This window comes from Phalacrocorax aristotelis, chromosome 3 (genome assembly GCF_949628215.1).
Source record: "Phalacrocorax aristotelis chromosome 3, bGulAri2.1, whole genome shotgun sequence".
NCBI lineage: Eukaryota > Metazoa > Chordata > Aves > Suliformes > Phalacrocoracidae > Phalacrocorax > Phalacrocorax aristotelis.
Window position 1 is genome coordinate 22,223,999 of NC_134278.1, and position 144,179 is coordinate 22,368,177.

At 39.5% G+C, this 144,179-nt stretch overlaps 3 protein-coding genes across 6 annotated transcripts; 2 read left to right on the forward strand and 1 right to left on the reverse strand.

Moving 5' to 3' along the window:
- The first annotated feature begins 22,921 nt into the window (after positions 1–22,921).
- Positions 22,922–36,948, forward strand: ALKAL2 (ALK and LTK ligand 2). Its single transcript, XM_075086904.1, has 6 exons — positions 22,922–23,255; positions 24,260–24,591; positions 27,056–27,109; positions 27,217–27,297; positions 29,634–29,700; positions 36,278–36,948. Exons 2-5 carry the CDS (start codon positions 24,333–24,335, stop codon positions 29,696–29,698), a joined length of 459 nt encoding a protein of 152 aa, XP_074943005.1. The 5' UTR covers positions 22,922–23,255; positions 24,260–24,332; the 3' UTR covers positions 29,699–29,700; positions 36,278–36,948.
- Positions 36,949–37,678: 730 nt separating this feature from the next.
- ACP1 (acid phosphatase 1) lies at positions 37,679–61,309 on the reverse strand. Of its 2 annotated transcripts, none has more exons than XM_075086899.1 (6): positions 58,994–61,309; positions 49,271–49,344; positions 48,880–48,993; positions 44,437–44,498; positions 40,087–40,192; positions 37,679–39,194 (listed from the first exon to the last, which is right to left on the reverse strand). In XM_075086899.1, the coding sequence occupies exons 1-6, from the start codon at positions 60,048–60,050 to the stop codon at positions 39,117–39,119; spliced, it is 1,491 nt and encodes a 496-aa protein (XP_074943000.1). In that variant the 5' UTR covers positions 60,051–61,309; the 3' UTR covers positions 37,679–39,116. The 2 variants fall into 2 exon arrangements, with proteins under 2 accessions (XP_074943000.1, XP_074942999.1); XM_075086898.1 differs by lacking the exon at positions 48,880–48,993 and adding an exon at positions 49,049–49,162.
- On the forward strand, positions 59,311–107,700 carry SH3YL1 (SH3 and SYLF domain containing 1). Of its 3 annotated transcripts, none has more exons than XM_075086900.1 (10): positions 59,311–59,415; positions 70,840–70,950; positions 71,916–72,029; positions 72,522–72,586; positions 75,734–75,846; positions 78,098–78,226; positions 79,503–79,665; positions 80,334–80,403; positions 81,123–81,179; positions 107,097–107,700. In XM_075086900.1, coding segments are annotated over exons 1-10 (1,023 nt in total). In that variant the 5' UTR covers positions 59,311–59,414; the 3' UTR covers positions 107,297–107,700. The 3 variants fall into 3 exon arrangements, with proteins under 3 accessions (XP_074943001.1, XP_074943003.1, XP_074943004.1); XM_075086902.1 differs by having other exon boundaries at positions 79,503–79,647; XM_075086903.1 differs by lacking the exon at positions 59,311–59,415 and adding an exon at positions 68,841–68,932.
- Positions 107,701–144,179: the final 36,479 nt, after the last annotated feature.

Sequence of the window (144,179 nt, forward strand, 5' to 3'; positions counted from 1 at the left end):
AAAATTGTACTCATGTTTGCAAAGGCTTCTGTTTATACAGGGCACCTTGTGCCAACTCAGCACTAACCCCAGCCATATGGTGAAACAGAAGTAAAAGATTTGTGCTCAGAGTTCTCCACGCTTCATCTAAATGTTTTAAGCATGCACAAAATGGGCAAAGTGTAGGAAAAGGGAGGCTGCATGTTAATTTAGCATTTAGGCTGTTAAATTCTGTCTTTCCTAAATGAAGAAATCCAATAACTTAAAAAAACCTTACAGGAAAAGGTAGTTTTGGCACCATGATACTAACTGCAAAACTAGAGGCAACTGTGAATTTAAATATAAAAAAGTTGATAGGGTCAATATGGGGAGCGAAACTGGCTATATAGAGGTGGGGCAGTTGGTAGAGCTAATTTAGTTATTTTACAAGTAAAGACAAACTCTGATAGTTGTTACTGTTCTTAGTAAAGGGCTATGCATAATTTGACTGTAATAAAGCTAATTACTTCATCTCATTTGAATACAACTGAAAAAGCACGAGTATTTATTGAAATAAAGTGAGGTAAATATTAAAAAGATGCATTTCTATGCTTTTATTTTTAAAGAACTCTCTAGTCTAAGGTGGTTTTGAAGGTTGGAATAAATTTTTAACTGGAAAAGGGTATTTTTATTAAGCTTAAGAGGGCTATATGCTTTACTAAATGCTCTCAAGACCAGAGACTGTTTGTAAGTGACAGTTAAAGAGACCCCAACTATAATTGACCTTCACCATGTTCAGAGGCAAAAAGACATAAAGAAGTACCCGCTGTGTCTTAGGGAGTCTAAGGTAAATGTAAAAACCGCATTCAGATCTCCCTGAGATTAATCCTCCTACTTACAAAAATCTGGTTCTACTTAAAGATTCAGGGAGATCTAATACAAATGGATAATTTACTTTCAGGTACCTAAAAAGAACTACAGAGAAATAACCTGATTTTAGTTTCAAAGTCATATAATCAAAAATTCAGAAATATCTACATTAAGGTTTCCTGTATTACCTCAGTTTAACTTCTTTATGTTTATTAAGCTATCATTTGTGTTTTTTCCTAAATTTATTCAGTTGTGAGCAAAGCATGCAATGATGCATCCAATTATTATTAAGTACAGAATCAGTGGATATTTGTAGCAACTTTGGTTTACTTATTCACTGGCACTGAAATTGTGGGTAGGATATGAGTCTTGGGGTGACTTTCTTTTCATCACCTGTTAGTATGCTTCATTCATTTTTAGGACTGAGTTTATATATTAAATAGATCATCCTTACAACTGTGTTCTGTTGTTTGGGATTATTTTTAGGGAAGGGAGGCAGAGAAACCCTATAACTGAAGTAACTGTAAACCAAAAAAAGGAGCGGAAAAAAAATATAAAGCATTAAATAAAGCATTATAATTCTTCATAAGGTCTACAAGTAACCTTGCCATTAGTTCAACCCAGCAGTATGTCAGCATTTTAAATGTAACATATATTGGTAACATAAATTAACATCTCAGAATCTAAAGCTCTATTATTCAAAAATCAATGGGTTTTTTGAACAGTCACATAATAAACTCAAAATTGGTTTAATTACACAATGTGGAGAAATGAAGGAAGTATTTTAAAACTTGGTATTTTATCATAGCACATAATGTATATTTGTATATGCTTTACCATAGTGAAGTGAAAGGTGTGTGTTATGTTAACATTTTGTCCAGTAACAATTTTGACAGAGTTCCTATAGAGGAAAAAAAAAGCCACACCTTGATTTTGTCCATAAATTCTAAGATTTGTGTAACTTTTTTTTATGAGCAAGTAAAAGAATATAAGTATTTTTAGTAAGCATAAATTCTGGATTACAAAGTCTCCTGGGCATGTTATGTCATTTAAGAACTCACTCATGAATAGGAAATACAAGGAAGCATCTGTTAAAAGATAAAAGCTTAACTCTGGTACAGAAAACATAACACAATTTTAATTAAGTTTGGCAACTGAGCACTGAATTTTTATTCTGAAGGTGGGCAGCAGCCTTGTTTATATGGTGAATTGGGCATGCAAAGTCTATTGTTTTATGCATGTGAGAAGTTTTGACAAAATTTCCTTCAGACCATGGAATATTTCAAAACTTAATCATGTTATTAGGAAAAAGACATTAATGTATTTTGTAATGAAGACATATATACATATATAATAACAATGTGTGTACAAGATAACCCCTGCTTCATACAGCTTTTTCTTAAACAGACAGTGAGTGGGAGGGAACCTTATGATGCACTTCAGAAGTAAACTTCCTGCAGGTCACATATCAAGCAAGCCCTGTGGCTGAGAACGGAGACGAGGCTTAGCCCAGTGCTGCACTCCCTGCAGTGGTACTGGCAAATTCCTGACACCGCTGCTAGCTGTCTCTCCACTAGTAGAGGTTTTTGCTAGCAGCAATAATGATAACCTAAAACATGTTTAAAACAAATTTCTCATTAGTCAGGAAAAAGCTTTACTATCACAACTTTTGAAGTCCTAGAGAGAAGAATCTGAAAAGTTATTTGCATTTACAAGGCCTGTAGAGCTGGTACAGCAGTAGAAGCCAACAATAATTCTAGCTTGTCCCTTATCTTCTTGAGATACTTCCTTCAATTTAGGATTACAATTATAGCTGGACTGAAGATCTAGTTTTATTTTTGGATTCTGAACACACCTAGGTACATGAGAAAATGACATTAAATGAGTTGGGGGCGGGAATTCAGCCTATTGGTAAGGCTAAGGCTGGATTAGAAATAGACTTAGTGTCTGAGACAAGAAGACTGAAGGTCTAGGTTGATTTCTGGATCCTTCATTGCCTAGAGAACTAATACAGGTGCATAAGTGGCAGGGACAATGGTTTCTGCTTGGTTTGACAGTAGATGTGAATCGTGATTTAAGAAAAGGTGTAAGATCAGGACCTAGAGGGATGAGAGAGCATAGTGTTATTGATAGCACTTGAAAAGAAGCAAGGGCTGTGAAAGACCTGGAGCTGGAAGAGCAAATTGGTTCTGGTTAGTTTTCTAGATGTTATGGGGTTATGAGTATAGTTATCAACAGGGATAAAGTTCAGTCCTGAGAATATAAACAGAATTCTCCAGCATCTGAAGGGTTTACCAGCAATGCTACCTACAACAAGTGTGGATTAGAGCATACCTGAAGAAAGCTTTGATTTAACTTTGAGAATATGAAGAAGTGATGAACAAGATTTCTTTCCAGGCTCCTGTAGCCCTGCACTCCAGAATGCACAGTACCAGAGGCTTGAAATGGGTCACACACACGGTATAGTATAGTCCACAACTGTAGAGTACACATAAAATTTCTATCTGGGGTGGCAGTTTAACTTTTCAAAGCAGGAACTGAAGTTTTCAGTTTGTTTTGTGTGATATGCAGGCCTAAGATGGTGTAATTAGCAGGATCAAATAGGTCAGAATGAGAGGGACTTGGCCAGCAAGTCTGTTGTTGAAGTTTGGTTTATATTTAATTTCCATTTGAAGATTAGGATTAAGAAGTACTGAAGATGTGGGCTACATGTAACCTGTAAGACTCACAGAGTTGAGGGACAGAAAGTGTTAAACAGCTAATTATACTTCTGGAAACTGCAAAAAAGGCAGAACACAAGATCTGGAAACTGTAGAAACAAATCTCTTATAGCTCATCTCCTGCCTTTTAATAAACCTAACTGTAATAAATATCCTCCTTTTACCAACAATCGATGCCCCCATCAATATCAGACATTAGGCTTTCCAAGACCATCCCTCATCTTGGCCTAGACGATCCTGAACTATACTGTAACTAGCTTAGCTCTAGAGGCCTCACTTTATAGCACCTAATCTTTAAACAAGAATAAATATATTTTAAATAAGATATATAACCTAAATCTGCAATCTATGGAAAACTCACTCACCTCTATTGCTAAACTCTTATCCCAGCTCTGTGAAACTTGTAGTTCCAGTTCCAGTATAAACATGGATTTTGGATATCTTCTGTACCAGTCCCTAACTGAGACATCAGCCCTTTCTCTAGTCTTAAAGACAGTTTTCCTTTAAACATCAGTCTTTGTTTGAGTCTACACAGACTGCAACAATTAATATTTTTCAGTCACTGATGAACTGTTGTACTCCCTTACAATCTTACAGCACCCATCCTAGATTTATGTGAAGCATATTTGAACCAGAAATAAAGCCATTTACCCACAGGCCAGCTGCAGAATCATCCTAACTCTACAGGCATTAGAAAACACAAAATTCTCAAAACCTTGTACAGAACCCACGTTTAACCCTTCCCTAGCCTCAATTCTAGCCTTTCCCTCAGCTATGCTTTAAGGGCCCATAAACTCCTTAAGAGAACTCCTTGGCCCTGTATGCTCTGCTGAGTCTAGCAATAAACTCAATTTCTGCATCTGATTCTCTCACCTTACAATAATTTCTATTCCTAAACCTAATTGAAACAGTAAATCCTCCAACGCAACCATCATACCTAAAGACACAAAAGATGTAATTTTTTCTAACATCATTCACCCTCATTCTGCCTCTGCAAAATGCATCTTAAAACACTTCAGTCCCTGCTGTTCTTAATACTATTCCATACCATAAAATTAGCCCCAGACTTTACCTTTTCTATAGAACCCCCTCCCTTGCAGGACTAAACTTAACTTCTTCAGACCAAAATCAGCTATAATTCTGGTCCTACAGACCTAGCAGGAAAGAAAAAGCCTTTATCCCAACTCTGTAGTCCCTGTTATCATAATCCTGCTTATTTTTAAATTTGTTAACAATAGTCTAATCTGTAGGAAGATGTCTTTAGTGAGTATCGCCTAGGAGATAGCTCTGTGGCTATTCCAGCCTGCTTGTGTGCAGTTAAGACATAGGAAATGGTTGGGGTTATGGCAAAATGAAAGCTTACTGCATTATATTGTCAAGACATGCTACTTGGCAAACTGTGAGTTGGTCTGGACCTAGCAAGGTCTAGTATCTTACAGTTAATTCCTAGTTTATTGTAGGCTGATAATAAGCCTGAAAATAAGACTTGAGTTTGGTGTTGGTAGTACTATTGGGAGAGGAGACTATAGAAATTTGGGGATATAGTCATATTATGCATGGTGCTTTTACCTCCCCTCCTTTCACCACTCATGCGCCACTTCCCCCCCCACCCCCCCCGCCCAATTTTAAGATTAAGTTTAAGAATAGTAGTGATTGGTTTCTTAAGGTTATTGATGGATCTTGCTAAGCATGCAGAAATCGGATGAAGGCTGGGTCTGGATTGCCTGTATCCTTTTTCTCCTTAACCTGAACCAAATATCAAAGCATATACCTACCCTTAGCCAGAAACCAAAATAAAGTGTTTGCCCTGGTGATTTCATCAATCATCTTAGCTCTGCATGGCTTGCAAGATGCCTGCAAGATCAAATTCTTCAGTGCCTATTCTGCCAGCATTACCTGCATCACTGTTCCTAATCTTCGCTCTCGATTTGCATCTATTAATCATAACTGCCACAGAATGAACTATAACTCCCCCACTCCTGTTGAAACCAGCTTTAATTCCAACACCATATGCCTTTATTTCAATACTGTATTATCAGCTATTTGGTCTTACTTTGTTACACTTTATAATACTATGAAACTGGTGGGCACTATTATCTTACCTAGGGATTTAGGGAGGGGTGAAATCTCCTGGCCACAGTTAAGTGTCTAGGCTTTTGAAAAAGGTGTGAGGTTCTTATATAAGACACAGTGAAAACTTAACTTTTCCTGAGTTCTCAAAGGCCAGCAAAAGCAAAACCTGAACTGACAGAGTTCAAATCTGAACTGACAGGGTTCAATGTAGTTATTTCCAATCTGTAATTCCTATCTGTTGAATTCTCAGGATCATTGATTTACTGAAAATTACAAGTTTACAGTTTTAGTAAAGGTTCCACTTAGGAGTATAACAGACATAAATTCAAAATGAGACAGGTGCTGGATGTGATCAGGTATATGTTTTACAGCTGTTTCTCTAGCTACTACAGGTACCTTTGGTATGGTAAAGATGGGTTTGGGGTGAATGTAAGGGTTCCATAAGGACCAGGGATAAGGGCCTGAACTGAAACTCAGCTCCTGAGCCAGCTGAGGCCTCCAACACAGCTTCTCACAGCTCCCTCATAACTCATTTCACAGCAGTCTCATCCCAGGTTACACGGATGCATTGTATCAGAGCTGGCCTTGACCACAGGTAGCCCAACACCTCAGAGAAGGAAAAGACTGCAGGGGCTGTTGGTGCACCCAGGGCCCTGACAGCAAGCGTGGATGGGGAACACCTATCCAACGTTTTAGTAATAAACACCTACCATGAGTGCTGAATGAATGTATGTTAACAGGGAAGAGGCACCTAAGAAAGCAGATCAGACTCTCAGCTTATTTCTCAGTTACACTTGTAGTATTATTCCCTGTTAATATTGTTGCAGACCATGAAAGAGATGAACCCTAAAGATAAAGACATCAAAATATTCCAACATCCTCAAAAGATAATTGTGGCATCAGATATACTGCAGTCAATGTAGTCAGATCTCTTTCATGCTTTCGAACTAACATGGCTGAGCTCTCCTATTCACTATCTAACCCTTCAATGTTGTTAACACCCTTCTTTTGCTATTCTTTTAAATCTATGCTGCAGGCTTTCTATATTCAGAAGTTGTGCAACCACTTCTCTAGGAGTGTCCAAATAAATGCATGTCCTTAATATCAAAACAAATATCTCTGAAAACGTTCCAGGCAGCTGCTTATTTCCCCTATTATTCTGAGGACAGAATCTCCACATCTGTTACTGTGCCTCAGTACTGAAAATCAGGAGCCAGCTGAAAGCATCAAGGACTTATAAACACAATAGATCCAGGCCCTGTAGATTATAGTCATCCTTTGCAGCATGCCATAGAATCCCATGAAGATAAACAACTTGCTCTCTCTTAATGAAGTAAAATACAGTATTAGTTCATGGATATTCTTGTAGCTCCTGAGAATGGTTTTCATATCATGTTCATATCAAGTAACTAGTGAGATCTAGCCTTCAGTTTTAGTGAAAGCTAGGCCACATTTTGACTTGTGATCTTTCACTCCTGCAAGAATTCCTGCAGCAGGTCTGGGATTTCCTAAGACACCTTCCAAAAATAGGATGGTTTGACAACCCAAGGGTGTCTGGGTCTCAGTAAGCCACCTGAAAGCTCTAGCAATGCTTCTAGGTCACCTTCAGGCTGATTATATTGGGAGTCAATCACTCCCTGTGAGTTTCAACATCATTGTACGTGCCTTACGTGTTGGTTTTCTCTTTCCCATGGTCTATTGATCAGAGCAACAGCTTCTAGTCCTTTTCCTTAGCTCTGGAGCCTCTTGTTTTCAATGTTGCTCCCATAGCTGCAGCTCTTATTCTGCCATAAGTTCTTGCAATTGCTTACAGGTTCTTCTTGAAGCTTCTCTTGGTATTGCTGCTGCCACCTTTGTAACTGTGGCTATAGGTACATTTGCTGCAACTGTTGCTGGTGGTGTGCTGCTAGATCCTTATTTCTTTCCAAGGAACAATGAATCTGTGTTTCCTGCTGGTATCGCCTTGCTGCACACATTTTCCATCTCAGGTGGACTGGTTTTGCCTATGGTCATCGCAGGAGGTCTGCTGGTATCACTCCACTGGACAACTCTTGATAGATGTTTCCACACAAAGTGAATGTAGCTAATCTACCCAGGGAACAACAACAACAAAGCCCCTCTTCCTCAAACGAATGAGAAGTTTTTTCAATTATTACAGAAGAAACAGGACACACACAATGGCAGCCCCACTCTTCTAAAATCCACAAATACTTGAAAAATTGGTATGCAAGCTCCCCTACTCCTTCTAGCCCAGATGTTAATTCACCGAGGTAGGAATTAACCTCCTGAGCTTCTTCCAAGCATGTGTGTATTGCTTTATTATGGAACACAAACAGTCGATTTGCGAAATTCAAAAAAAGACACACAGACTCTATTTGAGGGAGCTAACAAAATTGGTTCTTGTGAGTCATCACTGCATTGCTGGCAAAGTGAAAGTATTCATACAGGAAGAATAGATTAATAAGCTTTAAACTTGAACCCTGCAAAGCTCACATGGCTAGGATAAAGCCACTGACCAGCAGAAGGATAAAGCCATGGACCAGCAGGCCTATAATGGCTTTTATTTTATTTTATAGCAAGTATTGATAGGTTGTTTATAAGGGTAACAGAGCTGAAGAATAAAGCATCGTCACCTACAGGATTATAATGAGGGTCAGAGATCATAACTGTCATGGGTCTTTGGCCTACAGTAGAGTTAATTCTGCTTCCAGTCAGGGTTTCTCAACAGAAACGGCTGAAAATCTTTTTTTTTTTTCTTTTTTTTTTTGTAAATACAGATTTTGCAAGGGTTTTCAGGAATAGCTGGAGGTCTGGAGCCACCAAACCGATGTTTATTTCTGAAGCAAGTATGATCATCATATCATATAAGAAATACAGTTAGTTATCAGCAATTCAAAATAGGTTATAGTGCATGTGATGGGATCCTGGACTACTCTTACGCAAATAGTCTGGTCTGGAGATGGGCTAGGGTTCAGGACTGCAACGAACTGGGACAAGTGCCATATAAATCAAATCTTTGGTTGAGTAGGGTGAAGGCTGGAGTTAACAGGCATAATTTATGACTAACAATTTATGAATTGACTTTTAAATATAAAGTAACTAGTTGCTATCATGAGCAACAGTTAGCATAAATAACCTGTGACTGCATTTCTCTCCCTCCTCCCATAAATGGGCAGAGTAGCTGCCATTATGTGGTTTAATACTACTGATGCACAACAACAACAGAATAAGATACGGAAAGTTTGAGGAAGTGTCCTTGGAAAAATAAACAAAAGACTATTACAGTCAGTGCAAAACCAGCAACCACTGAGAGTGGAGACAGTACCAGCCTCAGTCAACAAAATGGAAAAATGTTTTAAAAGGTGACAAGAACAAGAGAATATTTGAAAGCTTTGAACAGGTGAACACTTTTCATTTAAAGGAACTGAGTATGCACAGCCCTCTGAAGTATCTCTCCTTCAGGTATGTCATGGTTTCAGCTGGGATACAATTAATTTTCTTCACAGTAGCTAGTATGGGTCAATGTTTTGGATTTGTGCTGAAAAGAGTGTTAACGTAGAGATGTTTTAGTTGTTCCTAAGTAGTGCTTACACTAGTCAAGGATTTTTTCAGCTCTCCATGCTCTGCCAGGTGCAGAAGAAGCTGGGAGGGGGCACAGCCAGGACAGCTGACCCCAACTGACCAAAGGGATATTCCATACCATATGATGTCACACTCAGTATATAAAGCCGAGGAGACGTAGAAGGAAGAGGGGAGATGTCCAGTGTGATGGCATTTGTCTCCCCAAATAACCATTCCACGTGATGAAGCCCTGCTTTCCTGGAGATGGCTGAACACCTGCCTGCCCATGGGAAGGAGTGAACTAATTCCTTGGTTTGCTTTGCTTGCACATGTGGCTTTTCCTTTACCTCTTAAACTGTCTTTATCTCAACTCATGAATTTTCTCCCTTTCACTCTTCTGATTCTCTCCTCCATCCCACCAGGGGGGAGTGAGTGAGCAGCTGTGTGGGGCTTGCTTGCTGACTGGGGCTAAACTATGACAGAGGTTTTCCCAAAATCATAGATCACAAACAAATCATGTTAATGGAGGCTACAAAGTACTGCCTAGACTTTTGGAAGAAACAATTCCATTAAGACTTATGTGTTGGAAGACAAACTACCTAACTTCCATTGCTGTGTTCATCTGTACTCTGTTCAGGCCTATCACTTCAGCAGATCTATTGCTTTGTAGGCTTGCAATAAAAGATTTAGGCAAAAGGTGGGATTAGGATGACAGGACAGGAAAACATGAGTGAGAAGCTAAAGCCCAAGAGCCAGGAAGCAGGCTGGTGCTGGTAGGATCAAAATGTCTGTGGCAGCAGGGTCCCATGCTGTTGTGTTATGGCTTGGTTGCACAGGGATTTCAGGTTATTTATTATTATTATTTCAGGACCTCTCAAAACCTGCAGGGTTAAATGAGGACTGTATCCAACATTGGCAACTGCTTTATTGAAAACTATAGGGAAAAGCTGGTTCACTGACTTCTATTAAATCTAACATTGGGCATGGTATTATGATTAAGGTCATGCTATAAATGATGACAGAAAGCAGTTTATTAGACTCTATGAGATTTGCAGAGGAAGGATGTTGGACACCAGCAAGGGTGAATTGACTAAATTCTGTGCTTGATATAAACCAAACTTGTTAAAACCTATGGTTAGTTTGAAAGGCGATTATAGTTATAAAAAAATAGGGGCTCAAGCTGCTAATTAATTGCTATGTTTTACAGCATCCTCAGAGCTAGGAGAAAAGTTAGAGCCAGTCACACAATTTGTAGTTGATTTTGAGGTAACTGAAGGCAAATAGGCTTTGGATAGGCTTAAAATGTAGCACCAAACTACTGTCACAACTGCTAATTCTGATTCTGGCAGATCTGGACTGCAATGTGTTTTGTATTTTTTAATGCCCTATGGTAAATTATTTGCTCTCACCCATAACATTCCTTAAGAGTGGCCATACCTGTTGAAACCAAGATTCCACATAAAATAGCATCCAGACCCTGACAAGAGGAGGCATAGGAAAGAGCATAGAAGTGCATGCATTTAATACATTTATCAGAAAAGATTACTCTTGGAATCCCCAGGAGTTCATCCACAGACAACAGAGGTGTCAGTTTTTTAAATTTAGCAGTCTTTTAGTTTTTTATTCAATAAGTTTTTCCAGTCACCTCTGAATACATTTAAATTCTACCATTTGGAGCATCCTGTGGCAGGACACTTTACGCATGTTGTAAGAACCACTTCCTATCATCTGTTTTGAAGCAAAGGCCCCCAAACCTTGTACTGGAAGACACAATCATTCCCTATTTATTACTCTTGACTTCGTAGACCTCTACCACATACCCCTTCACTTATATAACTTTGTCATGGTTTAGCCGGCAGCTCAGCCTCACACAGCCGCTCGCTCACTCCCCCACCAGTGGGATGGGTGAGAGAATCAGAAGGGTAACGCTCATGGGTTGAGATAAGAACAGTTTAATAATTAAAATAAATAAATAAAAAAAACCCAACAAAAATGCAATGGAAAACAAAACAACAAGAGGCACAAAACCCAGGGGGGAGTGGGTTGAACCACCAAAACAAACCACACACAACACAGCCACTCACCACCCACCAACCTGATGCCACACCAACCTGAGCTGCAACTGCCCCCCTTAATATACTGGTCATGGTGTCACATGGTATGGAATGAACATGCCATTGGCCAGTCGGGGTCAGCTGCCCCAGCTGTGACCCTGCCCCTCCCAGCCTCCTGCCGACGTGGCAGAGCTGGAAAGGTCCCCGACCTCCACAGTGAAGAGAATTAACCCCTTCTCAGCCAAAACCAGCACAAACCTCTACATTGAAAGTCCTAACCCACTTAGCTGTTCCCTGTACAGAAGCTATTTCACGTACCTGATAACCTCTGTTAAACTTTTCAGAACCTCCTCCAGTACTAGTATGTATTTCTGCAGTGGAGAGGGAGGAGGGAACACAGCTGCAGACAGATCACCCTGCTCTGTGGAGAGGGAAGGAGTGGTTTCCAGTGTGTTCTCTGTTCTTTTTTAAATAGTTCTTAATGTTGACTTGATTTTGAGCACCAGGATGACACTTTTACTGGAACTATCTGTTCTAATTCCAAGACATCATTCCAGAAGAATTGCAGTCAGCTCAGAGATCAATCTATGTTCTTTGTAAAATCTAGATTATTTTCCCCATATATTTTGCTTAACATTGGATGTAACTATACTGAGTTTCATCTGCAATTACAGTGACCATTCAGTCTTACAAGGCTCTTTTCTGATTTTTCATGGTCAGGCTTTCATGAATAACTTAATATCAGTAAACAGTAATACATTTTCCAAGGAATGTCTCATTTACAAATATGCTGGAAATTACCAAACTTAGCACAGGTCCCTCAAGGGCTCTACTGGTAACCTGCTTGCACTGTGAAAATTTACTGCTTACTCCAGTGTCCATTTTCTGTATTCTAGGCAATTATTTACCTATGTAAGGACTTTTGTTCTTATTCAGTAGAGCTTTATTTATGTAGGAGCCTTTTGAGAGCACTTGTTCACAGTACCAGACAGATTTCCCTAATGCATGTTGATTCTTCCAAAAAAGCACAATAGATTTGTAAGGCATGACTTTCCTTTACAAAACTGGTGTTAATAATATTGATACACAATGATAGGTAGCTAAAACCACCTGAAATATAGGAAAGCTAACAACAATGGAAAAAAAAATAGTCCATTTGCGGCAGGGCTAAGAGTGAGGAATTCTAATGCACTGAAAAAGAAATGAATCATAGCAATGAAATGGGCCTTTTAACAAGACATGAATTGTTAAATTATTAATAGTGCAGAAAAGGAACATTTATTCAATTAATACTCCTGTTCTGTCTTTAGAAGGAAGCCAGATAAGATACATGGATCACATAGGAATAAAGGAAAGATTCTTAATTCGCTAGCAACTCAGACAGATATTAGACAACATCAAAAACAGATAAGCATCTTACAAGCGCGTAAGACGTTTCCAGTAACACTTAATTGTTTGCTGACAAAATATCTGGCCTCCTGATTTTAATTTTATTTATTTATTACAGTGACAATGAAACTGTAGAAGGCTGAAAACTTATTTTTTCCTTCTGTCACCATTCAGGATGAGGAAATGGAGTCATATAGGTGATAATTGATTAGTCTGATTCCAGTCAGAGGTAAATTAATAGAAAAAGATATAAAAATCAATAAATAAAGAATTAAAAGATGTGATTCTAGTTAATCTTGGTCAACACAGATTTTACAAAAAAAATAGGCTTTGTCAATCAAGATGGGATGGAATTTTTTTAGACAATAGGTTTTTGTTGACAAAAGTAACTGCACAGATATCACATTGTTAAGGAGTTAAATAGCACTACCAATATAATAATCCAATGCCATCCTGTAGCAAAATGACAGAATGAATTAGCACTCAAGTTTACTAACAGATATACAACTGTAAATCCAGCAGTGGTGAGACTGTTGCTGGCATGCTATGAACTCTTCTGATGTTTCCTTTTACAAAAGGATGCAGTGGAAAAAAAGGGAAGGACCACAAAAAGAAAGAACATAAAAATAATGTAAGGGATGTAGAAAGTGTCAAAAGAAACATTCCAATATAAACTGGAACATGAGTCAGTTGTTCTTGCCTTGAATAACATGAAAATCTGTAAAAATGAGCAAGTAAACAAAATAACTTATCTCTGTTATCTTCCATCAACCTATGATTGATCCACTGATGTTGGAATAGTTGATTGGAGCTGGCTTCATTAAGACTTCTTCTAGAGACATAAAGTATATGTGTATTTTACCAACTGAGAGAACTAGGACCAAGGTTAATGTGGTTCTACTGAGTTAAATATCACCTGAGTTTGATCTTCTGTACATATTCCTTTGGGTAAGATAAGAAAGAACCATGAAATTTCCCTTTCATTGCAATGAAAATGTACCTGTTTTCCACATTATCTGGAGCAACTGATCAGGGCACCCATTTACCCTGCACACATATATGATCAATACTGGAATAACATTTCTTTTCCGAAGTACGCTACAAAAAACTGCCAGATCCATTTGCCATTCTCCTGGGATACACTGCTGACAGGTAACTGTTCTGCTGTCAGGGCCATCTCACCTTAAATATAGATTAAGATTAATAAAATGAAAATACTTATTTTTGCCATGAACATAAAAAACTGAATTTTTTCTGATGTTTGTTCATGCCTCACTGTTCAGAAGGGAACTGTTTGCCTATACAAGGACTTGCTTGTTGAACAGAGAGTTTTACCTTGTCTGTAGAGAAGAAAAAAAACCAGCAATATTTAGCATTTTGCTACTAAGAAATACCCTAAATGGATCATGATCCTTTAATTTCTATTCCTTCACCCACTTTCTTAGACTGAGAACTGCCTGCTACATGAAAAGAGCTAGTAAGATGTTTACAAACATGGCACTATTTCATTAGGGGAGCACTCCTTTGTTAAAAACAGAGTTCTGCGGAAATATTTTACTTTCTATCAACCCCTGACAAAAGACAAACACAGCTCCCCAGAAGGTTGCACCAAACATTGCTTCAGAGTCAGGCATCTGGCGACTTAACAGACTGAACAGCCAATCTCAAGATCAAGTTTCTTGGCACAGTCAGAAGTTGCAGGACATCATGGAGCCAAGAACACAGTAGCCTTGGGAAATCTAGTTAGATCCAAGCTTTAAAGACCCCAGAAGGCCCTTCAAGACTTGATTTGTCAGAGGTCCTGTTCCACATGTTCCCTGTGCTAGTCCTAATTCTGGGAAACTCCCCAGAGTGCTCCCACTTCTGAATTAGCTGGATGTACAATTTAGTTTTGGAAAAATCACAGGATATTCTGATATCCTGAAATTCTTTTAATATTTTTTCCACAGCCAATGTTTTTGAAGGTTTTTTAAATTTGTCTGTGAGATTGTCTCAAATCAGAACAAAGATGTTTTGAAATGTTGGACTTTTTCAAAGAATGGAAGTTCCAGATTTCATCTAGCTCCTAATCACTATTATTATGGTCAAAACCCTTTTCCTTTGAATACTATCCTCTTGCTCCTCTAACAAGTGAGGAATGGACAAAGAAAGGGAGACAAATAGCTCTGTCTGAAACAAGGGGGTTTCTTTACTCTGAATCCTGTGTTTTCAAATAGAATAACTGCAGAGGTCACAGCTGCATTGGGCAACACTGACGAGGGAACATTCTCACTCTATGACAGCCTCTAACAGAAACATCTGACTGCGATTTCTGACTTAACTGAAACTACCAAAGTGGTATTTCCACTAACAATAAACTAACACTGCAGAATAAGTAAGATGATGGGTGTAAATCGCCATATCTACATATCTACATATCTACACGACGGCAGTGATAGAAGTCCATATGCATCCCTTTAAGTAGAGACAAATTCTTTTGTATATTAGACCAAACTTTTACAAAATTTGCATACAAGAGAAATAACCTCTTGATTGAATATTTTAATCGGAAATTAACATTTTAAGACAGAAACCTTTCCCTTGTGGTATTTGTCACTAAATTGTTATAAAAATGCATGAAAACCTTCCCAGGTGATTATGCCAACTGGAAAAGGTGAAAACAATTGAACTCCTTCTGTTATCCAGGCAGAGCTCAATGTAAAATCTAAATGAATAACATAGTGAATCGTCAATTTGATTTTTGTCTTTTATGATAACAAATAGGTACTAATTCAGCAACTTAAGGCCTTCTCATAGCTATACATGTTGGTTTGGGTTTTTTTCTTCTTTAGCTGTGTTTCCTAAACAGAAAGAAGTTAGAATGAAAATTATAGAAAATACTTTTACAATATGATTTTTTTTAATATGACACTTGAACACCAACAATAAAACAAGTGAAATCCAAGTCAGTTTTCAGTTTCAGAACCATTTGGCATTAATGTTCTGTGAGACAAACTTGGACAAACCTGACATTTTAGCTTAGAATAAGACAAAAAATGTGGGGAAAAGCCCCCCAAACCTCAAATGAATAAAACGTTTTGACCTGTCTCAAAACGGTATTATTCTGTTATGTGTGAAAATATGTTCTTTAAAAAATAGACTAGTAATTTTTGGGGGAAAATCAGGTCAGGAAAGAGGCTAAAGAGAACAGTCGCAGCAGCAAAATATTCAGTATGTTATAGCTTATTAAACATAATGTATTGTGAGGCAAAGTCATTTTCTGTCTTAGGACAAAAACCAGCTTGTAAAGGTTGTATAAAATTATTTTTTAACCTTTTCTTTTCCTTTTGGCTAAAACTAAAGATATTGACAATTTTAGTCCATTGCCATACAAGATCTAAAAGATCTTGCATTTATACAGGTAATGCACATGAGGAGAAAAAAAAAGGAAAAAAGAAAAAAGAAATCTTTTTTATTCTGTTCTGTAATTAACTTGATTTCACTGTGATTCTTCCCAATTTACACTGATTCTTTGCTGCCTCCAGTGGATGCTGTGTAGAGCTGCCTGACCATAAGACATGGAACTATTTTTTTAAGCTGATTTCAAGCTTTGAAGCTGCTTTTAGAAGCTGCTGCAGTTCCCAGATTCTGATGATTATTTTATTCCAATTTAGGCCACGATGCAATAAAACTCCTGTCAGTCCCACCAACTGGTAAGAGACCCCTAAGGGATGGCTGGTTTGCAGCTGCCGCTATCCCTTGCAACATGGGTGGGACCCACGGGTTGTGCCTGTGCCAGAAGTCAAAACCAAAAGCTGCCAGGGAGGGTTCCTGGCACTGGAACTCAGCCATGGATACTGTGAAATTGTTAGAGCAGTCCCTGGCACATGGTTAGCCTGTGACAACTCTCCTGATTGATTTCCGTGTACTGTTGGGAAGCTAGGCATCCCGGGAAGCGTTCCTAATGAGTGGTTTGCGTAAGGCTGTCCTCTCACCGGCAGTAAGGATGGACAGAATGGATGTGGCCTATCCTGTGCCAGCTGGCTTAAGTGCCACAGACTTTATCAATGATCTTGCGCACATTACATTTACTGCAGATGTAGCCTGTGTATGCCAGGTCCTGGACTTCCCGCAGTTTGGCTGACTCAGGATGTTTTCTCTCTTCTAAAGGACAGCAGACTTCCATACAAGAAGAGACAACATTCACAGCCCTGGGCTAGTGGATGATTTCCTTATATTACTTCAAGTGCAGAATCAAGAAAGGCTAGGAGTTGAAATCTGAAATCTATAGACTGCTCTTTACAGTCTTCGGCTGCTCTTGAATAACTTTCTGCCTTTACTCTGGCAGGCTATTTATTTTATTACAAAGTTGGTCTTGAGGAGGCTGCCTGGGTACAACTGGGACTGCTGTACTGGTTTCTGGAAGGAGAGAACCACTGGCCAGCAGTGAGCACACATATAGTAGGCTCACTGCTGCACAGTAGTGACAGAACTGCTTACGGCCTGAAAGATAGTTTCTTAGAACCGGATTAACCTCCCACCTTCCCTTAGCCACTTATGTAGGCACAAGATCTCCACAGAGTGTGCTTGCCGGCCAGCAGTCTCTAGACCATGACCTCGCCGACAGGCCTGCTGTACATCTGATCTGTAAAAAGCCATCCAGCTGTCCACCAGAGAGTCACAGGGGCCTGCTCACTACACAGGCAGCATGCCTGCCTACTGATGACCCACAGAAGGGAAAAAGTACCTCTGCTTTTTAAAATTCTCGATGCTTGTGCTTAGTATTCAGATGCTGATAGTGAGTCATATGGGATATCCTTATGTTGCCTAAGATGGCTTTTGTTTTTCAGCATAAATTTTTTAAGAAGTGTTGCAAACACACTGTGATAGAACATTCTCAAATTTAGGCTATACTATCAAAATGCTATTGTTTATCAGCAATGGCTCTAAAAACCACACTTGATCTAACTTGTCTTCTCAAGCTAAGAACCATGTTTGGGCATGAAGGAGGAAGCTACTCTGCCTCTGAAACTACTGAGTTCTTGTGTGCACTGATGTTTTCCTCTTTCCTTTGGCACAGAGAGATGAGAACAGGCCAGAAAACATAATGCACTCTTTCAGCTAACGAGACATCAGCTAGGGCTTTTACTTGTAGTCTTAGTTTGATGTGGAAAGGCAATTTCTGCAGCTGCAGCTGTTAACTCTAAGTGAACAGATAGGAGTCAACAGTGAGCACACATATCGTAGGCTGACTGCTGCACAGTAGCAATAGAACTGCCTACAGCCTAAAATATGGTTTCTTAGAGCAGGATTAACACACTACCCTCCCTTAGCTGCTTAAAAGTTAGGGGTCTGTTCTATGTTAGTGTCCTCCTGTAGGCAACAGTCTACCATAAAGAGAGGTTGACTTGCTTCTCTGGGACATTCATCTTTACTGTGCAAAATAAAGTCTCTCTGAAAACCTAAATATGGAATAGTTCAGAGAAGTGGTCTCTGGAGATTTCAGGGGGTACACTGAAGACCATGAAAGGCAGCTAAAAAAAGTCAGACTATTCTTGTAAGACTCAGATTTCCTCCTGCTGGGTCAGTAGGATTTCCACAGTAGCTTTGCGTTGGTGCAGCACCGTTGCATTGGTGCAGCACCGCAAAGCTGACTGAAGATAATTTCGACACTGGATCAACAGCTGATGCGTTGGCCAACTCAGAGTTGTCTTTAGCCTTGAATTTAAATGCAGAGAAATGTTCTAGCCAGAAATCTGGTTTGGGTTTTTTGTTGTGTGGTTTGTTTTTTTTTAGCTTTCTACCAAACGTCAAGCTAGCCCTGGCTGCAATACTGATAAAACATTTGGGAACTGTATCAAAGTTCTTCAGTTTTGGTTGCAGCAGTGATTGATAGGATTTTAATCCTGTTGGCATTTGCATCAGGTAGGAAGTGGGGAAAGTCCTTAAAATGCTCTGTTGGCTTTAATACCCCTAACATCTGTTGAAGTTTTTGTTCTAGTTATATATGTTCTCTGGCTGATTTCAGTGCTACAGGAATTCTTAATGCCTTGTCTTTACACTCCCCGGCAGCTGTCATTGGGCATTGCCTCTGAGAGTTGGAGGCTCACAGAGATAACCAAGCCAGGTGCATAAATATTATTTTACACTTATGTACAATACATTATATTGAAAACATATTCTGCATTTTCGTAACTTGGAGCAGAGATTTTGGAAAGTGTCATCTGTTGGATGCAATGTATATATTTTTCTATACAGATTTAAGAACTATCACACATGTAGATTCCTTGTGTGTGGTCAATATTTCGGAAGTCCAGTTGCCACATCAACCGATACCCACTCAATTAACCCAACACAATTACCAGCCCCATCTCATTCATCATATTTATCTATAACGGGATTGATGTGTAACCTGAAGATTAAATACCATTTTTCTTTTGTGAGGACTGAAATGTCTGGTTTGTTAACCAACAGTGCACCTTGACTTTTTAAGATTTTTGTAAGTTGATGTGAAGTTTAAGGAAAAAAATTATTTCAAAATATTGTTTTGAGGTTCTGAGGTGAATAAAGAGCAACGCAAGAAGCATTTTTATATTCTAGTCATATGAATGTCCTCCACTGGATTTTTTTCTCCTGAGCGTACACTCAGTTCATGTATTGGTTATGAGCCTGATTTAGACAATCAGCTCTGCTCTGCAATCACTTCAGAAAATGTTGCACTTGCTTTTATTAAATATAGATAGGAACGCTCATGTCTGTTATAATCAGCTGAAACAAGAGCATGCTTGAAACTGTAGGGCTCTTAGCATGAAAATTTCACCAGTCTTAGAAGACAGAACCGAAGAGAACATATTTTCTTATTCTCATGTACACCATGTAAGTAAAAGAAGTCAAGACATCTTTCCTTTAATGACTTCACAAGGCATAATAGAACAGAATTGGTGAAAACAGTGACTAACGTGTGTTACTTAACAAAGCTAGAAATTCTGCCTGGCATTTGTTCCAAATCCCAAACGTAGTGCCTCTGTTTCATAATCTCCGAGCAAGCACGGCGCAGTACACCGGTTAAAACTATCCACCAAATACTGCACCTGATCTTCTCATTTGAGTATGCTTGCTTCACAAGGTCCTTATTTTGAAGATTATGATGTTTAAAGATAGGGTGTTTGTAGTAGCATCGTAGATTGATCTATTCATAGATTTTGATTTTAGAAATGTTCACTAACTTGACATCCTGTAAAAATAAGACAAAAAATCACATCAGGTATTTTAAAATTAAATCCACCCCTCCAGGACAAGTCAAAATACTCATTGTATAGCATTGCCTCTAATGATCTGCTCTCCCAGGTTCATGTTACTTTTTGAGACTGGGTTTCCTATCTCCCTCTCCACCTTCTTTCAAGGAAAGCCAAGCAGGTTTTTGTCCTGGCTGGGAAGGTGTGTTCATCTTTCATCTCTGCCTGAAGAGATTAAAATTTACATCTTGTAAATCCTGGAAGCGTGCTTTCTTCACCATCCTGGCTGCTTCGTGTTGGTAAGAGTAAGGCTCTTCCTGGTATCCAGGGAAGAAGTCCAAGAACCTGCGAGCGGTCATGGCAAATAGTGCACACGCTCATTTTGGAAGCCTCAGGAGTCAGATTGAGGGTGGGTGGAAGTCTCCGAGATCACAGTTTTGGCAATATATATACAGAGTAGGAGCTCGGTAGCATCTAGATGGTTAGCGTAGATGGAGCCCTAAAAAAACCTACTTAAAAAACTTAACCTGTTGGAACATTAAATTATCATCCTAAATCTGTTGGTGTGAATGTCAACTAACTCCACTGAAGTCATGGGAGCTATGACATATCTTCAGTGTAATTCAGTGTAAAACAATCGGAATAGACCCTCGCATCAGTTTCTGCATGCATAAAAAGGCAACAGACTCTTCATTTATCTACCTCATATCTCAGTTAATATCTCCACTGTACTTTGACTCTATGTCTATATTAGTAAATTTAAAGGGAATATTCCTGAGCATTGGAATAAAATTGTCTATGGCGTTAATTTGTCCTTGGCGTGTCTTTGGCCGATGCCAGCTACCCCATTCCCAGACTTATGGTGGAATTACCTCATAAGAGGTATTAACACAGTTTGTGGTAATGTCCGATGCCTCTTCAAAAGGAAGAATACTACATAAACCACATTATCCAACAATTTGCAGATCATTCCATGCCAGCTGTTATCCATGCCAGACATGTCTGGGTACATCTAACTTACTAGGAAAGACACAGTTCCTGAGTTGAACTGGTGTGTACTTGAAACACAGGCTGCTCCTTCCTTATGGGATGACGACCAAAAATGACACGGAAACAGTAGTTGTAAGCTAGGGGAGAATCCACGCAGGTGTTTAGTTGACTTCCTGAACACCTCTTAGCTCTGCAGCTGTATCTACCTTTTTTTCCAAAAAGATTACTTTGGGTGAAGGACTGCTTGAAAAGTAATTGTAGAAACAGAACACCAGGCTGTGTACTACCTGGCTCGTCTTCCATCTTCCCTATCTCCATTAGGTGACCCTAATGTGTCAATATTTGGTATGACTAACTTGTAAATATTGCCATGCCAAGTTTTGTCATGCAAAGGGCCATTCTTCCTCACTGTTGAACTGCTCATTCAATTTATTTTTTTCCCCCGAGTCTTAAGGTGACTGGAAACAAACCATGAAGCCAAAGGGGAGGTAGGATTCTGGACTTCTGACAAAGCGTTCTTTCTCAGTCTTGCCTCTGGGTGTCTTTCTTCACCATGTTGTGTATTTTTCCCACCCTTTTTTAAAAGTAACTTCATTGTGACAGCCTGGGCTAAGATTTTTGTAGCAATAGACTTGCACGCCATTTATAAATTGTTTTTAAAGGAAAGGTAAAGAATTAAGCTGTAGTTGGGGAATACAATCGCATAAAATAGGCGGCGCGCAGGCAGCGCTGTGAGAGGGGAATCATCGTTTTCCGTTCGGTCTGCCAGACAGACCCTTCTCCTCGGGTCTGCCTGCCCGCACAGCTCCCTCCGGCCGGAAGGGAGCCGCCGGCTCCGAGGAGGAGGCAGAGGGGACGACCGTTAACGGCCACCCGCCGGCCACTCGCGCGCCGCCTGGCGGCGGGCGGCGGTAGCGCCGGCCTCGAGCGAGGCGGCAGCCGCTGGGGGTCGCTGTTGCCGCCACCGGAGGCTCGCGCTACCTGCCCGCCGCTACTGGCCGTGCGGGCAGCGCGGGGCCGCCGCCCCCCCACCACCCGTGAGGCGGGCCCCGAGCGCCGCGCCCGCGGCCACCCCGGCCTCGTCGGGGGTTCGGGCAGCCGTGCCGCCGCCGCGCTAGCCCGTTCCGGCTGCCAAGGGAGAGGTTTCTCCACACAATCAAAGTAAACAGAAAAGTTCAGCCGGATCGTGTTTCACCCCGGCCGCTCCACGCGTCCCCGGGGGCGCCGCGGGGAGTGCGGCGGAGAGCTTGGGCCGCCCCGTTTCGGGGAGATGACCGTCCCAGGAGGGGTCTCGCTTTTACAGGGAAGCGCAACGCTGCCAGCGTGCTGCCGCCCCCTTCGCCGGCTCCCCTGCCCGCCACCTCCCCGTCCCCCGGGCTGACACCCTCGTCTAAGGGAGCCAGCGACCGAGGGAGCCGGCAGGGCTCTCCTGCCGGTGGCCCTGCCTTCGCCCTCCTCCTGCTCTTCCTCCTCCTGCTCTTCCTTCTCCTCACCCCACCCGGTCCCGCCGGGAGCGCTTCCAGGCAGCGCCGCGCCGAGAGCCCAGGAAGCCGCCTTGCCACCCGGGACTGCTCTTGCCAAGAATGGGCGAGAAAGGCGACGCGCCCGCCTCTTCCACCCAGACCCCCGCTCCAGCCACTGCTCCCCGGGCTTCCCGGTCGGCGGGAGCAGAAAATAGCCTTCCTCTTCCCCGGTAGCTCCCCCCCGCCCCAACACCTCCCCTTCCCCGTCGCCGCCGGGCCCGGAGTTCCCGGTAAACAGGCGGCTTCCCCGCCCGCCCCCGCCGGGCGGCCCCCCGCGGGGAACGGCGAGGAGCGCGGGGCCGGGGACCCGCCTGACGGGGAGCCGCGCCAAGGCCATGAATATTTCAGAGGCTCCTCTGCGCTTTTCTAATTAAAGGCTAGGGCGAGGCGGCCCCCCCCCCCCTTTCCCCGTCCGTCCCCATCTTCCCGCCGCCGCCCCCTCCCGCTCCACACACACACACACACACACACACACACGCTTGGGACCGTCTCCTTACGTCGGAGAGAGGCGAAGGAGTGACTGAGCCCTGCCCGGGAGAGCCGAGCGAGGGGGAGGGACGGGGGGGACCGGGGCGGGGGGGGAAGGGAGGGCGGGAAGGGGGGGCTTGTGCAAGCAGCGACGCTCCCGAGGTTGCCAAGTGGACTTTTATTGTTTTCCACCCACTTCCAAGTCGATACTATCTGCCGTCTCATGTCCATCCTATAGCCTATATAAGCGGCTGCGCCGGGGCTGGCGGCGATGGAGTAGTTTGGATACGGCGGGAGCACAGGGACGGGAGGGGGGCGGGCGGGCCAGCCGCAAGAAACTTGGACTCCCCGCCGCTCGCGGGCTGCTGCCGCCGGGGGAGAGCCGGGGAGCGGCTCCCGGGGGAAGACGCCTCGGCTTCTGGGACGGAGAGACAGGTAACGCGGCCGGGAAGGGCCAGCCACCCTCTTTCCTCCCCGTCTCCCTCCCCACGCCCCCACCCCTCCCGCCCCGCCGGGCCGGAGCGCTGCGTGCGGCGGGGACACGCCGGTGACAGCCCCAGGTTGGCGCGGGAGAGGCGCCGCAGGCAGCGCAGCGCTGCGCGGCCGTGTGCGTGGGCCGGCCGCCCGCGGCACCCCGCGCAGGGGGCAGATAGCCGTCCAGGGGCGAGCGGCTCCGGGGAGGGTCGGCGTCCCCCGCCGCGGCTGGCTGCCGCTCCCCGTGCCTGTGGCCGTGTCCCGCGCCCCTTCCCCGGGCTGGTAGGGCAGAAGGCCAGAGAACGGGAGGGCCGGCGTGGCCGTGCCCTGCCCCCGGACGGCTGCCCCCGGAGCCGCGCACCGCCCATCCCGCCGCTCCCGCTCGCAGCCCCTGCGCGGAGCCCCGCGGCGAGGCCGGGTGAGCTCCCTCGCTCCGCGGGCTCGCTGGGTGCGCAGCCGCCGCGACTCCCAAGCAAAAAAAAAAAAAAAAAAAACTTGGGCGAAAGTTGGCGCCCCCCGCACCGCACCGCAACCGCACCGCTCCACGGGCGGTCCGCGCCGCCGGCCCGTGGCCACCGCGGACCTGCTCCGCCAGGGCGGACCGGGGGCGCCCCGCCGCGGCACTCCTCGCCCCGCCCCGCTCCGCAGCTGAGCCGCCCGCCCTCGCCGCGGGGCCGCCGCGGGCGCTGCCCGGGGCGCTGGGGCCGCTGTCCCCGCGGGGCGGCTCGCCGGGGCGGGGTGGGCGCGGCGGCGAGCGGGGCGCTGCCGGCCCCGGGGGGCTGCGGGGCGCCCCCGGCCCTGCCGGGCCCCCGCAGCCCGGCGCGGGGCTGCCGGGGCGGGCTGGGCTCCGCTCCCGCGGTGTGGGACCTGCGGAGCGGTCTCCGGGCTTTCCGCCGGCGGTGTGTGTCCGATTTCACCCCCATGAGTCTCCCCACCTCCGACCCACCCTAGTTTTTCTCTTCCAGTGAAACAAGAGGCCTCCCACGGCGGCGGACCCTTCCCTTTCATCTGTTCGTACACCCTTCGGGTCAGACTGCAATGAGCAGACTGAGGTCCCCTGGGCTGCTGGGGCTGGTGCTCTTAATGCTCTCAGCAGGATATTGCAAAGAGAAAACTGACTCTGCAGACCTGAAGGACAGGCAAAGTCTCATAAATCTGATCATGGAGATCATTCAGGAACTGAAGAGGTACCACCTGGAGAAGGATAGTGGGGTGCAGTACTTCTCCAAGCATGACTATAACTTAGATCGAAGGGAAGTGGCCGACTACGGAGGATACCAGGACGAGCAGAGAGTTGGTAAGTCACAGTCCCTGACTTAGGAGATGTTTTTTTTTTCTGTAGGGTGCCTTGGTGAATGAGACATCACATCAGGTTACTAATTTTGTATCCAGAATTCACCACTCGAAATGCGTGTAGATTCCCTTTGGTATCAGAAATTGACACAGACGGCAAATCTGGAATAGAAAAGCTCCACATCTCAGAGTCTCTTGCTCTCTGGATAATGTACTCAACTGGAAGTCCAACTTCCTGTGTGTTGGCTTGAACAAAACCTGTTAATAAGAGGAAAGACCGAGATCAAAGAAATGAGGGATGAAAATGCTCTTTCTCCTGGAATTTACCACTTTCCAAAATGTGCTTGGTTTAAGTGTTTCTTGGAAACAACCGTAGCAAGAGTTCCCCTGCAGGACTCTAGTATGTCCTTACAGATCTCACACTTAGAGGCCTTTCCTGCAGCTCAGCTTCATTAAGCTTTTCACTGTGCTTGTTAGTCCCTTCTGTACTCCAGAGGTAGCACCTTTGAAATACCTGGGAACTGACACAGAGTACTCCTCTGTCCCTGTGCAAGCTCTGACTACTTTGGGACATGCCTGCAGTCATCCTCTTCATTTGAATGGCTTTTTATTAAGCTCCAGTGAAAGCTCAGGTTTGTCTGTAAGCCATTCAGGGTTGTACAGTGCGGTCCGGAAGCAGTTGTACCACGCCACATAGTGATGGATGGCGTCGTGATGTACTTCTGTGCATCCAGTTGAAAGTCGATGTGGCTTCTCCTGCCATGTCTAATTTACTGTTCCCTGTCACTCCCTACAGTGTTACTGCTGCTCATCTTACCCCTCCTCCTGAAAGCGACTTTCCGAATATTTTCCAGCAGATGTCTACTCACCTTTTTCCAAACTGGCTTTCATTTTGCTAGTGTGCTATTTATTTTGCCATTATTGATCTCATAAAGCTTCATTGCACCTTTTCTTAATTCTCATTCATATTCAAATATCCTCATGATTTGCATTTGTTGGTGGTTGTAATGAAAATGTTACTTCTTCATCTGGATGATTAATGAATATAGAAAGGAAGACAATTTTGTTCCACTTAAGATCACCATAGTGAGAACGTTTTGTTTTATAAATGTTGAAAAGTTGAAGAGGCCAGACTAAGCAGGGAGCCCTGATGAGCACAGCTCTGCATCTTAACGTAGAACACAGGCATAGTTTTTGGCCGCCTTGCATCAGCATATTGGTACAGAACATGTGATTTGTGCCAAACAGTTACCTGTGTATATAATAAACCTACTTCAGAGCAGATTAGTTGGTAGTGGTGTCATTGAGTCCTAAGCAGGATTTTTCATTCTGTTACTATAATGGAGTTATTCCCAGCAACTCTGAAAAGGAACTACCGCTTAGAGTCTTTCATTTCAGTTTTGGCATCACTTTCCCAGTGAGCCTATCCCACGGGAAATTTCTGAGTGAAGCATGTGTGTTTTTAATGCTCTTCGTGACATAATTAGGTCAAATATGATAAGGTCAATTTTACTTACACTGACTAAAGTTAGAACTAAATGAAGAATGACTTTCGAGAAGTGTCTAACCTCACAAGTGAATCAGATCTGGATGGAAATGCTCTCTGCTTTATATCTGATAAGAGGTGCCAGGGGAATGAAGAAGGCTGCTCAGGCATTTATGGTCAAATAAATAAAGCACCATGTAGTGTATCATACACAATCAGCACTAAGCTATCAGCATAGAGTTTGAAACGGAAAGCAATCAAAGATAGCTGTAAATCAGGAAGGCACAAGCAAGGGTTAGGGCTAAAATGGATTTCAGTAAACCAGTTTCATTTTGCCATCTGCTGAACACAAAACACAAGGCGGTAAACCACAAACATAGGGAGCCAGAAGAGAGCAATTTGCTTGGGATCATTTCCTGTGAATTTTATTTACTGCTGGGGGCGGGGGAAAAAGATTCCTGTAAGTAGATCGGTCCAGTCTCATGATTACAGCAGAACAATGCTTGTACAAACATACCTGTGACAAAAGAGTGGATATATTTGCATAAGAGAATTAGAAGACACTGAACCAAACTTGAATATATCTTTGGGTCTTTACCACTAGTGGGACATGCCATTTCTGAGAAACCATGAACTAAAATTTCTGGAAGAATTTAAATCTAGGTAAACATGATAATGTAATTCATAGAGAGCTAAAATCTGACGCTTAGTTAACTGTGATCGTCGTTAATGACTGCACACCTAACAGGCATTACCTGTTTCATCATCACAGTGTGTTTCACAGTGCATTTTACAGTGGCTTCTTATGTAAAAGAAATGCTTCCAATTTGGCCTACTGTATGCAAAGGACTTTTGGCCTCTGCGCATCTGTCAAGACGTAGTGGTGATGTTTGCTGGACAAACATCACCTTTCCCCATACTATGCTTGGCAAGCATAGCTCCAGTGCAGCAGAGTGACTACTATTTTTTTTCTGTCCAACAGAAATAGTTCCCAGAGATCTGAGGATGAAAGACAAATTCTTAAAGCATTTAACAGGTATGTTTTAGTTTTGCAGTGGTATCCATCATTTCACATACATACCATAAGCTGCACTCTTCCTATGAGCTGTGCTGATTCATAACTTACTTTTCTTCATATTGCAGGTCCGCTTTACTTCAGCCCAAAATGTAGTAAACACTTTCATCGGCTTTATCACAATACAAGGGACTGCACCATCCCAGCATGTAAGTGCCAAAGCCGGAGACTTTCATAAAACAACAGAAAAGTCTAAAATTGAATAGCTCTGTGAGGTCCCGGTAGTGATACAATACAAGTTAGAATACATTCCTTGCAGTGAAGAATTTGGAGTGCTCTAAAATGTACTAAGTACGCTTTACAACATTGCTAGAATAGCATCAGCATTACAGTGAGGAAAATGGAAACGCAACTTTTTCACTGCACATACACTGCGAAAAATGGCTATAAACGCTGCTTCCTCAGGTACTGATACATATGCCTCTTTGCTTCCAAACCAAAGGTGTTTGCTTTTCATAGGAACACAGGACTCTATAGTGTCAAATTCAAGATAGGACCAGAAATCCAGGTGGGGCTATTTCCTTTTCATTGAATATTTACGTAGAAAGATTTGACAGACATTTTATATTTTGACTGTTCAGCTACCCATCTACCAGTGATATTGACAGTGAATCTTTGCACAGCTTGTCTTCAGTGAATTACAAAAGTATAACTTTTGGCTTAGTTGAAAAAAAAAAAAGTGCTGATGGACACAAATAAGCAAATTCAGTTTATGATATCAGTGTTGGCAGCACAGAGAATTTAAAAAACAAAAACAAAACAAACATTGGTATTTATCAGTCAGTAGATGTGACTCCAGATTCAAACCGAGGTGGACCTGTTGAGTAAGCAGATGCTATTTTAGTACAGCCTTTTCAGAATGGAAGCACACTTTATTTTACTTGTCTGAGGTCAACCAGTTGGGTCAGTAGCAGAGCTGGGAATAGAAACAAGAGTTACAGATTCCAAGTTTCACATATTAATAAATATTTCAGCCCAATATATTTTAAAGGCATATTTGGTAAGAATTGCAGACTTTTTCCCTATTTGTAAGGCTTCAGATAAAGAATACCTTGGAAAGATAAGGATTTATAGATAATGGATAACTGTATCACATTCCGTTTGCACGGGTGGAGATGGAAGTTGTTCATATCTAGTCTGTTTTGAACAAGCAAACGGTCATACTGCCTTCTTCATAAGGCATACAATACAAACATCAGCACTATGAGTACTCCAAGCTGTGAAACTACAAACTAGTTGGTCTTAAAGCCTGAATTAGCCTTCTCCTCCTGACAGGTGACATACCTGCCAATATAATGTCTGGATAATTTTCACAAATGGCAATTATAGCACAAATATGCTGTTTGTTAGGGAGTGTTAACATTGCATCTATAGGAAACATTAGTTGTAGTTACTCATTAATGAAATAATGCCTAATGAAAATCAGCATCAGTCAGGGGGCTGGACTGACCAGCATCTCCTTAAAGTAACTTTCTTCTACACAAATGAGGTAAACAGCCTGCTCTAATTCTTCATGCGCAGTATGATGTTACTTCATTATAATATCCTGATTTCAGGTAATACTGGTAATTCTACGTAGAGGCCAAACAATAAAGAAATTAAAAGCTTCTATGATGTTGCAGCACAGCGGCAGTCAGTAAAAAATCTTTTCGTTGGCATACCTTTTAGTACTTTGTACAGCATAGTAACTTTGGCACCTAAAAAGTAATTTACTCTGCTGTCTGTCCATAACCAACTTTCACAAAATTTGCTTTTAGTTTGCTGTGTTAAAGAAAAAAAAGTCTCTGGATTAATTTTTTAGTTTTGCATTGGTTCTGCCCCTTATTATGAATGCATCAAAAAGCAGAAGGAACCTAAAATAAGAACTACTAACAATAGGACTACTGTGGAAAAACCAATTTTACTAGTTTTAAGACGAAACTCGATACAGTTATGTATGAATTTGTATGATGCGGTCACCTACTCAGGCTGGACTTAACATTCCTATGACTAGGAGATGTTATTTTTCTAATTCCACAGTTCTTCCAGGAAGAAAATATGCTGGGGAGTTGCATTACTTAATATTAAAGTTGATAGTCTTGCTCACTGAGGGCTGGATTTCAAAGATGGATGAGCACTACTTATTCCTGTCATATGGAAATACTACAGCCACGTGTTTAGATCCCACATTTAAGCACAGACACAGGTGTATACATTTTCATACATGCATACACTTGGAGAGCCTCCAAGCACATGCATGCTTTTTTTTATAGATAGGAGGTATGCAGAAGTCAGCTGCATAGTTACATGTGCCATTAGACATGGCTTTCAGTTTCGCAACTTTTACATACTTCATTTCTAAGTCTAAGGAGCTGATTTCTATACTGTTGCACACTAAGGTGTTCATGGAACTTTATTACGGCAATAATTTGCACACCGTTATCAATTTTGATATTTAAAGGCAAAATCGGTTTAGTAATCTATTTATGCTCTTTTTTCATGACAGACTATAAGAGATGTGCCAGGCTTCTTACTCGGTTGGCAGTAAGCCCCATGTGCATGGAAGGATGAAGGTAAGCTTCTTCATAGCAGTGATGACATTCTACAGTGAATTTTGTGTTTCATACATGAAAATTCATGGGAGTGTAAGAACAGTTGTCCTTTGGCTGAGGTATTTCCCTTTCAGAGTACTTGAAGAAACTGGCTTAATCTGGCAAATATTGGCAATAAATAAAGGGTACCCCCTACTGGAAGTCATGATATAAAAGTCCATGTGCATCAGCTGTGAATTATTCATAGCCGCATGCAGTTAGCAGATAGTGGATTTGTTACAGAACAAAACACAACAGCTGTAGCTTATTTTTCAAGAGTTGACTCAGTACACAATTGCCTGTATTGGCAGCGGCAGCCCTTTTATGTGTGCAGCTGTAGATCTATGGTGTACATTTTAGTATGAGTTAATATATACATAGCTATACACATGAAAGCTTTATAAATGCAGATAGGTTGCAGGTGCTTTTATAGTAATTCAAGTAAAATGTATTATTAGTAGCACTGATAAGCTAAATTTAAGCTACTCGGATTTCTTGGGGTTTTCATTGTGTTCACCTCTTATGTCTATGAGTTTATTCCCTCCCTTTTTGTCTAGATGTACCTCTAAGTCCTACAAATACTTTGGGAATTTCACCATGCACTGAAACAAAAACCAACCAAGTACTTCCAAATGATCTGTATTTCTAGAAAACTGACACATAAAAATACAAAAGGACTAATTTACATACTGTTCTTAACCTTTACCTGAGACAAAAATGTGACATCTGGCAAAGGGATAAATAATAACCCGTATGGATTTGTCAGTAACAGGTGCTGTCAAACCAAAATATTTTAACTCTGTAACAAAATAAATGTCTTGTAGAGAGAGACCGTGAGAAAAAGCAGTAAATGTTAACCATCCTGGTTTACTTTTTTAAAGCATTGACACTGTTTTGCATGGCATTCTCACAAGCAAGCTAGGGAAGGGTGATCAAGATAAACGTAAAAATGGCTGGAAAAAATTAGTTATTAGTGCTTCACTGTCAAACTGGAAAAATATATTGAACAGAGTCACACAGCTTCATTATGAGTATGGTGTTGTTCAATATTTTCATTTACAAATTGGGTGATAAAAGACAGTATATGGATGACAGTAGTGTAGGAGAAGCAACTGTGATAAAGTACAATCTTAAAATCGAAACTAATCTTGAAAACGAGCTAAATAGTTAAAAATGGGATAAAATTTAAAGGAAAGGGCAGAATTCTGAAGTCACGCCAGAGTAATCAACTGCAGAAATACATGGAAAGTCGTGAATAGCTAGACAGATAGTTCTGCAGAAAACATAGGGGTTGTAGTGGATCACAAATTAAGCATGTCAACCATGTCACACTTGAAAAAAGACAAACAACATACTGGAATTTATAAATAGAATAATTAGTTATAAAACGCTTCAAATAATCACTGTTGCTGTAATGCTGTATTTAATTAAGAATACCACAAAGACATATGGGTGCTTCTTGCAAGAGTCCAAAGAAGAGCAACATGGATGACCAAAAAGCTAGAACACTCAATTTACAAGAACAGCTAAAAGAAATTGAGATTATTTAATCTGAAGAAAAGACTACTGCAGGAAAACATGACGGAGCTATTAAATTTCAAAAAAAGTGGCTACAAGCCATTCTCTCTATCTAGTGTGGATAAATAAGACATAATTTGTTTAACTTTGCAACAAGATAGGATTTCAACTAGATATTGGAAAAGATTTTTCCAGTTGCAAGTCTAACATCCTGACTTTACACTAAATCCTCAACATTTCTTTAAGTATTTTCTGCCTGACTTCCTAAAATGAACCTGAACTAGCCCAGCTTCAAGGCAGAATATTTCTAATGTCCAATAACTGTTACATGCCTTAATTTGAAACATGCAGCCATGGAGAGGAATCTCTTATTCATACATTGTGTGTTCAGGGATGGAATCATGGAAACAATTGCATGTAGTATTAGAACAAAAAAAAGTTAGCAAATTAGTAAGTCCTTTGATCTTACTAGGAGAAATGCCAGGGATTCAACTTTTCAGTTGTAAAATCCAGAAAGCAAGGAACAAATTAGCTGTTATATGATATTCACCTGCAAAAGATAGGTGAATAATGCTATTACCAATACTAATAGGCAGATACATCAGAGTAGGGAATTCTTCCTCCCTTTCCTTAGAAAGTTTTGCCTGTATCTTTACATCCTATCACGTAAACACAAACTCATAATACGAAGGAACAGTAACTAAAATAGTTAACATCTCTCACTGGGAGTCTATTAAAAAAAGACCATCTCATTTTGCCAAACAATTCCCTTGCTCAACTAGCAGGCATGTTTCAACGTGAGTAACAAGTCTCCACTTCTGTTATTCTCCACACAGACATAAATCATTAATATCAGTACTCTTAAGCAGCCTCTGTGAGTAGAAGGGAAGTCCGTGTTCTGCCACATATGCCTTGAGATCCACAGATGTCTCTATAAAATTAAGCATCCTGCCTCCTCAAAGCTTTTCCACTGCTCCAGTTCGATTTATGTGGGTAGAACATCCACTCTCACAGAGAAGTATGATGCAGGCTTTATTTGTTTTCATCATTTCATGGACTGAACTGTAAAAAAATGGGTTCTTGTATTTTTCTGCTTATCAAACCATCCTTTTTTGCCACAAAATGCATAGCTGTCACTAGCCCAAGGTAATTTCTAGAAGTTGCAAAGTCCTGAACATAGTACCACTTACACAGAGCAAGACAAGAATTCAAAGCCATTTGTTACTTAAGATGGCACTCTGGTGTACTTATTTATAGTCTGACAATAGATAAACACTCTGGTTTGTGCCATAAGGCTACTAATTAGTATCAGTTCTAAAGCTCAGACTAACTCCCGAATATTAGATAACAAAGTTTTCTTACATGATACTACTCCACAAAAGTCTAAATTCACAATTTCTATTATGTAATGACAAATACAATTAAAAAATCTTTTTAAACTCCTATAAACTAGTAAAATAGCAGATTAATTATCCACACCTACTATTTTTTTTCCCACCAACAGATCAGATTTCCTGTTTTGCTCAGTAGCTGATTTTCATTTCATCGGAGGCTTCTGAGTAGGCTGGGCTGTAGATGAATTACTGCTTTTTGATACTTCGGAAAACTAGTAAACTAGTAGTTTTGGTGCATTTTTCAGATCCATGGACATCTGTCCATGTTTAGAGGTCAATTTGGGGGGAAGAAAAAGAAAAAAAAAAGATTTTGTTTTCATGTGTACTTAAAATGCGTTTTGGACTATTATAGCTTTAGAGCACACAAGACATTGAAACTCGGTGCTAAGATCAAACAAGAAAATAAGGTGTGAAAACAGGAATTAGGCATCTATTACTATCACAGTAGGTACCTTAGGCGGGGGCGGGTGTGTGATACAACTTACAGAGCCTTCACTTTTTCTTCTTTATCCTACATATATGTAACTGCGATCTACTGTCTTTTTTTAGAGTGTATGTTCGCACTTTGCCTGTCCCACCGATATAAGCAGTGCAGGGCCCAGTAACAGCCCTTTTACTTGTTGAGAATGCATGAGTGAAGCCAGAGCACCCTGTTATATGTTAAAAAAACCCTGAAAATACAAAACAAACTTGGAAACTTTAAATACATAAAGAGAAAACTGAAATACGACAGTAAATATCCCATTCATGTACACTAGATTATATATCCATTTTTTCCTAACTATTCTTAAACCATCATAATATTTGGGCTTTAACTTTTATTTAAAGTATTTTCTAACAATGGAAACAACAGCCCTTAATTACTTTCTTTCTCACACAGTTTCTTACTGAGTAACATCAAGCGCACTCCAGAAATGTCACTTTCATGTTATAAAAGAAATGAAGGTGGAATTAAGATGTGGGGTTTGTATGTTATTCAGTGAAGGAAGACCCTTTTTTTCTAGAAAGTATAGGTTGATCCATCATATACAACTTCCCACGACGTGTTCAATCACCTCTGCTTGGTGACAGGAAGTAGTTCCCAAGGTAACTAATTTAAGATTTTTATCAGAACTATTGCTTTGAATGAGGTAGCCAGCCAGCCTACATGGTTGCTAGTGGGGCATAGTCCAACTTTATCAAGAGGCAGTTCTGAGTTTTCCTTACTGGGGGATCTCTGTGGCTAGCACCAGAGTAACATTAAGTGCTTTATCATCTTCAGTGCATGAATCTCTGATCTGATGCTCACATTAAGCAGACTTACACCTGGGTGTTCACGCTTGCGGAAGGAATTTTTGATGTGAGCACACAGACGTTCTGCTACAAAAGCCTACTGGCACAGTATTTTAAAGTTTGTATTGATATTTAAACCACTAAATTCCTCTCTTACATAGATTAGCTTTTCCTTACAGAGTTTATCTCTACCATCACGCACAGGTTAATGCTTAGAACTGAATTCGGAAGGCTATGATATGCCTTTACAGTATCTTTCATTTGTGCTTTTAAAAATCAGAACAATTGTATGGTTTGGCTGGTTTCAGCGAATACAGCTGGCTGGGTTTGTGTTTTGGGTGTTTTTTTTCTTCTTTGCATTAGCAAAGGAAAACCATCAAATTAAAGAGGAGAAGGGAGTCGCGTGGCTACCTATGTTGTCAAGAGAGACTGCAGTCACATAGCACGCAAGATCTCCACTAAGGATACTACCTGTCATCCTTCAGCTAAATTCCAGTCTAATTTTCCTAGACTGATGCATGTAACACAGACTATGGGAAATTTAAAAAAAAAATAGTACAACAACAGATCAATCAATGCTAAAAATCTGAGGCCTTTTCAAGGGTTTCCATAACTGCCAGGGATTTAGAAAACTGCAATTTAGCTGAGCACTGCAAATCTAAGACCCACAGCTTTTGATCATGAACCCACACAAAAGCAGGTATAGATGACAAATGAGCATCCTATCCACTTCCACTTTTTCACCCTCAGTGAGCTGCATATTCCTATGAGTAATGAAAAAACTATTTATTAAATTCTCAGTGTTTAACTTGCCAGTTGTACCACACACTGATCAGACCAAAAGCGTGTTGTTGTTAAACATCACTTTTAAACATCACAGCTTAAATAGGTTATAGCAGGGGCATACATACAGAAAATTAGCAAGAAAAAGAAAATTTACGTCAGTTTCCCCTCTAAGGAAGGACATTTAAAAAAAAAAAGTATGTCCTATCTGCAAAACCAGAAAAAAAACTAAATTACATTAAGCTTTTCTGTAACATTATTACATTTCCTAATAGCTTTTAAAAGATAGCAAAACTAAATGTTTAAATACCACTAACAAGTATTTCTGTATGCACCAATAGCTCGATTTCCAATGGATTATGTCAAGTCTGACTGACTTTGCATTCAAATGATTCTATTACAAATTATACTTAAACAGTAGAAAATGTAGAAACTCAGAACATCAGAGTTCACCCTGATCGTGGGAGAGACAGATACGTATGTTCAGACAGACAGTATGAAATTTTGTACTGAAAAATGACATCAGCAGAACTCTAGTATCAGAGAACCCACTGTTTTTTACCTCCGATGTAGACTTTTGGTGCCCGTGAGACACAGAAGCTTCAGCCGAATCTGCTCGCATGTCAGAGCAGTGTCTTTCACATGTGCAGTTCCCGTTGACTAAGAAGACATGGTGCATTTTCACTTCAAAATAAGGGCATGAAGAGGTTGTCTTAGAGACTCATGTAACTGGGTAGAAAGATTTGCAGCATTCAATGGTCACCTGTCTAGAAAATGCAAAAAAAAGAACCCAGAAGCTACCGGAGAGAGGATGGATTTCTAGATACGTACATAAGCAATGTGGAAACCTGCACTTTCCTGTCAGTGATCTTGATACCAGTGTCACAGAAGCGGTTTTGATTTCATTCCAAGAAACTATTCTGGGAAGAGTTAATAGAACAGGCAGCAAATGGAACCACTGCAGCTCCTACTCAGTTTGTGTTGCCTCAGTGTTTGCAGGTCCCAGGGACTATATTTATATGACCAAATCTCAGAAAGTTACTTCTACTTGTCTCTTGTTTATATGAGTCCAAGTTTCTTCACTAATGGGCCCAATGAAATATCAAATCCTTCCTAGATCCTTCAAACCTTACCTTGACAGATTTATATTACTGGACATCGTATCAACTGCTTCCTGACGCCAAGACATTAAGTCCGATGTTTGCAATCTGTTAATACTGTCCTTGAGGTTTATGCACGTTTTGACTTCACAGCTGCACTCATGGGAACAGGCTAAACATACCTATGAGGACATTTTGAATAGGTAGAATTGTATTTTCCAAATCTGTCTACTAAAATGAACCACCACAAAATGTGACAATTTCCAAAACTTTCAGCCTTGGTTAACAAACAAAACAGTAATTTAGCAGTCCGGCTGATACGAACTGAGCTGAGCTAAGTCCGAAATGCACTACTGGGTTTTTCCAAAGTTATTACTGAATTCTCCAGTTGTATTTACTACTGTATATGTGTAATAAATACATTCTTAAAGACGTGTATGTGAGGATAAAACATGATGAAACACAAATTTCTTCTTTCTTTTCATCCACCAGACATTATTACCACGAAAAGAAACACCAAGAACCAAGAGAAGTGCCTTGGAAACCAACAGGGAAACAGAACTTATTACCTTTATAACATATTCCATTGTGAACAAGAGATTTATTTTTGCAGATTGACAGACTACTTCCCATAATTCTTTTAACATGCATTTTGTATGTCGTCAAGTTTGCAGATTGACATTCTTTACAGTAGCATAACTGCCAGTAGTACCTGATGCTCCATACTTAAAAACACACTTTATTAATGATGTGTAATGCTGCCAAAAGTTATATAAACACAAATATTTCACCAAGAAAATTGATGTTCTGTTGCTTAATTCTACAATTTTAAGGAATGTTTGTATATCTAGAACTACTAAAGATCTGCTCCACAGTAGTTGTGGTCACTTGATATCCTTCATGCTTATGCAATTTTTTAAAAGTTTGGTTAAAACAGACTTGCATTGGGGTCACATTGTACCCTAGGAGTACAAATCGCATGACAAACAGGAACGTAATTCCAAGTAGACATATTTTTTTGGGACAGTGGAGCATGGATTTTCTACACAAACACAAGCTGCCATTAATTTACTTTATATAATAAATGTATAAAACATTCCAGCGAACGTGCAATATGTAAATACTGTAAATAACAAGCGTAAGTAATAAAGTGTTTGGTATTAAGTTGTTCTCGGTTTGCTTTCTGTTCACTGAATCCGGAATTTGATAAACAAGCTACCTTCCAGAGACTACTATCATTTATCCACACTTGGAACCTCTTTACAGTAAGAGTTTGGTAGAGCAAGAAAGAAAGGTGATTTGGACACTTCCTATGGATTTGTGAGGACGGACAGATCTGTGTGTTCCAGTCCTGCAAAATGCCCAGACCACAAGGCTGCTCCAAGTCTCTACAACATTTTAGATTTGAATCTTTTTTTATGACAAATGGTGGTTTGTTTGGGCTTCTCCCCGATCCCCCCCCCCCAAACAAACAAACAAACAAAATATCTGCAGCTTATCCATGATACTACAAGGCAATATAATCAGTAAATGTCTAATAAATCATTTTAGTATCATAAAACTTTAGAGTCAGTGAAATTGTCTCAGGAAGCCTTGATATACCTTTCCCTTTCTTCCTTAAATCAGATATTAAATCCAGTTGTCATAATAAAATGACTCAAACAGGAAGAAAGTTTTTTATGTGTGATCTGTAGATGAACCTCAGGTACTTTTATCCAAATACTGGCATTTAGCTTCCATTTTATCCTCAACTGAAACCACAAAACATAAAAACAAACACACACCCCTCCCCCGAGAAATAGCTAGGAGCTGGGATTCTTGAAACTCACACGTAAGAGCCTTCAGCATCTAGCTCTTTAGAAGAAGAAAGAAAAAAGTGGCAGAAGTAAAAAATCCCATCCTAGAACATGGCTTTATTTAGTAAGGGAGAAGTACGTTATTTTGTATTTCCTTTAGTGATCACATTCCCCAGGAATAACAGGCTCCTCTATCAAAATGAGTCCCTCTCCCAGAAGGGAGTGAATGATAAATACAGAGGCTGCTCTACTAGTTTGGAAGGCAGAGGCAAAACCAAGGCTAAATAAATGACGAAGTTTTACAGATCCAGTTTTACAGAAAATGTGGTAATGCTAGTTCATACCAATGTTGGTATTATTCAAAATAGGATAATTATCATGGTATCGTTGCATTACCGATCTCAGTACATTTATGCTTCTAAGGCAGAAATGAAATGTGATGTTCAAACGGACATGCATTTTTACAAAGCATTCAATTTTATCCCAGAGCAGAACTTTCTACTTACTGGCCTTCCTTTAACTTGGCATTCTACTACAGATGGCCCACCTTCACGTTGAACTACACTCTCAGAGAACACTTTTGACAGGCTATCCCTTCTAAGCAGATCTGAAAATATTGTCTGCCACCCACATAGGAACTGGGATTATGACAAATTTCACATTGATGATAGTAGTAAAATACTCAAATCCATGCACTACGAGATACAAAACGTACATCTCGCATCTAGGCTTTTAAGCTGACCTGTCTTGTCCTCAAAGTAAACGCTATGTTACGTGTACTTGTATCAGTGTGCTAGGAATTGACCACACGAGCAAAGGAAGACTAGCCTTCTATGGCTAGTCCTAGAACATCAATCACTAATTTCAAACTGAATTAATCTTAATTAGTATAAAAATCTACTAGAACAAAAATAATTTTTTCTTTGAATAACTGAGCATTTAAACTGATATAAAACCCCATTTTCATAGGATCTTGGCGACACACACAGAGGTTTTGCTTGCTTAAGCTTTGCAATAGCGCTAAGAGCAATGTCTGTCTGGGGGCAGGCAGTTCTTTCCAGCTAGCAGGCTCAATATAAAGCAGCGTCAGTGCAAAGGCTGTCTAGTGATGCTAGGATGACATGCCCAAGTTACCATACATGAACTATTATCTTGCAGACTCCCACTGCAAGTTGCCCTAAGTTAGCTCACTAAGGGCACAAAGAGAAGAGCTCAGTTTAGTTAGTACAGCACATAAAGAAGCAAGACGTTACTCTTGCAGTGCTTGCGAGAAAGCACTGCCAGAGTTTACAGATATATTTATTCTGAATCATATACTTTATTATTACATTGACGTGTGACAAAATGGTTGATCATCTAATCCAATTAAAACTTTTCTATATTTTTTAATTAGATGACAGAAAAGCAAAAATATAAAATTAAATTGAACACGTTTTGAACATACTGAGGCATAATTTTACACTTCAAATACATCAAGTAAAACATACATATTTCAGAAGCTAATTATTTTCTTTCAGAAATAAAATCATGAAGCATTAATGAGACTTCTCCAAAAATGCTTTACAGCATCTAACACACTGCTCGTAAACAGTTTCAAAGTCCTTTTCATTCCCCTAGAAAAAAACAGAGGAAAAAGAATGTAAGAATACCAATACCGGCTCAAACAAAAAATTTTTGCAAAGTAGTTTCCCTGCCATCAGTAACGGCAAATAACTGACATTAAGGCAGAATAAGAACGCTACAAATACTTGATGATAGTTCTGGCATATTTCTCCCTAATTTGAACTACCTGCAGCTCAGGAATTTCCACAGCCAAACACTGTGACTTCGTACTCAAGAGTCCTGGATGAACTTTCCTTCACATATTTTTTCCATTCACTTTTTGAGCCCTTATAAGCCTTTCTTTCCTTCTTTACATTCACAGTAACCTGTCATGTTGAGCTTCAGAGTTTAATGAAGCACTGTGTGGAAAAAGAAAAAATGCCCACCTCTTTTTGTTTTGAACCCACTTCCCACTAATGCCATTTGATATCGATGTTCTTTACTTCTTGGGTAAAGAATAGCAATTCCTTATTCACCTTTTCCCATGATATCAACATTTTAGAGGATCCTACTGTGTCTTCATCCAATTCTCTTTCCTAAAGTGAAGAATCTTAATTTAACTGGTTGCTCTTGGCTGATATTATTCAACTTCTTCGACCATCTCTATCCATATCCTGACTACATCCTCCTTGCAACGACGCTCACCAACCAGGGCTTCACCCAATATAAAAATACAGGTGCACTGCATTATTTGAATTTAAATAAATGTTATGAGCATAAAGACATTTTCCTTTCCTATCCCAATAACTTACACTGTTCTGTCAAGTCATTAAAAAAATATTTACACTTGACTTTGTATAACATCAGATTATATATCACATGTCAATTGTGGGATCTGGAAAGATTATATACTATACATACACAATTTTTAATCAAGCCACCCAAATAATTTCTTACACATACATAGTATGGATCTTCAATGATAAGTTGTTTCTGTGGATCATAAGTTCCAAGTAGTTCAATTTTGGCCTTGCAGTCTTTAACTTGGTTGCTTTTCCTTTTCAGATCTCTGTAAAGGAGAAAATAAAATTTTCCCATTAATTTTTCTTCAGAACTTTTTTGGCATCAGCATGAGATCCTCATGACCGTTTCTAGAGATCACAGAAAAATTATATGTGTCTGGACTCAGTCAATTCTGTGGACCTTCTATGCTGATGCTTGTTTTCATTTCTTTCTTCTCCTGTGGGTTTTTTTTTTTAAATTCAGTATGGAGGACATATACATAAACTTAATTTGCAGCATAAACAAGCAGTGAGGCACTCGACCTCAGGCTTAACAGAGCTTTGTAACAGTAAGTTAAGGGGAAAGGGGTATCAGGCTTGCACGTGACAAGCTGTCACGCCAAGGTTAGGGGGACAGGGTGCTACTGAGGGCCCTCAGCCTCTTGCTCTGAGATATGTTGCTACACTACAGCACACTTGAAGTCTTATGGACATAAGCCATGGGCTCCTGAGGTAATAGGAGCCAACAGGGAAACACCAGTGAAATACCTCAAAGGACTTAAGGGGTGTTCCTCTAAGAAGGTGACATGGCCAGTTGAAGTGCCTCGACACCAATGCACACAGCATGGGCAACAAACAGGAGGAGCTCAAAGCCACCATGCTGCTAGAAAGTTATGACCTAGTTGCCATTACTGAAACTTAGTGGGACAAATCCCATGACTGGAGTGAGGTTGTCAGTGGCTACAGGCTGTTCAGAAGGGACAGGCAAGGAAGGAGGGGTGGAGGGGTGGCCTTCTACATCAACAAATGGATAGAGTGTGAAGAGCTGCCTCTGAAGAATAGCCACAGACAGGTTGAAAGCTTATGGGTAAGAATTAGAGACCAAGGCAACAAAGGAAGCCTTGTGGTTGGTGCCTACTACAGGCTGTCCGATCAAGGGGAGCCTATTGATGAAGCCTTCCTACTCCAGCTACAGGAGACATCGCGCTCGCAGGCTCTCATCCTGCTGGGGACTTCAACCACCCCAACACCTGCTGGAAAAGTAGCATGGCGAGCTGTGGGCAACCCAAGAGAGTCCTGGAATGCATTGAGGATAATGTCTTAAGCCAGGTCATAGACGGCCCTACCAGAGGGGATGCGATACTGGACCTGCTGGTCACCGACACAAGTGAGCTAATCGGTGACATCAAGACTGGAGAGAGCCTGGGCTGCAGCGATCATGCACTAGCAGAGTTCACAGCATGGGTCAGATGAAGAGTAAAGTGAGGACCCTGAATTTTAGGAAAGCAAACTTCCAGCTGTTCAAGGAACTAGTCAGTGGATGCCCCTGGGAAACAGCTCTCGGGGACAACGGAGCACAGCTGGCAGATCTTTAGGAACACTTTCCATAGAGCTCAAGAGCTCTCAGTCCCCAGATGTAAGATATCAGGAAAGGAAGGGAAGACACTGGCATGGATGAGTAAAGATCTGCCTGGTCAAACTAAAGGGCAAGAAGGAAGTGCACAGGCAGTGGAAGCAGGGACAGGTACCCTGGGAAGACTACAGAGACACTGCCTGGTTGCGTAGGGATGGGGTCAGGAAGGCCAACATGCAGCTGGAGCTGAACTTGGCAAGGGATGCAAAGAATAATAAGAAGGGCTTCTACAGGTACGTCAGCCAGAAAAGGAAGGTCAAAGAAAGCATACCCCCGCCGATGAGCAAGACTGGCAAAGTGGTAACAACAGAAGAGGAGAAGGCTGAGGTACGGAACAACTTTTTTGCCTCAGTCTTCACTGGCACCCTCTCTTCCAGCTTCTCTTGAGTAGATGGACTGCAAGGGGGGGAGCAGAGTCCCTTCCACTGTAAGAGGAGATCAGGTTTGTGACCACCTGAGGAACCTGAACATTCATAAGTCTATGTGATCTGACGAGATGCATCCCAGAATCCTGAGGGAATTGACTGATGTAGTTGCCAAGCCACTCTCCATGATACCTGAAAAGTCATGGCAGTCAGATGAAGTCCCTGGAGACTGGAAGAAGGGAAACATTGTGCCCATATTTAAAAAGGGTAGAAAGGAGGACTCTGGGAACTACTGACCTGTCAGCCTCACCTCTGTGCCTGGGAAGATCATGGAACAGATCCTCCTAGGAGCTGTGCTAAGGCACATGGAGGACAGGGAGGTGATCTGAGAGAACCAGCATGGTTCCACCAAGGGTAAGTCCTGCCTGACCAACCTAGTGGCCTTCTGTGATGGAGTGACTACATCAGTGGACAAGGGAAGATGTATGGATGTCACCTCTCTGGACTTCTGTAAGACCTTTGACATGGTCCCCCACAGCATCCCCTCTCTAAACTAGGGAGATATGGATTTGATGAGTGGACTGTTTGGTGGATAAGGAATTGTTTGGATGGTTATATCTGCAGGGTAGTGGTCAACAGCTTGATGTCCAGATGGAGATCAGTGATGAGTGGTGTCCGTCAGGGGTCCGTAGTGGGACTGGTACTATTTAATATCTTCATCAGTGACATAGACAGTGGGATCGAATGTGCCCTCAGCAAGTTTGCAGGTGACACCAAGCTGAGTGTTGTGGTTGACATGCCTGAGGGATGGGATATCATCCAGAGGGACCTGGACAAGCTCAAGAAGTGGGCCCATGTGAACCTCATGAGGTTCAACAAGGCCAAATGCAAAGTCCTGCACCTGGACTGGGGCATCCCCCAGTAACAATAAGGCTGGGGGATGAAGGGATCAAGAAGAGTCCTTTGGAGAAGGATTTGGGGGTACTGGTGGATGAAAAGCTGGACATGAGCCAACAATGTGCACTTGCAGCCCAGGTGGCCAATCATACCCTGGGCTGCATCAGAAGAAGTGTGGCCAGCAGGTCGAGGGAGGTGATTCTGCCCCTCTACCCCACTCTGGTGAGACCCCACCTGCATCCAGCTCTGGAGCCCTCAGCACATGAACTGTTGGAGTTCCTGTGTTGAAGTGGGTCCAGAGGAGAGCCACAAAAATGATCACAGGGATTGAACACTTTCCCTGTGAGGAAAGGCTGTGTATTGGGGTTGTTAAGCCTGGAGAAGAGAAGGCTGCGGGAAGACCTTATTGTGGCCTTCCAGTACTTAAAGGGGGCTTACAAGAAAGATGGGGATAAACTTTTTAGCAGGGCCTGTTGTGACAGGACAAGGGGTAATGGTTTTGAACTAAAAGGGGGTAGATTCAGACTATATGTAAGGAAGACATTTTTTACAATGAGGGTGGTGAAACACTAGCACAGGTTGTCCAGAGAGGTAGATGCCCCATCCCTGGAAACTTTCAAGGTCAGACTGGACGGGGCTCTGAGCAACCTGATCTAGTGGACAATGTCCCCGACCATTGCAGGAAGGTTGGACTAGATGACCTTTAAAGGTCCTTTCCAACCCAAACCATTCTATGATTTTAATTGATTAATTAATATTACAGCATAGACCATCTATGGCATAACATACCAGCTTTCATCTGATAGTTTTGAAAGAATTTAAACAGTTAAACAGCTGAGCTGCTTAGTTATAAAAATCAGTGACAAATCTGAAGGATTAGATCAGTGTTGCTGTTTGGGCGGGGGTGGAGTGGTGGTGTTTGTTTGGTTTTTTTGGTTGGTTGGTTGGTTTTTTCCACCTAACTTTACAACAGTCCTTACAAGTACTTTGACACCTGTATTTTATTAAAGCTCAGCCCCCTAACCCCAATCATCAATATGTATGTAAATAAGTAGAAATTTTGCTAATGACATCCAAATTTTCACACTTGGCAGCTACTTCACCAGATCTTTCCTAAGCATAAACTGTGTCAAAGATGCACTTAATGAGAACATGGCTAACAATAACAAACAAGACTTCCCCCAGCTAACAACCTTACGTATTTCAGAGCTCACTCTACTTCTATTAAAAAAGAAAGAAGAAAACCCACACCATATTTAATCCCTTCCAAGTTTCCACAGTGTCTTTTAGATCCCATGCAATTAAAAAACAGAGCACTTTGATCAGAGGACAGTATGTCTTCATTCTTAACTATACAGGCATCAGCTGCACATCTGTAGCACAAAGTATATTAAACTTCCATGTCCTTAATCCTTGAGTGGCATGTATCACAGAAATAAACCATTGAACTCATTAAATATATTAGAAGTAAAGAATCCATCTACTAGGATATCATTCACACACACAAGAAAACCCCAAAACCCAAAAATACCCAAGACAAGCTAACCAGTAAAACATGACATATGTCTTCAAAGTGACTTATGAGACATAACTACAAGTAATCCATATGAATTTGTTCCATTTCAGCATACGTTACCTTAGATTGCTCTCATCCATACACAGTATATAATCAAAGGTCTGGAAATCATCTTTAGTAACCTAGAATTAAAAATACATACTTTAGCCTACAAACTGTTTGATGGATAAAAAGGGGGGAAAAAAGTACTTTCAGATTTTGTAGATCTGATTTATTAAAAGAGACAGAGGTGGGAAGAACAGAACTTCATCAACCTTTACAATAACTTAAGGCATTTTCAGTATACTCTGCCATGATTATTTATCCATTTCTGCAAGTTTTCCACAAAAAACCTACCTTATCTACTTTACCAATACTTTTTTTTTTAAACATCTCATGCATCAACTTAGAAACATCATTACAAGTGACATTTCTAATGCTTTCCAATTACTAAAACTAAAGCAGGTTTCCAGCCTTAGACACCACACAATAAGAACAAATTACTTTCCTGATAGGAAAACAGAAATGCAGGTAACCTGGAATCAGCTGCAATACTTCCAATCTAGAATTTTGTCACTACACAGAAAGAGGAACCAAGCAAAATTCAAAGCTGAAGTATGATGGAATGAGTTACAATCTCTTAAAAACAAATTCAGAGTATTTTAGGCCATATAAGTTCACAAAATTTATGATACGATGTGACAAAGTCTGGGCTCTATTGTACATCTTCCTACCATCATGCCATCTGTTCTTTTTCTTTCCCATAGCATACTAACTCCTAAACATGAATATTAACTAAATTTAGAGATCTGAGTTCAGTAGGCAAACACTGCAGATAAACCACTAACTTAAGTACCAATATTATCTGTATTGGAATAAGGATGGCTGTAGATTTTTACCAGTGTAATTATATGTTAGTTTACATTTAAGCTTTAGCTTAGGGTAAAATCTACCCAGACCTCACAATGCACAGTATGCTAGTATAAGATATCTGAACCAAATGCCCATAATAAGAATGAATACATGGAATAAAATCTATAGTGACTTCACATTAAGACTGCATTTCACGCATAGTCCTATATGTAGTACCATAACCAAGAAACTTGGAAAGCTTGTTCAGTACAGGTTTTTTCTGGCAGGCGTCTCTGGGAAAGATGGGCTAGAGAAGTAATCAAGAAAACAGACAAAATGGCAAAACAGTTTGTCCTAGAAGTCAGAGTTTTAACTTGTAAAAATTATTTACATATTCAAAAAATCTTTCAGATGGCAAAAATTTAATTTTTTGTGTAAACAGCAAATAGATACTGATTTAGCTCCCATAAGAGAGAGTAAGAAAAGACCTATAAGAAATTACTAACAGACTAAAGCCATAAATGAAACATTCCACGCAAGGAGAATTGGAGGGGTGAGGTGTGGGGAGGGGCAAACATTCAAAAAGAAAGGGTTAATGGTGAAAACTAATGCAGGCTTGTTTATTTCCACTGTAAAAATATTTGCTGTATTCATGCAATGCCTTTGGCCTACGAAAATATTTTTGCAGTGGAAATAGCTCTGTTTTCCTGGCAACTCTAAGCAGTACCCCTACAAGCTGCTTCTGGTTGCTCTACACAGCTGAACACTGGCCCCTGTGAAAATACATAGGCATAGTTTTCTTTGTAGTACAGACATATGTAGGAATAAAATAAAAAAACAGTGAAAAGGAAAACCACACCCGCCACACTTCCCACACTCTCATATACTTGACAACTTGACAGTTATTATCCTATGAACCAGCACTAACGCAGATAACAAATGCAGCCCTAAAAGCAAGATTACTGGTTGATGTGTGCTCTTAAGCCGTACAGTAATATCAGATACATAAACCTTAACTGCGCAAACTCCAGTGAACTGAAGATATTCCTCAAAACTATGAAAACTAGTATTTTGGGGGAAGAAGTTGAGGACATGAAAATTTATGTACTTTTTGAGTAGTGAAGAGCTCGAGTAGTCAACATTGGATGGAACTACACAGACAACAATAACTTTAATAACGGTTATATGCATTTTTTTAATGTAAAGACCATCAATGGATAAACACCTCATCATTCCAGTTTGTTTGTTAAACATTTCTCTTTGTTTACAGAAGGGAAGTCTCTTTTCTCTGCCTAAAATATGAAGAGATGCAGTAGTCCTCAAATTTATCCAGTTGTGAAGCAGTGTTTAATACAACCTTCCTCTAATCTCAATTGGATATTTAAGGCAAATGCACGGTATGAGTCATACAGAAATCAATTTCGGCCTCAGCATGAATAAAAGTGAAATTGATTAATAGTCTCCATGCACAAAAGAGAGAGGTAAGAGCTTACAGAATTTCAATGGATGCATAAACATACAGCGACCTACCATCAACTAAAATGTTAACAAACTTTGTTTTACATATAAATATATACATTTATTTTTATATTTCACTTTTCACTTAAAATTCACTGAAATGATCACAATATACGATGGTAGGATGTAACCAATTTAACATGCTCTCTTACATAAATCATTCTTGTAGCATTTATGTCAGTTGGAATTAAAAAAAAAAGATAGAATCCATGATTATCATAATTATGCACAAAACTACATGAAAGAAAGTGCCTTTCACTGGGTAGGTAACAGTTTTCCACAGGAGTGAAGAGGATAATTGCATGAGGTAGTCATCTTATGACAGTATTTCAAAGGCAACAGAAGACAAATCCCTCCTATTTCTGCAGCTTCTGTATTAAATCTTTCTTAATCTGCTCTGGAACAAGTAATACACAAAATTCTACCCTTGAGTTTGTCTCTAATAGTGAAACAAATACACTTCCACTTCTACTAACTTGACCACTCTGAACAGCCCTATTCTACACTGTTGAGTCCCTCTCTTTCCAGAAGTACTGCGAGACCACATCAGGTCCACACGGTTTAGAGAATCAGCAGAGACCATTTGACAGAAGTTTGAAAAATAGTATTGGAGTTACATAGTTAACATCAGTGCAAAATGAACCTGTAGTTCAGGGACTTGAAAATTTTCTTTATAAAAGAAACTGCTTGTACTGGGATGTTTTAAACAAGTCTTCATCCTGTTAGTCTTTCATCTTATTGCCTCATTCTTGTTAATTTCCTCTCCCTGTATATGTAACATTTGCCAGAACATATAAGCAACTGTCTTCATTAAAGCATTTTCATTCCCCCTCTGCCAAAGGATATACAGATTTGTTTCAAAGCAGAGGATCAACTGGTTTTGGACGCTTTGCTTTAGTTTAACTGCTCATAAACCACTCAGTAATACCCAAGAACAGTTCTCAAGTTTCCAAGGCTGATCTTCTAAGCATACAAACATGTTACGCTACTGTGACTGAAACACTGACTGATTGGTTCGAGCACCATTTAGCCTGTACAGTGATAAATAATGCTGTTTGTAAGCACTGATAAATAGTGAATCACAATGTGTAACAGGAAAAGATCACAACAGATTTTTTTCTAGCAATTATTCTAATAGTAAAACATTGAAACTCTGAAACAATGTTGTGCTCAGTCCTGTTTGTCTTATTATATAACACAGATTAGCATCAGGAAAGGTCAGTAGAGGGCAATTGGCTAATCGAGGGAATTTATCTTAAAAAGTTAAAAAAACTAAACATATAGTCTTTGAAAATGAAGAAGGTAAGTATGGTCTAGTAAAAATCTGAAGGGAACAGAAATGGAAGATAATAACAAGAGTACTTGATCTTTTTGTTAATACAAGAACTAGTGGCATGAACTCAAGCTAAGGAAAGGTCAAGCCCTAAAGGAATATCTCATATCCAGAGAATAATTAACTGAAGTAAGTTATGTGCATTTATTTGAGTGTCTGAATAATTTAAATAGATGCAGACACATTTCCAATCTCTCTGGAATGCAGCATGGAAATACACATTCTTTTGTTAATGAAAACTGAGATGAGTTTTGTAAAACTTACAGAATTTCCCTAAGTGACAAACCTGTCTTTAACTTAAGAATGCTTCAAGGGTACGTTTTCCTCTGAAGTTACCACCAACCGTGCTACTAATCTTGGGGTTTAGCATTCTAAATTTTTTTAAAATATCTTCATGCAAGAGCAGAAGCTTTATGTGATGGGTGAACAGGTATTCTGCTTCTTTTTGGACTTGCTAAATAAAAATACAATTCCTTGCTGAAAAAAGCATCACAGATTACCAGAGTAAGACAATTTTTAAAAAGTATTTTTAAAAGTTTCAGAAAATTCCCAAAATACTAAACATTTCAAGGCAGGATTTTTCTGAAATGCAGAAACTGCTCCAATGCTTCCTAGTTATACTTCCAATGAAGGTTAATAACAAGAAACTCACTAATCTCAGCTAGAAGAGTTAGGCCACTTTGGAGTCCTTTGAAAAACAGCACATAGTATTCATTACTTGATGCTTAACCATGCATTGGTCAAATGACTTCTGTGATCACAATGGTTTGGACTAAACAAAGCATGGGTATGAATAAGAAAAAAAATATACTCTCTTCTACCTGCCGTGCTCTATGTGCTGTCTCAATGCCATGATTTCTTAGACAGCTTAAAGCCCTTGCATCTGGGGACCGCCCCACGTTCCAGTCTGAAACAGCAGCACTGTCTGTCATCCACTGTAACAACAAAACAAATACATACACATATTTAAAGAAAACTAAAGTACAGTACCTGCCTGGCAATATGATTCATGGTAATGCCATGCTTCTTCATGCAAGTCTGTCCTCGATAGTCAGGAGGGCTTCCTATTTCATAAGCAGATGTCGCTGCACTGTCTATCCTCCACTACAGAAAAACAAATTTATATTTTTATGTTTCCTTTTTCACTGATATTTCTACTAACTAGCTATGAGACAGTTATTTCTTGGGCAGGAACAGAAATAAATAGCTTACCTTATTTTCAACTTTTTCATCCGTTACAAGTTTTCTAAAAACTGCTTCAGCTATTGGAGAGCGACAAATGTTTCCTATAGAAACAGGAGATTAAAGTGAAATATCAGACAATTAAAAAAAACCCAAAACAGTAACTGTGTGTATTTGTCAATACAGATCAGATTAAAGATTTTTATTTACTTGGGTAGAATGTGGTTTGCTTATGTTATTGTAACCCAAGAGATTCTGCAAGCATGGAAACCCAGAGTCCAGCACCGGGACTGGAGCAATCTCCAGTATCAATACAGTCTGGGGGATGACGGGATTGAGAGCAGCTGTGCAGAGGAGGACTAGGGGATACTGGTGGGTGAAAAATTGGGATATGAGCCAGCAACGTACATTTGCAACCCAGAAAGCCAATTGTATGCTGGGCTGATTCAAAAGAAGCATGGCCAGCAGGTCGAGGGAGATGATTCTGCCCCTCCACTCTGGTGAGACCCCTCCTGCAGTGCTGCGTCCAGCTCTGGAGCCCTCAGCACAGGAACGATGTGGACCTGTTGGAGCAGGTCCAGAGGAGTGCCACTAAAATGATCACAGGGATGGAACACCTCTGAGTGAGAACTGGGGTTGTGCAGCCTGGAAAAGAGAAGGACCAGGAGATCTCATTGTGGCCTTTCAATATATAAAAGGGGCTGTAGTGACAGGACAAGGGGCAATGGTTTTAAACTGAAAGAAGGCAGATTTATATTGGACATAAGGAAGAAACTCTTCTACGATGAGAGTGGTGAGACACTGGAAGAGGTTGCCCAGAGAAGTTAGGGATGCCCCATCCCTGGAAACATTCAAGGTGAGGTTAGATGGGGCTCTGAGCAACCTGCTCTAGTTGAAGATGTCCCTGCTCACTGCAGGGGGGTTGAACTAGATGATCTTTGAAGGTCCTTTCCAACCCAAACCATTCTACAATTCTGTGCTATCCATCAGTCTCACGAAATGCATATTATTATAAGACAAGATACAACTTATAGGAGCCTTGTGTAAGCATATTGCTCTTTTCTTCTCCTCCACAAAGAATCCGTGATCACAGAAGACCAGGCAAAATTACGGAATTTAAGTGGCAGCAAATCATCTTTATCTTGAAATCTTCCTACACACTGGCAAACTTCAACTAATTCTTTACTGGAGAATCAAGAATATTTGCCTGAAGTATTTACACTTCTACCTACCTGTTAACAAAAACTTTTGGACAACTCCTAAACACAGCCACCACTGCTGTAGAACCAATGTAGTGAAACGGCTGAACAACCTGTAGTAAAATGCTCCTGACCACTGAAGTGAAGTCACTGCAGGTCAAACTGAACCCTCAACAAGAGCAGCTTCCAGACGCTGATTCCAAAACCCCCCAAAAGAAATAAATTATAACATCTCAGGAAAAGAAATTTTCCAAGTTTTTTTTTGGTCCAAAACATGGAGAATTAGGAACAAAATGTTACTGATGGCAAAGCTGAAGTGCTATCAATCAGCCAACCAAAAGTTAAGGTACTTCATTATATAAATATGTAATCAATCTTCCCTTTCAGTAGCCTCCAATTGCACTAGCCACTTGATATGACTTTATTTTCAGTAAGAACTTATTTCAACAATGAAAGAAGTGCCCAGCTGAAAACTATAATGGATCTACTGTATTTTTGCTCCACTCATGAAGCTGTAATTAAGTTAACCATCTAAGGTAGACCTCTCAAACATGCATGCAAAAATACATGTTCTTTGAAAATGAATGAAATGTCTCAATAACAATAAAAAGTCTGTTTGACTATTACTTGAACTCTTTCTACCTTTTCATCCTTCAGAAATTATGAGCAACTAGATGGATATTCATAATATTCAATATGTCACCCAGATGCACAATAAATCATGCAAACAGTTCTTCACTTCCCATCAAAGAGAATGTATGACTTTGCTCATCTCTGACTTTTGAGCAGGTAAGTATAAAGTACCACAAATGGCAACACTTATTTCTATACCTTTAAATAAATCAATCTTCTACTACTGGTTAAATGCTTTCCAAATCTCAAGCAGCAAAAAAAATGAAATGCCCAGAAGCAAAGCTAAATTTCCAGCAGCAAAAAGAAATTTTGAGATCAGGCACTTAGCCCCAGTTTCATGCCTATATTTTCAAACAAAATATCAAGATAGATACTTCACTGCTAAAGAGAAAGAAGCTGCTATGATCTGGGCATTTAATAGCTTGCTGTCAATCATGCCAACTATTAAAAAAAAACAAAGTGGGAATTGAACCACTGAAGTAATACAAATTTGTTGTCAAAGATTTAGAGAACATCAAATCACTAAATGGGCAAAAGGAACTGGCTAACCACTGAGAAATTGATCTTGTTGAAACATTAAGTGAATTTTGATGGCAGTAGATCTTCTTCCAGGAGAAAGCATACTATCTCCTTTGTTTGAACTAGTTTATTCCAAGCAGAGAAACTGAATCAGTCTTGGAAGAAAAATAAAGCAGGAAAAAGTTGGTTTATTTCTAAAGTAAGTGAGAAAACAGGTTAGTACTTATTAATTATAAAAATGTTAAAGAATATAGTAATAAAAAATAAATCTCACTTCTTTAATTGAGTGACTTAAGCATTAAACAATATAGGGAACATGGTAACACAGCGTAAGACAGAAAAGAATCTTCATAATAAACAAGCCCGATCGTTTGATATTGCAGGCATATACAGCATGACTTCTCTCACAATCACATCAAGCTCTCTTTTAAAAAGCACCATCTGCCTTAAAAGGCTATTCCAGATACTAATTTCCGGTGGTAGCCAGAAAACTTCCAATTCCCACTTAATATTTATTCCTAGAAGTCTATGCTCATCTGATCTTGGTTAAAATCACAATCTCAAAAACCTTTCTTTCCTTCAACAGATACAGAACCCTTGTCAAGCATAGCTGTGCTAAACTCTGAGAGCCAAGTTCTCAGTCTCTTCATGAAAATAACTGACCCTTACCCAATCACTCCAGTTAAGCCAACTCTGCCCTTCTTCTAATCTGAATTTATTTTTCCTGAATACTGACAAACAAAACCACAGACTACACTGCAGGAAGAATTTTTAGCAATTTGTTTTCTAAAAGAAAAATAAGTCTGAAATATTTACTTAGCTCTTTTGAAAATAATCTAAGATAACTTCTACGGCCGCATTTGACTCCTCCTCGAGTATCAAATTTGCCGTCATAATCCCCTACTTCTAGTTTGTTCATTCTCTCTTTCACTGTTGTTTCAAACAAGTGACCTTTACATCTTCTTTCTGAACTATTAAATTCTGTTTCCATTACACCAGCTGTTAACGCCATCCACTTCCTCCTGCACAACATTTTTCCTCTATATGAATGATCCCATGCAACTCTTCATGAACAGTAAGTTTCATTACTACACTCAAATATTACTGGTCCTACTAATTCACTAAATAGCTTACAGAATTTCAAAATGGCACTTCTGAAATAAATCCTTCACAGCTTTTTCTATTTGTTTAACCTTCCACTTTATCTGGAATGAATGACTCGTTCCAAACATTCACTCTTCTATAACCTGCCCACTACTTAAATGCCATAAATATCATGTTGGATGATACCATATCAAATATCATAATGAATGGCACCATGTTCACTGACTGATTAAATATATTAACTACCACTTCCAGCAATAAATAGAAACTGCAGGTTTTGGTTTTGTTTTTTTTTTTTTTTAAAATAAGTAACCTAGTCTGTGACTTAAAAATTAATGTCTTCCATGATGACACATTCCAGATATTACTGGAGATATTAACATATTACAAAATCACAGAGAATCAGAGAACGGTAGGGTTTGGAAGGGACCTCTGGAGATCATCTCGTCCAACCCCTCTGCTTGTGCAGGGACACCCAGAGCAGGGGGCACAGGGATACGTCCAAGCAAGTTTTGAATGTCTCCAGGGAAGGAGACTCCACAACTTCTCTGGGCAGCCTGTTCCACTGCTCTGGAAACCTCACAGGAAAGAAGTTTTTCCTCATATTCAGGTGGAACTTCCTGTGTTTGAATTTGTGCCCATTGCCCCTTGGCCTGTCATTGGGCACCACTGAAAAGAGACCAGTCCCATTCTCGACACCCACCCTTTAGGTATTTCTAAGCACTGATAAGATCCCCCCTCAGTCTTCTCTTCTCCAGGCTGAATGAACCCAAGTCTCTCAGCTGTTCCTCATAAGGGAGATGCTCCAGTCCCATGATCATCTTCGTAGCTCGCCGCTGGACTTTGTCAAGCAGTTCCCTGTCCTTCTTAAACTGGGGGGCCCAAAACTAGACGCAGTACTCCAGATGTGGTCTCACTAGGGCAGAGTAGAGGGGGACAATAACCTCCCTCAACCTGTTGGCCACACTCCTTTTAATGCACCCCAGGATACTGCTGGCCTTCTTGGCCACAAGGGCACATTGCTGACTCATGGTCAGCTTGTCCACCAGCACTCCCAGGTCCTTCTCAACAGAGCTGCCTTCCAGCAGGTCAGCCTTCAACTGTACCAGTACATGGGGTTGTTCCTCCCCAGGTGCAGGACCTTGCACTTGCTCCTGTTGAATTTCATGAGGTTCCCCTCGGCCCAGCTCTCCAGCCTGTCCAGGATCTCGTTGGATGGCAGCACAGTCTTCTGGCATATCAGCCAGTCCTCCCAGCTTGATATCATCAGCAAACTGGCTGGGGGCACACCCTGCCCCTTCGTCCAGGTCATTGATGAATATGTTGAACAGGACAGGACCCAGCACAGACCCCTGGGGAACACCACTAGTTATGGGCCTCCAAGCAGACTCCGTGCTGTTGATCACAACCCTCTGAGTTCTGTTTTTCAGCCAGTTCTCTGTCCACCTCACTGTCCTCTCACCTAACCCACACTTCCTTAGCTTGCCTGTGAGGATGCTATGGGAGACAGTGTCAAAACCCTTGCTGAAGTCAAGGTAAACAACATACACTGCTCCCCCTTTGTTGACCCGGCCAGTCACACCATCATAGAAGGCTATTACAGAACTGCCATCACCATTCAAATCTGTTCTTCAAAACTAAGGACAGAATCCCAGAACTGACTTAATAGAAGCTCTTTTCTCCTTGTATTTGGGGAATGAATGGGGAAATCTCACAAAAAGATTCACAGGGAATCTTCACTTTCCTCTTTGGACTTGAACAGTATTCTCTTTAAATGTTATCTATACCTTACCTTTGCTACCTATCCTCTTCTGGTGTTCCTTTATCCTTTGTTGTATTTCGGACTGATCTGATCACGTTCTTTTTATGTAGTAAGTGACAGTATTAAAGTCCTCTGAATCTCCATCTTCTCTCTTCATTTTTTAAATTTCAAGCTCTTTAAGCTGTAGTGACATTTTCAGTCATAGAAAACTAGCACCCAAGGTACCCAGGCAGAGTCTGCCCAGTGAAATAAATCCTCCAAACATCTCCAAATATGATGATTCAAGGATAAGAGATTTGAAATTCAATCACAGAATCAGTATTGGAACCGTTTGTTGATCACTTTTATGGAATCATGCTTTCTCACTCATTTTCTAGGGACAAGGACTCCACTGATGGTTCTCCAAGCCAATGCTTAATTTTTTGAGTTTTTCCTCCAGTCTCTGCATTAATCTCTGACCCATTCCCATACAGAAATGGAAGTGTTGCTTCTACTGACAGGAAAGACAACTTGAATCCATTTCATGCTCATGTCCATAGCTCATCTCTAGATACTGTTGATCTAATTGTTTATTCTATCAAACATTTTTCATTCCTCCTTCTTCCTTATTCAGCTCTCTAACTCGAGACCTTACCCAAAAGCAAACATGCTTTTCTCTTCCTCCTTTGTTTTTCTGTCTGTTGTTTGTAACAGAAGTTCAAATCCTCTCATGTTTAAAAACCTGCTTTTAATTCTACTTGTCTTTCCATGCATGGGCAGTTCATCTGAGTGACTGTAATACTGCTTCCCAGTGTCATTCGCATCATCTATCAGGTCGCCTTCATAAGCAAGTGTTTAAAACTTATTACTCACTCTATTCTGTTCCGTACTCAAATTCCTGTCTGACCTTCATCATGATTCCTTTCCAGTTAAGTTATCTTGTCACACTCAGCATTCAATTAGGTCTGTAAGGAACCAGTCGTGGTTCTGATTTTAGTCCAGATTCCCTGGCCTTTCCATTCACAGTCAACTTCATTGAATACTTACACTCTTTAGCTGAAACACCTAAGTATATAGCTACCTAAATGGCATCACCTAACTTCCATACATCCCCCCACTACCAACACTCATTTCTCTCAGAAGTCAAATATTAGCATGTGTGTGTGTGTGTATTTATCTAAGCAGAACTCAATTTTGGCTCAGGATACCTAAATGGGGATGTCCACAGGAGCACTGGGTTTCAAAGTCCCTAGCCAGTCAAGGTTTAGTTGATATAACCAATGTCAACAGCAATATGACTTGCCAGGATTCATGGTAGTCAAACCATCAGCTAATTAGTGGCATGTTCACATTTTAAAAATCTTTGCCTGCAGCAACATTAATTATATTGAGTTATCAACTGCTGGAACATTATGCCTTTCTCAGCAACTTAAAGGTTCTCCAGTAAAAATAAAAGTTTTCAACACATAAGCACCTACTCACAACTATCAGACTCTTAACATTTTTAAGCATACATCTCAATCTTATTTTCTAATTTCAAGATCACTTTTACAACTACACTTTCAACTCTCTAGTACTTCCGCATCATTCTGAAATGCAGATTAAAAAAGATATTGTATTCTTACAGCTATCTTGGCAATGCTGCATACAAGAAAGGCATTTTCCTTACATCTAACATTTTCTTCTTTATCCAAAAAATGGCATTATTTGTTTTGGTCACCTTGCTAAGAACCCTCATTACAGCAGCTGTTTTCTATGACTTCTTCAATGTCTTATCCAACCTTTTGCTTTTCTGCAGCTATAAATGGCATTTTGTCCCACGAAACCTTGTATTTGGCTATATATAAATTCATATAATAGATTGTGACAACTGAACTAGGACATTCAAATCTCTCTGTACTGTAACCCCATTTCCTCATGCCCAATAAATTAACTGCCATTTTAGAAATTATTTTATGCATTCTAGATCTCTGATGGCAATACTCATACTTGGTAGTTCACAACAAGCATCAGTTTTCTGACATCCGAGCCAAACCCACTTTGCTTACTGTTCACTTGACTTACAGCCGTTCCCCCCTACATGGAGGAGATCAGTAAGCCAGTGCCTGGTTTAAAATGCCCATACAGCTTGTTATGTTAGAGTGGACAAGTCATCAGAGAGAAAGAGGCTGACTTATGTAGCACAGCATCATATTAAGGTCGCTTCTGGAGCTCAGCCATTAATTGGATGAGGTACATCAGTGTAGAAAGAGCAAACTGCATTACAGTTCACCTCCAGTTTTAATTATTTCTGTGCCTCAAATGAAAAAAGAAATCTTTCTGGTGCCTTTTTATATACTGTAGTTACATATGTTGCTGGGTGCTTCATTTATTTCTCAGTGATGAGGAATTCATCATTAATGTAGTTATGCACATTAACTAGATTGTATTTTGTTGTGTAATGAATATCTGCTTATCTCATTACAAACAAAAAAACCCCAGTCAGTAAGCATTTCAGTAATAGGCTTCTTTCAAAATAATGTAGAAAGAAAATGTAATTTTTCATGAAGGCTTGTACTTTCAGGGATCAGCTCTCACTGAGCGTTTCAAACTTCTGAATTAACGTGCTTCATTAATGAGCACAGAATACTACAAAGAAATGCAGTTCTAGAAATCTGTTCAGTACTTTTTTCAGCAATAACCATAGGTATTATTTCTAATAAAATTTAAGAGGAAAAAATCTGTTAAGGCATAAGTACCACTCTTCAAGACTAACAACAAAAATTAAGCAAATTTAAAGCAGGAGGAAGAAACTAGTTGCCTTCAGAACTTAACTGAAAAGAGCGTATATTTGACTGGAGAAAAGAAGTGCTTGTCATGTCATTTTATGTCACATGCCACATACCGTTATGGTTCTTTTTATAACCCAGTAACAAAGAAGAGTAAATTTAAACTCTATTTACAACATTTGTTTTAAACAAAAAATCCATCCCATTAACATTGGTCCTGCCTTGTTCATCCTATCCTCAAGCTTAATATTAATAATTTCACTCCATACCTAAATTATTACATTATCTTCCACTAATAACAGTTCCTTAGACACTCAACTGAATTAGGAACTTGTTACAGTGCAAATCACCATCATGGGCTTACAGGCCCATAAATACACATGAATAGTTTTGTGAAGATTACTACTGGCTTTAGAACATAGTGTTTGGAAAGAAGGATGCATGTTGATTAGATGTTTCTATACACAAATGTTTGTCTAGGCCACTGGCTTCCAAACGTACAGCAACTGATAATCCCTTACTAAAGAATGTTTTCTCTAAATTATTATTAGGGGCTGATTTACTCTAAGGTAAACATCAGAACATATTCCACAACACTGAACTCTTGTTTTGCTATTCGATTAATCTACATTTCTCCTATTACAATAGAAAAGCAGACAGGACAAAAAAATACCCAAGATATTAACTAATGGTTTTGTAGTAAAACTGGAAAAATGCCAGGCATTCACAGGGATCAACTCTCAGCACATACATAAATTTATCAGGGCCAGGAAGCAGATAATGTTAAAAGCCCTCCTAGATCTGAGACATTTAGAGAAAGCATGTACAAAATGGGCCATGGTTCTGTAATCCATGTAGTCAGTTAGTTGGTTGTGAAGACGCGGAGGATCATCTTGTTTATCAGCAATCAATTGTCTTAAGCTTCACGAAAGCATCAAAACCTTTTCTGATCTCATTGACACTTCTGTTTCCATGACTTCTCATGACATGAAATTCACAGCTTAAACAGAGTATCGTTTGTTGGTTTGTGTTGTGTTTTTTTTTTTTTAAAGTTTCCTAGTTCATTTAGGTAGCCTTTCAAAAAAGTCTTATTCTTTTCACTCGTTTTCCTTATGGCCATAATTTAATCGATCAACATAATCTCCAGCCTCCACCAAGTTCTTTTTCTTACTTGTTCCTAAAACTCCTAACATATTTCCCCTCTTCTTACAGAAACTGTTCCATTAGCTCCAGTCATTTCTGTCACCGTTTTCTCTCCCTTTTTCATGTCAGGAGCTCAGAACCGCAAAGGGCACCCAGTAGGTACCGCTGCGGCCATGGGACACTTGCTGGGGGGCTCTCTGCTCCCTCCTTGCTGTCCCAGAAGCTCAGCACAAAGCAGAGCCGAGAGCTACTCACAACCACCGATCAGTGCTGCCCTTGAGCAGCAGCAGTGAATCCTGAGCTCAGGTTGGTTTATGAGTATTTAGGACTCGCTCTTCCTCACGCCTAACCTTTACCAATACTGGATTCCACGCGTTATTTCCTACTGATCACGCCGGCCTACCACAGAAACAAACAGGAAGGAGACGGGACTCCGCTTTTCGGCCTCCCTCCTCAACCACAACCCCAGCCCCCCCCGCGAAGGCGGACACCCGCGGGGCCGGGGCCGGGGCCGGGGCCGGGGCCGCTCCCCGGCAGCGCCTCCCGCTTCGCCGCGCTCCCTTCGCCGCCCACGCCCGAAGAGCAGCGGGAAGAGGAGGAGGAAGAAGAGGAGAGGAGCGGACCCGATCCGCCTCACTCCGCTCACCCAGGCACACGAAGAGCACCGACTTCACTTCCCCCGCCGCCATCTTCGCTCGGGGCCGGCCGGTCAGCCACCCGGGGAGGGGACCTTCCTGCCTGTCGCGCCGCCCGCGACTCGCTTTCCGGCACCGGCCGTTACAGCCGGCTATGTTTTTTGCCTGATTGTAGAAAAAAAAGGGGCGAAACGTGAAAATCTGCCGAGCACGAGTGTATGCACTGGAGGGGAGGGCGGGGAGAGGGGGCAGGGGCGGCGGGCGGGCGGCAGGCAGGCAGGCAGGCAGGCGGTTGGCTGCCGCCTCGGCCCCGCCCGCCTCACCTGGGGCAGGTGCGCGGCTCGGCGGGGCCGCCCTGGTGCGGCGGCGGCGGCGAAGAGAAGCGGGGAGAAGCCAGGCGAGGCGGAGCGGGGACGTCCCGGCGCGGGCAGGAGTGAGTATCCCCGCGGGGGGCGGCGGGGCGGGCGCCTCAGCGGGGGAAGCGCGGCGGGGGGCTCTTCCCGTCCTCAGCCGCCGCCGGGGCTTCCCTCGCTGAGGGGAGGCTCGCTCCGCTCCGCCCTGTCCGTCGCCTCCTCCTTCCCCCGCCGGGCGGCCGGGCTGGCGTCTGTCTGTCCGCCCGTCTGTCCGGGCATGGTAGAGGGAGAAGCCGCCCGTCTCCCTCCCCCGTCGCTGGAGAAGCCCGCCGGGCGGTACGGGGCCGGTCAGCCCCGGGTGGGCCGTCCGGGCTCCTGCCCCCGCGGGTCCGTGCCCAGCCAGCCGGCCGGGCTCCCGCCCCAAACCGCCAACGTGCTCTTCACGCTGCCAGCCACGCTTCGCTTTTCCACTAATTTCCCTTCTCGCCCGATGTTGCGCTATGCGGTGCATAGAATCGTTAAGGTTGGAAAAGACCTCGAAGATCATCAAGTCCAACTGCCAACCCAACGCCCTCATGCATCCTCCCAGTCGAAATTTAAGAAGCGTCGCATGCAGCATTGGCCTTGGCAGGCCGCTGGTGAGGCTGAGCACGCAACGCTCTTCGCTCTCCAGAAGAGCTTGAGTATTTTTTTTTTTTTTTCTATCTGGCTTCATCCACTGGGCTACCCTGTGTACCTGGCTGGGTTTTGTAACGCTGGCTGCCGGCAGGCTGGGCAGGGTGTGGCTGGGACTGGGTTCCTCTGCTACTTTTAAGACTTGTTTGCCTTGTTTTCCAGTCAAAGTGCAGCAGTTTGGAGGTTAAATAAAAATGCCAGAGTCTAAATTTTGTGCCAAATCTGTGGCTCTCAAATGGAAGTGATGCCTAATTAACCATTATAACCTGAAAATCTTACATATAGCATATTTTCTGCAGAATGGAGCAAATTGCTCGTGTCCTTTTATGCAACTTAATAAGCTGGCCTGTGTATGTCATTTTTCTCGTAAATGTGGTTGTAAAACTGCATTTTTTTAGTACTTATTTATTTTGTTTTGCAGTGGAAATGATTGGTAATCAGAAACATTCATTCTCTATCCAGCATTCCCCTCCTTATGCACTGCAGCACTCTGCTGTCACGCAGGTCTGCTTGCAGGTGTCAGGAATGCAAGGTGGTGGAGCTAGAGCAGGGCCATGGCACTGCTCAGTTATCAGATGTGGCCTTGGCAAAGGAGAGAAGGGCGAGACTAGTCTGAGTAATTCTCACATGTAGCTCTGCCATGCTATATAACCTGAGCAGTGTAGCGTGCCTTTATTCTTCCTATGAAGTGGAATGCCTTGAGGTGTCAGTACAGGAAACTGCTGTTACCACCACGCTTCTGTGCATTTATGGGTCGGCGGGGGAAATGATGCTGTATGTAGAAATGAGTGCTATGAAATACCATTTTGGAGTTCATATAAAACAGTATTTGTATATGTGTACATTACATGTAGGCATGTGCCTAGCTCGAACTTTGAGATTAAGTATTTCATGTCTCCATGTCTTGGGGAGGGGAGTGGAGAGGTTTGTTATTGTAAGCGTTGTTATGCACTCTCAGCCCTCAGTATCAGAAGAGAGTCATAGCCTGTACCCTCTTCAGTTAATGTCAACTTCATACCTTTGAAATGAACTGTAACAGACGTCACTGTTGTCTTTGTCTTGTTTCAGGTTTCTGACCACTAAGAATTACTATTTCTGATGTGATAAGCCTCTATTTTGTTGTTTGGTTTTTCTTTTAGATATCCAATACATTGTTGTAAAAGAGCCTGTAATATGCAAGGCTCCTCTGAAGAGTAGGCTGTATGACTTAGTGGGAGAGAAACACTATTGTGAACAAAATAACCCAAGACCTTAGGTAGAATTCTTCAAACTCTTGATTAATAAATATCAAGCACTTCTTGGGTGGTTTTGGTTTTTTCTGTTTTTTTTTTTTTTAATGTTCTTTATTCCTTTTAGTTTGAAGAAACGTTTGTGTGATTCACTGTAGAAATTATTCATTGTGGGAATTAGTAATTTTTTAGATTTGACCAGTGCACGTAGGGAACTGGGACATGTATGAGACGGGGAAATGAGAGAGACAGAATGATAGTGGCAATTTTACTGATAAAAGCGTTAAATAATTTCTGCAGGAAATAGCTGGATTATGTATTTTGTTAATTTTTTTCATTTAGTTTATTGTAGCATATGGGGCTATTATGTAGTGCACATTGGCGTTGTAGTCTGTCATGTTTTTTTGTTCTCGTTATGCTTCTGTCCCTGGTGAGAAGATAAACAAGATGGTTTTTAGGATTTTGTTCCTAAAAGCATGGCTTTGCTTTAGTCAAAGTGTTCTTGTGTAAAGATTAATGTACTCGTTGCTTGGATTGCCTTGAAGCATATTCTTCACTATTAAAATAGAGTTAGCAAGCCAAAGTTGGGACTCCCTTTGGGATTTTCCCTTTACCCATATGTCCAAATTTCACATATCATACTAACTCTTGTATTAACATGAGGAGAGACAGGCAGAACTGAATTCCTAGCTCTCACTTAGCTCCAGTCATGTTACTTATCTGGCTTGGTGGGCAGTACCCAACCCCTTTGGTACCAACTGTTTACACATCAAATATATTACAATAAGCGTATATGAAAGACTTACTAAAAGGATTTCATGTAGACAGTTTCCCAGGGCTTGGATGGCAGAGCAGATAGGTGTGGTGGTGTGTTTTGAGCAAAAGCCTGCAATTCCTGTAGTACAAATTCTCGGAAGAGTTCACTTGTTAGTCTCAAACAACCCCTAAGGTAACTCTGCCTTTGGTTCTTGTGGAGTGTACCACTGCCTCTGTATTCTTGAAAATGCTGTTTTCTGACTGTCTGTGTACAAACTAAGTGATTTCTCCCCCATTGCCCTTTGTATTTATCCTTTCTTCTAGTGCAAAGGCTGCAACTCAGTTGTAGAACTGTGGACTCAGGATTTTACTGTTCTGGACATTGCCAAAAGTTGCTGGGATTTTTGAAGACTTTTGGCTCCAGGTGTTCGACTGCTCTGCCTCCCATGCAGTTGAACAGATATCTGATGTGCTTTTTGGAACAAATCCTCTGATTCAGCTGTGCCTCAGGCAGGTAGCAACTGTCTTCACGTGCCGCAGTTCCGTAGAAATAAGGAGACATCACCTAGTTGAAACATCTTGCATGTAAGAAGGAAGACATTTTTCTTTAAAGTGCCTTCTTCAGCTGTGTCAGTATCATTTTACCATCATATATTCTAACTCCCGTCAGAAAGTTCATCCTTCTAAAGGAGGTGAGAGAAAATTCAGCATGTCTATTTAGAATTTCCTCCAATCTGACTTCGGTACAAAAACTGCTGGCAAACCAAGTCATTAAATGCTTTTGATAATGTGGTGGCCCTGTGTGTTACAGGGGTTTTTCAAATTCCTTGACTTTTCTCAAGGAAATAGTTAATTCAAAGTGGGATTGAGGTCTGATATCCCATTAAGTAACCAAGTGATGCACTTTGTGTTTAGATTAGTTAAGTCCTTTCCTCTTTGTTGAGAAAAGTAATAAAAAATATGCACACAGTGAAACTTCAGGCATGGGGTTTTTTGCATGTTGTGGGTTTTTTTAGAATTAACAAAATGGACATTCCATATGAAAAATATAGAGCTCCCATGGTCTACAAGTGCGTACATAACTGGTAGCAAAATCTGAAAAGGCAGCTTGTCAACAGTGGCAGCTCACCAAAAACCTTGTGTGCTTTTGGACACTATACACGACTATTCACACTGACATAGCCAACAGGCTTAAATACTTTTATCACATTTCATACAATTTAATTTATTTAGATAGCCTGCACAGAGCTAAGCTTATTTTTGGGTGTGTTATTTTATGTAATTACTGCATTTCAAATAAATTTTGCTTTGTATTCAGAAAGGTCATCAGCCAACATCTCAGTTTGTATCTCTGTAAGCTTGAGTTTACAAAATCCCTGTGCTGAGAGGACAACAGCCTAAAACCTTGACCAGGAAGGAGAAGTTTTCTACTTTAAAAAGAAGTCATAGCAGAAAGCACTAAACCAAAGTTAGGTGCTTACACATGCTGCAGAGAGCAACTTGCCTTGTAATACAGGCTAATAGTAAAAGTAGCACAAGTGCAGGTTGGGGGTGGCACAGTTTCCATCTGCAGGTTCAGAGTTATCACAGTTACATGCTTCGAATAATACTGGCTTCCTTAGAGTTATCTTCAGAGGTACTGTGATTTCCATAACTCACAGTAATACATTTTAAAAAAAACCCAAAACCAAACTAAACAAAAAACCTCAAACCAAACTAAACAAAAAACCTCAAACCAAACACACACACGCTGAAAAAAAACCCCAAATCCCCCAAAAAGCCCCAAACCCAAAAAGTACAGGCTAGCAGAGATGAGAAGAAAGGAAGAAATCCACTCTTCATCTCTATTACTTATGATTCTGTAGGTTTTGATTGGTCCTCATACTGTGTATTTGCATACCAAAATCCAAATGTAGATGACTGGGTTTCTCATCATTGTATCTTAGCTTTATGTAGTGATAGAAATCTCTGTGAGATTCTCTTCTTTAAGAAATATAATTGTTGGGCTATTTTCCTTTTAGAGAAGCCGCTGTCTTCTGTTCTGGTGATGTGATATTCCTTTTTCATATTTGAGTCCTTGAAGGCTGAATTTAGTTGTAACTTCACTATGCTCATGAGATTTTTCCTGTGCACAGGCTGTCATCAACACCTAAATTTAGCAAGTTATTGCAGGTGAAACAAGGAAAAAACAGACTGTTTTTGTCATGGATAAGAGTGGTGGTTTTTAATTTTCAGTTTTATTTTTAAGCACTGTTTCACTTCCTTCCAATGCAGCATTTAAGAAGAAAAATCTGGTTGTTCTTATATTTCCAACATTTAGGTAAACATTAAAATATGTCAAACTCCTTGTTTTCTGTATGCCGAAGGCTGCAGGTTCGGCAAACCTTTCTGCTCTGTTCTTCCTCCCCCACCACTGCGAGCACTAGCTTCTTAATGCAATACCATCCAGTAAACGTCTTGTTATCCAGGGCGGGGAAGGAGGAAAGAGTAGTTACATTAATTCACAGTTCAAAAACCTTCAGGATTGTGAAGGTACACATTAGAGCCTTCCAGTCTTAGTGCACCTCAGCTGTGACTTTGCAAGGCCACGTGGTTCCTGCTGAAGTACTTGTACCCTGCCACAACTCTTACGGTCTGTGACACAGCACTAACTACTCACACTAAGCTTGCTGAGGAACAGTACTGCATGAAAGTTGGTAAAATTTCAGGAACCTAAGTGATGAGGAGCATGGTAGAAATGCAAGAGATTAGTGTAAGGCCTCAATGTAGAGCAAGACCCTGTTTTCTCCTTTTCAACTTTGCTTTCATTGCCTTACACCAATGTATTTTCTGTTGCCTTTCATCTCACTTGCTGTTTTCCAGGTGGCTATGGCAGAATTTTACAATATACATGATTGGCATGAACCTCTCTGTCAATAATTGCTACTTTCTCATTCCCTGCTACTGCTTTCCTGGACTCCTTTTTGCCATACCATTAGTGCTTTCCAGCAGGATGATCAAAATGCACATTCTGAGGCTTTCCTCTTTCATGCTTCTTGGAGTCTCAAGAAAACAGTATCTGCTTGTTGGTGTTGGCTCCAAAACCAGGAGTATGGAGCTCAGGCTCTGACAGCAGGAGCCTGCTGGATCTCAGCTGAAGGGGGTGGGTATTGTCATTATTTTATTCCATCCTTTTCCTTCAGGTTCCTTTTCAACTTCAACTGCTATTTCCTTGGACTATTCTGACCTTTTCTTGACTTTTCATTGACCTGGGCTACTTTGCTGTCTACCTTTGGCTTCAAGTGTTGGACAAGTAGATGGAGGGAGACTGGTGGAGACATGTTAAACATAGTCTGCTGCTTTTCATACACTACTCTAAATCACTTCACCTTTTCTTGGGCTAGGTAAAATGCTTGCAGTGCACGTCGTGCACGCTGTTGTAGGAATTCCAAGTACCTGATGAATCCCAGGGCTGGAACCGGCTACCACAGTACCACAATGTTACATGTTTGTGAAACCAAAATTACATTCATCTCTGTAATTGTAATGCTGAATTGAAATACCTTGTTTAGGCTCTTCTCCAACACTGCACTGTCTTGCTTTTCAGGTTTCTCTTTCTCCTTAGGTGTTATTCTTTAACCTTTCTTGACTCTGCAAGCTCTCATATTTATGAATGTTCTTAATTTATAAATTTGAACATTCTCTGTTCATACTAGCTTTTTAGTGTTGATGTTGCTGCTATAACCATGGGTATTTGCCAATCAGCTATGGTTTAATGTATTCTGCTGTTTCTGAACTTTTTAGTGAAGTGAATGTGAAGATTGAATTACTGTCTGAGGCTCATTGAAGTTATTTGTCATCGTTTTTTCTTCTTTTTGTAATCAAAAAAACCCAAACCCAAAAATTTTTTCACCAAAATACTTCAAAGCTCATACATACATGGGCAACATATGTATGAAATCTGTATGTGAGGCTTTGTCTCCACTTTATCATCAATCTTCTTTGAAACTCTACTTTTGATATTCATCTTCATGTAACACCACTGTGCTTTATTTCTTCTGTTCATATTCAGCAGAATTTTTATTATATCAGAATTAGTTACAGCTTTTAAGTAAAAAGGCTTTATTTATTCTTTATTACACCTTGCTCAGATAATTTCACCAAATGTTCAGCCAACACATTATTACTGTTAGTCAGAATGTAAATTAGAGGCTGACGCACTTGCCTCATCATCTTACAAATTAAGCAGTTAATCAATTTTGGTGTGATATTCCCCCATGGGGTTTGTTTGCTGACTCACATATGCTCAATATCTTCTTTCAACAGCAAGTAGCAGTGCAAATGAAGCTTGCTCCCAGCTGAGCATTTGCTGGTCACGGTATTCCAAATCCATCAGTCAGTATATCCTCCTGATAGATATTATTGTCTTATTGCTCCTGGTTACCTCTTTCCTGAGCATTGGTTGAATACAAAACAGACAATTATATATGCATTCTTAAAAGCTAATAGTGAAGACAGTGCTACAGGATTATTCCTTATGTTACTGAAGGGCTAAACTGCACATGGATATTCTGCTTGTTTCTAAAGATTTAGTACAACATTTTTATTAAAGAGCAGATATTTCTATAATGTCTGTTCAATGAAGTTTCAATATTAAAACAAGTTTTCAGAAAAGGAATTTTACAGTTTAAATCCTAAGGTAAGCTTGAGGGGAAAGAGGACAATTTGGCAGGTGAAGAGAAGTTTAAACCGTTCTTGATACCACAGAAATTCCGCTTATGGTTTTGTCTGTTTATACAAAGATTAAAAGAAGTAGAACAAGATTTTTTCCCTAACCTTCATTATAATCTTTAATAATTTTATTTGTGTTGTATTTTGGGCCAAACATCACCATCTTATAGTGCAAACCTCCATGTACTTCTTTAAAAAAATAGTTTTGAATGGTCTTTGACGTATTTGTGCAATTTTCCACTTATTTGTTTTTGGTTTTTTTAAATGAAAAATGCATAATGTCCCTTGCCTTTGGACAAAGTTTTATGAAACTGATTGATCTAAAATTTGGTAGTAAGAGTGAGGCTGTACCCATGCTATATAACTAACCATTAAAATTTGCCTTTTTAATGCTGACTGTTGTCTGTGCATTTAATCTTTAATTCTGTCAACAAAATCTTGAATGTGGCATAGCCTAAGAGGGAGGGCCAAACCTCCCCTTTCATCAGTGATCAAAATATTAGATTTCTTTTGCTGTGGCTTTAGCAACCTTAGCAAAATGGGAGTTCAGCCAGGCTTTGTCAAGCACTGTATTAGCTGTAATTAAGGTCAGGGTGTAGGCTTGTTGTTTGCACGGTTGGTTTTTTTGGTGTTTTGTTTGTTTGTTTTTTTTTTAAACAAGTCATCAGTTCCTTAAGACCCTTGTAGGCAATCTGCTAGTTCCTTAGTATCTATGTAACATTATGGAAGTAAATAAAGGAACTCAAAATGAGCCCCTATGGAAAGAATCATGTGGTAGCCACTAAGTAACTGTTGGTCTTCATTAATGAAAGCTTTCAGTCGGTTGGCTTGTTGATCCTGTCCATTGTTACTAAAATCTCCCTATGCCATGCTCGCTTGCCAATTAAAGTCACTTTAATTTTTGTACCTGCTGCTGTCTAAATTAAAAGCTGGATGTGAGTCATCTTACTTGCAACCCTTCCCTACAAGGCATAGCTTTGAGCTCTTCAGTTGACAGTGTGTTCAACCTCTTCCTTTTTTCCTTCCCTATCCCCACTTCTGTATATCTACTGTGCTTTAGAAATGTCATCCATTTCTTAGCCTGCTTCTGAAAACACACAAATCTGGCTCTGTGCAAAGTAACTGGCAGAATGTTGTTGTCAAATCCTCCTGCTGTTTCTTGGTCCAGAAAAATAGTCCTGCATTTCTTCAGTCTGTGGCAGGAAGGGAAAAAGCAAGGGACAATGGAAGTGTGAATTCCTGTAGATATCTAGGGGATGCAGAAGCAATATTGATGTAGGCAACAAATAATACAGGCAGAAAGTGAAGTTTCTGCTGTTTTGAGGATGGGAAACTGGGTTATTCTCGTGCTTACTGTTGCTGTGTATAGCTAGATTAGGAATCTCTCTCCACCTCCCCTATTTCCTGGTAGTAAAGGAACCACACAACATGTGTCACTAAGAATGTCCTTTTAGAGGGATTGGATTGGAGTGGAAATCATAATTTTCAGTTTGCTCAAGCAATGCTGTTTTTCTGTGCTAAGTTTGCATCTGGGGGTATAATGTTTAGAATCATAGTGCAGACAAATAGCAATGCCAGGATAAAAATGAGCCAGGTAAGAAAATCATGGAGTCAGCCTTGGTATCTTGTGGAACTTTGAGTAAGCATTGAAAAGAGTTACTTTGACATCTTCCCTCCTGCCCCAAGGTGCAACCAAAATGTGATTTTGAAGCCAGTTATGTATTGAGAGTTGAAGAGACAGTGCAGTAGTAACAGTATTTACTTTTGTAATGATGTTACATCAGGGTGCTTCTGCTGGTTCCTGAAGTTCAGCTTTGAATTAACTTCAATTAAATAGTAACTCTTGCATGCACATAAGCACGCACACACTGATTTCTGGTAACCGTCAAATCTTACTGAAGCAATTCTGAATCTGAAAATGCTTATCAAAACTATAAATTGATGTTTTTTATTTAACTCATCTCTTCTTGTTTGCAGACTTTTAGATCTCCAAGCATCTCATGTTTTCTCAGTGGATTTACATAAGGGATTTCTCTCCTAATCTGTTTGAAATATGAGCCTTTTTTTTTCCTTTTTAGTAGTAAGAAGAAATTAATTGGAGGTGTTCCTCAAAATCTGAGGGTGGCCATAGAGGAGCAATGGGGAGGATGGAATGCATGCAAAGATAAGGAGGAGGACAGTGGGAGGAGCATAGAAGTGTGTTTTTTCTCTGTGATCTAGAAGATGGGTAACACTTACTTTTGCTTTGTAATGTGTTTTACCTCCAGTGTGCACACATCTTATTTTTGTTGTCTTGATCCGTTTGCTAGGAGTCCTGCATGGTCAGGCATTTTACCACAGTTAAAATGAAGTATATCTTCCGCTTTAATCTTATTGAACAGTAAGAAGAATTAAGTACCATGAAATGTGTATCTTGGGGAGACTGGGTAGGTTACCCTCCCCAAAATCTAGACCTCTAGATTTATAAAATATGTTAAGCGAAAGCCTATATAGAGAAATGTTCACCTGGTTATGCAAATAGACATGCACTGTGTATTACAATAGCATATTATAATTTATAACTCAATTAATAGAAGTGTTTTATTTGTGCCTTCTTGAGAAGACTGGTGGTGCAGTATGCTTTTTGTGACTGCCTACTATCTCCATAGAAAAGCAAAAATATTCCTATTTTTCTCTTACAACATGCTGGCATCGTTTCCCCTCTGACCTTGAGAATGCAATGTCAGTTACAAACAGCAGAAGTAATGGAAACATTTGCTCCAGCCCAGTTTTTTAATCTACTGAAAGCAATTGTCCGTTCATGTTTTGCTTGGGCTACACTGGCTTCTCTTCTTGCTGTGTCTGTATAGCCAGGTTCTAGCCTGGTGAACCAAGGAAGAAAAGCATGCCAGAGTTTTGAACATGCAAGCTTACAATTTTAGTGCCATAACAGTCAGAGAAAATAGCACATGCCAATTGCTTTTTCAAAAGTCCTGATCTCTTAGAGCTTAGAGCCTCACCTTCCCCTATCCTTTTACACATGGGGACTTGGCCATCATCTTAACTTTCTAGGAAAAGAAGGGATATTTAGGAGACAGAATTAGGATGTCTTAGCTCTGTTACTGCAACGCAGTTTAGTCGGTTGCATTCTATGCATTTATTTCCTTCTGCTCCCTGAGGCTGATGTTTCTGCACAGCCTCGTGATGCCTGCTGTCACTTCAAACTCTCCAATGTTTTATGTCCTGCATCTTCACCAACGTCAGCTGTTGCTACAGGCTTTCACAGGGGAAGCTAGTTCAAAGTCTCAGCTGTGAAAATATCTCTTCTTCTGGGAGTCTTCCTGCTTGCTTGGAGAACATACTAGAGGAATATAATTCACTATGAAAAGCAGAGGTGAAATTACTATTCTAGTCAGTGGGGCCTGGAACAGAAACTTGGCTGACTTTCTGCTAGGTGTTTCACTTAGTCTGAGCTGAATTGCTCTTCAAGCTTCATTGACTTAATCTCAAAATGTGTTTAGTGCTCACCTTCATGGCTTTGGGTAGGAATGTTGCCCAGAGTGAAGAGGTGAATGAATGTTGAGGGAACACCAGTTAAAAATTTAGGCCACTTTTGACTGAAAGTTCTTTCTTTATGCACAGTCTTTTCTATGCTTTTGTGGTTTTAAGAACAGTGGAATTTTAGGGAAATACTGTTGCTAGTTCTTTTCAGAGACAAGACATGAGGCTAGACGCATCTTTGGTCTGATAATATATTCATGTATTACTAGTATAATTTGTTGCTGATAAACTTTGAAATGGTGGATGTCAATATGTCCAGACACTTAAACAAGAATAATTTAAGTGATAGCTTTGAGGGGTTTTAGTAGATGAAACAATCAAGACTTTTATCTGCCCTAAAGCCTCTTTTTGCAAATATGCAGGTGAAAAAACATTATACATAAAATGGTATTTATATGTTGCAGAATATTAATATTTTACAATACCTGATTCTGTTCAGTAGTTGATTAATGGTCAGTGGTTTCTTTGGTTTACTCTTCGTTTGTAAAGAATCACTTTTCCCATGCAAACTACACTGATTTATTTTTATATGAGGTGTCCTGAACAGAAACTATGTCCATAGACATAATTTCTTATTTCTTTCATATTTTACAGTGAATAACCCTATACCTTCCAACTTGAAGTCAGAAGCTAAAAAGGCAGCTAAAATATTACGAGAATTCACAGAAATAACTTCCAGAAATGGACCTGATAAAATCATACCTCGTGAGTAAAGAAAATGTTTTGATTCAGCTAAAACCTTCAGTGTTCCCCTGATTTGAAATCGTGCTCTCTTTACCAATTCCCTCTGTTTTCACTGACAATAACTGGGGAGGAATGAAGATCTAAGGTGCCATAACTTTTGTGAAAATATTTTGGAAGTAAAGGGATTCAGTTTGCTGTGTTCTAGGCAGACATTACTTACTGGGAGAGGTCTTTTGCATGTTTACAACCACCGCGTATCTGCGGTGGGTGGACTGTCTCATGCTCACCCTGTGAATGACTGTTCCTAAGGGAGAACCTGGAATAGTAACTCTAGTTTTTAAATAACTGTTTATCAGAATCAGTGAAAATAAGTTGAAGGAAAGAGATTAGGGTACATTTCTCCTTTGATACTGATTAAGCACTCGTATTTGCTGCTGTCCTCTTTATTTTCGCAATTGTTATTCTGTGTTTTTCCTAGTGTCTTCCTTCAACTGGTGTTGCTGGTTGTGGTTTTGAGTTTATAACTACTATGTTCCAGAAGGCCTGTAATAAGACTTGCAGGATGATGACACTTTATTTGCCACAAACACGGTCTAATGATATACACTGAATACTCTGCTGTTTGTTGCTGTGATTTAAATTCAGACTCCTGTCCTCTAAAAGTCTGTAGAGACATGGGTGTCAGCTGTTTACTGCCTCTTTATCTTCCTAAGGGTACTCACACACAATGTTCACGGAATAAGCAAACTAAATCTGTATGAGCTAACCAGAATAGGTGGGAGTTGTGGCAGTGTAGAGATCAGCGCAAGGTAATGTAACCTGTAACTAGCTCTGTGGTAGACACACAGCTTTGCTGCAGTTTTCTTTAAGCTTTTTCTTTGGTGGTTTGACTTTTATGCGTTCAGAATTGTTAAATGTAGAATTTTATTTTCCCCTTCTTTTGAACTACTCTTACAAGGTTTGGATAAATGATTTTACTGTTTCAGCCCATGTGATAGCTAAAGCGAAAGGCCTTGCAGTTTTGTCTGTTATAAAAGCTGGATTTTTGGTGACTGCTCGAGGCGGAAGTGGAATTGTATTAGCTCGTCTTTCTAACGGAAGTAAGTGGATATCTTCCTTTTGTACTTCATGGGAGAATTAAAAGGCAAAAAAAATGTTTCTTTATTTCTTTTCGTAGCATAAAACATGAGATGTGTGAGGCGTCAATCCAGCAGGTGACAATGTTTGGTTTGAAAGCTGTCTTCAAAATTTTGTGCCTACATTGGGCCAGCTTTAAATAAAGCTTTCAATATCTTTGTAGAAAAGTCTGAAATACAAAAACTGATAGTGTAACATTGATTAGAATAATGAACTATGTCTGGTCATGGATAACAGATAAAGAATTTGTAACAAAGATCTGTTTAAATGAAGGTTGGTATTTCTTACATTCTTACCAGCGGAATAAACCAGTATAGTTAAGTGATTGCATTCTGGTGGTTGTGAACATAGTTTTAAATAGAGAACTTGTTAGTGTTTTTGACCTGTAATAATAAAATTAGTATTTCTTGTAAAGTGTTAAAACTTTTGTAAATTTGTCTTGTTTTGCATGACAGCCTGGTCTGCTCCTTCTGCAATAGGAATTGCTGGCCTTGGTGGTGGATTTGAAATTGGAATTGAGGTATAATTTTGTATTTGAAATAACTTGTTGGTAACTTTTTTTGCAAGAAATTAAAATGCATTGACAAAGATATAAATGTTAGTGAGATAGTAGGAACTATTTTTCTGTGGTTAAAAAAAAAACCAAACCTACTATAAATTCATTTATACAAGACAAACATATTATGGGGTTTTGATCAGTCTAATTGCTTGGAGAGATTTAAAGGAAAAGAAGGGGCATAACAGCTATTTCCCTGATTTCTCACTTCTAGCAGACTGAATTTTTCCCTTACAGAAAGCTTCCAGTCAGTGTTCACATATAAGCCAACTGGAGTTAATAAAAAGTAACCTATACTTAATTATTAAATCTTTTGTTAAAGAGCATAAGAACTCTCATCTGGCAAGAAACAGTGAAAGGAGTTGAAGGTGGAGTTAAATGGAGCCTAGCTAATGCTACTGTACTTCACACATTCACCACTCAAACTTTCGATTACTGACTTCACCCTTCAGTTTGGGAGAACCAAAACTGACAGTGCCACCTCTGAAGGAACACTAAAGAAGATAAGCCAACTTCCAGCCAGCAGAAACAGCTGAGTAAGGGACTCTCAACATGTTCAGAGAAGTCCTGTTGATTTGAGCCCTGATAGCTCTCTGCCTCTGCTTCCCATGTCTTCTTCCTCACAGCTCCTTCACCCTTGTTTATTTCCATCTTTCTTCCTCTTTCCCACCCTAGCCTCCAGTCTTGTCCTTCTCTCTGTTTAGCTTCTGTTGTACCAATTCCTAAAGAAAATCAAAGTAACAGTATGTTGCCAACAAGATCTCTTGCTATGGGCATTCTGCTCTTCAGAAGAATACATGCATAGCTGATTTGGGTGGTACATGGCAGCTCCCAGTGTCTCCTACAACTAGCCAACTGTGCCTGTCCTGACAGTCAGTAGGCACTCACGTAATGAACAATGGATCAATATTGTATTGTATCCTCATTGTTCACTATGTGATCTCAGTCATTACTACCGTGTACTTTTTAAAGGTTGCTGTGAATACAAAATTATTCATTTTTGCAAGGGTTTTTCTTTTGGGTTTCATGGCTACAGGATCTGAATGCATTAAAAAACATTGAGTCTGAGCCCTAGGGTTTGGGTGTTTTGGGTTTTTTTTTTGCTCTTGAGATGCTGTGATTAATCTATGAAACTTTTCCTTTAATCATCTCCATCTGATATTTTAGATCATGTAACTGTTTACTATTTATACTTACCCAAATAATTTCCGTACAGAAGCTATTTCCAAGAGGGTGTGTTTTCTGAGCAATATTGTGCCCTTCGTTTGAAGTTTTAGTCGGCTTACAAAACATACTGTTTCCTTACTGGCATTATTATAACACAATCTTACTTCTTTGGGAGAAGAGATGCTATTCAGAAATACCTAAGTGGCTTAGGAGCCCAGAGTCCAATTTCAGCGTTCTTTCTGTCATATATAAACTTAAACCTTGTAGAAATTGGTTAAATTTTATTCCTGTAGGAGCGGTTATAGTTGACATAGTTGTAGTGGTATTTATGGGTGGTTTTAAACAACAAGAATGAAATCAGACTTCAGAAGTCATAGTATTTGCATGCTTTTCCAAGTGAAGCAACTTGGTACCTCAAATTCAAGACCAATTTTAAAATTCATCTAAATGCTTTCCTTGAAGGTTTTGTCACTATGGATTCATTTGGCTTTAGCTGTGGATAATCCTCTTAATGGGTAAGAGGAGGTAGCAGCATCCTGAATGATTCCCTCTCTATCCCTGTACGATTCAGAAACTGAACTCATGTCAGCCATCTTTTCTTTGGGATGGGGTGGAGGTTACCAGGGAGCTAATAAAAAAAGGCCTCTCTTACGCTGTGTGTAATACTTCTGGGCCAGCCTTGTTTTGCAAATACTCAGGTGTTTCCTTTTATATTCCCTGCTGCCACTGTTTGGAATTTGGGGTAAGTTGAAAGTTTTTCCTGAACCTGGCTTTCAGCCAGGTACATCAGGTGAAAGATGGCGCACAGTAGTCCTTGGGCACATCTGTTTAAAAAATGATCCATCACAGTAGGCTACAAAAGTGTAATCTACTCTGTTGAACAGGCTGGTAGGGCTGCAGTATACTTTTTTTAAGACATGTAATGTGTTTACTGAACTTTCAGGTAAGATAGTGATCTTTATAGGATCATGCTTGTGTTTCAAAGACTTTTTCCTTCTTTAAAATGCTTCACAGTTTGGGGAAAGAGTTCTAGACTTCTGGGATTTTTTAAATTGAGTATAGTTTTACAGTACTGATGGTAATGGGCATCAGCTTAAATAGTAGTAGTAGGGTTTTGATACATGCATTTTGTTTCACTGTCCAGGCAAATAAGGTCTTTTAAAAGTAGTGATTTTCTTTTTTTCATTTTGCATTTGTATATTTAAACTGGAATGCTAACAAAGTATTTTTTATTTGGTTTAATAGTTTCTTGAAGAAATTGGCTGCATCTCATATTGAAGTCTTAAAAAAGTAAATATTAATTCACATATATATACACACTTAGGTATATATTAAACCCCTAATTTTTTATTAAGAAAATAAAATTATGTCAATAATGGGAAAACCTGTATTCTTTTTATTGTTTATTCTTTGGACATACAAATAAGTACTTTTTGTTTACTAAGTTCTGTCTTGCTATTATTAATTCAATTATGGAAGGATCAAAATTATTTGCTTAATCTGATCTCTTCACACCTGAAAATGCCTTCATAACTTTGCAAAAGCCATAGAAAATAAAAATTTGTTAGGTAGGAAATTTTTAATTAAAATAGCATTTCTGTTACAGCTGTTATCACATACTGACCATATCTGCACTTGATAGAGATCAAATTTTTTTTAAAATGTAAGTGAAAGGACTCTTAGTTTCTAAATATCTTGCAGAAAAAGTATCAACTTTGTTATGAAAACTGTTTCAAAGGAATCATTTGCATGAAAGGAAGTAATTCTCTGAGAGAAGAGATTCTCGCTTGAATTAAAACCTTGATAAGTCTGGAGCTGGTTTTCATTTGGGGAAGAGAATATCTTTGATGCTCCAACCTGTTTTCCTGCAAAATGTAGGATACTTCTCCCATGTCATTCTAACTTTCATCTTAAAGTATAGTACTTTTATTTGATACTGTATAGGTTTCAGATTTAGTGATAATACTGAATCATGAAAGAGCAGTAGAAGCTTTTGCCAAAGGAGGGAATCTTACGCTTGGAGGGAATCTTACTGTGGCAATTGGACCTCTGGGGAGGTGAGTAAAATACTTTCCAAATATGGGGTAGAATTAAATATGGGAGACAGCTTTTAAAGCTATATATAAACATTCACATGGCTTTTTTGATACACTACAGAACCTGTGCAACCTATATTGACTGGACCCTTTTTTACACTTTTTCATTTACCTGTTGTGGGTGGTTTTTTGCCTTTTTTCTTTCCTGATAAAGGCATTTATTTGTAGAAGGAAAGTCTTCTCAGGCTTATTCTCTTTGCAGGCGACTGCTTGGCTAGGCTCAGTAAAGAGCACAGGTGTTACCGTGCCTGACAGAATTATTATTTTCATTGACCTATGGGCCTGTGCTTTCTGTCACCACAGATCTGCCTGACAATATATTAAAAAATAATTACTTTTAAACACTAAGTGGTTAAGACAGATTACTTTGAAAGATGAGATGATATAATCACAGAATAATTTAATTTGGAAGGGACCTTAGGAGATCTCTAGGCCAATCTCCTGCTCAAAGCATGTTTTCAGATTGGGTTGCTCAGGCAAGAGCTATTCCAGTTAGGTCTTGAAAACCTCCAAAGATGGAGACAGCTTAGGCTTTCTGGGCAACCTGCTCTATTGCTCATCTGTCCTCATTGTGAAAAGTTTTGCCTTACATCCAGTCAAAATATTTCTTGTTTCAGTTATTTCCATAGCTTCTTGTCCTTCCACCATGCACTGCTATAAAGAGCCTGGCTTCGTATTCTTGATTGCCTTTTCATAGATACTTGAAGGCTGCTGTTAGGTCCCCCCTAAGCCTTCTCTTCTCCAGGCTCACCAAGTGCAGTGGCCTCAGACTTTTCATGGGACATACGTCTCTTTACACCTTTGTTTTTATGATGTTTTTACTGATGTTTTGTCATCTTTTCCGAAAAAATAAAAGGATAAGATGATACCTGTTCCACAGATGAGAGAGATCTGTGGGTCAGGGGAGGGCAGCGGATGTCATCTGCCTTGCAAGGTGTTCATTCAGTATGTTGTCCTGCAACATCTCTCTGTCCAAGCTGGGACATTGTGGCCTAGGTGTCAGGGTGAGGCGAACTAGCAAATAGGTGAAAAACCAGATCATCAGGCTTGAAGAACAGTGGTAAATGATTCATGTTGTACTCAGAGGCCAATGACCAGGAGAAGCAGATGTAAAATATGCTGCTTTTTTTTTTTTTTTAATATGTGGAGGACACCAAATTGGGGTGCAGCCAATACACTTCAGAGTAGGGCCACCATTCAGAGTGATGAACTTAGAGAGTGTAGAGGAAAGATCCGACAGGAAACTTTATGAAATTAAACGAGCAAATGCTAAGTCCTGCACCCTTGGTTGGATGAACCCTCGGCAGTTATACAGGCAGGGCCTACCTACCAGGCTGGGCACCTGCCCTAATGAGAACATGCCGAGATCCTGGTAGACAGTAGTCTGTGTCAGCAGTGCATCCTGACAGCAAAGGCAATGAATAGTGTAGGAAGCTGCATCAACAGAGCTGTAACTAATAGGTAAGGGAAGTGATTGTTCCCCTTTACTTGGCACTTCATATACTGTGCCTAGAATATTGTGTCCAATTTTTGCCCTGCAGTAGAAGAAAGATGTTTATGGACTTGAGTGTGTCCAGCAAAGGGCTACCAAGATGGCCGGTCTTCAAAAACTGCCTAGACAAAGCGCAGAGCAACCTGATCTCAATTTAATGTTGTACCTACTTTGAGCAGAAGATTGGACTGGCTGACTACCTGAGATATCTTCAAACCTGAAATATTCTGTGATCCTGTCTAGGACAAACATTGTAATCTTCCAGTTCTATTGAGGTCTGATTAGTCCTTACTTGAAATATTTTGTGCTGTTTTGGGCCCCATAAAATCAAGGAAGATTTGAATACATTGGATAGAGTTCCGGGCACCGCAAATAGAATCAGATTGTTCTAAAACACGATTAAAACATGGGTTAATCACTTCTGGACTGCGGAATGCAAGAGAAGGTCTAACATGGAGCTTTCAGGTAAGAAAATGTTGTTCTGTGCTTTAGAGGAAACCTTATCAAACCAATTGATTACTTTGTACTGAGTTCTGTCTGAAATAAGAACTGAAAATGGATTTCAAGTCTGACCCAGTTGAATATATTTAAGAGAGTTTGTAAGAACAGGGAGAAGTGAAACTCTTGCTGGCTTTTGGTAGGATGAAAATAAAAAGACAATTGCTGTTCATGTTGCAAAGTCATATTGATGAATATCAACCAAAACTTTTTTCCTTCCAGAAATTTAGAAGGGGATGTTGCACTGAGAAGCTCTGCTGCTGTCTATACGTATTGTAAATCACGAGGGCTGTTTGCAGGTGTATCTCTGGAAGGAACCTGTTTAATTGAACGGAAAGAAACGAATCGCAAGTAAGTTCTCTTCAAACCTAGATGATTCAGTGAAGCCATAGTAATAGAATGAACTAGGACACATTCAATTTGGAAAAGTTTGTTGTGATAATGTACTGTGGTGAGTTTGGAGTTTCTTGAGGAGCAAGGGTGTCCTCAATTTAGACATGATGCGGTGGTTATTGAGATGATGCTGAATGTTTATAGATTGTATACCTGTGGTGGGTTGACCTTGGCTAGCTGCCAGATGACCACCAAGCCATTCTATCACTCCCCCTCCTCAACAGGATGGAGGGAGAAAAAATTAAGATGAAAAGTTTATGGGTTGAGATAAGGACAGGGAAATTGCTTAACAATTACTGTCAGAGGCAAAACAGAGTGGGCTTGGGGAAATTAATCTCGTTTATTGCCAGTTAATCAAAGAGCAGGATACGAGAAATAAGAACAAATCTAAAAAAACCCACCTTTCTTCCACCCCTCCCATCTTTCCATGCTCGGCTGGACTCCTAGTTTCTCTTGGGATGGACAATGGAGACTGTGGTCAGTTCATAAAGCTTTGTCTCTGCCACTCCTTCCTCCTCACTCTCTTACCCTGCTCCAGCGTGGGGTCCCTCTTACAGGAGACAGTCCTTCACGAACTTCTCCAATGTGGGTCCTTCCCATGGGCTGCAGTTCTTCATGAACTACTCCAGCATGGATCCCTCCCATGGGGTGCAGTCCTTCAGGAACAGACTGTTCCAGCGTGGGTCCCCCATGGGGTCACAAGCCCTGCCAGCAAACCTGCTCCAGTGTGGGCTCCTCTCTGTGTTCTGTGTTTATGGAAAACTTTAATTTTGCTAATATCAGCAAAGACTAATACTGATTTTAATGACAGTATGTTAATAATTTTCAGCTATCTCCATTCATAAAATTGAGGTTCCAGTGCTTCCATTAAGGAACTTTGCTACATCATTAAGGAATCTATTCCAATGTTTTGCCAAATTGGTGTGTGTTTCTTCAGTTTGCTGTGTGATTGGCTTTCACATGGTCTAACTGATGCATTCTGCATGACCAGGAACAAAATATTACTGGTGAAGAACATTTTGAAATAATGTAGTAGGTAGGCATTCAAGTTTGCTGGAATTACTTATCACTCAAAATTTACAGCATTGAACTAGTTCTGTCACTTCTCAATAGATGATCAGTAGGAGAAATGTGGGGCCGAGGAGTGGGGGAGGAACATTTGCACAAGATGGATTCATCTGGATATTAAAATGTAATAGTGATTAAATAGCTGGCACCTTTTCTTTTGCATTAGGTTTTATGGGCAGGATATTCGGGCTAGTGCCATCTTGCTTGGTGATGTGCCTTTTCCTGCTCAAGCAGAAGATCTTTATGAAATTCTAGCATCCTTCACTGAAGTATATGAGAATGAAGAGCAAAAAAATAATCCAGGAAAAGCTGTAAGGGAACAAAGAAGGGTTTGTGCACCTCTCTTTCACATAGGCTTTTTCTGTTCCTGAACTGTTTCTAGTCAGTGGTGATGTTGGTGTGGCATTCTTAAGTTCTCTGTTGGATGCCTAAAGGCATTACACATTGCAGGTACTGCATGTGAGTAACATGTTCGTTCAGGTATTTATTTCCCTGGTAGGCTCTTCTGGACAAGAATGTTGGTGGTTTTGCTTTGCATCCTCCAGAATAACAAAATATATCCTTGTTCTTATAATAGTGCACAATCAAATCCGAGGTGATAATTAGAAAAGTTTGTTCAGCTATGCCTAATCAAGTTAATGTGTAAATAATGGACATACCAGATTTCATGTGGATACTCTTCATTTTCCTACTTTTTCTGTCTTCCATTCAAACGATCACATTTACAGTACAGTACTGAGAACTATAGAAGATGGTTTCTTGTTAATGATACTGATAGACAATCCTTTACTTTCACCTTTGTTAAATCCATGTTGAATTACTTTAGTCGTGTATGTCACTAGTTTTTTAGTATGCTTCTTGAGATCATATATTTTCAGTGGAGAAAGAGTAATATTTTTTCAGTGTAACTTGACATACCTCTAGGCTCTGAAGTTAAAATCCACTTCCAGGTGTGAAGGAAATTTAAAAAAAAAAAAGTAAAATTTGTGCATTTTAGGTAAATGACCCACCTACCAGACCATCGAGACCAGAGCCACCTAAACCCACTGCTAGGCCAACACCACCAGGTTAGAAAACATTTTGGTAATGACGAATTTATTCTGTATATGAAATTAGAGCATTAAAGCTAAAGAATGTTATGCAATTATTACAGTAGTTGCTGCCTCTATAAAAATATTTTGTTAATACTCTTCCTTGGGCAAACACTGAAAGCAAGTTGGGATAGTGCCATGAGTGATAAAGGGTAAAGGTTTTGTTTGTTTGTTTTACATTAACAAACCTTTCCTCTCTCTTCTCTTGGCTATAGAAGTAGTATTTGTATAGTTACAGAAGCATGTAACAGTTCAAAGGAAGCATTCATGTTTATAGGATATGTACAAACCCCGTGGTACAATGGAACTTCTTAGTAAAAAGAACAGTCCCACTAGAAACTGCTAGTCCTAGAAACTTCTGGTTTCTGGAAAAGTAAAATTTCTCTTTTAGGTTGTCATTATCTTTTAACAGGTAGAGCTTTTACAGTAGGGCAGAGGAGGCAGAGTTTTGGCTCCATAGCAGTTTGTCTACCAAAATGGTCTCACTGAAAGTGAGGCTTTACTGTGCAGCTCCTGTTGTTAACTTATTTGTCTGGACAAGAATATAAGGGAAGTCCTCATTTCTTTCTTCTGTACTGCTCCTTGGATAACTGCAATCATTTTATAACTATTGAACATGTATTAGAAAAGCAGTATATGAAATATAACAATATATGTTAGTATATCATATAAATTGCTACTTAATCTTCTTTCAGCTAAAAAGAATACAAACAAACTTTATCCTGAACTTCCGAATGATTATGCCTCTGTGGGTAAGTACTAAGCTTACACATATTTTATTAATGTAGTCTGGAATCTAAGAAGTCCTAAAAGTACTTTGGAAGACATCTAGCAATATCTGGCCATACGTATTTTTCTTTATTGTCCATGTGTTAAAATTATATTCAGGTCTTGTATGCTGTCCTGAAAATATTTCATAAATGTGAATCTTATTCCTTGGCTTTACATTCCAACAATGATGTTCTTTTTCTGAACAACAAAAGTTGTTTTGCTTTATTCAGTGAGCTTGAAAAATGCACTGAAAGTAGTAAAAACTGTTTTACATTACCACCTAACTGAAGTGTAAAAGAAAGCTGATATAACAAGCTTGTGTCCAAGTCCTTATGCAAGGTACTGTAATTCCTGTTTTAATTAAAAAGTTCTTCCACAGGTTATATGATTACGCTGCCATAAACACAGATTTCCATTGCAGTTATACTCCTTGAGGTTTTTATATTGAGGTGAGATAGCTCTGCATTATACTAAAAAGATACTTGTTCATTGTTCTGTTGTGATCCTCTTAAGCTTAAGGCCATTTCAGCTCTAATGGGACAATCTTACTCTGTAGTATTTGCAATATAACTCTTGAACTGTGGGGCCCGTCATCTGGAAACTTGTGATTTGTTACAAAAAAATTTTATTATCAAAGTGGTTACGTGCATTTGGCTGCTATAGTGTTCTCTCCCACCAGGAGTCTCATCTTTCACAGGTAAAAGACTGTTAGTTGATTCAAAAGTCAATGAAATAATTTATTTCTCCACTGAAATATATTGTCCACTTGATAAATGTTTTACTGGTCTCTGCTAGGATTAAAAGTAAGACCAAGGCATTCTATATTACACGAATAGGTATGTACACACATTTTCACATATTGCATGCACAACTTGAAAATAAAATGAAACAAAAGATCTCTTTTTTACTTTTGAAAATGGAGCTAAAATCAAGCTTGATAATTGATCAAAATGAAAAGTCTATTTCAGGCAGAGAACTTTAACATAGTATTTAAACTCTGTTGTCAGAAGGCCAAAATAATGATTGTATATTTTGTTTCTTGGTGCATATAATTAGAGATTTTCACTAAAAATTAGAATAAATTACGTGTGTCATTGTCTTTGCATTCTCTTTCATATCTTCTCTCCATACGTGGTGTTGAGGGTTGTGTGTGTTGAGGGGACCAACATGAGAGGATCTTACGCTGGTCTGTTTTTGTGACTTCTGCAGATCAGAGATTTCCTGAGAATCAAAATTTGCTATTGTGCTGTAGGACTTGTACCAAGAAAAGAATGATCACTCTATTGATCTGTACTCAGCAGCTGTCATCCAAAAAGAAAGAAAAATTGGTCTTCTGGCCATTAAAACTAAACTTTCGCAGTCTTAAAAACAAAAACAACAACAACAACAACAAAAAAAACCTGACCAACTGAGAAGAGGTTTCTAAAGCAGTAGGAAAACTTCACACACACATTTCTTGTATTAAAGGGAGTGTTCTTCCATTCAGGTGCAAGTGACAAGGTAGAAATCTTCCATAGCCATCTCTTGATGGCTTTCAAGATTCTTCGAAATCAAAATGTAGACTCAGTCAGTCTGCTACTGGGGATTCCTAATAATTTCTAGAAATACGCAAGCTTATCTTTCAAGAGTGCAAAAGGCAGTAGGATCTTGTGTAAATGACACTTTCTGCAAGAACTGTTGTCTCATAGTAAATTTTTGTTTACAAGCGTGGCATGGTATATTTTGCCTTCTATTGCAGGTTGTATTTCCATAGGTAACAGTTCAAATGCTGTCTGAATCCAGAGAGGTACTATATGTTTCTAAAGGCTAAAGAATTGTTCTTATCACAGGGAAAGTCAAGGTTGAAGTCAGTTCCCCTGAGTGTCTCAATACCGTAGTATACATGCATGTTGGTGGGAGGCTGAAAAAGGGTTGCAGTCCATTTCACATCAGTTACAAAGGGTGTATTAATGCTGGGTGATGGAATAGAAGGAGCCCTAAGGCCATACCTACTGCCAGTACTCTCTTCCTGCCGGTTTATAGTCCAGATGATTTCAAGAGAGCTGCCTAGCAGCTATAGCTTGTGCTAGCCAGTCTTTGTTGCAGGATTAGTTGCTGCAGTGGATGTCCTACAGTGATCTGAAAAAAGTTCAACATTTTTTGCATCTTTCTAGCTTGAAAAAAAAAGTTATGTAGTAACTAACAGAAGAATGCATGAAAGTAATCTTTGGAAAGCTACATTTTAGGTGTAATGGCTGGTGTAGGGGTAGGTTTTGATATTGAGCAAGAAGCTTGTCTGGGTTGCCAGTAGCAAGGACTTGCTTTTGGGCAGGGAGGGGGGAGGTTAGGATTGTGTTATGAGATTTTGGTTTTGCAACAGTTACAAAAGGAGTAGAAAGGTTGAAACATTAATTCTTCTCATTAGATGGAAGGAGCTAGACTTGTGGATGAAACATTTTTAATTATTTTAGTGGACCTGAATTATCTAGATAGGTAATATAATATAACCTGTTTCAAATGCAAGAAAAATGAAAAATGAAAAACATGTTTTTCTGAACTGATGTGATACTTGAACTCAGAGACACATAGATTGTTTCCATGTAACTGAATAATACTTAAGGTAATGCCTTTTGTTGTAAAATGAGGTACAGTAATGCCTTAAAATGTTTCTAGAAACTTGGAAATAACACAAATGTTATTTTAAAAAATAATAATTTCCAGAGACCTTTTACAGTTCTGGAAAAAAAAAAACCCAAACTCATAGCTGATATTGTGATTCAGTGAAGTATGAAGCTTCTACAGTAGTAGAGATTTTTCTGGAGACTGTTCAGATAAGGAAATTAGGTTTGCTTATGAGTGTGGAGGTTCATGCCTTACTGGAATTAGAGATTTGAAGCTTCATTTTTCTACTTGTCTCCTCTATGTTGTACAATCTAATAAAAGGGTAGTCTGGTCCTTCCAAGCTTTATTGCCGTGAACTAGCTTTACTTTATCTGGATAGAAGGTTTCTGCACAGTTCTGTACAACATCTGCCATATAAATGACCTGTGGCTCTTTAGAGGACTGAGGCATTGTAGGCTCGTGAGAAGTTTATTTTATTCAGATGATTTTTTTAGATACATTAATAAATAGTTTGTCACACTAGAATATCTAAACCTAGATATTAGTTTTTCATTAGTGTTTTGTTTTCTAGTTATTTCTCCCTGGGGTTCTGCCATGGAGCAGCAAGTGACCAAAACTAGGTAAATTGTTACTTGACTGACCTGTCTCTCCTCCTAACAGGTTGCTGAATACTATGCAATTCTGAAAACATTGCAGTCGTGGTTTCCCAATTGAACACATAGAAGCAGGAGTAGCTATCTCCTAGTAAAAGCAGGAGCTGGGGTTAAAGTGAATGTTGGTGAGAACTGAATCATTAACAGGCAATTAGTTCAGAATCAGAAGTCAGATTTTTTTTTTTTCCACTTTTTCTGCAGCTCAGCTAATCAGAAAAGAACTGGTTCACATGTTTGGAAAAGAATCACTTAAAATTGCCAAGATACTGAAACAATCAGGAAACAGAGTTGAGGCAGGAATGGATATGAAAATGCAAAAAACTTTTTCCTTCCAAGCACTGTTCTTTCACTGTTCATTGACAGTTTTAACACACTGTCATGGGCTTGAGTTCTCTGGCCTTGAAAATGTATACTTGCTTAGTGTTCCATTCTGCCTTGCTCGGTAACATGTTGCCTTTCAGGAATGATTAGGAACAAGAGGGTAGGTCTATGGCTACAATACCGTAAGAAAAAATGCTTACACAAAAGCACTTCATATAACAGTGTAAGTATTTTGTCATAATTAGGAGAAAGTAATGATGCTCTTTACATCTTTTAAGCAGTCATATGATTTGCTTAAGAAGCTCATAAGAACTTGTGCCTGTAAAGCCTAAGTGTTCAAGGTGGTTTTTTAGATTTCTCTCAGAAACACTGGCTTTCTTACCTTCCAGTTTTAAATTTAATTTTATATTGGGGACAACGTGTGCCCTCTTCTTTTGATTTTTGAACTGAATAAATTATCTGCAGATGTTGAACCCTTAAGACTATTGTGCCTAAAATCATCACATCCAAACTTCATTACAGTAGAACTTTGAAAGAATCAAAATACGAATTGTAACTAGTTTTTTCAGTAGAAACTTCTCACTTTGAAAATAATATGAAAATATTAACAGATTGTTACTGCCCCATTAGGCATATATTTTTATTCTTACATACTGAAAGATGTGCTATATCAAGCCTACTAATCAAGATGCAGAAACAGACGAGAAATTTGTCACTGGTTTTAAGAAGCTAAAAAACTCCTCTCCTTCCTACAATGATGATTTGAGTGATTTGTCAACCTCATTATTAAAAATTCATGCCTTCCCATACAAATTTGTCTGCAGCTTTTAGACATTGATGTTTGTTGTGGCTTTCTTCACTATATTAAATAGCCCTTTCATATCCAGAAGGGGTTTTTTTTTGTTCCACTCTTGTTCCCTTTGAGACACTTGTGCTGTAATCAAATCATCTTTTGGTCTTCCTTGATCTTCCTTTTGGTTGCTAAACAGATTGATGGGCTCTTTGTCATAAGTCATTTTCTCTTTCCTCTCAGATTTTAAATAGTGCTACAAATAGCAAATTCTGAGATGTGAGCTCACTGAGATCAATAAGGTTTGGGTTCCTAAAAGCCATAACAAATTTGGACTAAACTCCAGTCCTTACCTTTTTTTATTATTTATGTATTCATTTATTTATTTTAACCTTATTAAATATTGCTACTCTATGTTAAAACAGTTGATACAACACCAGCTCTTTCTGATCAGGTGCTACCATGAGGTTGTGGGAAACTCAGTTTGTGTTAACTTAAATCCCTCTTGGAGATGCTGCTTTCCATGGTTACAGTTCTCCAGAAATCAAGTCTGGCCCATTCTCTATAATTTCGGAGATGATCTCAATGTTCCTTTCAGTAATCTATGAATGCCAGATGGTTCAGTAGATCTATGAAAATCTGTTTGCTGTGAGAATTCCAAGACAGATTTTCATGCCCCCTGAAGTGTATTTTGTCAAGTAAACTTGAGAGTCTGTATGTAAATTTCTTCTTGTTAGTACATTATGGGGTGGTTTTGTGCCCAGTTGAAAACGTGTTAACTATGCCAACACAACTGTAGGGACTAAGAATTCATAGACTGCTTCTGAGGTAAAAAGCTTTTTAAAAAGTATGTTTTCTGGCTCTCTGAGGGCAACAGCATAATTTTTGCTTGTGACTTCATCTCCTGTTTTACTTACTCTACTTGGATGCTGGTTCTGCAGTTGAGTTTCCATCTGACTTATGGTCTTGTTATTTTTAGAGCTAATACCCTGTAGGATAATATTGATCAAATTCTGGGAAAAGACAAGGTATAACCTGGAATGTGGATACCATTCTAGCTGCCTGCATTAATTAGTACCTCTAATTATGTGTACTTCTGAGCTTGTTTAAACACAGCGTAGTAAAACAATGGAATTTTTAGTTAGAGCTGCTGGAAGAGCATCACTCTGTGTGCTTGCAACTTTAAAGTAGGCTTGCTTTGCTAAATGTGTATTGAAGCAATCACTTTATTTTTCTGATATGCTTCTCTTAACTTAGTTTTAAAAAAACTAGTACTATCTTGGAATAACTCAAATTTAACTGGAAATCCAACATGCAGCTATTTATATCAGCTATGCAGTTCCACATTTAGAAATACCCACTGGCAAAAAAATTCTGACAACTACACTATAAGAGAAATGTACGTGTGCCCAAACCTCCTCTTGATGAGCGACTTTGGCTTGGGCATTTTTATTGTAATTAAGACTAAACACCACAATAGTAAAATAAAAGTATTTCACAAGTTTTGGAGCCAATAAAATTCAGGTATCTCTCTGGTCTAAGGCTAACATTTTCCTAGTGTAACATCTGAATTTGTGCTTTTCCTGTGTTGTCAGGAAGCATATGCTTGAGGTCTGTCTAGAATATTGCCAATATTGCAATTTTTGCTTCTGTCTGTTCTGGATCAAGATGATTTAAAACAGTGTCGTCATTCTGCAGATTCCTTTGCCAAGTTGAATTGTAGTAAAAATGAATCAAAAGCTTTTAACTTTTAAGTGAGTAAGATTATAAAATGCTTTTTGTACCATGCTATCTGCATAGACCCGGAAGGGAGAAGGAATCCAAAACCTGTTGTTTTTAAGGGTGGAGGAGGACTCCATGGTTCACAATGAGGGGGAAAATGCATTTTGCTTTTGAACTGGAAATTAAATCATCCATGGAAATATGAGTTGTTTCTGTCACTGAGGCTGACTAATATTTCAGAACTGTTGGCCCTGAGTAATTTTCATAGGCTGTACACTATTAAAAAGCCTCTTATTATGGGAGTATGAGAACTTGGAGATAAATAGAATAATCTGCTCCACCTGATGGAGTGCTGATAAAGGAAGCCATTCTTTCAGTTGAATTTCCCATTTTTTCTTGTGATATTTCTGTGCTATTACTCTTTGTAGATAAGGAAGTTAACTGGTTAATGAAATTGTTCTCCCATTGTATGTTTTCATGGGGAAGTGGAGTAGACATTTTTTATGGTGAATGAAAGATACTGATTCCAATAATTAACTTAATATGAGACAAAATAATTAAAATAACAAACTTGGATAAAATCAGTTATGAGCATATTCCTTTAGGAGGTGTGGATGTGTGTTGCGTATTTGGAACTGAAAAAAGCCACTTTTCAGTCTTCAGTTCATTAATTACTCCTTCTCCAAGAAAGGCAGAGATTTGCTGTAGGATCAGATAGAACTATTTCACATTGTAAGCAAGAACCCTCATTAAGCTGTGCAGTAATCTGTTCCTTCTATACTATAATTTGAGGAGGAACTCTAGCAGATTATAAACTGTAAAATCAATAAGACAATTCAGTGTGACTAATAGATATTTGTTTTAGAAAATCTTTACAAAGTGAGATACGTGATGTATCTGTCATAATCCTTCATGACATTGTCCACATTGACACAACATTTAGTAAGCATGAAGTTAATGCCCTGGAAAGTAACTAAAGTACCTCTTTTTTTGTCTCTTTTTAAGAGTTTTAGCTAAGCTTGGTCTATTTTTGTTTTTCGTGGCAAGGCTTGTGACATGCTTATGTCTAGTTACCAGAAGAATAAAACATCCATCTGGTGGTCCCCCACTGTATTAATTTTCTTGCTATTATGAGCTTTTTCTTAATACTAACCAAACCCAGGAAATCCCAGGAAATTATTTTTGAGACTATTTTTATCCCTGATTCACTTTTGCTAGGATCGTACTATCGTGAGTGCAATGTCAGATATCAAGCTGCTTATAGTTTATGTGGTGGTAAGCTGAGAGGAAAATATGTAGCAGGCAGGACTCCTCTGGTCACACTGAAACAAATAACTTACTGTGTATAATCAGCTAACTCAAAATACAACACGGCACAGAGAGATTGAGGTCAGACGTGCTAGGATGAAATTGGGGTCTTCCTGATGTGTGCATGCATTGGCACAGAGCTCTTATGCTAAATATGAACCAGATATACTGGCATGGGGAACAATATTTTTTCTTGGCTTTTTTACTGGCTTGGAATAAAAATTATTAAATTAGAGCTAAATTATAGGAAAATCTCAGTGCAATCTATGCTTATTTTTGAAGAGTAAAGCACCGTTAAGGTGATAATCCTGATTCACAGTATTAAAATGTGAAATTGTCCATGCCAACATGCAAGCGTTAAATGGTATAGGTTAAAGTCTTTTGTAGTCTGCCCTTGTAAAACATGTGGCTTAATTTTTTAGCATATTCATGAAACACATGCTTAAAAAGTTTTTTTAAAACTGTGTACTGCATTAGATAGTATTTTCTTTCTGTATTGTTCAAGTAGTAGGACAAAGGCAAGTTTAAATTGCTTTCCTATCTATGTGTCTAGAAAAGCCTTTGGGAGTATGGGAGCTTCTGCTTCATTAATACTAATAGAAGCCAAACAGGACTTTTAAGTACCTCAAGGAAGTGATAGATATACAGGATTTCTATCTAGACTGTAGGAAAATGCCTTGTGCTTAGATAGTCTTGAGGTGAAACCTAACACTGATCTAAGAAATGGAGACCGTTTTGCAGTAACGGTAAGGTGAAGCTTTACAGATCCATCATAATAGCAGAGACAAGAAACTTCACTACATCTGAAAGCTGTGTGTTTGAGAACATCCTGTCTTCCTCACAGTCCCCACCACTCCTCTCATCTCTGGTGAGAGGCAGGAAGGAGATGGAAGTGTTGCATATCTGATCCTGGAAGGTTACTGAACATCTACTTTATACTAAGTGTGAAGGGAAGACTCTGATAATGCTTTCTTTTCTTTGGGAATTAGTTTTTACCCTGAGGGAACAACCACTTTAAATATATTTTTCCATGAGCAATAAAATTTAGTGCCATGGTTCCCCAAAAAGCAGGGGGTCATGGAAGGACCTGGAGTCCTGCGTCTACCTTGGCTGTGCTAGTTCAGCATTATATCATAGAGATCAGCCAGCTGGATGTTGCTGATTGACCCAAGAAGGCCATTCACATTTTGTGGAAAAACTGTCACTTCCTGAATAAGAAACAGGAGGCCTCACAAAAATAAATCAATAAGGCAAACACTACTATGAACTAAATTAGTATGACAAGTAACTGTTCTAGAAATTGTGTAATAATCCTTCTCATTTTTTGCAAAAAGATACAGTTTCAAGAAACTTCTTACTTGTTCATGGGGAAGTCTGGCAAGGATTTCACTGAGGCTTCTCTGGTTCTATTCCATTGGGTTTCTTTTTCTCATTAACAATTTTATTGCCATATTAGGCAAATTTCACATACTCTTTTTCCAGTTGTTTCTTTAAGAAGCTCAGCTGGAAACAGTCTCTGTTCTTGTGGAGAGGAGGTGAGGTATAATTAGTTTGTTCATATACTGTGAGACTTGCACCCTCTTCCCCCTTTCCTCTCAGTGGTGCATGTTTGTGTTCTTAGCAGATCCTTTGCTATTGAGCAAGGAAGGAGTCAAAAGAAGATAAAAAATAACACAAAAATCTCTCCTATAAGGAAAAATAGAAAGGAAAAATTTGCTCTGATAGAATTTCATGTATTGGTCCCTGCCATAAAGTTCAGGTTGTCTCTTCCCTACTCCTTCCAGCAGTTCTGCCATTTGTCAACTACTACAGAAGGATGAGGAAAGAATTTGAGATGAGCGGTACAGCTGGGTATAGGGCAGCAGAGAAAGTTTGGGGGTACTGTTGGGGGAAGAAATCTGCCTTCATGTTTGCACATTGGACAATTGGAGTTAGTGGCTGAATCCCATCTGCAAGCCAGAATTTCCTCATACTTAAACTAAGGGATATTTTTTTTTTCTGCAAATGTAGTTACTAAAGCTTTGTCTTTTGAAGGAGCAGCTACACGTCCAATATTTCACTTGACCTAAAAGTATACATAGCATTGCATCATGTTCATAAAACCGTGAAGAATACTGTTGATACTGCTTCTAAATTTTAACTGAAAATTGCAGAACTGTTTGCTGTTTCATTTCATTAACTTTATCATAACTGTACTTTTTGGCCAGGCTGATGTAATGAGTATTTGTCGAAGGCTGGCTGTGCTAGCCTGGGAAGTGTAATGTTGAACACAGTTGGGGTGATGGTGGCAGTCCACGATGCTTCATCCTCGTGAGGGTAGATGTTGCAAGTTGCAGAGTATGCAACACTTCAGGCTCTAGTTCATGGATCTGTGCTGTTTCGAGCTCTTACTGAAGTTGTTCTGTGATGAAGTAGGGGTATCTACCTTTCTCCTACCAGTTTACACTGTGATCAAATGATACAGGGTTGTGCCATGGGATACTGTAAGTGGAAGCACAATTGCTCAGGTCGCCATTTGGCAGAGGAAGGAAACATCTGTTTAATACCTTTTTTGAAGTTATAAGCTGATGTAGCCTATGGTATAGTAGAGTTAATGGCTGTACTGGTGGTAGAGTAACATAACAGCAATGACAGTAAGTAATTCTGGCAAGAATAAATCCTAGGATAAATTTCATAAAGCCCCTAAGCCCCTTGACCAAAGTGAAGTTAGCAAGTTTTCTATACACTGCAGGTGTTCACATAATATACATATGTTATCATGAAAGTGGTAGACTCTGTATTAAAATAGTTAAGAGATACCAGCTTTTTTACAGAAAGCAGTTTCTGAATCTTTTTTTTTAATGACTTGAAACTTCTTGCTTTTCATCTAAATTTGTTCTTAGCAAGATTAAATGAGTTCTGTCTCATGCTTTCCTGCTCTTTAGCTAAAAAGCTTTTCTGTTTTATTCCTTTGTCTGGTAGTAGTAACCGCTTTCATCTGCGTTTTACTTTGTGGAGCTCATTTTCGTTTCCCCTGGAAAACAGGCTTTCTGTTCCTCATCCAGTTTTAAACATTGGTGATGAGGATTGTCAACAGAACTTCAAATGAGGCCTTGTACAATAATATTGTTTTGTATGTTCCATATGATCCTCCTATGATTTTATTATTTTTAACCATTTTTTCTAACCAGTGCAGAGAATTTTTTCTCCATGCAAGGCTGAAAAATTTTCAATCAGTATTTCTTAAAACATTACCCTAGAAGCTGGTGGAAACTGTATAGAATTTAGATGAGTTCACTAGTTTGGTTTTGGAGGGTTTTTTTGTTTGTGTGGGTTTTTTTATTTTTTGGGTATGGGGTGGGGGGTAGGGGTTTTGTTTGGTGTTGGTACTTTTTTTTTTTCCTTGAGGTTGTAGGTTGTTTCCTAGGCTGGGGTAATAGCTAAGATTAATATCAAGGGAACTGACTCATGTGCCAATAACACATTAGCAGAACTTTTGAATCTGACAGTACAGAGTTGTGAAGCAAAATACAGAGACAGTGTATTCAGGCTGAGATGTTATGTGTGCGTAGGGAGACATGGAGAAGCATGTCAACAAAATAAAAGATCCGCAAATCATTCCTCAGTCATCAGTTTGACCTGAATAAAACGGTGCTCAGTTCTCCTTACTGTACTGTACTTTTCAGAACATGAAGGTTATGCTTAGCACTGCATCTCAGCTTTTGCAGTGTGATTTCAGCACAGGTGTTGTTTGCATTAATGTAGTCGTAAACATAACAAAGCCCTTGACGTTGATATAGTTTATTTGACTGTTTCAGTTTGAATGAAAATTTAAATGTTTTTTGAAAAGGCAGAAAAATCAAAAAAGTAATCAGCAAAAGTACTGTTACAGCATTGACTCTTGCAAGCAGGAGGTGGGTTTTTTATATCCTAAATATCAAATACATCCACAGATGCTTGACAAAATAGGCACTTCTTTAATGCAAAAGCTGACTGTGCTGAAGCAAAGATAGAAAGCTTTCCATCAGCAGATGAAGATGATGAGCCAGCATGTTCCCTAGTAGGCCAGAAACACAAAAACAGTGGAATATGTTTCATACTGATACTGAATGAGCTTAATTTGCACAGTAAGTTAAACTTTAAATATAGTCAGGTCTCTTTCAACCACCAATAAAACCACCAGGTTTTTTTGCTGGACGTGACACTGTTCAGTAGTGACACAAGTCGGTGACATGGAAGCCGCTTTGAAGCAGTCCATTTCCAGTTTATGTGGAAGAGGTAAAAAATATTTGAGCCTTTTTCTGGGTTTTGTGAGTCTGTTATAGAAGTGTGTATAATACATGCATTCCATACATACAAATCTGAAGCTGATGATTAATTTCTTACCTGTTGAGGCTTGAGCAGCATTGAGGGTAGTGTACCTTGTACAGAGCATCTGTGGCTGACTCTGCTTTGTGCTGCCTTTAACAAGTGTTAGACATGGAATAGGGTTTTTTCCAGCCACCATTTTTTTTTGTTAATGGAGAACATGGTTACTAAGTTATTCTGGAAATCAACTGGAGGGCTTTGTAACACTGGAAGCCTGGATATAGTACCTACTTGAAGTAATATATAACGTCTAGCTCTGCAACCAATTCAGAAAATAGGGTTTGCTGAGACAGTTCCTGTGGAAGAGGTCTTATCATCTGGCTTTGCACTCCTTCCCAGCACTTTTGTGTACTCAGTACTGAGAGATATTAAAGAGTATTTCCTGGAATAATACAGGCCTTCCTTGATATTATCCAAGATACCTCGAAAGTTTTGAAATTGCCTTAAATCTACAGCTGCTGTGACACAACCGACATCAGCCCTTTTGGATATAGGAGACTTTTTTGCCAGTAAGTGATTGTAGAATAAAGCAAAGTGGCTGGTGCTTGCCCTCCCTCTTCAGAGCAGGTTTGTGTAACTGATAGCACAAATAGGCATTTGTGTGGTCATTTAAAGGGTACCGCTTTACTGCAGTGTCAGTGAAGCTCAGTTACACTATAAAGTCCATCTTCGTTTTCTTAGTTATGAAGAAGGAATTGTTTTCAGATTTCAGTGTTGAATTTAAATACTTTGAGAATCTTACGAAGCTTTCTTTCAGAAAGTAGAGAAAGACAAGTGATTTTGTTCACTTACTCAAAACAAGCCATAGTTAGTGGCAAAACAACAGCTAAGGCAAGAGATTATTTGTTCTGAGCATGGTTTGATGAATATCATGTCTCCTGACCTTTGATCAGATAAGCAGTATTGGAGATTAATTGGATCAATGGTGGCATATGACATACTTCGAGTATCTGTACAGAAAGATTTATGCTTGTATCTGATTAGAGCAGATTAGTACCTGTAGATATAAAATGTCAAATCTACCATGCATATTTAGGCCTTCACAAACATCTGTTCGGTGAGATCTGAGATTGTTGTTTTGTGTATGATGAGGGTTTTTTGAGGTGAGACCACATTTAAAAACAAAATAAAAAAGGCCATTAAGGAAATTAGTAGTTTAATGTGGGTAGGACATTTGAGATTTCACTTGTAAGACTGAACAAACACTTGGTTTGTAATTTGTCCAGAAACATCTACATTGAAATTTGTAAGTAGGTATATGTCTGTTCTGCTCTAGAAGCTGTGATAAAACCCTTTCTTCTTAGGTTAAAGGGTAAGAATTGTGATCTTAGAATATGGAAAAGGAAGCACATTAGGTTGAAAAAAGAACTGATCTGCATACTGGTGTGATTCAAGAACTGAAATTATTTTCATGACTTCTGGTATTTAGGATAGAGTTGGGCTACTGTTTTCCTTTCTGAATGAGAGTTGCATAGAGACTTTTTTCTAAGTAGGCATTAGCACGTGTTATATTTTGTTGCCATACAGGACTTGAAAAGTTAATTCCTTCAAAGTCCCAGTGTGTAACATACTACAGTATGCTTCTGCTTTACTGCCTTTTCCCCACCCCCTGCTGACTGATGCTTCATCTTCTCTTGAGAGAAGGTAGCCATGACATCTTTTTGTTTACTGCACTTTTTTTCTCTGTGCAATAACACAGACCACTTCCTTTCATCCCTTCTCAGACTTGCCTTACTTTGCTTCCATCTTAAGTGTTTAAACACAGACCAGTTGTCACTTTCCAAAGATGCTGCTGTTTTAGGCATACCACCAAGCATAGCGAATGATAAAGCCTGAGAACGGACATTGCCCAGTAAGTGCCCAGTAAGCGAACCTTTACATTATAAGGTATTTTGTTTCAGTTTATCAGGACATTGTTACCTAGGTAATTCAGTAATCTGACTTAACTCTCCTGCAACCTAGCAGTGAACATGAACTCAGCATCACCTTTGTGGGTGCAAGCCCCAGCTTTGAGCCAAAGTTCACATTACCTAAACAATATTTCTTAGAAACTACTTACGAATAGAAAAGCCTCAGAATTCAGTTGTTATCAAAGCATGGAGTATTAATTGCATTAAACTTCTACATCTTTAAAACATTACTAAGTATCCAGTGAACTATACCTGATAAGGTCTTAATCTCCAAGATGCCAATTTTCCAAAAGTCACATGGAATAAGGTGCTATATCTGTCACGTTTTTATTATTGCATGTGCAATATTGCATATTGCAAGTGCATATTTTGAGACAATGTTTCAATATTTTATAATATCACTGTGGAAATACTTTTTTTGTTTGCATTCTAGCAAGTAAATGAACCAGTCCTGTTTAATAATGGAATTACATAATATATGCAAGAGGTTTTTAAATTTGAGGAAATATTCGAACTGGTAGTCCCATCAACTGCAAGCCGTATATTTTCTATTTCAGTAACAGAATACTGTTTTCTCTTGCAGTGTTCATCATTTTGATTGCTTTCTAAACTCTGGAAAAATCAGTTGTAACAGGATTTTTTTGTTGAATGCGCATGTAGTTAGTAATAAATGTACAATTAGGTACTTTTGTAGCTTTATTTCCTTACATCGTGGAGTATCTCTTTTTATGTTATCAGAAGTATTCTGTGTATTTTTACTGTTATCATAACATAAATGAAATAATTTCCATTGTTTTATTTCTAAGGAGAGAAGTTTAAGGGCATACATGCATGCTTTCAAACAGCTGAACTATTTCTATGATTGCCTTTTAGAATATCATCAAAGTGTGTCTTCAACTGTTTCTTTGTTCTAACTCATTAGAGTGTGACTCATTAGAATTATTAACAAAACCACTGCTAATTCACATATCTTGAATTTAAGACTAGTATTCATTGTTGTCTTAAAACTCTTACTTAAAAGCGGTTACAAAATGTAGTGGTGACGTAAGGCATGAGATACTTAAAATTAGAGGACTGAACAGCTTGCAGGAAATTGGCATGTGGGAATAATTAATGGGTTCCTCAAAAATCCAGCACTAAGCCTTGCATCTTTCTTCCACATACTCCCTCTTGGTTCCTTTCCAATGCTTCTTTGACTACACCTGACACAATTCACGTAAGACATCAGAACTCTGTATGGCATAACTTTATGTTCATAAGTTATTTTCATAGCTGCTGTTTAACATAATATTTCAGAAATAGATGTAAAATATAATGGAAACTAAGAGGGTGAGTTTAGAGGTAGTAAAAGGTAGATACTCCCCAGTATGACTGATCATCTGTAATGAAGATGTTGGGTTTGCCTCATGTTCTTGAAAAAGGTGCTGTATTCCTGAGACTGTTATTAGTTTCAGCTTCATAATACTTTGGAGAAAAGAGAGTTGAAGAATGAGCATTAGATCAGACAACATGCTGTCCAGTTTGTCTCTCCATATTGCTGGTGCAGCACACAATTAGTGCTTTGACTTCAACCTGATGAATGCTCTAGTCTTCTGTTTGGTAGCTTCCTTTTCTGTCATTGATAACCTTGGAACAGGTTCCTTTATTGTATACAGAAACTTCTCTTGTTTTCAAAACATACTAATATTAAAAGTTTCTAGAACTGATGACTTCTTGTTGGATTAATGATCATCAAACTAACGTGTAACATCTGTGTTCAGTATTGGATTTCTAATATGGCTCTGGGTTTAGAGTTCTGGAATTTGGAATATATCGATTCAGATTCAAAATCTGTAGCTCTCTGAAGTTTATTTAAATTATGTACACATCCCCTTTATTTTGGTTTCTCTCAATCTGCATTGTTAGTTTTCGTAACTTCATTATCATTCTTCTAAATGCATTTGACCTCTTAGCTCTGCGTTGTCTATCTTTATTTTTTTCTGCAGCCTTGGTTCAGTTCAGCCTTCAGCTAAAAGAGTGGCTCCGCTATGTCACTAATACTTATCTCGTTCATGTACCTCAGCTTTCTGTGGCTTCCAGTTCCTCCAGTGTTCTCTATTCTCCTTCCCCTTCCATTTTCCCTTTGCTGATTTCTTCATTTGTGACTTTATCTCCTCATTGGAAGATCTGTTCTGAGAGTCTCCTGACTAATCCCAAATATTTTTTTTTCATTCAGAAATAATCCATGATCTCCACAAAATTAGTTCTCTGTTCCTTCAGTTCTGTCACTCTTCTGTTTAAATAGCTCTACGCTTAACAGTAGAGTGTGAGAAGTCAGTTACCTACCTACTTCTTACCTTATGGTAATATTCTGTTTACTCATTTTCAAGAAAAATTATGTAAAATTGAATAGGTGTGGAGAAGAGTAAGTATAATGAGTGGAGCTAGGAGTCACTGATACGGGGTGGCTAAGTTATTTTTAGTAGAACAGTCTGAAGATTTAAAAAACGTTTTTTGACTAGAAAAGAATAAGGTAAATGCCAAGAAAGAAGGGTTTCAGCCAAAGGCCAACGTCAACAAACAATAAAATAGATGTCAATTACTTGAAGCTGGATGTTAAAAAAAGCTTTCTTACCAACTGGGGGAGGAGGGCGTTGAAATAGCTCCCCCCCAGATGACTGATGGAAGTAAAAAGAGGAGTGGCCAGAAAGGTGGTTTAATGTCTGGCAACACACCAGACTCCAACCTAAGTCTCAGAGAGTTTGCTTTATTTCGTTACATGCTCCCAGTCTCATCTGTATGGAGGACTTGCATTACTAGATAGTTCTTCAGGTCCTAGCCAGCATCTGTCCCCTCTTGTAAGTCTGCACTGGGTGTCTTTCAGGAGGATAGTGATACAGATAATGACGGTTTTACTTGTCCTCAGCTCATATCTTCTCTAAACTTCATAGATTTCACAGATGCAGGAGATTCTCATTGTTTTGCCCCTGCAGTTTCTGTTTGCCCCAGGTATCCATCCAATCTTGTTACTTCTTTTTGACCACTAAACGCTCAACCTCATCCAAGCAGTATCCAGTGTCAGCATCTCATCCTCTTTCATCTTATGAAGCCCATAGTCGATCATATTGCTGTTACCTAATCTTCTTCTGTCTCATTGATTGGAGTTCTTCGGTACTATGCTGGACCCTCTTTAAAGCAGTTTCTCTTGCACTGAGTTCAAGCCATTGGCTCTATCTGCTGATACATAAAACATTGCAAGGGAATGTGCCTGGGACTGAAACTTTATCACTTATTCCATTAATTGTTAGCAGGTTCCTAGTATGATTTTGATCTGGGAAAGGTGGTGGGCTGTCAAATGATTCCTTAGTAGTTTGAAAGTTAACATGTGCCAGAGATGGTCCCCGGAAGTCAATATGAATGAAGCTACTCTGGTTTGGAGAAACTGATAGCATGGACCGGGCCAGACTGGCAGTTGTCCCTGGTACTGCTCCAGTCACTGATGTAAATGTAACTGGTGTTTCCAAGTCTCCGGTGACCTCTTTATAACCGTGTATTAGAAAGTGAATTCCACCTTTCTTTAACCTGATAGATTAATTGCCATCTTCTGTTTTCATTGGTAATAGTTGTGCTCCCTCAATTCCACTGCTGTGCTATGTCTATAATTGCTTTTACATCTATATTTCTAGTGTGCCACTGGAAGGCATCATTATGAGCCCTTCATTTTTCTGTTAAGACTTCCCAGGTAGCTATCCTTTGTCCCTTTTCATTTGCTAGATAACATTTTCTGCAGACGCCTCATGACTACCTTTGCTCTAGATCTGTCTCTTCCTGCCTTGCTCTGGTACTCCTTTTTTAATGAATTACAAATTCAAGCTAAAAAATTATCAAATAGAACCTGAAACTGCGTGTTGCTGACCACTGCAGAGCACATGTGATCTTTGAGTTGAACTTCTTCAGTTCTCACTTTCTGAGCAGTATGATACCTATAGATTGTTCTATGAATACCATTTCTAAGATGCAGCCTTTTCTTTCCATCTCCACTCTTGTCCAGGCTTTTGCCCTGTTATGATTCAATTGATGCAACATCCTTCTCTCTGACCTTTGCAAATCGAATATTCCTTTACTCTCCTCTTGATTCAGTTCTTGCTTCAAAGTTAATTTCCTGCCCTATGACTTTGCCCATATCATTCTCCTTTACATTTTTCCACTGACTCTCAGGTCTTTGAACTCAAACAGAACCAAAAGCGCACTCCCTGTCAGATCCAGCTTTCACCCAATTTTTTGTGAGTATTACAGATTGAACATAGTGGTTCATCTACTACTTCAAAGTTAAATTTATGCCACTTCTCTGCCTGCCTTTAGGCATCATTGTACCCTGATGCTGCTGCATTCCTCAAGTCAAAATTTTAGGTCTCTAATTCCTACTACCCTGAGCCCTAGCACTAATGCAGAAGCTACCCCTGTCATTAGTAGTGACCCTGATGCCTTCAGAATTTACTACATGCTCTTTCCTTTGCCCACCCCTTGCTTTCCACATTCTAATGCACAGTGTGCTACATCCAACGGAAAATGTATTTCTTTGGTGCTTGCTGTTCCTACCCAAAATATAGTTCAATAAGCCTCAAGTCTGAAAATGTGAAGGAGGCAGGGCAGCAATAACAGTAAAAGCTGGAACTGTTCAAACTCCTATTACAAGTAGCCTAGAAGCTGAGTAACTGAGTATGGAATCCAGTTAGCAAATTCTAATTCCACCCTTAAAGCTAACTTTGACTCTAATGCACTAATTTGTGTCCACCTCAGAATGAACTGTAAGTCATTTGTTGTTCTTATTCTATCCTTCACCAGTCCTGCAAGGATCCAGTGGTATCTCTGAGAGATACTAAAAGTTTCCAGATGTAGCTCTATCAGTTGATAAGCATAGCAAATATAGAAATATCTGTAAGATATTTACTCTTGCCATTTAATGCCTCATCTCATTTGTGATATTGCTTATCCACCAATAAATTTTTCTTTTCAGCCCCTTACTTTATTAATCTCTGATCCTAGTCTTAACCCTAACAGTGGCCCACTTTGTCAGTCCTAGGCTAAACTGATTTGGTTTTGCAAAAAGAACAGCCATCCTAGCTTCTCATGGGACTGCTAATGAGCTTAGCTTTTTTATTATATATTAGAATTCCTGCTCTTGGCCTAGCTTTATCGTCACAACGCATACTTGCCCTCCTTACTAGACCAGCAGTTAAATAAGTTCTTTCATTATAATTCTTAGTTAAAGCTCAGCAATGGCTATGAGCCATTCAGGCTGAACCTTAATCTTGACACTTTTGCAAGAACTGTCACAGGGAGAGACTGCTCAATTCATATAGCTTAAGCCACAATCAGGATCAAAGTCCTTTATTAATTCACTGATGGCAGATAATTTGTAATCTGGGAAGTATACATTCAGGATCAATATCAGCATTACAGCAAATAAACTGCAGTATTATACAACTACAAAATTATGATAGACACCTGAAGTTTCTAAATGCAACCTCCAAAGTCTCAGTTTTGCACTTACAGGCATACATGCATATCAAGTGTTACAGGTACAAAGCTTTACATTCATTCACATCCCCTCTCACAGGTAGTGTGGGTTATGAGCACACATAATCTATCCTAGCAGTGGAAGTTCTCCTATTTGCGCAAACCTGTTGTTGGAGATATGGTTACTCCAGCTCTGTGTGTGCTCGTGCAGCTCCTTATAACTCACTGATCCATATGTTGGCAAGGAAGCCCCACCACAAGGTCACATGTGCACAAAGAGCTGTGAATCCCTACTAGGTGCGCTGTGTGCTGTCACTCCCCTAAGTTGGGCACAGGCTAGTCACGGTGTCTGACAGGGAGGCTGTTCTGTCTGGCTTAGAGGTGATACTGGCAAGGTGACTTCTATTTCTATCAACTTGGGTTTTAACTACTGCTGTTTGCAGTCCAGACTCTTTCCCCACCCCCCATTACAAATTTTCATGCTGCTTTTATACTTAGAGATAACTTTATTTCAGAAGTCTCTTTGAAGTTTTTCGCTGAATCACAGAATGCTTGAGGTTGGAAAGGACCTCTAGAGGTCATCTGGACCAATCCCCTTGTTCAAGCAGGGCCACTGAGAGCCAGTTGCCCCAGGACAGTGTCCAGATGGCTTTTGAATACCTCCAAGGATGGAAACTCTACCACCTTGCTGGGCAAACCTGTGCCAGTGCTTGGTCACCCTTACAGTAACAAAGGGTTTGTTTGTGCCCATTACCTCTGGTCCTGTCACTGGGTGCCACTGAAAAGAGCCTGACCCCATCCTCTTTCCACCCTCCCCTCAAGTATTTATAGACATCCATGAGATCTCCTCTGACCCTCCTCTTCCATAGGCTGAACAGCACCAGCTCTCTCAGCCTATCCTTATAGGAGAGATGCTCCAGTCCCTTCGTCATCTTTATGGCCCTTTGCTGGACTTTCTCCAGCATGTCCATGTCTCTTTTGCACTGAGGAGCTCAGAACTGGACCCAGCACTCCATGTATGGCCTCACCACTGCTGAGTAGAGGGGAAGGATCACCTCCCTTGATGTGCTGGCAATGCTTTGCCTAATGCAGCCCAAGATACCATTCACCTTCTCTGCTGTAATGGCATCTTGCTGGCTCATGTTGAATCAAGCTAATGGTTGTCTTTAACATGTCCAATTGGGGCCTGATAATAGTCTTCCTTTTTAATATAGTAATTAGGAGGAAACATCCTTCAGACAATCAATACATATATACACACATGCTATTCACACTCAGTTGTATTTTATCAGGTCATGTGGTCCAGGGCATTTGCTAAGGCTGGCCATTAAAACATACAAACTTTTCATTGTTGCTGGCACCAGCTATCATTTTTTACTTAGAGATTTACAAGACCTGGTAATTAACCTAGTTCTCCAGCCTACTTTGGATTCTTCCCTGAACTCTGATTACAAACTCGGTACTAATCCTTTCCAAACAAAAGCCAAGTGTCCCATAAAAGGTAAAGAGCTAAGATTTCTGTCTGTTCACTGTTAGCTACAGCTCTCATCCTACACCTACAAGTAATAAACAAGACTCTCAATGCCTCTGAACACTGTACTAGTGATGAGAAAGCTTTTTGATACTTGATATATTTGTTTTTAAAAGCATAGGTGTTTGCGTCTGCCTAGATCCATTAGTTGTTTTCCATCATTTGGTCTGTTTGTTGGTTTTCTCTTATTTCTGCTGCACAAACAGGGTTCATGTGGTTGCTTAGTTTTCTGGGTCTCTGTTTAACCAATGAGAATTCTGTTACAGCTTTTCTGTAAGCTGACACTTTTTGGTGGAGCTTTTACGTCAGCACTGTATAACTTCTGTCTTCTCTGATGCTGGAGACTCATCTGACTTTAACATGTTGTGTGGCAGTTCCAATCACTTCTCTCTACTTTACAAAAAAACAGAGAAAGTAGAAGTTAGTATGTCAAATGTGTTGCTCGTTCACGTTGATTTTTTTTTAAATAACACAAGTTATTTAAAGGTAAGAGTAAGGTAGAGAGACTGTTCAGTTTCAAGGGAAAATATAGCTACCTATACAATCACATTTTCATATGGTATATTGCATCCCAGTAGAAGCAATGTTATAACCTTTCAGCTTCGAAAGAAACCAGACCCACAGCCCATTTGCCAAAGTAGAGGTTTAGCGGAAAGTACATAATATACGGACAATCAACAATAGGATTACCTTGTCAGTCATCAGTACCCTTGATCAGATAACTCATTTGCAGTAACAATTGAGTCACAGGGCTCCTTTTTTTTTTTGCAAGCTCCTTAATATGGTTTGGGTGAACCCCAATCCATCACTAACATTTTGTGTTAGTTCACTTATAGTTTCTATCATCTAGGCGCATGCATGACCCACAAAGATCCTGCTAGGTCTCTAATTGCTGACAGTGAATTTTGCAAAGTAGATGCTTAGCAATCTCACCACTAATTCAAGCACATAAAACTTATTTCAGTTTTATTGCTGTGTCAATGCCCAAAAGCAACACAGTTTTTGTATAATTATTCTGCATCTGCTTCAGCATCAGACATTCAGTGGCTATGGGATATACTTCTATGCCAGTAAAATTAAATTTGGGACCCACAGCTGGACTGTACTATTCTGTCTTCCAACTTGGATTTAGTTTTTGAAAGCTTAATAAACTGAATCTAGAATGATGTAAAATGCCTGTTCTTCTCTAAAAAACAGTCTTAGAATCAGGCTATGCATTTACAAATATTTTATAGGTTCACATTAGAAGGTGAAACTGGTGGGTGCACCTACTGGTTGGTTACACAGTGTGAAGGCGTTGACCCAAGCACTTTAACTCAGTTACCTATGTGGTTGTGTTGTTAGAAAGTTCCTTGGGATTATTCTCACCTAGCACTTTCCCAGATAATTCACAGCTGTGGTTTAGGAGTTACTCCAGCACAGAAGCAAGTAGGTAGTCTGGATGTGGCTCTCCTCTCTGGATGGTGAGCATTTACTGGTATGTATGTGGACAGTCTATGCCAGTTGGCCTCAAAGTCAAAGAAAGGCTCTGGCACTCTTCAACAGTTTAATATAAACGTAGCAGGTGCATCTGTTCTTAGCAGCATTCTAGAGAATGCTTTCATTCTGTGGTAAATGTGCTGTAATTAAAGATAGTTTTATCGTTCTTTCATTCACTCTGGGGCTGGTACTGCAGTGCAGCCAAGAGGCTGTAAATTCACTCTAGTTCATACCTCATCAAGTCCTTAATCCATAGCAGTAGTCCTTAGCAAAAAGTTCAAATCATTATGGTATGTAAAGACGAATAAAAATGAAAGGATATTGTGGTCAGAGCAGTTTGTTATCCAGCATACGCTATACCCATGTATGCTAGAGTATTGAATATGTATGCTGGCTGCTGCACTAATTGATCTTCAGCCAAAATTTCTGTATTTCCGTTTTGACCACTGTGTTTGCAGAAGTGTGCTGTGTGTATTCAGATACCATTAATTAAGGATTTTCCACAACGTAATTTGTTTTTATTCCAGTGTGCATACTCATAAATCTCAATGATTTTAGTGTCATATGCTGTATGTAGCACTGTAGCACCATCTTGTGTGAGCTGCAAATGTGGTTCCAATATACGCATTCAACAATCTTCATGTTGACTATAACAATTCTATTTAAAACCCTTTTAGGTAAAACTGAAATCAAGAAACAAGAACATGAGATAGCTCCCCCTTGTAATATATGTGGTAGATTTTGTAACACTGCATTCATTTAAGATACCTGCTTGTTAGGATGATCCATATAAATACGAGGCACGGGATGCTGCAATCTGGAGGCAATAAATATGCATTTTATCTGGTTTATGCTACAAAAATATAGAAGTAAAACACAGCAATTAGAATCTTTGTGAGAAATAAAATGAAACTATAATATGAGAAAGAGCTGCTAGGGAAAATTAAGTAAGATTTTTATGAAATAGCTGACAGGAATAAATGCTTTTAAATGATAACAGGTAGCAAATGGGGCAGGGACTCAGAAATCAATGTTCATAATCAGCTGTAGTACTTTGAGGTTTCTGCATGTTTGGAAAGATACGCATGCACTACAAAGGCAAAAAAGTGGGAAAGGAAATGCTTAAAACAATCTTGTTCACATGACAAGAGCAAACAATGTTGGAGGCGTGATTGTGGTACATCAGATGCCCTCCTACACTTTAATATCTCACATGCACTTCTTTTGTTCCACTTTTTCATGCTTTAATTTGTGTCTAGTTTCCCTTCATTTTTCATCCTGCTTTTACTGAGGCAATTTCAGTATACTCAATAGTTTGCATTAGAGGAATTATAGTCTTACTCTTAATGGAAGTTCAGCCATGGTGGAGGTAACTACTACTTGCTGCCATTGCTACAAGCATATTAGTTGTGTGACAGTTCTTCTATTGAATGTAATGAAAAGATGCTCTCACAGTCACTTTTAGCACTTTCAGTCTCTTCTTTTGTGATGTCAATTATTTAATTTTTCCAAGTATATCAACATAGTTTGGGCAGTTATAAATATATAAGTCTAGTTCTCCTTCAGTGATTGTCCATTTGAACACTTAGCTGATGGAAACACATATGATTAAGAACTCAGAGTATAAGAATTTGTAGCCTTCATCGTAACATGAAATGCACTTTTACCCATGCATGTTGCAGGTAAAACACACCCCATCTTCCTTTTTATATGCAACTGAGTTGTAACCATTTTCATGCCTTAGCACCTAGAGTCCTAAGCCATAGTATTTTCTTACTGTTCTTCAATTAAAACTAGGAATAAAAAGTCAAAGCATCTTTTATGGGTTTTGCCGTGATTTCCTCAATCAAAGCATCTATCTTCAAGCCACACTTTTTATGGGAATACATCATATCATCCTGACTGCATCCAATGCTTCAAATCTTGAAGGAAGATCATGTAATTGCTGACTGCTCAGTCTGTTGGGGTTTCAAGTGTGAAAGTGAAAAGGATATTTAGAAAAGCTGTATTGCTGTCTGTCTTTGGTAGGAATAACTGATGGAGATAAGGACCTAATAAACATGGTATTCTCATTGGGTTTTGTTCTCACATCATAAGAAATAGTGGTGTGTGACTTTAGATCATGAATATAGATATCGAGAGAGAGACTCTGTGATTGGGGAAGACAGCATTTGACTTGTCTGCAGTCAACACTTTCCCAGTACATCGCCAAAGAATTTTCTATTAAGCTTTGATTTCTACACATGCAGATCATAAAAGGAAAGAATTGGCCTATGGAATGAACAAATATATTGACAGATGCTGGGAGAAACATAAAATCTATGCTGGTTATGGATATGTTTCTAATTCGTTTTTCTCTGTCCTGTTTGGGCTACAAGTTTGTATTTAGGAGGCTTGGGGGCAAAAGGATTTTTCCTCTTTCCTTTTGAAGTGATAAAAGCAACTAGGAGAAAAGTTCTGTGGGTATCAGTTGTTGACAACAGACTGCCAAAAGGAAAGTATCAGTGCTTGTCTCACCATCCTTTCTAGCTCTGTACTTCCATTGTGTAGACTAAGAACTTGGGTTTCCCCTTTTGCAACACAGTTCTGGCAGCAAGCAGGGGCAGCTAATGCTAAAAGCCTTTAATCTTGCATGCTTGAGCATTTGTGCAGCTATCATGTCCCTATGAGCAATACATCCTGAAATCTCTCCACCTGACTGTGTAAATGTCTTCATTATTTCCTCTTGACTAGTCTTCCATTGCACCTTCCATTTTTTCACTTCTGGATGCATTCATGCAAGAGATTTAACTGTTTTCTATATCAACATTAAACAAATGCAACTACCTTGTATAGTTCAGACAGTTAAAGGAATTGAGAGCAAACATAATTATTAGCAAATTGAAGATACTCACTTAGATTGAAAGTTCAATAGCAATAAACATTGAGGTATGTGCTAAAAAATGTCAACAGGAGTAGAGGCTGGATAATGGTATCCAAGTTTTTGGGTGATTTTAACTCTAGATCAGAAGACTCATGGAACAATTCCAGTCCCAGTTAAGGACTGAAATAGTTATGTAGGAGCCTGGTGGGAAGAGAGTAAATCTATTTGTATATGTGGTTTAAAATACCACTATGTGAGCCAAGTCCCTTCCAGTATGTCAAACCATAATCTATTCTTTCTGCCATCACGTTTTGAGTGTTTTGTTCAATGTGTGGGAAACACCAAAATCCTAGACACTGCAAACCCTATGGAAAGAGAAGGGAAGTGCTGTAGTTATTTTGTATTTTACCATCCTGTATTCTGAATATTGTTAAAACATCAAAATCCATGCTTTAAGTTTTGTAATTTCTATGAAGAAACTGTCACAGAGAATACATACCAAAACCTGAAAGTTGTTCCATTCAGCAATCTTTCAGGAAGTAACTTGCACTTTCTTCGATGCACCGCTTTTGTTCCCACTGTCTCTATTTGACTGTATGAGGCATATAGAAAAAATTATTTTGTAATCTTTATTTTGTATAGGGTACTCCTTTAATTATTAAATAGTCTGTGCTGGTAGGCTAGAATCCAAATTGCACTTACCTAAGAATTTGTGGGAATGAAGGAGGTTTTTTATCAGTGGTTTATATGCTCACATAAATTATTTAGGTGTCTTTGTCACTGTTCTCTACTGCCATTTAAGAATATTGTATTTAAGAGCTTACTGTATGTGCAGTTTAGTAATTTCCTATTTATTTAATTTCTTTCACTTCAGGTAACTCTTGGAGCAGTCCAGTAGAAGTGACAGCACTTTATTCATTTGAAGGACAGCAGCCGGGTGACTTGACTTTCAAAGCTGGAGACAAAATCACAGTCACAACCAAAACAGATTCCCAGTTTGATTGGTGGGAAGGAAGGATAGGAGGACAAACTGGCATCTTTCCAGCCAATTATGTTGCCATAACTAACAACTAAATTTGTATAGAAAAAAATGTTGAAGCAGTAATATATTTACACTAAAAATATATTTTAACTTTTCAGATTTTATTAAAATGAGATTCTCGATCAAGACTATTGTAACACACAATTGAAATGCATTAAATGAACTTAACTTTCCCCTAAACTTATTTCTTTAAATAAGCAGTAGGTGATAGTCAATTTATGATGAAGTGTTATTTTTGAGCAAGTCGCTGCATAAAAAGTACTCCAATTTGTCTAGTTTAAATTCTGCCTTGCTATATAGGTTTATTTTTTACACGAGGGAAAAATTTAAAACAAGCAATTTAAAAATAGACATGCTGAAAAAAATACTGATTTCTATTAAATTATAATTTATGGTCTCTTTCTGTAATAAATGCTCTCAAATTTGCTTCAAATCATCTCTGTGTTGGAGTTGTTTACTTTTACTAAACACAGATATTTTTTCATAGGTATGGCAGAAGAAATTACCTTCCTACCTGGTTTTGAAAATTACTTTTGGCATTCCAGTTTTTCTTAGTAACCATTTTAGGTCTGTAACAGTTGACTGTTTAACTTTGTAACAGTTGCGCAGTTCAGCTTCTCTGATAGATTGTCTTTTATTGCCCTCGTCTTTGATGAATTTAAACACTTCTGAAAGTTTGTTTAATAAAATGCATGAATAGTCCCTCCCAGAAAATATATAGGCTTATGTTGTCCCTTGATTCCTGCAGGAACTTGTTCTGCAGATGGAAAGCAAGATAGAGGAATCTCTGCCTCGTTCACAAGTGAGCTTGCACAACTCTTCCTGCTCTTTCCATTTGAGACTTTTTTAATGTTTAACCTTTAAGGAAAGAGCAACATAGAGTAAATTACAGAGTAAATAGAGTGAATTATTAACAGTAAAATAGGAAAGCTGTTTCTGTAGGATATATGTAGTAGTAATGTATAGTACTGTCATTCTCAGATTTCAACTTAATTTTGCATATTTTTGTAAATCAACTTCATTTTACAGATGCAGATATTCACCTGAAAGTTGATGTGACAAATCAGAGCAGAGGTGAGAATAAGACTTAGAGTTTTTGAGAAGCAGTTTAGTTTCTTTCTCATTGCTGGATATGCTGAATTTGACTCTTACATGGAGTTAATGCTAAGATGATAATTATGCTTCTTCAGTGTCCATTTTCCTCACTTGAAATTGTATTTTAAGTTCTTTTTTCTTCTAACAGTGCCATGAATATCAGATGAAAAATTAGTATGTGTGATCTTTCCAGCAACCAAGTCGCAGTTGATCTGCTGTTATGATCTACTAATCTATCAGGTTTAGCTTTAAGTTATCCCATCTGAATGGCAAGGTTAGGCCTAGTGTAGGGGAAGACTTATCATTGTTAGAAAATAATTCTGCTCCACTCATTGGCAAAGGTTTCTGGATTTCTTTCAGACTGGACCATACATTTTTGATAAACAAAATGAAACTAGTCAAATGTGGTCACTACCTTTCAATGAAAATCCTTCATATTCTTTGCTTCATAGACAAGACAGATGTATGTGATCTGTCTTCAGACAGATACCACCACCAAATGGATCCCTACCACTTGCAAGTATTTTTTTAGAAAGTGTTTTCCAACCAGTTGGAAAGAGTTATATAAACTTACATGGCTGCAGTGGAGTGTTAATATATGCCTTTAGAAGGACTGTTGTAGCATCTGCCCATTTGAGGCAAGAAAGCAAATTCTGTGTTTGCCTGTCTTTCATGGACTGTTTCTATTGCTTTTTAAGCAAGGAAACACTGAATCATCTAATATCAAGACTCAGTGAACAGGATTAATAATAATATCATAGACCCAGAAGCTAGATATGCCACACATTCACAAAGAATCACTCCTGCTTTATTATACACTGTTTCTTGTACTTCAGTTATGCAGTACAAGCTGAAGCATCCACTTGCAGAATTGTGCTGTAATAATTCATTAGTCATTTCCAGAATGCTGGCTGCTTTTTCAGTCAGTATACTTGCCTTTGTATAGGGTTGTTAAGGCTTCTTAACTCATCTCAAGTGTCTGCTTCCATGAAACTGTCAGAATTTATGAGCTTGCACAGTTAAAATCATTTTATTGTTTATGTAAATTCAGTTTCTTGGATTGACTTAGCTTAGTTCGGGAAAAATGAGGGTTGTCTAATCTAAGTGTTCCTGATAGTCTGTAGACTCTGCAGGATAGTACTGATTAATTATTAAATCCAAGACACGTTTTGAAGGGGAAATTTTAAATGGGAAATGTATCTCATAGCTGGAAAATTTCCTTCTTCCTTTAAATATAATATAGGAAAGAAAAGCTTCAGGAGATTAGCCTAATGCAGGAAAAGCCATAAGTTGTCAAAAACAAACCTCCTTGAAATACTACAGAACTCTACTGCCTGATTCTACGTGCCTTTGACACAGGCTGGATCAACGTGTGTCAGTGGGCTTAAGCTAATTCCAAAAGTGTTTTTAGTTATGGGCTTTACAGTAAAAGGCAGTCTGCACAATTCTGTAAACTAAGAGGTCAGTACGGAACAGGTAGTTATGTAGCAGGTTTTCTGCAGTAGGTCTAGGAACAAACCTAGAGATATACAGAGGTACCCAAGAGATGCTTATGTTCTGGTAAGAGAGGTTTTAGCATCATAGAATCATTAAGGTTGGAAAAGACCCTTAAGAACATCGAGTCCAACCACTAACCTATCACTGCCAAGTCCACCACTAAACCATATCCTCAAGCACCACATCTACCCTTCTTTTAAATACCTCCAGGGATGGAGACTCAACCACCTCCCTGGGCAGCCTGTTCCAATGCCTGATAACCCTTTCGGTGAAGAAGTTTTTCCTAATATCCAACCTAAACTTCCTCTGGCACAGTTTGAGGCCATTTCCTCTCGTCCTATTGCTTGTTACTAGGGAGAAGAGACCGACCCCCGCCTCTCTACAACCTCCTTTCATGTAGTTGTAGACAGCGATAAGGTCTCCCCTCAGCCTCCTCTTCTCCAGACTAAAGAACCCCAGCTCCCTCAGCTGCTCCTCATAAGACTTGTTCTCTAGACCCTTCACCAACTTCATTGCCCTCCTCTGGACAGGCTTCAGCACCTCGATGTCCTTGTTGTAGTGAGGGGCCCAAAACTGCACACAGTACTCGAGGTGTGGCCTTACCAGTGCCGAGTACAGGGGGCACGATCACTTCCCTGCTCCTGCTGGCCGCACCATTCCTGATACAAGCCAGGATGCCATTGGCCTTCCTGGCTGCCTGAGCATGCTGCTGGCTCCTGTTCAGGTGGCTGTCAGCCAGCACCCACAGGTCCTTTTCCTCCAGGCAGCCTTCCAGCCACTCTTCCATGAAAGAAAGTCCATGTGTTCCTTTGCTACAGAATGCCTGACTGAGATCCAGAAGAAAGAGAAGATATTGAAGAAAATGGTGCCTCTAGCATGAAGTATTAGATGTGTTTGTAGACCAGTTATAAGGTGCCTGGCATCTAGTTTTTAGTCAGGGGTTTGTAGGATAGATGTCTGTAGGACCAAATCAGTAGGTACCTGTGCTTCAAGAGAAAAAATAGGTTATGGAGCCATGGGGTTCCCTCAAGGGAATTTTTAATAAAAGGTACAGAGATTACAGGCAAAGTACTGCTGTGGTGCTGAGCAGGTTCAGTTCATCATCTTGCTCATATAAGCAGTTACCTTCAGCATATAAAAAACTGTTTTTATTGTTCAAGCACAGTTAATCAGACAATAGTAATTTCTCTATATACAATACAGGTACTTCCATATTTATTTTGTGATTATACTTTGTATGTGGCAGCCCAATTTCCTGTCAGTCTTTGCAGGCTTTATTTTGAGCAAGTAATTCCCAAAGTGTCACAATTAGGACTGTACGCTCTGTGTTCACCATCATCAGGTAAATTAATCATAATTGATTCTAGCATTAAATGTTTCACCATCCTAAACAGTCAAAGTAGAATTCTTTCTTGGAGGAAATATTATGGATTACCATATTATAGGCTTCAAATTTTGAATTCCATGGTGTCCAGAAGTATTTTTTTCTGTTGCACCTCTAAGCATTTTTCTCTGGATGTGGTTACCAATGGGTCACTGGACTGGCAGATCAGTTTTGCAAGGTGCGCTACAAAGAATCTTCCTTCTGACTCGTCTAGCTGGTGTGTTTTCGCTAACATGTATGCATATAGGTGGCACATTTGCAAGAAAGCTTTCACCCATTCTGGCCTTTCATAAAATAGCAAATTACTTGTCTGCTAGGAGCATTCGAATGCTTCTTCCCTGCTGCCTGTGGCCTAAGGTTTATCCTTTCTGGGACTAAAGTTCTTGTGTAATGTCACAGTTGAAGGACAAAAAGAATGAAAACTTTGTTTATTCTCAACCTCAGCATGAGTTTGTCTTTTGCTTGGTTTCCAGTGGACTCAGGGATATTCCTCATAATAGTTTAGAGGAATAAACAAGTGGTTTTGAGGTAAGTCCAAGATGATTAAAGCCTTACCATCTATATCCATTTGTGATAGCTTTCATTGCTTACAGCTGGAAAAAGATAAAGCGAAGTAATCTTGTTCCTCTTTTAACAGTTTCCATAGTATAACTGAACTATATTTTTCTCCTACCCATATTTTCAAACCTGAGTTTTAATTAGCTCCTGAGCTTCCTCTATCACATACAGGAAGACCCTTCTAGAGCCTTAGACCTGTGTTAAAATGATGTAGCTTCTCCACTGGTCTGAGTTTGTTCAGTGCATGCAAGTTTTCTCTCGTGAGGATGTTCACAGTCTAATCTACTGTCAAGCTAACTCTGTTTCTTCCAGAATAAAAGCATACCAAAGAATACACATTGATGGTAACAAGACTATCTACCAAGTCTATGCAGCAAGAGTTCAACTCACAGGAAGGATCCTAGTGCATGCAATCTCTTCATCGGCTTTTGGATTAAGACTCCCTCTCTTCCTACTCTGTTTGATGTAGTTTCAAGGCATATGACACCTTAGTTTCTTCAAATCCACCCTCTCCATTCCATAAAACTTCAAAAGGCTTGATATCTGGTTTATATCAGTATTCAGGAAAATTTACATTAGCTGACTACTGGATCTGTTAGTTTTACAGGGAGAATCCACTGAAAAACTCAGAAAAACACAGTAACTATGAAATACACCAGTGTTACATATTGTTTATAATGGTGAAACAATAATATCTGACAGTTTCATGCTTCCAGAATTTTCAGCATTCAGAGTATTTACACAACTGTCTGTCAACAAATTATGTAAATAAGAAAAGTATTCAGCTTATGGTAATGGGACAGGATGATACGTTTTAAAGTTTATCTTTAAACCGTTAAGATTAGCTTAAAACCCAAAGTACTCATTTTATCCTGACAACAGCCAAAGATACAAATGCAGGGGGAAAAATTAAAAAGGAAGGGTTTTTTCTTTCTTACAGGCATTTTGTCAGCTAGTTGTTAAACAGAAACAGCATGCGATTGTTATCAAGAGATCTTTCTTCCACATTTGTTTTAATTAATGCACCTACTTTAATTAATGATTTAAAATGGTGTCTGTGCTTTCAGCAATTTAAGAAAGTTTTATAAACCTTATTCAGTTTATTCCTAACACACCTCTCTGACAGCCAACACAATTTTGTCCATTTATGTTAATTTCTGATACTTTTAAGTACATGACCAAAACTGTAATTACAGTGCGTTCACATTCCATTCTTTGCAATATCTGCGTTAGAAAAGTCTGTTAATTTAGTAGTAATTTAAATTTAACTCTTAATTTTAAAAATTAACTTTGGTAATAAGTATAACTGCAAAACTTTCGATGTGACATCTTCCTCCATTCTTTTTTCTGTGCAGGCCATTGCTGACCAAACAATACTTCTGTTAGGTGTAGGTGTAAGCTTCTGTCGTGGCTAATATCTCCAGCTCTTCAGCAACAAGTAAACATGTATTCCCACTGTCCCTTCTCATATCAGGCCAAACATTCCCATTTATTGGACCTTCCACAAAAACATCTTTCCTGATTAACTGTTCTGTTTCACTCTTTCTGTACGTGCGCAGACACACAGACACACAGACACACACAGACACACAGACACAGACACACACACACACACACACACACACAGAGGGTGGTTATTTTGGATCCATGTTTGGAAAAGGACCAGCTCAGTCTGACTGACTGTCTTCTTCAGTGATGTTCTGTTCTGTTTGCCTTAATACATTGGGCATAGGATGGCAGGTGGAGATTCCTCAGAATTGAGCACTGGCATCTCCTTGAAAAATGGCTGAGTTTCTCCTTTAAAAGCTCAATATATTCCTACAGTAGCTCTAATCATACTTGCACAAATTTTTAAATCAGTTTTTTACAAACTGTGTCAAACTTCATGGTCTTAAATCCGTATTGCAAACACTTCTACCAATTCTATACACAGCTTAGACCTACATGATCACAAGGAAGACAAAAATAGTAGCCTTTACAGTATATCTTCAAAATAACTGTCTGATGTAAAGGGAGCTGAACTTCAGCTGCATATGTTGATTTATTGCAGACACTTAGATGCACAGAACTTTTGAAATTTAGACCTTTCTTCTGTGTTACCTAAATATAGACGCAGCATCCTACCTATAGGCACCTATTTCTAAAACACTTGGCCAGAACATTTTGAAATTAAATTAGGTTGTATTAAGAATCTAAATTTATCCAACACTTCAGTCTAAAAGTTCGTGGGAAACCATTTGTGAGTTTTTAGTTGGTTCTTGCTCTTAATTGAATTAGAAATACTGTGAAGAAAACCTTTTGGGCTTTTCCCATGCCATAACTAATGTAAGAAAAATACATGATATAGCAAGCTTCATTCTTTGGAAAAGGTTTTACTTCATTTCATCCAAAATTAAGTGCAGATAGTTCTGTAAATGTCAGAAGTGGATGAATTAACCCTAATGCTAGATTGATATCCACGTGTTCTTCTGTATCTTCTTTGCCTAAATCTTTCTTTTTAACAGTAGAAATAAAAATTCCTCTAACTGTAGACTTCAGAGGATTTCTGCCATCTGTACTGATAAGTTGAGGTTTTGCGTCTGCTTTTATAGAACCAGTTCTTGAACCTTTTACCTAGCAAAAATTTACCTTCCATTTAACCTTATGGAAAAGGCAAATACCCCTAGCACGCTGATGCATATTTCTAGCCTAAAGCTAGAATTTTTTTGTACAAAAGTCCATATGAGAGGCGGAGAAAGCAAGCTGGGCATTGCCTAGAGGAGCTAAACATAGCTGTCTACCACATGGAAGATTTGCCTAGCTGAAGAACTAGGAGCTGCCTACTTGTTGAACATGGGGACACTGTCTGTAGTGGTGATATGAATCTGGAGGTCATTTTAAGTGCATGAAGCATTTCCATAAACTACTGAATACAATTAATTCCATTCACAAAATCAATAATCATAGTTAATTTTATTGTTTAAGAAATTTTGAGGCAAAGAATTTGCTCTCCTCTCTTCTTTTCCACCTGTGTGTCCTTGTCCAGTCTTGCACTACTCCTCTGCTATGCACGGCCTTTTAGTATCTGACTTGCTGAATGCTTGAGGACTATGTTTGACAGTGTCCAGGGCAATTAAACCTAACCTTCCTGTAGCCTCCCTTTAAACACTTGAGTAATGCTAACCACTGTACCACAGTTAGTTAGTTAGGAAGAAAACCCAAGAGACTAATTAACTGGCTTTGGCAGCCTGCATTTTCACATCATTCCTGTAAATGGAAGTAGTTGTTCTGTCAGATGAAATAAATGGTCTCACAACAAACATTATTAGAATTCTGAGTTTCTGAATGTCCTATTTTCACAATATTTGCAGTGCCTCTTATGCTTTCAGACATTTTTATTTTATTTTCCAAATGCAAATGCTAGTCAAATGCTCTTCTCCAAGAGTTTTAAATCATTTTAGACTCTAATTTTTATGCAACTAAATGTGAGTTATGCCTCACAATAAATTTAGATAATGCTGTTGAGGGAAATAAATAAAGCACCTGGATGCAACAGTATTGTCACAGATTGACAGTTCCAGCTGCTTGGGAGACATTTTTGATTACTAAAGTATCAAGTCACTTAAATAGGTGCCATTCTGTAAGATTTTAGCAACTGCATAAATCTGGACCAAAATGAACTTTTTTTAAGCAGAGGAGATGTCTGTTAAAATGCTGATTTTAATTGGAGTTATACATTCTGTGGTGATGGGTTTTTGTGGAAACTGGATCTGCCCATTACCTTTTAAAACCTGTCTTAGGCTATTACTTGCTCTCAGCCTGGTATTCCCTTTAGTGTGTCTTGTATTTTAACGTTTCCAATTTCCTTCTGTCATTTTTTATGTCAAAATTAAGGCCACAGTTAAGCCAGAAATTCAAAACATCAGTCTCTTATTCAAATTGGTTTCTTGTCAGCCATCAGATTCTTACAAATGTGAACCGGGACAAGCTGCTCCAAGATTTTGCAGCCTAAGATTGTGTTTGATGTGTTTTGGGTCACTTCTTTTGCATATCTGGTTTCATGCTTCTCAGACTAACCACTTGTTTCCTTCTGGCAATGCTGAAAACACTTGGGCCTGTTCCAGCTGATTTTACACCAGTGGGATTCTTTTGGTAGCTTTGAGGTAGACTTTAAACATTAAACGGTCTACATTTATTTAAAATCTACATTACTCTGCTGACTTTACTAGGAGCCTGGCTGCTGCTCAAATTACAGTGTAAGACAGAGATTATTGATGTATTTATGTGCCTCTGAGAACAATCCAATCAGTATTTTCTTCATGGTCATCACACTCCCAAGCAATACATACTGTAAATGTAGCTTTCCCTTAGCTCACATTCCTAGCAGGAAGGATACTGACTTTGCATCAGCCCATGCTAAGTATTTTTTTTTCTTATACTACCATCTATGTGTTCTTCTGATCAGTTACGACTTCTTTTAAAAAGCCATCCCATACATCTCGCATGTTTGAAGCCAATTACAACTGAAGCTCTGAAGCAGCCCTGACCTTCTTTGCAGATTCCTGTGCAGGCTTTCAGCATCTTTTCCTGTAGATTCCTTGGAGTATTTTCATGAACACATCAGCCAAAGGAAACAGACTTTCTTTATGAAGATTCCAAATCACAATTGCTCTTTGGATAGCATAAAAAAGAATTTGCTATTCAAGAAGTAAAATCCTGTAGCTATTTCTTGTTTTGCCTTCTCAAGGTTTGGAACATTACCTTAGCTTAAGTTAGAGTATTTCATGATGTCAAGAATTTTCCTCTTGTAGCAAGGCTTTTTCTTCTGATACACAGAAGTCCCCTTCTGTAGAGTAGCACTAATTGCCAGATTGCTGATAAATGTTAAAAAAAACAGAAACAAAAGTGGAAGGGAAGGTTATTCAGCACCAACACATCATCCAAAGAGCATTTTTATTTTTGAAAATATACCTAGATCTGTGCCATCTACTTTCAGGTACCTCTTCAGGTTTAGGAGTCCTCCCAAGTTAGATGTCTGTTTTTCCAAAGCAGTCAGTCGACAGAGGTAGGTTGCATCAAATGCCTTCTAGAGTGGCTTCTGGAGTCTGTAGTAGAGAAGATTAACTTGTTCCTTGAAACTGTCATCCTAATGTCATTTTGCTGGCAATCCTTCAGGATGATCTCTGTGTACAAATACTTTATTCTTGCATTTCAGAAATAAGTATGATTTTTTCTCCATGACCTACTAAATTAAGCAAGGAGACACCATTTCAAATCCTATTAACAAGTTTCCAAACTGGAACATGAACTGAAACTATGGATCACCACCACTGTGAATGAAGAATGGAAAATCTAAGAAAGTGAAAGATGTAATTAACAGCAATGCAAGTTCTATCTACTTCAGTAATAGGAATTAATATGGGATATTAATCTTAGTTGTTAGTTTTGACACACTCAAGCTATCTGCTTATTTCATCGTTGCCTTTTTTGGTACTAAGACAAATGCTGGATAAAAATATGTGTCTATCTAACTTGATATTCAGAAAGCTGTTTTAGATTAATAGGACACCCTTTGAGTTATTCTTCTTTTGATCAGTTTAGAAATATTCTTGGCAAAACAGAGAAATGAAAAATAGTGATCTGAAAAGAGAACTTCCTGAACTGAATAAAATACAGATCTCATGAAAAGTTGTTATTTCTTAACATGTTCAAATCGTACCTTGCTAAATGGATTATCTTAATCTAGCACTCTTAATTTAAAATATTAATTGTTTATAATGTCTAACATACCAAGCCTCAGGGAACTCAGGTAGCCTGGAATATCTTTCTTTTGCATGTCAGAGTATTAAAAAATTATATTTATATTCTTTTCCTGAGGGTAATGTCAGAATAAAAAGCCTGAATGTTATTCACTTACTTACATTTTTAAAATGCCAGTTTTCTGTTAACAACAGGGCTCCCAAATCCAAATGAACAAAATGTTTAACATGAAACTCAGCAGTTTCACATTAATAGATCCTCGCTGACAGTATGAAACTTGGACATTATTGATTACAGTTCCAATGAGATGTACTAACTTTAATACAGCGTACAAGCAACATGTGCAGGCAAGCCAGATGCAAAACTGAAACATTATCTAAACAGAGCTGATTTCAAATGTTTCAAATGTAAATAACCCACCGGGTGGTCCTTGAGACTGTCAGCAGTCATTATTTTCTGTAGCGTAAACAGGGCTGTCAGCTGGGATTTCTGTCACAAAGATAAAAAGTCATTCTTCCCTAGCAAAGTCTAGGCTGTTGTTTTTAAAGAAAGTTGTGCACCTCCATGATAGATGGAGAGTTCCTTGCTGGATTTTAATGAAAGTATTGTATAAGCTGCTGTGAAAACCAGAATAGGTGTCTGAACAATGTAGACAACGATATAAGTAAAGGTTAGTGGAATTAGCAGAGTAATAAGCCTTAACATTCTGACATGTCTAAATAAATGTATAATTTCCATAGATTCGCTGTGTTTGTTGTTTCAAAGCTTTATGCAGGTAGCAAAAGCTAAACGAAGTAAATAGATACTGATAGATAAGAAACGTATAACCTGGGATGTAAAAATCATTGTATGTTTGAGGCTACTGCCTGAACTAAAAATATGAACATGATCAGTTTAAGCGATCTGAAGTATTAGTTGATCATAGGGACTTATACAATGGCTTCAAGTCCTCTAATGTGATTCAGATAAACAGGAGAGTATTATTACACTGCCTGCCTCTACTTAGTTCAATGGCAGCTGAGCAATTAAAACATCTTAACAAATCTGGTCTGATGTCACTAAGCACAAAATGCATTATGTAGCGCTATCTTCTGTCTTAACAGTCACATCTTGATTTTATAGCCACTGAAATCTGCAGGAGCATTGCCATTGGCTTCAGTGGAAACATGATTTTGGGCAGTGGAACATATCGAAGTTTATTTCAAGAATTGTTGAAGACTTTTCCAACTGATTTCCTGGAAGAAAATAAAATTTTCAGGTTCTCCCCAAGACCTTTTCCACATTTCCTCCTGGAAATGGGTTCTCAGGGGTCTATATCTCCTTTCTGTAATTGTCCTGTGCACTGCTCAAAAACTAGACAATTTCACGCTTTCCTGAACCACAAAGATGTCTTCGTCCTATGCAGGTATTGTGTTTGTGCCTGAGGAACTGATTATAGATTCTACCTTCCATGACAGAGTCATCTTTTGCAACATGTATTTATACCTACTTATGTGGTACAGGTAAAGGTAAGTAGAGTCAACTGAAAGCATTAACAATGTGGTTAATCCCTCCTGGAGCCTTGGCTCCTGAACTTATGTTACATCCCTTAGTAATTTTGGGTGGAATTATTCCTCTAGAGTGTGACCTGAAACCTGAAAGTCTGAGGAAACAGTGTACATTTTAATGTGATAAATGAAAATGGTGGAAAGCTTTTGAAAACTGTCGGCTCCAGGGTAAGTCTGCAATCTCATCCTTTTCTAACCAGGAATATCATCACAGTTCTTTTAAACTGAATCCCATGGCTGTGCTCCTTTGCTTCCAGGTGGCATGACAAGATAAACTCAGCTGTATTTGACACTGCAAAAAATATCCCTTCATCTAAGAACCTATGACCAGTGATGCGGAATTGCTTTCTTCAGTCTCATTCAGAGATACATGCAGGAAAGGGTTAAAAAGCCAAGAGATCTTTATTCAGCTCTCACACCTAAATCTTTATTCTTTGCTTGCATGTTCTGCAAAGTCTGTGTAGTGTTGCCTTTGTGCTTGTCAGATTGCCTCGCTACATTTTTTCCTTTTTCCTTTCCCCCATCTTTCAGCATGCTCCCCATTTCCTCTCAGGCAGCTGCCAAGTATTCACTTCACCTTTCTCTGCCCACAGGGTTTTGTACAGTCCCTTCGACCTTTGCGTTCCTGTCTTGGAAAAACAGCTGGGTAGCACGGCTAGCATCCTGAAACAACATCTTCCCTTTTAAATCTAGCACTCGTACTTCACATTCTTAAGTTGTCTATAGTTGTCTATCTTTTTCTCACTACAAAACCTCTCAATTTGCATAACTGCATAGAAGAATACTGTGGGTATCCCACCACTTTCTGCTGCTAAAAGGAATTTGATGGCCAACTTCCTAACTTGCTAATAAGATCAATTAATTAGATACACCTAAAATGGTACAGGTATATTGCATGGGGGGGTTGTGTCAAAATTAACTTTAATACAAATGGCAATGTATTTTAAACAGATCTTTAGTTCAGCAGAGCAAGGAAGCGTAGATATCTTTGTCCCATAGATGTGTCATTAAGTACAAAACAGCTGGCCTTACTGAAGAGAGTTGAAACCTACCCAAGTACCACTCAAATGATGGCCAAACTTAAATAAAAAGATTGTGAAGAATCTGTTGTAGGACTTAGTACTGGAACAAGAGAACCGTAAGTGAAGTATTGCACATGCAAGGATGGCAATGGTATCTATGCTCTGTGAAATAAGTCAACATATGTTACTACGAATTTCCACTATTTATGTGGGAAAGGTGAATATGTTCATTAATGTTTATTGAAAACTATTGTTTACAGCTCATGAATTTCAGTTCTCTCAGAATCAAGGCTGTACAATTATGAATTCACATGCTATAAGCACTTACGCTAACCATCCATGTAATTTTTCCCTGCATTGCATTTTACCAGAGCTCCAGCTCAGACATACAGCTATCCACACACCATGTGCAGACCTTCGTAACTGAAATGATGACAAGGGACTATCCTTGCATAAGTATTGAGAATTGTACGGAGGCAGCGTCCCAGTTTCTGGGTCCTGAAAAGGGAACATGTTCTTGGTATGTGGTCTTCTCTGATTCTTTGAGTCACAGCTGTGGTTTTTGGTTTTGGCAAAAGTAATTTTTTCAACAGAACAGAATTTTCCACAAAATCCTCCCTTTCACAAGAATTGTCAATTTTTTAAACTCTTTAAAATAGAAAGTGTTTAGATAAACTTTTTTTTTTCCAAAAAAAAATGTGGAAAAAAAGGTTGATGGATAATTTCAGTAAAAATGGGGAAAAATAAAATTTTATTAAACTGTGTTTCAGGTTTCCAGCCCCCGAGACTTTTCTTCTACAGTTCCCAGTAGTTTTGTCATCCCACAGTATTTCAGTGTTTTTCATACATATCGCTCTTAGATTTGTGTTTATGCATTTCACAGCCTTTCAGAGAAAAGAAACTTAACTACTGAAATAAAAAGGTGTTGAAATCCCTGCAGTAGAATTTGTGTGTCAGAGATAAAGCTGTAAATGTGCACTTTATAATTATAGTCATTTCCTTCCTTTTTTCTTTACCAGGCATCAGTTTTCTTGCCCTAACAGTGCAACAGTCTAGTAATTGTCTGTAGTAAAGAAAATGCAAACTTTCCCCTAAGCATTCATGTGTCAGATTTAAACGTTAACGGAAAATACACTGAAGCCAGCTGAAACTCTTGTTGCAGAGAAAAAAGATTCTTTCAAATCCTGTTCTTCATATCTTTTTTATAAGCATTCATTGCATTTATTAAATTAATGCCAAAAGGCTTTACTGAATCAGAAGGTAATAAAATAGAGGGACTGAATAAGCTCAGGGTAGGTTCTGTGCAGCAGTTTTTACGAGTGCCTCTGTGTGCATGTATCTATAGGTAGTGTTTTGTGAAGAAGTAATGATGGACTGAACTTCTTTGATTGGATTATATTGCATCTTGCCCTTTCCACCATTATTATATTATTAGCTGATGTTTATTTTCATAACTGCGCTTTTACTATATCTGTAAAAAAATAAGAGCCTGCTTTGAAGTTCAGGATTATATTGTGATGGGAATATTACTTAGAAATTGGCTAAAAAACAGCAATGGAGGGAGGGGGCTGAGCATGGAAATTTTAAGGCCGAGGGGAGCAAAAGCCATAGATATTCTGAAGCTCTGGTCCCATGACCTTTAATAACATAGCTTTGCTTCTCTTCCACTCCACAAGCAGCACCACTGATTTACTTGCGTGAATGAGATTTAAAGGATCAAAACTCTAACTTGGCACTGGTGGACATATGGGCATTGTTTGGTTTAGTCTACTGTAAGATCTAATTTTGCTCTGATTCAGAAGAGAAAAATTAGAAGAGCAAACTCCCTACATAGTCACTGGAGAGAGATTAGTGCTTCCAGGGGGGCCACTTAGGCAGTGTCAGTAAAATGGCTAAAGCAGACAGCGCAGATAACGTGCTTCTGACATATAACTGTACCATGTGGTTCTTGGAAAGCTTAGACAGAGACTTCGGTGCATGTTAAGATTAGTCAAAGAAAGATAAACCTACGGTGGAGTTCTTGCTACTTTCATTTGGAATGTTAATAGCCCAAATTAAACAGTGTAGAGTACTCCAAATGCCAGAGCAATGAAAAAGTTTACAGCAATGATATCAACATTTGGAGTATCCATATTTTTTCAAGGTCTGCTCACTTCCTGTGACTTTCAAAATACTTGTACATTGCCAAATATAACTCCGGGTGAAGATATGATGTAGGCCTGATTTTAATTTGAGTGCCTGGGTATAAATCCTTCACCAATTTTAACCCATGAATCCAAAACAGAACTGAACCAAATAATGTTGCTTTCTGTTATAAGAAGTCTATTATGTCCCTATAGATGAAATAAACCTCCAGGTTAGCGTACTCAGCAAGGAGGCCAAAGAATGAACTGGCACAGAAAAATCCTCTAAGTAAGAATAAAGTGATTTTCTAAGGTCAGCACAGAAATATCAGTAACCCCTGTTAAAACTGCATCTTCTCTAGACAAATACAGGTAAGTTTGTTCTCAAAGTCAGACAACCTTGTCTTTTATACTCCTGAATTCAGGTGTTGTGTACAGCTTTCACAGCAGAGGTAGTGGCATGAGATGAAGTGTAATCTTCTTAAACCAGAAGATAAAGTTTTGGTCACACCTTTTTCACAAACAGAAGTGGCCAAGGACCAGAATGCCCGATGGGGAAAATGGCAAAGCAGCAGGCAGAGAGAAGAAAGCTGGGCATTTGTGTCCATTCAGCTCACCAACCTGCCACTTGACAATACAATCTCTTGGTTGAGCCCGCCTCACTACTTACTCTTCCCCATGTGCAATGTGAGGAACATCCTGCGTTTGAATCACTTCAAGGACTAATACATGAAAAGAACTGAACACAGGCATGTTTGGAAGATGGAATTTTATTTCTAAATCGCTCCTGTTAGATTATCCATGTTGGTACCTTGGCAGCACTGTTCAACTTTCTGCTTGTTTGGAGTAGTCACTTCCTTTAGGGGACAGCATAGTAATATGCTGAGCTCCCTGTGGTCTCCATGGTGTTAAAGAAAGTGAAAGCAAATCAGTTGTAATATTGCTACACACAAAATAATTGAAGCTGTATCCTAGAGAAGACTTGCCATCTTGGGTAAACCCCAGCTGTCCTAGCCATCCATCACTCCAAAAGCAAACCTTTGGCCTCTTTATATTTTCACAGTTATAAGTATGTTATCAAAAAGAAACAAAAATGTGGGAAAGGAAAAAGATTTAAAATAAGCATCCATACTGTGGGAACATGGTGAGGGAAGAGCAGCTCTCCTCCACAGCAGAGTGGAAGTCTGGAAAAAGTTCTGTCACATACACACCCGTTTTGTTTAGAAAGGAACCATCACCTGAGCATCTGCCTGGCTTACCCTGCATCAGACAGCAAATAGGTCTGTCTCAGAGATGCTAAAAATGGCCATAGTTTGTGCTTGCTAGGTCCAAAGCCAACAGGAGACCAGGACAAGAAAATGCACCTTCTAGTTTGGCAAGTTTCGGTGCTGACTGTTTGCTGGTGGGACTATAGATGTTACATATCCTGTCTAACTGGAAACATCTGTGGAAGGTAGAAGTATCACATGAATGATGAATACAGAATAGGATGTTCTCATCACAAAAAAAAAAAAGTGCAAGAAAGGAAAGGCTGATTTTTTGCTGCTTTTCTGTTGTGGTCCTAGAAGTCCTTTAGTAAATGCTGAAATAATAATAATAAAAAAAAAGCCAATAAAAAAAGCCTAAATAAAAAACCCCAAACCCATAGGAAACTAGATTAAAATAGCTTATATTCTAAACAGGTTTGATCCAATTGCTCTTGAAATCATTAGGAATTAACTTTAGAGAGTTTTATATTGAATGCCTAAGGACATTCTTCTTTTAAGAAATGAGCTGCCTCACTGAACATATTTGAAGAGTTTGGGGTAAAGCAAAGGTCATTTAATTTATAGAGCTGTTGGCTAATGTGTCAACATCCATAGAGTTACAGTGGTCACAGCCCCAGGCAAATCACAGATGAAAAGATACCATCAACGTCAGCAAGTGCAGCGATGGGCTTTATATTAGGTCAAAAGTACCCATGTTTACTGTCCTTTTAGCTTTTAGATTTTGGGGTTGGTTTTTTTTTCCCCTAATATTTTAAATGTTCTAAATTAAATTAATATCATTGGACACTATAAGAAGCTGATCAAGCCTTCTTGATAAGTGTTTGTGAGACGTACAAGACTCTACTGCCCAGATACCAGTTTCCTCATTCATGTGGAGCAGGAAGACTCAAAGTCCAAGTCATGTGGGACAAAGGGAAAGGAGTAAGGCATATGGCATATGTCACTACTGGTAGAAGATCTTGTGATTCCAGATAAATAGAGGGGATAAATAAGTATCAGACCAGCTAACGTGGTCTTATGAGTCTGCTTCAGTAAATAGGAGCTGCAGTGGCACTGTCAGACAACACTGAAATTTGTAAGAAAAGCAGGAGTTGGACAATATAGGAAGGGAGGACATGACTTGGGAAAAAGCCGTAGAATAGAGAGATTGAAAAAGGACTGTATCACAAAACTTGCACCACCAATTAATTTGTCACAACATTTTGTGGTTGGTATGCCAGCCTCATTTTATTTTGGGAGTCATCTTTAAGGCCTAGAGGGAAGATCGCAAAAGAACTGAACAGGCCATTTGCTCCCATAAACTAAAGATAAATCAAGAGTTGTCTGTTTTTCTACTGAGTTCCCTATGATATTAAACATTTTTTTATTTCTTCTTATCTTCTTCCCATAAAGCCAAAAGCATAAAATTGGCACAAGCCAGAGATGAGCAAGGCCCCCACACAAGGATTACTCAGAAATCTGTGAAGTGTTCTGTGAAGCCAGAAACAGGGCTAAAACTTGGATGCCATCTCAAGAGAAACGATGTCTCAAACAAGGCTGTTTGTAATTTTTGATAGCAAACTTTCCCTCCTGTGGATCATTAATAGCCACCTTGAGCACTGGTCAGGACGAGCATGCTGCGGTAATGGCAGGAGCAGTAAGAAAGCGTTCAGCTGTGAGCAAACATGTAAGTGATGGACTGTGCAAATCTCAATGAATCGTTTTGGCCTTTGCGCATCTATTCCTAATGCGTGTGATTTCCAGACCCCATCAGAACTAAGTGAAAAACTGATTTCTTCACATTCACTGTCCTGGAATATTTTTTTCCCCTCACTTTTGGTATATCAAGTCAGTTCCTTGCAGAATCAAAGAAAAATATGCTTTTAAGCTCAACACAGAATTAAGCACACAGGCGAGAGAGGGAAAGAGACAGTTATTGTTACTTTTCTTCTTAGATACTTCCGTGGCACATCACTACTATGATTACAGGGGCCACACCTAGCTACACAGATTATTTTTTTAAAAAAAAAAGAAGCATAAAGAATATCTTGACATCTCAGGTGATTCTGTAACTACAGAAAATTGACACAATTTACATGGCTTGATAGTCCTTTGTGTGATGTTAAAATGCTAAGGTGTATGAGCTCCACAGATTTTAATATGCTTTTCAATTTTTATGTTTACCTCATCATTAACAGACTATCTGCACTTCACATTATGGAATAAAATTTATCAAGGGATGAAGTCTTCATGAAAGAAGCAAATTTTGAGTATACTTGGCTGCCATTCAAAAATGCAGAATTCTGATGGCTCAGTCATTTCAGTGGGAGACTTGCTCTCAGACAGTCTAAACTTTGTCATCAGTGGCAACCAGCAGAGCAATAGCTAACTTGGCTTTTGACAGATAGAGCTTCTTGAAAGGCAGTTGGATTAATAAACAGTTTTGAAAGCATTTTTTATCCACTGTTACATTGACAAAAACTTGCAATCATTGGAATTAAAAGTCTGAATTAGAAAGGAATCTTGCATCCTCATGTCTGTGTTCATCCATTGCATTTACAACAGTGTATTTGGGTTTGTATTCCTTCTGTCTTCTTTGAACACTTGTAATTTTTCCCTGGTTTTGTACGTACCATGTATAAATGACACTTTTTAGGAAGACTAAGTAACTGTTGAGTTTTTGCCCTTTGTCACAAAGGCAAATATGTATCAATGAGAAAGGTTTATGAGTCTGACTTCTCTTGAACTTTGATTTTGTCCTAAGTTCTAACATCTGACACAGAAATAACTAAAGAAATGTTTCTTGCTCCTACTGGAGTGAAAAGAGCCGAGCTGATAGTAGGAGAACCTGGAGTGAAGGTTACTGGATAGCAGTGGCAATCTGAAATGCACAGTCTGATGCTGTATAGGTGAAAGATATACAGTTATACTCCATTTCTCTTGAGAAATACATTTCACCTGTGCTTCAGTCACACTGTACTTCAATAAATGCTTAAATTTAACCAGGAATGAAGTTTCTTTGCTGAACTAGGGCCTAAATGAAGTAGGTTTGTAAAGAAAAACAAATAGGATTTTCTAGTCTGGTAGTTTTTTCATCTCTAATTAAAATATGGGAAAAATACTAACGTTAAAAAAAAAAGAACCTAAAAGAGGAATAGGGAGGACAGATGAAACAGCAAAATTCAGAACAAGAAATTGTTACTTATTTCCCATTGCTCCTTTTAGGTTTCTAAAACGTAAGCCCCACAGGCTTTGAAAACAGGGAGGACGAAAGGAATTCAGAAGAGTGCATAAGGGGAACAAGCACAGAAGTCACCAGAAACAACTGACCTTGAGCCACTCTTTCAGAATGATGCGCTGATAAAGTTAGGGGACTAGATGGACAAGAAAAAACTATCAAAGATAGATGGGACTGAAAAAGTCGTCAGCTGTTGTTTTAAGTCCTTTTAGACGTTTCCCCTGCCATTGTGGTATGGACCTAAAAAAAAGTAAGGGCTTCCCTCACTTCTTAATTTCTTTAAATGATTTTTTTTCTTTTTACATGTAGGACAATTTCAGCTTGATTGTACACAGTATTTACAGTTGGGAATGCTTGCAAGGAGAAAAGATAATTTTATCAGATTACATTTCTTAGCTTTTTTTCTGTGGATCTACCAGGAACTACTAGGTTCACTGCTGAAAGATTTGGGGTGAAATCATGGCCAATGGGAATCTTGCCATCAACTTCAAAAGAGTGAGATTTCATCCTAGATCTTATTTGTCTAGCAAGAAAGTGCTTATTTTTCTATTCTTTTTTTGTGCATAAACTGTCAGCGTTGCATGAAACAAACCATCCTGATTTCCAGAGTGCCTTTCAAAAGCCGAGTGATTGCCAAAATTGCAAATCCAATTTGTTCACGGATTGACCAGTGTGTGATCATTCCAATTATATTTGGCACATGTCGAGTGGAAGAATCAAACCTCCCTCTTTTTGGATCACTTATAAACACTTCAGAAAATAAACTCCCAATATAATTAGCTGCTGAAATGCTTGGCAGGTTGCCTTTAAAAAATCCCCACCAGAAGAAAACACACCCACTTGATTCTTCCCGAGCATGTTCTTCAATAAGCTACTTGGACCTTGTCCCCTGCACCTGCTCTGATTAGTGTAATCCTCCTGACTGCCTGTGGGTACCCCCAAAAACTAGTTTTCTCACAAGTGAGGTCCAGGAACTGTGTTACAAGAGACCTGGATGATGTGGCAAAATCATTCCCCCCCACCCTGCCATCTCACCCTGTACAAGCTGCTGCTTAAACCCATCTGCAAGCTGAATGGATGCAGCAGCACTCTTTGGTGCCCTTATCCCTCAATAACTCTCTTACTGATACATGTTGAGGTTCTCTTTTAGTGCATCACTGAAAATGCATGGCCCTGTCAAGCTGTCTGAAACCCTGTGTAGAAGCTACCTTTTCTAGCAAACATTTGCTTTACCTCTTAAAAAAAGTCCTTCTCTTCTGCCTTTTGCATAATCCTGCCAAAAGGCAAAGGAAAATTCAACACACAGGTTACTCATTTTTACTGCTCTCTTGAAACACAAAAGCTTCTCCTCTTATTTCTTTATGTTTTTCACTGTCTTTCCCAGTGATTGTCATGAGAATAGCTTCAAAACACTCAGAAGCTGAGAAAGAGAAAAATATACCACCGAAGAAGGAAAGCAGAATAGCAGGGAAATAGATCATGAAACCCAAGCTCATTTAGCAAAACCACATTTTTTGAGAACAGTTTGGCAAGAAAGAAAATGCTCCTTTGGACTTTTTAAAGTCAGCTTTCATTTCATCATCAGAATACTGGGGACCTTCCACTGCTTAATATTTAAAAGACTACTTCTGAAGCTAATCTGTAGTTCCCTGGTGCTCTAATTTCCACTCTGTGCTGTTAACTGTCACCCTGTTTCTATAAATTCATGTCTCAAGATTGTCCAGATCTCAACCCCTCGCTGTGCTTCTAATGCTTCTCAGTGTTCTGCTTTTCCAGCAAAGTCCATAAGTATCTGTTTTGTGTGGGAAGACCATCAATTAAAATATTAAATCAGCCCCATCTCATGACCAATCTCTGTGAAAAAAAAAATGCCTTTTCAGCTCTGTAGATATCAGCTCAAAGCCACGCTTCACTTTCTCCCTGTTTGGTATTTCCTTCCTGATGATCACTTTCCATTTTCTTTATCTTCTCCATCTCAGTTCAGTTCTCATGTAGGACATGATCAAAAGCTACAGCAAGTGTTCTGGACAAGTCTGGATAGTTTGGCTCTGGTTTATCACCCTTACGCAGGAACAGCTTGTCACAAAAGCTGCCAGATAAGCCTTGCATTATCCATATTTGGTAAGTATTGTTGCATTTCTTCCACATCTGATGTTTTTCTTCAAAATTGTTCTGAAATCATAAATACCGACAAATGGATCAGTAGATACCTAGTTTGTGCTTTTCTTTCATTAAATATAGCTAGTAAGTTTATTATTCTCTAGTCAAAAGCTACTACAGTCAGTGTGATGGGTGTATTTATAACGGTTTATACCAGAGTTCCAGCTCTATGTGCCAGTTCTCTCAGTGTTCTGGGATCATCTTATCCCTCTGGCTGAACTGTGGTGAGCTATTTAAGACTGTCTTCCATCTTGTATACAGTAATGTTCATACCCGTAAGTCAGCTCTTTTAATTTTCTACACAACCTTCCCATTGAAAACCGACGAGCTACTTCATTTTAGGAGTAGAAGTTTCTCAACATGTATCTCCCAGTAAGATAGTGGGATCTGCCTCACTCCTTTTCATTTAAGGAAAAGAATGGCTTCAAAGATAAGAGATAAAAAACTTATTATTAACAACCTCTAAAGGATTTTGTTTTGTGTTGCGTTTCTGCTTTTTAAAGCAATGTGGCAATCCTCACTTGTTTGTAGGGCATTGAGACACTCTGTTTTTCCTTTATAAACCTGTATTTCCAGAAAGAAATTTGGCTTCCATACACAGAAGAATGATTTTCTTTAATTCCTGCATTTGACAAAAGTAGATTTGATAGTGTGTAAGCCAAACCACTGGAATGCAGTAAATAAGCATTTAAAGTATGTATTAGCAGCCTCAGCTAGTTTGTTTACCTAGCTCTAACTCACATGACCTCAGTTTAAAGCAAGGCTCAGGTATTTAGCTGCACCCTGAGCTCCAGTATCCTGTCCCCTCGACAGGAACAAGGAATGTGATCAAGGACCATTCTAACATCTGGGACTATGCAGGAGCAACAGACACAGGAGAGCACCAAAGCATCAGGACCACATTTGAGAGCTTGTGTCACGTGCTTGAATGCCACATAATTTTGGTGATGCTTTGCCAACAGCTCCTGAGTGCAGAGGGCACTGTAGGCACTGCTTACACTGCACCCAGAACACGAGACTCTGGGCAAGGAGACCCAAATCTTCCAATCTCAGAAGGCAAGCCATAGTAATGCTCTGCTGCTATTCCATTCTCAGATCATTTTTATAAGTGGGGAGGAATGCAGGCCACAGGGAAAGAAGATAATGGATCCAACATTACAGAAATTCCCCATCGTTCCCTCCTTTCGGAGGGCTAAGGCACCAGCACTGCATTTCATGACATGAAGTTCTTCTGTTGCTATTCCTCAGCTGCTGGGAAGTATCTTCCCCCCAAGCTCCTCCTGGGGTCAGTGCTATGAATATCCCCTCCAGCACAGCAAGCAGAGGCAGGCAGCAGCCATGGATGGCATTCGGCTTGGAGAATGTTTAGCTATGTGAACATCAGCTTTCGCAATCTGATTCATAGCCTGAATGAAGGCTGCAAGTTTACAGGCTGGCATGCCTATGCATTCAACACTAGATTGTAGCCTTATCAACTCTTTTATTTAATCTGAAGAGACTCAAGTTGTAATGAATATAAAAAGCCTTTAGAATCCCCTTTCCACTGAAATTTCCCCCCTTCTTTCCCATTTCCTGTTCCTAGCAGGGATCAGGAGCCCATGTTTTAGAAAGTTAATGAAGGACAACACAGTTATGTAATCTGTTGCCCCTCCACAGCCACATGAAACCTTTTACTTTAATTGTCTAAGGAAGGAAAACACCGTCCACTATCAACTACAGGGTTCATCAAGAGTCTTAAAGGAAAAATTCTGATGTAGAAGAGGGAAAAAACCCCGACCCCTATCCCTGCCTCTGCCGTCACTTCAATACTAAACCAGAGTCATGCAGCTTTTCTCAGGTTTGTGACTGACGCATCTGAGTCCCCTCCATGGCCGCACAGGGAAATGGACATCTCAGGAGGGCAGTTTTAGTGGCCTCACAGCTTCTCAAGCCTCAAGAGTCTTAATTCAGTTGATAGCCTAAAATTAAGGAGAACTAATTGAGACTGTAGTTTGATGGAAATAAAGGTTCAAAAAAGACTGAATAAACAGCTTTGTGCAGGCATAGGTAAGAGAAAGGCTTCAGCTACTTAAATATTATGGTGTTTGCACCACAGGGAGGATTTTCTGATAAGATTAACAGGCAAATGGACAGTGTTTGTGTCAGAAGTGCACAGCCTACCCTGTAATTGTCTTATGTATCCTGTTGTCCATTTATCTCAAATTCAGCATAGATCCCTAGTGCAGTTTAGTGGAAGAAGAGAAAGATTTGGTTATTTATCCAGGAGCAGAGACTCCATGGGATGCATAGATTGTGAGGAGTTTAGTGAATAGCCATGTAGTCATTATAGCTAAAATTGTTGATCAAAAGGCTTGCAAATATGTTTTCCCCCTAAACCAATGAGAGAATATATGGGGTTTTCATAGATTAAGGTTGCTTTTTGATTACTTTAAGTATTTTATTCTCTAAAAACAAACCAAATGTGTAAGGTCAGATCCTGACTCCTCCTGTATCCTCTTTGCAATGCCTCAATTACATGGTGAGATGCTAACAGTGCTGACAACATCCAGCAAAGGCAGCCTAATGCCATCCATTTTCTTTTCTCCAAGATCTCAGTGGCTGTAGTGGGTTGGGTAAAGAAAAGAAGGGAGTGAATGGCTGGAGATGGCACTACATGGCATCTGCAACAAACCCTCTAGGACTGGGGGGCAGAAACAAGGTGTAGTGTAACATCAGCGGGTGTCAGCTAATGCAACTTTGCTACCCATACCTGAGCTCTTTATACAGTTAGGAGCTGATGTTTTTCAGAAGGTCAGCACAGGACAATAAGCAGTTTTTCCCCACTGTACCACCCCTAAAGCATCTTTCAGAGCTTTAGTGACCACCAGCAAAGTGTGGCAGCCTCTCAGAGCAAGCTTCCCAGTTGTGCTGCTTCTGCTGCTAACAATGTGAATTGTGCATGAGGAGAAAGTCCTGTAACTGCATTTCAAGCAGTAAAGCAAGCCAGAAAGATCCCACAGAATGGTGTGACTATGCTAAAAGCTAATACGTAGGTGAAATCACATTTCATTTTGGCTATCTGAGGCAGAAGGCCCAGAAGTTGGTGTCTGTATCTGAAAATATTTGGGTTTGCTCTCTTTAAGATAAAACACTAAATATATTATTCTCATTTTGTTGTTTTTTTTTTTTTAATTTGCATCGTTACAGCCCTAGCAGTTTGAAAACAGAGGAAAGGCAAGATCTGTAGGAAGAAGTGCTATCTTTTCATGTGCCAAATGATGCCCATTAAGTGCTAAAACCAGTCAACACCACTCTGCAGCCATCACCGTAAGTGTCCCTTGCCAAGAGAGCGAAAGAAATGTATAGACCATTCACTGGTCCTTTTCTGAATGTGATGTGCTTCATCCAGCTATCAAATAGAGAATGGTGCTATGAAGACAAAACTAACCAAGCTGTATACACCAAGTTGAACACACCCTCACTAATGTACATAAGCATCAGGTTAGCATTGGGACAATATTTTTCATAAAACAGACACTTCGAGCTTGCAACCCTGTTCCATTTCAAAAGTTGAACTTGAAAATTAAAATTAATAATCCCACTTGTTTTATAGACAACAGAAAAACTTCCTGTTAAGCTTTCTCTTCCACAATGTCTTTCCTTTTATTCCACTGGGACTAATGAATGACCTTATCATCTGTCCTCTTCTAAAATCCTCTACCACTCTACTCTTTTTTTTCAAATTGCCTAATTCATTAAAATAATTAAACTCAGAGCAGTTGTTCTGTTCTCAGCCTTTCTCAATCTGTTCTTGATCTTTCTTAACATCAAATTTGCTATGCCTATCCTAGACCCAAAGAAGGATGATTTATCCCAAGCACTGCTCATTTTTATCTCCTGTGTAGAGGCTTGCAGACTGCCACACAACCAGAATCTTTGAATTTGTTGCAGAATTTAATTCTTTTAATACTACATACAAAAAAGACCTCTTAAAGTATAAGAAAAAAATTAAAAACATTTCTTTTCATAGAATCATAGACTCACAGAACCGCCGAGGTGGGAAGGGACCTTGAAAGATCATCTAGTCGAACCTTTCATGGAAAGGGAGCCTAAATAAGCCTAGATGCTAGTTCCTATAATACCTAAGGACTGTAAACAGTGGAAATGGTGGGAGTAATCTTCTAAAAAGAACTGCTGTTGAGTAGACAAAATGCTGTTTGACATTTAAGACTGTCCTTTGTAGGCAATGGAAACTGCCCAGGGAGGCTGTGGAGTCTCCTTCCCTGGAGACGTTCAAAACCCGCCTGGATGCGTTCCTTTGCCCCCTGCTCTGGGTGTCCCTGCTCAAGCAGGGGGGTTGGACGAGATGATCTCCAGAGGTCCCTTCCAACCCCTACCATTCTGTGATTCTGTGATTCTGCACCGTCACTGATGATCAAAGATCTGGTCACATAGTGCATTAAATGAACCCTCAGTCATCATCTCTTTTCAGAGGAGCATTAGTTTTGTGTTTCTAATCTGATGGTTTCAGGCAGCACAAAAGCCTTTGGATGAGTTTTTATCTTGGCACTTCATGTCCCATACCTGGTAACACATGTGCTTCCATGCGTGTTCAGTCAGAAATCTGTAATGTCACTTTTCTGTGGTTGATCATCAGTATTTTTGAAGAGGAACAGGAAATAGAAGTTTGTGTGTTTAAAGCTTTATTAGCACAGGAGTCTTTCGTGCCCATTATCTGTTAATACAGATATTCTCAAGTTGTATCTTTTCTTACTTTTGGACTTGTCATTATGTTTTTCTGTGATAACCTGGTTAAGACATTGGTTTCTTCTTATATAGTTTTTGTAGGAATTTTCTAATCAAGCTCTGTTCATTTTGCCTTTTTTTTTTTTAAATGGACCTACTTTGTCACTATTTTACAATGAATTATGTCTATGCCCATAATTAATAACTTGGTTTAGTGGCTGACCTCTAAAATATGGGTTGATGAAAGTTTAAGGCCAGCCTAACATAATGACTAATTTGGAGGTGGAAATATTGGCATAATTTTTTTTAAAAAAAAAACCACCACTTTTGCTCAAACTAGGCATTAATCCAACCCAAAGCAATTTCATTTTTTCAAACTATCCAGGTTGTATCACAATGGCATTTTTTTAGCTACAATCAAATTTTATTTTAATTTTAATTTAATTTCATTTCAGCTGGGATAGAGTTAATTTTCTTCATAGTAGCTGGTATAGTGCTGTGCTTTGGATTTAGTGTGAGAATAATGTTGATAACGCACTGGTGTTTTAGTTGTTGCTAAGTAGTGCTTACACTAAATAAAGGTCTTTTCAGCTTCTCATGTTCTACCAGCTAAAAAGGCTGGAGATGGGAGGGGATGCAGCCAGGAGAGCTGACCCAAACTGACCAAAGGGATATTCCATATGATATGATGTCATGCTCAGTATATAAACTAGAGGAAAGCTGGCTGGGCATCAGCTGGCGGGTGGTGAGCAATTGCATTGTGCAACACTTATTTTGTGCATTCTTTTATCATTACTATTATTTTTCTCTCCTTCCTTTTCTTTCCTGTTAAACTGTCTTTATCTCAGCCCATGAATCTTACTTCCCTCCCCTCCCCGCGGTCCTCTCCCCCACCCCACTGCTGGGGGGAGTGAGTGCACAGCTGTGTGGTGTGCTGGGTTAAACCACCACAATGTCATGAGACCATTGCCTTTAGCTGGTGGGCAGCCAGGGGCAGGACTGACAGCCAACTTGTCCTTGTTTTGTTGGGGCAACAAAAGCACCTACTTCTTGCCACACAGTATATTCCATCTGATTCAAAGATGAAATCTTTGCTGAGGACTCAGGTGGGCTGAATAAAGTTTATAAGGAATTAGGTCACTCGCTTCCATGCTCTGGGAATCACCTTCATGATTATTACAGGACCTAGGAGGAAATAGTCTGTGCAAGAGAGACTAAATATTAAATATTTTTCAGAGAAAATGGCAGTGGCGTTATAGCTTCAGAGTCGAACATAGGTTCATGGGTGTAATCAGGCTTACCTGTATTTTAGCTGTTCCCCCTGTTTGTTGGCAAATATTTTTCATTGAAAACCAAATAGCAAAGACTTCCTCATGACTGTTAGCATATTATAAACAGCACAAACTGCAGGTAGGATTTTCAAAAGCATTCTCTGTCAATCTACCTATGACTTCGGAAATCAAAACCTTTTCCCTCCCTGCCCCCCATTGACTTCTGTGAAGCTGCTTAAAAATCCCTTACTGTGTTCAGGTTACTGGCATTATTCCATGGATCTGAGGTTAAACTTATGCTCACATTGTCTTACCAGATCGAGACCATTCTAAGTGTTTTTTGAATCAATAATTTTCCCATTCTTTCCATATGTAAAATGGTTCTGTTTTCTTTTTACTTTCTCCATAAATCTTAAGACACTGTCAAAATGCAACATGATTTATATTCATTGTACTTTCACGTATGTTTCCCAAAGGTGCCAAAACAATATATCTTGAATAATAGATAAGTTATTGCTGATAACTCAACCAAGAAATATATGACAAGTGTGATAGCATGGTTTGTTCTTAGCAATTATTTGTATTCTCTAAGAGATGGAAACTATTCCAGAGCCTGGGAGCACAAAGCCTCTAATCCAGACGTTAGGAAGAGAAGATAGATTCACTAACTGCCAGGCTGCAGAGATTGCTTATCTCTTTGTCATTACGCTGGGGCAAAGGCAATTATTTCTGTCGAGCCTGGGCACAGGTTTGTCTCTGAAGGAACCTCAGATTGGGACACTTGATTTCTCCAGGGAGAAACATAATTTATCCTATTCATAAGCAAATAAGTAGGTTAGTAATTAACATGAGAAAAGCCTACACAAGCAGATGGCAGAAGGGAGAAGAACTGGAACCTCCAGTGACCGCCAAACAGCAGAGCAAGGGCACGTGGATTGGTGCTGGCAGCCTCATGCCCTCTCCGCCTCCATCCAAGGTCAACCAGGCATAAGCTGCTTTAATTGGGAAGGCACAGGAGCTGCATCCACGTGGAGCAGGTGGCCAGCATGACGTAGCCACTCTCTTGGTGGAGCAGCAGGAGCACAAAAGGGATAGACAACTGCCTGGACCCATGGAGTAAGTGTTTCTTATCTGAGTGGTCCAGGAGATGAGCAGTCCAGGAGCAGGCAGCAGCACCGTGGTCTGCCTAGCACACACTGAAAGCCAGGGTATCCCTGTGAAGATGTGCAATATGAAATTCAAAATGGAGCAGGTTATGTTATCAGCAATATGTTTGTAATGGCACAAACAGCTCCCAGGTCATACGCATGTACAGTAAAATGCTTCCCAGAGACCAGCAGAGTAACCATGAACCTGAAAACCTCAAGGAATGAAAGGCACTAGGATCCCTCCCAGCAGCATAGTGTTACAAGCAACATTTTAAAAACTTGTCCAAGTTTAAAAATAAAGCAAATAAACAAGTAAGCATGTCACCCTCTACCACTCCCCAGTACATAATCTCACACTGAGAAATGAACTGTCAGCAGAGCTGGATATTGAGATTGCCACACCAGAGATGTAGGTCAAAATTCACACCATTCTTTTGTAGATCAAGGTACAAGGGCTACACATCATATTGCCTGAGCTCCCTCGATAGCCAGAGGAAAGGCTTCCCACCAAATAGCCAAACCATATTCTGAAGGAGACTTCCACAGCTAAGATAGATGAGAACCACCGAAATGCTCTGACACCCCTCACTAAATTTGGAAATGGGGATAGATATGGGCTCTAGTGGTCTTATGTAGAACCTGTTCTGGGATCTTAGACTACAAAGTTCTTTCATGCCTCTTCTAGTCCTTCTTTCTGTTGAACTAGTAGGCTTCCTAGCAGGAGCAGCTTCTGGTATGGTTGCCAGGGATCACAGGTGCTGGCCATACAATTATGGTGACAGTGCAAGGTCCCACAATGCCACCACGGCTCATCCTGCTGTTCAGCCCACCCTGGTGTTTCTCCCCCACCCAGGGCGTGTCTCCGAGCATGGACATGTTTGCATTTACAGCACAGCTGGCTTCTTAGCAAAGTAATCCTGTCATGAGAGCTAAACCTCCAGAGCATTTTTTGGGCAGTATGACTAAAGGTCTCTGTTCTTGCATTCATTTCTGTAATCCCAAGTGGTTCTGGGTGGGAGGAAAGGAGGAAATTTTAGTAGAGGCATTTTAGTTTGGGACTTACCTTGTGAAGAACACAGCCTGTTCATGTTGGCTCCCTCGGTGGTCTGTTTAAGGAAGACACCGATGGCCCTAAAGACTTGTGCTGCCCCTGACCTGCTGCTGCTGCACTCCCATTGGAAGCACAGCCAGGACCCCCTGGGGGCCCCCCACTGCTCAGGGTATGCAGCACAGGCTCACCCTTCCCTCTTGCCCTGAAATACCCACTGAATCTCCTCCCATGCTGTCGGGAGTAGCGGTGTGGTACAAGGCTGTGGGTTACATGACATTCAGGCCTGGTCCATGAGCTCAGCAGTTGCTTCCCAAGTAGCTGATGCCTAGAAATACCAACGGCAGGGGACTTGAAGGTTAAACTGAATTAAAAGCATCTTCCCCAACTCTCCAAGTTGGGACTGGAAGAGGAAAAACTGTGGTTAATAAGAAACTGATGTTCATTCACTTAACAGTCGAATACAAAAATGAGAAATGCATCAAGAAAATCTTGTTTCCTAACCAATAATGTTTTAAGTTATTTCATAACTTAGATACTCTAAAATGTGATCAAGCACACTCTGCCTGCACCCCCCTCTATCTACCGTGTATTGAGTAAATCAGTCTCCCCCCGCCCATGATGTCTTGTGGAAGGGTGAGCCCAGCCCAGGGAAAACCCACCGGAGGCTGGACCACCGCGTGCATCCAGGCTGGGCACCAACACCCACCTGGGGACACGCTGCTCCAGCTTGCAGTCAGTCGTACAGCAAAAGCACTGGTAGCACTGGCATTAAATCTAAGGGCTACTCGTTGTCATTTTGCCCATAGAAACAGACTGCTACTCTTAAAAATACTGGTTTTTTTAAATAACCGTTATGTAGGTTTCTTGTAGATTGAATGCTGATTAGTCCTTACAACCTTGCACTAGCAGTGTCTAACATAGCAACGGTTTCCATGTTAATAATATCTAATTCATATAACAAAATAAATAATGATTATTATTTACTACAGGAATAAATGTAAACATAATGTCTCAAGACCATTACATTTAGTAGTATTGACTTTTGAACTGAAAGATGAAGCAGTAGTGACTATCCATAGGGATGCCCCACAAGAAAATACCTGGATATTAATTTTTAGCCCAGCATCATACCTGTGCAGTTCCAAGTTCTTCTGGTAGTGGTTTTAGCTTTAGAAAAAAATAATTTATCAGCCACAGAGTTTTAGCATTTTGTGAGAAGTGATTTATTTTTATGTTCATCCCAATGAAAAAACTTTCCAGCGCAGCCTTTGTCAGGGTGCCCTAAGACTATCATGGCGCTTTTTTGAAAATAAAGTATGAATGGTGAATGGCATGGAATTCCATGGGGAAAAAAGGGTGTAAAGAGACTTATGGCAAAAATTTTCTATTCCGGTCAAAACCTGCAATATTTAAGTAACCCACAATGTTTAATTTAAAATATAAAGTAATGTCTCAGCATTTATTTATTTCCACAAATCATGACCTATTGCATTTCTCAGTCACTGCAGAGATGGAAACATCTACCCGCAGGCTTCCATATTTACTACCACGGCTGGAAGTAAAGGGTTAGGGTTCAAACCCCTGGTTGCTGCTTGGAGGCGCATGGAGATAACGTGTTATTTCCAGAAAATGTAATACTGGAAGACAGTCCCTAGATGTCGCTAAATACCACGGCTGGTTTAAATTAAAACCAAGACGTTTTGCACCAGGCGAGCACTTTTCGCTCTGGAGACACGACGTATTCCTACCAGCTGGAAAATTACAGCTTTCAAACATTTCTTTTTGCATTTAGGCCTTCCATTTCAGTCGTGAAATAATTGCGTATTGAAAATTAGGAAAGTTAGACTATGACAAGCTGCTCAAGCACCAACATTAGGGAACGGCTGGGTTTGCTCCTGAGCTCTGTCAGAGCTGCCGGCTGGTTTGCGTCTCCTTCTGGAGGTGCCTTAGGGCCGATCCAGCAGCTTCTCAACTGAGAGAGAAAACTGCTGTTCCTTCAGTGCTTCTGAAAAGCCCCGCCCTTTCTATTTCTTGTATGAAATTGCTTTTCCACTGCAGCTTGCCCACGCCTCATGTCCTTCCTTTCCTTCTCAGAGGCGCCCGGCCCCGTAAGAGCCCCCCAGGGCGGAGGGTGGTGGGGAGCAGCAGCCAGGGCCACCAGCCACAGCCCTTCCCAGCAGCTGAGTTTGGTTTTAAATCTAGCCTGAGCTTTTTAGTTTCCTGGGGTGGTGAACGTGGGAGATGGCCTGTTCTTACCATCTGAAGCCACTTCAGGTGAGATCTACGGTCTCTTTAGTGTCATGGCTGCCTGATGAGTGTCACCATTATAATGTAGCGGTTTTTTCACCTCCTTGCTTATTTGTGAAACAACAATTCAAAAAAAACCTCATTACAGGAAACATTTCGGTAAGTATACTACTTTTTAAATTTAGGTAAGTTAGTCGTGTTATATGACAGTACTTTCTGCCCCATCCCAATATGACTCAATTAAAGATGCTGGACCACGCTTTGACACTGAAGCCAACTAGTACAGAGCAGCCTGTGCCCACACTTTCTGCTCTCTCCAAAGCACTGTGACTATATGTGAGCTGCCGTTTGGTAGCATCCCCCAGGCTGCGATAACACCCCAACCACTCCTAAAAATAATTTAGGAGGCTTCTGGTTGACTTCCAGACCAAAATTGTATCAGAGACTGTTCTGAAAAATCAGCAGCAAGGGTAACTGCACTGCTGTTCATGAGACTGTGACTTGGCGCTGCTACTCCTATAGCTGTGGAAATACTGTCTCCTTGTGCTCTCTAAACAGGGACTACATAAAACAGAGGGAGGAATGTCTGAATTATTTAAAATGTTGATTAAACTTTTAAAGCTTTTCATTGCTTGGAAGTTTAAGGGCTGTGCATAGTCATGCATGTTCATTGTTAGTTTCTTTTTCAAGTGTGTTTTCAACACTTCTTTTATCCAGTGGCTAATCCTTTGTCTTTCCAGGTAACACTTCTTTTTAAAAAAGCTTGTTATGCCCTCCTGTTTTAAATACATTCTCTGCAGAATTATAGCTATATATTTTCTGTAAATTTTCTGCAGAGAACTCCCCTTTATACCAAGAATTTTAGTTAAAAGGCTGCCTTTGACAAACAGTAGGCCTATGAGGAAGGTTTTCAAACATAAATGTGACAGGCAATATTCTTGATCACCTGCCTTTACATTGCAATACTATAAACTGTGCTATACACTGGTATCATCTACACTTATTGATGTCTAGCATTTCCTCGGAGTCCCAATGCAGCCCAAAAAGAAGTGATCCTTAGTGTGAAACGTGTTAATCTTTATAGCATGAAATGTGTTAGTCAAGTGGCTTTTTCCCTATAAAAATGAAAAATACTTGCAAACATTAAAAACCCTCCCAAGTGGGAAAGCGGTTTCATTTAAAATGGAAAGTGAGAAGAGACTACATTTAAAGTAAGAAAAAAAAAAGTAACAAAAAAGGTCTCATGGGGTTTGTGCTTACAGAAGAGAGGCTGTAAACCAGAAACATGTTCCACCAGCAAATCCAGGTAGGTGCTGCTGCTGCTGCTGCTGCAGGCTCCCTCTTAGTCAAACACCGCCACCTTCTCTGCTAGCAAACCACACAAGTCTGAGGATTTATTCACAAGGCCATGACATCTGGCAACTGTAAAGTACTTTAAATCATACCTGAACTTATACTGTCTTGACTACTTAAGTGCTCTGTTCAGCTTAGTGGAATGGCACAAGCTTAACTCTCTTTTAACTTTTCTTCCTTATCCCTCACCGGTAATTTAGCTACCTTTGATCATGCTTATTTGGCACTGCTGTAGCAAAGCTTTTAGTTTGTTTCTGACAAGTCCGGGTCTATGTGGACAGTATTAGAGCAATTTAATATTGGTTTTGTGTTATTTCTGTATCAAATGGAAACAAAACAATATAACAAACAGTGGGGAAGAAGCAGGCATGGGGTGAATCATAGGAAATCAAAGCTACTCACATACATAGGTGTGGATTTACTGTAAACATCAGCACTGCGAGAGTATACACAAAGCATGACTCTGCTCTACACCTCTCATGCCATCATTCCCGTGGGACACTGTAATTATTAATAGTAGTTGTTTTTTGTACAGTAATAGTGCCTAAGAACCCAACCACAAAACTGGACTCTGCTGCTGTATGTGCTCTACAGAGAACAAAAAGCCAGTTTGACCCAATAAGCTCTGAGGTCTTCAAGGTCTCAGCATTGCAGCTGCAAATGCTCTGCTGCTGTTAATACTGACAGCTCACCTGCTTGGCCTAGGCAACACTCATGAGGCATCTAATGAGCAGCAGGGCAAGTTCGGCGGTGTTTCTGGGGATACTTGGTGAGGTGGTAGGATGAAGGCATCACAAGAAAGTTAGTGTTTTCTTTAAAAAATATAAAAAGCAGGTGATGGAGACTGTTGTTTTTGGCTGTGTGAGGAAGGTTATAGAAGAGCCAGTATGTCAGTAATGTATTAGAGATGACGATGTTGCAACAATTGAGAAAGAGTAGGAACCTGAATGAAAACCTTATCTGGGTGGATGGACAGAAAAGGTCTATCTTACGAATGCAGACAGTCACAAAAATTCGGGGACAAGCTCAGTATAAACATATGGATCCAAAGTCATGGATGATAGGAAAGATGAATTCCCAATGACTAAGGGAGCAGGTGGAGGAAGGCATGTGCAAGGCTGTATGTGGGATGGGCCATGCTCATTTTAATGCCTATATACTCCCAGGAGATCTGAAAAGACCTGATTTTTTGAGTTTTGGCAGACAAGAAAAGCTCCAGAGTAAAGTAGTGAAATTCTGAAGTCTCCAGCATACATTTATGTTTATGAAAGAAATCACCTAAAATTATTTGTGTGTACATGTTTGAAAAATGAGATTGTGTGAGAAACCTGAGATGTGTTTGCCAGCTGGTGAACACCACCAGCTCCTGGAGAGTGGTTTGAAAAGATCACCAGGTATTTGCAGTTGTCACTCCAGCATGTTTACATCCAGTTGTCTGACACCAGCCAGTCACAGACACTTGAATATGGGTGGAGACTTTCTACTCCTCCCCAGAACTTCTCAGTCTTCTATGCACTAAAAAAAATTGTATTTATTTTGTAACACTGAACAAGTTCAGACCTTTTTCTTTCATTCCGTATTGTTTTGTTGATCTCCTGCACGTAATTTAGGATGCAAAATGTTGAAGAAATCTGCCCCAAAAGTTTTCCTGGTAGTACATAAAATAAAATGTATTTCATGTTCTAAATAAGCAGTACAATTGAAAAATAAAGAACAATGCAATACAGTTACGGCATATAAAATGAACATAACAATGATTAAAAAAGTATGCAGTCCATTATTGTATAGATATTTAATGAAAGCAAGCATAAAAGTGAGAAGAAAAAAAAAAACCACAAATTGTTATTTTAATAGGGTGCTATTAGGGCAGAAAATCTTGCCTCACTTAGGTAACTTTATGGTTTTGTAGTATCTACAGATAAGAATAATCACATGAACACATCCACAAAGTCAGCACTGCACCTCCTTTTGATTATCTTAAACAGTAAGAGAAAATTGTCTTAGTCTATGTAATGTAAGTGGATATGATAAGATGATTGTAAATCAGTCCAAAGAAGGGAAAAATCATATCTCTTGGCTATATAGGAATCAACCTGGTTTTCTGACTTTCTGTCCACAGAAAGCCCTGAGTCATTTCTGCCTCTTACTACAGAGTTCCCATGGCACCTCATTTCCCATTAATCTAACAAAAGCTGCGATGCCAGAAGACACTTGTAATGGTTGCCCATACAGGACAAACCACTGCTCGTGTTGCCTTATTTCAGCACTAATATTGTTTCCTATGTTACCTTATAGTAAACACTCCACTTTTAAGCATGCTCAGAGTAAGATGAAATGCTATATCTACACCTTGTGCTGAGGTATTTGTGAAAAATCACCAGGGACAAGGAGATACTGCTGGACCTGAGTAATATTTCAGGGAGGATTTTTGACATTTCAGCTGAATAAAGGCAAAAGCACGTCTGTATCGTTACACATTTTTGTCATTGCTTCCTTTCTGCCCCTCACCAACATTTTTGATAAGCTTGTTTCAAAAAGCAATTTCCAGACCTCTGTGGCTTTGGGAATCATGCTACCTGTGAACTGAGCATTCAGCCTTCAGGACCTGTAACACATCCTGGAAAGTGTTTGTATAAACCCTGGAGACAAATTTCCAGGCAGAAATAACCAGCTCCGCAAACAGAGGTGAGGCAACATGTTGCTATGTAGCAGTCCTGCAAGAACAGAGCAGAGGCTTCAGCAGCTCACAGGCTGAGGCAGTGGTGTCTTGCCATTGCAGGAGAAGCAAGATCCTGTTTGAAGAGGAAGTTAGCCTCCAAACGATTCAACATACATTAAGGTCCCATCTGGAATACTGTGTTTAAAATTTGACTGTTGTACTTGGAGATATGCGCTCCTTGGAGATGGTCCAGAGAAATGTAGTGAGAATGATGAAAAGTCTGGAAACCTCTGCCCTGTGAAAAAGATCTGCTTGGAATGAGAAGACACAAACAACTGTTGCAAAGAAGGGAGGAGTCTGTTCTCCATGCTCACAGTGAGCTGGGCAAGCAATAATGTGCTGAAGTTGCAGCAAGAAAAATTCAAGTTTACCATTAGGAATTTTTTTTTCTAATCATCACAGCAGTGAAACACTGATTGTGTGGAGGTTTGTGGAGCCTGCAGGGTCAGAAGTGGCTTGACAGAGATATCCTTGAGGAGAGGGGGATAGACTAGATGACCTTCTCCAGTCCCTTTCAAGCCTAGGAATATGGTTCTATCATTTAATGAATGATGTAAAATAACTGCAAATTTAAATTGTTTCCACATTCCACTGCAAATCTCATAACAACACCACCTCTATATTTAAAGAGAAAACCGTTTTTCAATCCAAAGAAAACCCATCTTAACTACAGTGTGCTTCTATCTATAGTGGCTGCTTTTCTTTTCATGTTGACATCTATATTACTAAAGCCTTATTAAATCATCACTTCAAAACACTGTGCAAAACCTAGAGTTTTAAATAGTTTCCTC

Excerpts from the sequence above, each read along its gene's own strand:
- ALKAL2 (XM_075086904.1), top strand. The coding sequence starts at position 24,333 with ATGAGCAGACTGAGGTCCCCTGGGCTGCTGGGGCTGGTGCTCTTAATG. Across the intron at positions 27,110-27,216 it reads ATTCTTAAAGCATTTAACAG|GTCCGCTTTACTTCAGCCCA; the intron begins GTATGTTTTAGT and ends TTCATATTGCAG. Across the intron at positions 27,298-29,633 it reads GGACTGCACCATCCCAGCAT|ACTATAAGAGATGTGCCAGG; the intron begins GTAAGTGCCAAA and ends TTTTCATGACAG.
- ACP1 (XM_075086899.1), bottom strand. The coding sequence starts at position 60,050 with ATGAAGCCAGATAGAAAAAAAAAAAAAAATACTCAAGCTCTTCTGGAG. Across the intron at positions 49,345-58,993 it reads GGTGCTCTTCGTGTGCCTGG|GAAACATTTGTCGCTCTCCA; the intron begins GTGAGCGGAGTG and ends CTGTTTCTATAG. Across the intron at positions 48,994-49,270 it reads ATGAAAAAGTTGAAAATAAG|TGGATGACAGACAGTGCTGC; the intron begins GTAAGCTATTTA and ends TTGTTGTTACAG.
- SH3YL1 (XM_075086903.1), top strand. Across the intron at positions 72,587-75,733 it reads GATTTGAAATTGGAATTGAG|GTTTCAGATTTAGTGATAAT; the intron begins GTATAATTTTGT and ends GATACTGTATAG. Across the intron at positions 75,847-78,097 it reads GCAATTGGACCTCTGGGGAG|AAATTTAGAAGGGGATGTTG; the intron begins GTGAGTAAAATA and ends TTTTCCTTCCAG.